The 125,094-nt window shown below is 42.2% G+C and overlaps 15 protein-coding genes across 15 annotated transcripts; 11 read left to right on the top strand and 4 right to left on the bottom strand.

Moving 5' to 3' along the window:
• The first annotated feature begins 26,616 nt into the window (after window positions 1-26,616).
• Window positions 26,617-28,040, top strand: LOC102706632 (zinc finger protein 8-like). The gene has a single exon (XM_006647927.3). The coding sequence runs from the start codon at window positions 27,043-27,045 to the stop codon at window positions 27,868-27,870; it is 828 nt and encodes a 275-aa protein (XP_006647990.2). The 5' UTR covers window positions 26,617-27,042; the 3' UTR covers window positions 27,871-28,040.
• A 15,743-nt stretch (window positions 28,041-43,783) lies between these two features.
• On the top strand, window positions 43,784-55,893 carry LOC102719086 (kinesin-like protein KIN-7D, chloroplastic). The gene is made up of 23 exons (XM_006649028.3): window positions 43,784-44,326; window positions 44,432-44,529; window positions 45,977-46,066; window positions 46,373-46,425; window positions 46,999-47,064; window positions 47,158-47,211; window positions 47,296-47,355; window positions 47,769-47,847; window positions 48,060-48,127; window positions 48,314-48,376; window positions 48,474-48,578; window positions 49,125-49,229; window positions 49,558-49,665; window positions 49,768-49,914; window positions 50,638-50,820; window positions 51,025-51,177; window positions 51,362-51,583; window positions 52,214-52,354; window positions 52,436-52,561; window positions 52,649-52,699; window positions 53,794-53,841; window positions 53,959-54,156; window positions 54,950-55,893. Exons 1-23 carry the CDS (start codon window positions 44,058-44,060, stop codon window positions 55,466-55,468), a joined length of 3,006 nt encoding a protein of 1,001 aa, XP_006649091.2. The 5' UTR covers window positions 43,784-44,057; the 3' UTR covers window positions 55,469-55,893.
• Window positions 55,894-57,357: 1,464 nt separating this feature from the next.
• On the top strand, window positions 57,358-58,663 carry LOC121053576. The gene is made up of 2 exons (XM_040521124.1): window positions 57,358-57,569; window positions 57,670-58,663. Exon 2 carries the CDS (start codon window positions 57,787-57,789, stop codon window positions 58,240-58,242), a length of 456 nt encoding a protein of 151 aa, XP_040377058.1. The 5' UTR covers window positions 57,358-57,569; window positions 57,670-57,786; the 3' UTR covers window positions 58,243-58,663.
• A 2,816-nt stretch (window positions 58,664-61,479) lies between these two features.
• On the top strand, window positions 61,480-65,542 carry LOC102706357 (replication factor C subunit 3). Its single transcript, XM_006647926.3, has 9 exons — window positions 61,480-61,804; window positions 62,498-62,714; window positions 63,094-63,173; window positions 63,255-63,414; window positions 63,602-63,683; window positions 64,059-64,188; window positions 64,304-64,367; window positions 64,463-64,531; window positions 65,141-65,542. Exons 1-9 carry the CDS (start codon window positions 61,618-61,620, stop codon window positions 65,238-65,240), a joined length of 1,089 nt encoding a protein of 362 aa, XP_006647989.2. The 5' UTR covers window positions 61,480-61,617; the 3' UTR covers window positions 65,241-65,542.
• An 80-nt stretch (window positions 65,543-65,622) lies between these two features.
• Window positions 65,623-68,103, bottom strand: LOC102718809 (metal tolerance protein 3). The gene is made up of 7 exons (XM_040520716.1): window positions 67,694-68,103; window positions 67,379-67,566; window positions 67,056-67,254; window positions 66,772-66,950; window positions 66,458-66,608; window positions 66,092-66,225; window positions 65,623-65,945 (listed from the first exon to the last, which is right to left on the bottom strand). Exons 1-7 carry the CDS (start codon window positions 67,884-67,886, stop codon window positions 65,766-65,768), a joined length of 1,224 nt encoding a protein of 407 aa, XP_040376650.1. The 5' UTR covers window positions 67,887-68,103; the 3' UTR covers window positions 65,623-65,765.
• A 1,523-nt stretch (window positions 68,104-69,626) lies between these two features.
• Window positions 69,627-72,246, top strand: LOC102718525 (DNA-3-methyladenine glycosylase). Its single transcript, XM_006649026.2, is given in 6 exon segments — window positions 69,627-70,025; window positions 70,107-70,178; window positions 70,283-70,406; window positions 71,150-71,220; window positions 71,306-71,363; window positions 71,788-72,246. Coding segments are annotated over 6 exon segments (888 nt in total). The 3' UTR covers window positions 71,952-72,246.
• Window positions 72,247-74,400: 2,154 nt separating this feature from the next.
• LOC102706075 (heat shock 70 kDa protein, mitochondrial) lies at window positions 74,401-78,675 on the top strand. Its single transcript, XM_006647925.3, has 6 exons — window positions 74,401-74,559; window positions 75,852-75,925; window positions 76,007-76,085; window positions 76,167-76,736; window positions 76,847-77,467; window positions 77,814-78,675. The coding sequence occupies exons 1-6, from the start codon at window positions 74,497-74,499 to the stop codon at window positions 78,444-78,446; spliced, it is 2,040 nt and encodes a 679-aa protein (XP_006647988.1). The 5' UTR covers window positions 74,401-74,496; the 3' UTR covers window positions 78,447-78,675.
• A 2,257-nt stretch (window positions 78,676-80,932) lies between these two features.
• On the top strand, window positions 80,933-81,553 carry LOC102705788. Its single transcript, XM_006647924.2, has one exon. The coding sequence runs from the start codon at window positions 81,056-81,058 to the stop codon at window positions 81,350-81,352; it is 297 nt and encodes a 98-aa protein (XP_006647987.1). The 5' UTR covers window positions 80,933-81,055; the 3' UTR covers window positions 81,353-81,553.
• A 44-nt stretch (window positions 81,554-81,597) lies between these two features.
• Window positions 81,598-83,771, bottom strand: LOC102718246 (thioredoxin-like 3-1, chloroplastic). The gene is made up of 5 exons (XM_040520306.1): window positions 83,350-83,771; window positions 82,389-82,460; window positions 82,164-82,230; window positions 82,017-82,034; window positions 81,598-81,928 (listed from the first exon to the last, which is right to left on the bottom strand). The coding sequence occupies exons 1-5, from the start codon at window positions 83,646-83,648 to the stop codon at window positions 81,830-81,832; spliced, it is 555 nt and encodes a 184-aa protein (XP_040376240.1). The 5' UTR covers window positions 83,649-83,771; the 3' UTR covers window positions 81,598-81,829.
• A 7,747-nt stretch (window positions 83,772-91,518) lies between these two features.
• On the top strand, window positions 91,519-94,432 carry LOC102717964 (protein trichome birefringence-like 1). The gene is made up of 5 exons (XM_006649024.3): window positions 91,519-92,723; window positions 92,828-93,020; window positions 93,111-93,304; window positions 93,406-93,564; window positions 93,673-94,432. The coding sequence occupies exons 1-5, from the start codon at window positions 91,519-91,521 to the stop codon at window positions 94,010-94,012; spliced, it is 2,091 nt and encodes a 696-aa protein (XP_006649087.1). The 3' UTR covers window positions 94,013-94,432.
• A 3,008-nt stretch (window positions 94,433-97,440) lies between these two features.
• Window positions 97,441-99,459, top strand: LOC121053614. The gene is made up of 3 exons (XM_040521252.1): window positions 97,441-97,869; window positions 98,124-98,209; window positions 98,860-99,459. Exons 1-3 carry the CDS (start codon window positions 97,441-97,443, stop codon window positions 99,272-99,274), a joined length of 930 nt encoding a protein of 309 aa, XP_040377186.1. The 3' UTR covers window positions 99,275-99,459.
• Window positions 99,460-101,675: 2,216 nt separating this feature from the next.
• On the top strand, window positions 101,676-102,566 carry LOC121053615. The gene has a single exon (XM_040521253.1). The coding sequence runs from the start codon at window positions 101,801-101,803 to the stop codon at window positions 102,419-102,421; it is 621 nt and encodes a 206-aa protein (XP_040377187.1). The 5' UTR covers window positions 101,676-101,800; the 3' UTR covers window positions 102,422-102,566.
• Window positions 102,567-107,216: 4,650 nt separating this feature from the next.
• Window positions 107,217-116,910, bottom strand: LOC102705504 (probable cyclic nucleotide-gated ion channel 20, chloroplastic). Its single transcript, XM_006647923.3, has 14 exons — window positions 116,760-116,910; window positions 115,661-115,708; window positions 114,796-115,245; window positions 113,894-114,079; window positions 113,473-113,571; window positions 112,775-112,912; window positions 111,433-111,690; window positions 110,283-110,546; window positions 109,985-110,130; window positions 109,689-109,766; window positions 108,615-108,744; window positions 108,212-108,458; window positions 107,969-108,131; window positions 107,217-107,612 (listed from the first exon to the last, which is right to left on the bottom strand). The coding sequence occupies exons 3-14, from the start codon at window positions 115,234-115,236 to the stop codon at window positions 107,471-107,473; spliced, it is 2,292 nt and encodes a 763-aa protein (XP_006647986.2). The 5' UTR covers window positions 115,237-115,245; window positions 115,661-115,708; window positions 116,760-116,910; the 3' UTR covers window positions 107,217-107,470.
• Window positions 116,911-117,053: 143 nt separating this feature from the next.
• LOC102705224 (putative D-cysteine desulfhydrase 1, mitochondrial) lies at window positions 117,054-120,631 on the top strand. Its single transcript, XM_006647922.3, has 10 exons — window positions 117,054-117,327; window positions 117,484-117,549; window positions 117,678-117,872; window positions 117,974-118,084; window positions 118,447-118,538; window positions 118,977-119,066; window positions 119,234-119,291; window positions 119,366-119,479; window positions 119,965-120,062; window positions 120,238-120,631. Exons 1-10 carry the CDS (start codon window positions 117,073-117,075, stop codon window positions 120,440-120,442), a joined length of 1,284 nt encoding a protein of 427 aa, XP_006647985.3. The 5' UTR covers window positions 117,054-117,072; the 3' UTR covers window positions 120,443-120,631.
• Window positions 120,594-121,986, bottom strand: LOC102704950 (universal stress protein PHOS32-like). The gene is made up of 4 exons (XM_006647921.3): window positions 121,674-121,986; window positions 121,476-121,585; window positions 121,229-121,347; window positions 120,594-121,119 (listed from the first exon to the last, which is right to left on the bottom strand). Exons 1-4 carry the CDS (start codon window positions 121,849-121,851, stop codon window positions 121,029-121,031), a joined length of 498 nt encoding a protein of 165 aa, XP_006647984.2. The 5' UTR covers window positions 121,852-121,986; the 3' UTR covers window positions 120,594-121,028.
• Between the last annotated feature and the right edge of the window lie 3,108 nt (window positions 121,987-125,094).

The raw sequence follows: 125,094 nt of genomic DNA, 5'->3' as shown, positions 1-125,094 counted from the left end.
ACTAAATTTTATTTTATGGTAAACCTTAGTTTATTTTGTTAAATTAGAGTTGACCCTCAACTACTTATGGGTCGACCCATACCCATCCTTACTGACATTTTTCTTGTTTAACTTTTTCACGGAAAAAGCTAAATAAAAAATACTTATATATATAACTTTTATATATGTGTTTATAGCGATACAAAATCATTGGCTAAAAAATAAATTAAGATAAAATAATATCAAAATCAGCTTTAAAATTTAGGATAATTAGATTCATGCCATTATAAATTTACCAGTTTTAAAATATGCCATTATTATTCGTCTAATTGTAAGTTCGTCTAATTGTAAGGATGTTATTATAATTTTAGAACTATTTTAGATATGGAACCAGAAAATTTAAATTTTAGCTTATAAGTTAAACAGAAATGGAAAGATTAGGCAAATCTTGTGCATTTACACGACCGGTATGCCCATGGGTGAACGTTGGTGTAATTCCACCTGATTTTCTGCATGAACGTAAAGAAATCTTACTGTATAATTGCAAGTGATTCGGTGTGAATCCTATAAATTAAGGTGATTCAATTCCATGAATGAAAAAAAAACCGGATTTAACCCATTCCAAACTCAACAAGCACAGTACCCACTATTGAAAAACAAGAGCGTGACTGCCCATAAAAGCATTTCACTTGTTCTCAATTCTTGATTGATCTTGTGAGAACAGAATCAGAGATGAAGAACAGGCAAATAGTAGCTCTCCTTCTTGCCTCTGTTTTTCTGGTGTCAACGTCATCCTCGGGTAACATATAAACACTTCTCTTAGCTATTGCTTAAATACACGCAGTTTTGTAGCGATCGCATTGCAACGACAGTGCTAGCAATTTCTTCTGTGCTCTGCAATCCAATGTTGTGTAGGTTTGGCGGCCAAGTGCACTACGGAGTATACCTGCACCATCTTCATCTACAAGGGCGCGTGCGAGCCGTCCAAGTGCTACGCCGATTGCGCCGCCGCGTACAAGGGCGTAGGGGAAGGCCAGTGCTTCCCTCAGCAAGGGTGCAGGTGCTCCTACTGCTGCAAGACAAGGCCGGCCGCCGCCGCCGCCGCCGCAAATATAGCCGCAGCCGCATGAATCCAGCCAGGAGTTCTCCTTGCCTGTTTTACTGATTCTAAACTCTGAATTTACTTTTTTTTTTCCTGAAAGAGGAATCTGAACTCTGAAGTTTATTTGAGAAGGAATGTTCTGAACTCTGAATTAACATGAAAGGTCTGAAGTTTGATCCTGCCTTGCGCATGAAACAATCAATTGTATGGGTTCGTGGCCAAAACCATGTCCTACAATAAAACGACGTTGAATGGAACGACCATACCAAGTGATTGAAGAGAAAAATGACTGACTAAACCACTTTAAACTTATTAAGTTAACTGTTACTCGGTGAATATTTGAGAAAATAAAGACTTTACATTCATATAGTTCTAAGATACCAAAGTATCGGTGATATGAAAACTAGGATACCCTTAACAATGGCTCAGAGCGTCTTAGGACCCGAGGTATGCCCTTGTAGGAGGGGTCTTGTTGCCCCAGCCTCCTCAACGAGCAAGCGGGCGCTGAGCAGGCCCGGTGCCCACCAACATGGCACACTCATTGTGTTCCAATGGCCCCCCCCCAAGAGAGGTATGCAAGAATCAGAGCACCTCACTAATAGCACGTAGCATCAATTGACCAATGAATTGTTTGCCCCATGTTGTAGCATTAAATACGATGGGAGGTGGATTTTCATTCTTTGGGTAGGCGTGGAAAATAGGGATACCCCCGCTGAGTCCCTTTAATCCCATCATCGTCATCGTCAAAACTCTTGATGACTAACAGACGACGTAAACTTGACTTAATGACTACATGCTATCTATTTTCATTAGCGAATGGGGACCACTCGTCCGAAGTCCAATGACACAAGCGGGTAACAACTTACAACCAACTCTGTTTCCGTCATAGAAATGTTGCTCATGAGGGCTGACACTTCCCCATGGGACTCTCACCGACCTCCGACATCGCCAGCCCATCGCACATCTTGTCAACGGGAAAGGAGCATGCACATCGCTTCGGGAGGCGCAAGACAAAGAAAGATAGATCATGTAATAATATTGTTCCTCAGCAAAAACTAAACTTAAAAGGAAATCTACATAGCTAAGGAAGACAACTATCTAGAGTTACAGAAGGAAGCTCCCGACTATTGAGAGGGGGTTCCAACTCACTTGCCCTGTATTCGCAACATAAGAACATCCATAAAAGTAGCGTATTACACCTATATACGGTGTAAACCTGTACTCTCTTTGCCTTGTGTTTTCTCCACGCCTTCATAGCAACAAACACCAAATTCACAATCGTGATTTCTCTCGCACTTTGCGCCGAATACAAAAAAGGATATATTGATCCCTTGCTCAAGGAGTCGCACTCTAACACGAAAAAAATTAAAAACAACACATAGTGTTTAAAGTAAAATGTAAATGCAAAGAATATAGTTGATGTATGAACCTTAGTTTTATAAGACTGTTAAGGGCAATAAGTTTTGGAGTGTAAAATATCTAAGAGGCTTTTTAAATTTGTCATTGATTTTGTCTAAATTGCAAGGATGCCACTGGAATGGTATTTCTAGTGGCATTTTGTAATTTTCTAGTGGCATTTTTCAATAACATTTTAAACTAGTGGCAAATTTGCAATTGCCCAGATATCTAACCACGATGGATTTAAAGATGCATATCACATCCCCATTTACCAATCTTTTCTTGATTGCATATATACATGATCATCTTTTGACATTTTTAAAATAAAATGACAAAAAATATATTCTCAAAAAACTAATTTATGAATAAAAATTTTATATACGTGTTTTTAAAGATCAAAGAGCAAATGCTAAAAAAATAAACTATGATAAAAAACTCCAAAATTAGAATTTGTATTTATACTTATATTCTAAACTGTACTAGTACATACACTCTTTTCTATGTAATATTTATTTTTCTATTCAAAATTTAGATATTTCTAAATTATATTTATACATTGACTATTTCTCTGAATTTTACTTGTATTTAAATGAAATTTTATATGTTTACAAATTGCACTTATTGGTGGATTTTTCACGCTATTTTTAATTTAAATCCGAATTTTGGATTTTTTTCCTATACTATATTTATACCTGGACATTTAATCTTTCTTTATTTTTAATTCCTAAATTGTATTACTAATCAGATTCTACTTTTTGCTCTTGTAGATTGATTCTTCAGACAATATTAATTGTTTTTTTATCTTTTAATCCAGAATTTAGATTTTTCTAAACTAGCACACGCCTATTAATAATTATCTAAAAATACGCAAGGAGGACAATTTTATGCCTTAGTTTGGCAAAAAAAAACACATTTTAGATCTTCAAAAGCAAAATATTAAGTATGTATTGATCGCGTATCTTATCCCACGAAGAATGTTAATTGACATCCCGATATGATAAACACAACATCAATATATAATTCAAACCCCTCCAATACAAACATGTATATAGCTAGAACACCATAACACCATAACACAAGTAAAAGTCCAGGATCGAGTACTCATCCAACGATCAGCCAACGTTGGCTGGAGATGAAGACTAGCCAACTAATAGCACTGTTCTTTGCTGCCCTCGCTTTTGTCGTCATTGTGGCGGAGGCAACATCATCAGATTCAGGTAACCTTACATTTAGATTTAGAGCTGATTTACTATATAATTTCTTTTTCAAAAATGTTCCTCGCAAGAAAAATAAGTTCTTCAAAATTGTTGGAGAGAGAGAGCATGAGAGGGAGTTTCTTGATCCATTCTGCTTCTGCAGATGGCATGAAGAGCGGTTGCACGTCGCAGGTGATACTGAACGTCGAGTGCCAGAGGTGTTTCTCGGAATGCGTTCGCGAGTACTCGTATGGGATAGGCACTTGCATCAGCGAACAAACGTGCAATTGTGTCTATGACTGCAGCTTTTCTCCGCCAAAGGCGTCGCCACCGCCTCAGCTCCCATGAAAGTGATGATCAAATTAAAACGATGTTTATATATGCATGCCCATGTACTGCATGCACATCGAGCTTTGCTTGTTAGATGTTGTTCGTGTCTTCTTCTCCTGATCGTCACATAGACATGTGTTGTGATCAGGTTTTGAAGAACTATATGCGCTAATGGTAGCTTTGCTGTGGTTTGCCTATAACGATAGATGAATAAAAAACGAGCAATTCTTTCCGTCAAAGAGGAGTACTTTGCCATTCCTAAGGAGATACCATTTTTTTTATGTAAAATTTAATACCTTTTAGTACTAAAGTATCTAAGGTATCAAATTTTACATAGAAAACAGTGGTATCTCCTAATACCTTATCAAAGACGGTAAAATTGCTCGCCAAAGAGTCTTAATTTCGCTCCATTCAGATGGGCCGCCTTCTAATTAACTATGCTTGTTTAATCAGGGGTGGATCTAGCCTAAAACTCGAGTGGAGACATCTTATTAGAATTGTTAATGTGCTAAAATTTTTTTTAGTTAGTTACATATTAATAATACACTAAGTAACATCCGCCCATGTGTTTAATCCCAATCACTAATGTGAATGAGGCATTACTGGTTGGGCTGCCATTCCACTCTTATTACGCCCTATTTTTATGCTTATCCATACAAATTATTAATTAGTTGTGCTATCCATACAAATTATTAATTAGTTGTGCTGGTTTAATTCTATTCGCCAATGTGAATGAGGTGTTCCTAGCTGGCCTGCCATTTTTATGCTTATCCATACGAAATATTAAGTAACCAAAGTAAAATTTATATATAGTACATGTTATTCTTAATTTAAAGTTAATATTATAGAATAAACTAAAATGAAAAAAAATAAAAAATCAACTCTAACATAGAGTTATAAATACATTAATGCCTTCCCATTCGCTTGATAAATTTACCCTGCAGCCATCGTGGCCGGGCTCGAGAGGCGTTGCTGTGATGACGAGTATATCTGGAAGGATACGACGTATCGAGATATTCATTCGTATCCAGAATATTAATGCTAATTATTCTACCACGGATCTTTCGAAAAAATCCATTAATGCCTTTCCATTCGTTTGATAAATGCTTTCATCAGTATAAAACGTAGCACCATCACATCACACGAGCGAAAATCGACCGCAGCACGAAGCCCAAGGCCGGACATGAAAACTTGCTGCTCACTAGCTCTGTTCTTTGCGTTCGCCGTCGTCCTCGTGGCGGCGGAGGCAGCACGGTTGCCGCCGTCGTCAGGTAACCATACGCTCAGAGATGCACTGATTTCTCCAAAATTGTTGGCCGTAGCAGGGTGATTCCTGAGATAGATAGCCCGATCCAATCGATCTCTGCGCGCAGGTGACCTGATCGGGATCGATTTGACGCCGAACAGGTGCACGAGGGTCAGGATGCCGGACGTGCCGTGCTCGCGATGCGAAACGGTGTGCGACAGCCAGCACCCCGGCGGGATAGGGTACTGCCCCCCCGACGTGTCGTGCGAGTGCGCCTACGACTGCTACCAGCCGCCCGCGAGCAACTGATGTTTGGTGCATCATCGATCAAAGCTGCCTGCAGGATTTTTCATGTCGTCGTCGTCTTCTTCTTCTTCTTCGAGTAGGGTGTGTGCGCTTGTGCTTGTGAAGAGCTGCGATGGTTTTCTTGTGCCTTGAAAAGAATAGCGAATAAAATGAACTCTTACCTGTAACAGTTCGATTTTGCTTTTAAAGAGTGATGGAACTTTCCCTATTGTTAGTCAGTATATATGCATGTGTGCTTTTGGGGGGCGTAATATAAGCAAAATGAACGTGCACGCTAAAGACGATAACATTAGCCAAAAAATAAAGGGCTAATTTGATTTTGGATCCATAGCATTACAAATTGGCACGATTAAAAAAATATTATTAATTGTTCAAGAGATCTTGTGTGTATCACTCAGTTCTTTTAAAATTAAAATCATGCCACCGCCGTCACTTTTTTCATCATCTCTTTTGTTTTCATCCATTTTTTTTTCTTTTTTCATCTTGTTATGTTGACCGCGCTGGCCGGAGACCTCCAATGTCCTTAGAGCAAGTTTAATAGTATAGCTAACTACTAGCTCCAATTCATCTATAGTCAATTTAATAGCCAACTCATACAATAGTTACCTACAAAACATCAATACATGTCCTATATGTCATACACACATTTTGTCTTGAAGCTCATGTGAACTGGCTATAAATTAGTAGCACACATCTTTTCTCTCTCCTCTCTTATCTCTTTAAAATATGCTTATAGCTGTCTTATAGATATAACAGCAGGCTATAAGGCAGCTCAATGTGAAATGACAATCTTGGTCGTTGGCGCGAGAAGGGAGAAAATTTGTGGGAGGATAGTGACGGAGTAGCCGGAAGCCCGGTACTAGCTCCACCCCCATCCATGGTGGTTGCGACCTCTGTCCCCATCTACGCAACATCCTCCCAGCGAGGAGACCTTAACGCGCACGACCCATCATCGCTAGCGAGTTCACGAGGGTGAGGAAGGAGATGAGCGTGGAGCCGAACAGAGACGGAAATGGATGGAAAACGTGATATCAATGGCATCATTCCAATTTTTGACACCATAGTGGGACTCTTGTTTTGGACCTTGTACAGGTGGCCTCTAAATTTGTACTCACGCACGCCGGTTACTCCTCTCGCTCTTCGCTTATTAATGCGCTTCCATTCCTTGTAAAAGATGCCGATAAAGACCGGATATGAGTTAATGGCTACTGTATTGATTTGGTATCTATTTGGTACAGTTAACCCTCTTCAAGTCAACACAAACGAAATTACTCCTGGAATTGCACTGTTACCGCGATTCCTCTTATCCATATCCATACAGCTTCCTAGAAGACAAGTGACTCCAGAAGATAAGTGACTCCAAAAGATAAGCAACAACAACACTATAAACACCCCTCCCCCCACCCCATTTGATGCACTCCCGAAAACCGAAGTTGCAGCCAGCAGCAACCGTAGAAGCGATCGAGCAGGATAAGAAGTGAAATACATCCGACGGTGGCAGACATGAAGGCCGTCCACGCCGCACTGCTCGTCGCCGTCGTCCTGGTCGCATCATCCTCATCAGGTACGTACACTGTACTGTGCGCAATATTTTGGAGCTTCAGCTAGCTCGCACTAGCATAGCATTTGTCTCTTCGTTTTGGTCAGGCTTGTGATCCGCTTGGTTGAACGAAAGCGCAGGCGTGATGGCGGACACCTGCACGGCGATGATCAACCCGGGCCCGACGTGCGACAGCGGCTTGTGCGTCGCGAACTGCCAGCGGCAGTACGGAGGCGGCCTGGGCCACTGCGTCGGCACGCGGTGCAAGTGCGTCTACACCTGCGCCTTCCCGCCGCCGGCGACCAACTAGCCGATCGGTCGACGACGTGCGCAGGCGGAGTGTTATAACATTCATGCATGCGTGCTCCTGTATCTCTTGTTTGGGGTTTGGTTATGTACAATGTGACGCGCTCGTGTTACCTTTGGTTTTAATTAGTTGCTACTCCGTGTCATGCAACGGGAGGCTTTGGTGAATAAAGAAATGGATATAGAATTTTGGTACCTACTTATACTTGCAGAGTACTAGCGGGGAAAGCGCGCTTCGTGCGCACCCGTGGCATAATAAAATACTAGTCTGCGATTAGTTTGAGCATATATATATTTAGGAGAATTTGCCATCGTAATTATTTTTTTAATGTGGTTAATAGTTGTGCAAGATATGAGGACTAATTTACATCATGAAATTAAGCAGTATGAAGAATAAAAGTGGTGTAAAATGGGATAAAAATTTCAAGTTCCTGAGCCTAACTATCCTATAATTAAGGCACTAATTTGAACATAGTAGTTTGTTGTATGAAAGATTTATTAGATGGATGCATCGTCATAATTGTTTCGGACTTGGCAAAGAAAAATAAAGAACATTTAACACCAGAAGATCAATTTTATTAGATTTTAAAATGTTGACTGAGATGCATTATGAGTTCTTTTACCGAAATATTTGTATATGAAACTATTGACATTTATGATGTATCTATGATATACAAATTAATCAAAATTGAATTTCTAGCAGAATATTAACGTTACATTAAATTGATTAACATGAGCAAATATGAACAGTAAAAGACTGAAATCATGAGAGAGTGAATCTGGGAACATATCACTAAAACATAAACGCAAAAAGGCACAGAGCATGCCACGCTAGTGGTGAAGCACAGGGCAGGCAAGAAGGCACAGAGCGGCAAATTAAGCAGGAGTCTCTATTTTTTAAAAGGATCCTAGCTTTCCATCATGTAGAGCATGGTTCTATTTTACGAATTTTCTCTTCTTCACATAGGATATTATAGGAAGTCGGGGGCCTAAACACAAGAACACAAAACCAGAAAAAGTTCCATGAGGAACCTATAACAAAATGCTAATAAACATGAGTGCTTTTATGTAAAATTGTGAAATTGGCTCTAGCTCCCACGTGGGTGACGCGTCGGCATCTCGTGGTGGCCACGCCAACCCAAAATCCTGAGGAGGGCCAAATCCCAGCTCCTTTTAATATAGTAGATAGATACTATTCCGTACCTCTCTTCCACAAAAGCGTTGCTTATAGACAAATCCGAACGATTTGAGAGCGATGCATTTGTGGGACATAGAAGATAACAACAAAACTCTAACATGTGCGATTGAAAGCAATAAAAGCTATACCATAAGACGATTCATATAGCAGCTCGATGTCGGTAGGTAATTTACGCCACTAAACCGTAGAAAAACATACATGAAGTACCGAAATGACCCTAGCACTACCGACATATTGTACAGCACAACATGCATAGTAATTTCGATGATTTCTACAAATCACATGTTTTGCGCACATGAATATCCATGTTCAAAAATACTTCAATTTCATAGCAAAACAAGAATTTCGATGATTTCTAAAAACAAAATATAAAAGGAAATCATAACCCTCCCTCTCTTCTCTCCCGACCACCAGTCCATCTACTCCCGCTACAGCCCAATCTCTGTGTGGCCCATTCTTCCCGACCATGTCACATGTGGCGCATATACGCGCGCATTTGGTCTGGCTGGCCCAAGGTTAGGCCTCGCCCTTGCGTTCCTCTCGCACGGGCATGCAGATGCCCAGCCGGCCCACGCCCATGAGGAATTTTTTGAATTTTGAATTTTATTTATAAAATAATTTACAAATTTAATTTTGAATTTCAAAAAATTACAAAACTAATCTCATGCCGTCCTCTAGGAGGACGGAAAAATGACGCGGCAAACGACCACTCGGACGCTAGGGACGGCCAAAAACAACGGCATGTCAAAGTTTATATTTAGCCTCTTTCCACCCTTACAAAGGGCGGTAAGTAGCTAAATGTAAAATTCTTCGTGCCGCCCAGAAATTTTTCGATTTAACCGTGGTTTAATACATATATATATATAATGTATGAAATTGTTTAATCACAAGCACTAACGTGACTTAGTGGCCACTGCTCCCTCTCTTATCTAGAAGGCCAGATGTCGAATCCTTGAAGGAGCATATTTCTTCCTATTTTTGCTAGCCCAAGGAAATATTCGACCTCTAAACAATTACATACGTTATATGTATATGTATCAAATCGTGGTTCAGTTACAAAATTCTAGGAACATATACTTTTTATATAATTTTAAAACAACAACAAGGTAAATACTCAATATTAGAACTTTTGTATGCATATATTGATAACTATCATATTGCCATGAGTTATGGTATTTTAATTAAAAAATTATCATTATTTTCTGCATATATCATCTCTTTATTACTTCTTTGTTTTCTTTCACAAAGTACAAAATTAGTATGGATTGCTGACATGTGGATCGATTTTTTCTTTCCAAACAATAGTAGGGAGTTAGTGCAGGGATGGATGGTAGATTTAACGCACACCAGCACCGCTTTTTATTAAAAACGTTCGAGAATTATAGATAATAGCCCGTATGATAGACATGCTGACGACTAGTGTAATCCTAATTAAATATTAGTGCAAACGGAAATAGCAACATCAATGCTAATTACTCCCGAAATTACACTTCTATTCCTGCTATCCTTATCCATACAACTTAATGGAGCAATTAAGTAATTCCACTAATAATATGAAACAAAAGCAGTATAAACACATACCCATTGGAGGGTAAAAAAGCCCAACAAAAAAAACAAAGTTTCAGCCAACCGATAGAAGCAGCATAACAGAAAGATAGCCACCAGCCGGCATCAGAGATGAAGGCCATCCATGCAGTGCTGCTCCTGTCCATCGTCCTCGCCGCATCATCGTCACTAGGTACACAGTATTTGGAAATAACCTTATTTTTTATATTTTTATGTCCAACGTTTAACTATTTATTTTATTTGAAAATTTTGTAAAAAAACTAAAAAAATTAGTCACGTGTAAAGTATTATTCATATTTTATCATCTAATAATAATAATATTAATCGTACAAAAATTTTAAATAAAATAAATGGTCAAACGTTGAACACAGGAAAACGAAAAATAAAATTATTATGGAACGGAAGTTGCAGGCAGCTAGTAGTATTCGTCTCTTAGTTTTTTTTGGTCAGGCTGATGGTGACCTTGGTTGCACGAAATGGCGGCAGGCGTGACGGGCGGCCAGGATCGCGGGGCCCAAGTACTTTCAGGACACCTGCTCGGCGGTGATCCACCCGGGCGCCCCGTCGTGCGACAGCGGCGAGTGCGCGGCGAGCTGCCCTCGGCAGTACAGGGGCGGCGTGGGCCAGTGCATCGGCACGCAGTGCAAGTGCGTCTACACCTGCGCCTTCCCGCCGCCGGCGAGCAACTAACCGACCGACCGGTTGTCGACGCCTCGACGGTGTGCGCAACGCCAGCAGCGTGTCACGTTTTGTACGCGTTGATGAGGCTTATAATTTACTAATGTTTGGTACAGCGGGACGCGCGCGTTGTTAGCTTTGTTATGCCGAGAGAGTTGTTGGTTAATAATTAATGAATTTACGGAGGACTTGACGTGTCAAATAAATATTTTTCTTCTACTTATATATTTATAAGCTAAAATTTAAATTTTTAACCTTAAATTTAAAGTTAAATTTGAGAATTTTTCATGGTACTCTATGGTTTAGCCTTACCTTTTAAAACATATATAAAAGTTTCATTCGTATATTATTTTTTGTTGGTAAATATGTCATTTAGTTTTTTCGCTTAATTAGAAAGCCAAAAAGTCACCCCAAATAGTTTCCCATAATTTTGCAGTGTAACCAACATCCAGTACCGCTAGGTATCGGTTGATACTGCCGATAGGTATTAGTGGTAGCACTTGTGAACCAGGGAGATAGATGCACGTACAAAAGTTTGGAAAAACAAAGGCTGGTATTTCCTAGCCTAATCAAACTGACCTTTGATCCGCTGCCTAGCCTAGCTAGCCAAGTTGACTTGCTGCTTCACATGCATGCGGCATAGAGAGCTTCTCCTATATATAGCTTAGGTCACGTCTAGGGATAGGTAGAAAAAAACCGAACCGAAAATATCAAGATTGAGATTGAGAAATTTAATTGGTCCATTAGCAAGGAAACATCAAATTTTGTTCGGTTAATTGGTTAGTTTACTCGGTTAAACAACAAAACCAAATAAAAAAACAAATTCAACCTTCAATCCACTAGGTTCAATAGGATTAAATTCTAATTTTTCACATCCCTACTCTTGCTAGTATGCAACCCAATAAGATTGTTCACTCGGGCGTGCTCACGATTTTTTTTAATGTGATTTTTGTGCTATAAAATCATTGAAGATTTGTATCATCTCTTTCTATAAATGAAAATGTTGTTGATATTCGGTTAGGACAAAGACTGAATTGCTCAGTCCTTATTTTCTCTCAAGACCAATCAATCCTGAGCTTCTGATAATTGATATTTAGCTCAAGACCAAAACTGAAATGACCGCATACCCAACCCTAGAACGTGGAGAGAGCAAAGTGAGGTGGAGGTGAGCCCTAAAAAATGTGCGACAAGAGTCCACGTGGAGCTACGCATTGCAGTGGTGAGCATGGGAATACACAATTCACAGCAAAGAGCATAATGCAGAGGGCAATTTGGTCCAAAAAAATTGACAAGGCCAAAAATCAATTTCTATAAAACAAAAAAAATGTGGAAATGACACTCTGGCATATCAATCTCGCTAAGTGATGGCATTCAATTGAAGTTCATCTGAGGGATGACATCCCAGCGAATCCAGTGTTAATTTTCTCTAAAGGGATATTGATAGCAAGTAACCGACGTGTGTGCAGGGGCATTTTTGTCCAAAAAATTGACAAGGCAAATAAACCATTTCTTTTAGCAAAAAGAATATATGTAAATGGCTTTCCGGCGTATCAATCTCACCTAGCGGTGGTATTTTATTAAAGCTCATTTGAGAATGGTATTTTTGGTGAATCTAAGTGTTAACTATGGTTGATATAATTTTCTTGCGACGACTAGAATAGAAGCCTCGTCTTTTTGTTTCAGCTTATGCTTATTAGTCAAATTTTAAGTTTTTAACTTTAAATTTGGAGCATATGTTAGAATTTTTTTATCGTAGTTTATTTTCGGCTTTGACTGTTATATCACTAAGAACATATATATATATATATATAAATTTGATTAATAAATTATTTTTATTTATAAATATAATGTTAAGTCAAGCGATCACCACAATTGTATCTCATTAAAAATTCCAAGAACAACAGCAGCACAACAGAACTCATCTCATGGTTTGAGCGCATGGCGGGCGCACGTAGGGGAGGCTGTAGCTGAATGTTTCCAGTGATTTAAGTTAAAAGTGGTATAATTTGAGTCCAAAGTTTTGTGTAAAGGTGCTACTAAAAGGAGGGGAAAGAGTTTGATGGGAACGCACGTGCACTAATTACAAATCCCCTCGGTTCTTGCTGCTACTATTTTCTTTTTGTTGTTGCTACTAGAATCAACCCACCACTAGAGTGGGGAGTGAGAGCAAAAATGAAAAAAGATACAGGCCTACGTGGTACTCGTCCACAGTCCAGATAAAAATTGATTCAACCAAATTATCCTCTTCTCACTATATTAGGAATGAAAGCCGATATTCTAAATTATTGTTCTCTAACGTTGTGTGACTAGCATATGAACATCATAACTGACGATGCCCACTATGTCAGTGACATATGTGAGGAGAGTCTTATCTACTGAAAATCATATCACCATCACAGTCACGAAAGTTACTAAAAATAGACTATCGCAGTATATTTAGAAGCATTATAACATGCATAAGCTTATTGGTTATAATTTAATCCATATTGATCTGATGCTTATCTTGGAAGTGATTCCAAAAAAGCTTCTCGGTGGATCCACTATAAGATCGTGGCCTTTGCCATATGATCAAAATAGCAAATCTCATCAGTCTTCAGACTTTCGACACCTACATCAAACAAGGATATGAGGACTGCTCACTTCTTGCTGCTCGCCATTGTCCTCATGTCGCTGTCTTCAGGTAAGCACATTTTTTCTGCCGTTAACCTCGCGAACATTCTGCAACTCCTAAATCCTGCTGATAAATCCAATCGCGCGTAACGTGATCTGCAGCGATGATGGCAAGATCTGCAGGGACGACGACGATGGAGAGGGTATCTGCGCTAACCCCAAACTGCAATTCGGTGATCCTGTATCCCGGGAAGCCATGTGACCCCGTGGCATGCAGGGCGAACTGCTCCAAGATGTACAAGGGCACCGGCACATGCTTCGCTCGTGATGGCTGTGACTGCGTATACTGTTCGTCTCCGTCGACCACCGCGTCCACTGGATCAAATAATTAGCTGGCTGTATTTCAGTTGTAGAAATGATATGTAAGCATATTTGCTTCCATGGGCATGGCAGCGATGTGACGATGATGGTGTATCTGCAAATTCTTTTCAAAGCATGAATCCATTTTATTGCAAAAGTTCCGCGCAAAAGATGGTGCAAAAGTTCAGTTATGTTTCTTGAGTTATTGCTTCGAAATATTGTCAAATCACATTAGTCTCGTATTACGGATAGGTTTGGGCCTTCTGTAGGCATCTGGAATCTAGATCACGAATAGGTTTGGGCCTCTGGATGTGGCTAAATACTTTTCTCTAAGCTGGGCTTGCGTCAAATGGGCCTTCTTCTCTACGCTCGGGCCTTCTATTCCTTTTCTCAGTTGCAGTGTCACGAGTCACGACACGTGTACAGACACGGATTATTTACCACCCATGGCAAGGTTAAAAACAGCATAAACACAGGGAACGTACGGTACAACCGGCCACGGCAGGACAAGAACCGACGTCTAATTCGGCATTAACGATCGATCCATTGGCCAGTCTCGCAGGGGTAGTTGCAGCAGCAGCTTCGCTGTCTGTGGCGCCCGGGAAACTGGGTGCATGCCCCAGTCGCCAACCCCGGCCGTCCCTACTCCCTCGTGATGTTTCCTCGAGTACTTTGCTGCTCCGTTCAGGAAGCAGTGGTGTGCCAGCGTTGGGACTAATTAAGTTTGATCACTGACATGACAGGCATCACCAACCATATCCTCCTCGCTCTGAATTCCAGCGAGGTGCTCTAATGGCATGTTTGGGGCCAGTGACATATAGAGAGAGAGGTTTGTGTTATTGTGTACTACACGTTGCAGTTTTATCCACGTGATAGATCACTGACAGGTGGGCCATCATGCCTGGCTAGTTAGGCCCGAATCAATCGGAGCAGAAAGATCAGTTTTGGTGATCGAGACGATAAAGTAACAAGCGGTTCACCCTTTTTTTTCTTCCCTCCTGAAGATGAGGTAATGTGAACAGCACAGGCACAGGCTAAATTTGCCACAAACAGGGCACACACGCATGGATATCTGAAACGAAGCCCTGAAAGGCTCCATTCTGGTTGCCCTCAGCTGCTGCAATCCTGATGTGATTTGCCTTCCCAGCTGACAGCGATCTCTCATTATTCCTCACCTTTTGCTCCCTCCACTTGTGTGGACTCCGGCGCACAGCGACGTTGCCGCAAACGCAAACGCGACTCTTCGGAATCGTACGCCCCCCGGTCCGGTCCCCTGCAAGCGCTGTACCTTTCGAGCCGGGGAGGAAAAAAAAATTCAACGTATGCCTCACGACGAGCCAACGAGCACGGTGAAACCGATGAGAGCAGCGGCTTCGTTTTCCGTATCTCTCGCGCCCCTGACGTTTACTCGCCATCGACGACGACGACGCCGCGCGGATCCGATCGATCAGGAGACAGAGGCCCGCGAAGCGCCACGCCCACGCTTGCGCGAACCACAGGCCACGGGGTAGCAGCGGCATCGATCATGCAACGCGACGACGGCGACGGCTCCGAGCTGCAGATCCAAGAAAGACAACACTGAAATATACGTGGTTTGCGTCCTAAATTTGCTCTCTTAAGAAAAAGCTGATAGATCCATCTGATTGATGGATGGATGGATCGAGCTGTTCTTTTCTTGTTCTTCTTTGTTTTTTTAATTTCAACTTTCCCATCTTTAGGAAAAGCTGGGAACACGACTAGAGAGTACACAAGGCTACTGCTCATGAAAGGATCAGGGTTTGTATGTTCCTAGACTGTCATATCAACGTCGGCTACAGGGGAATATATGTGTGGGTGTGACCAATGACGAAGTGCTAATGATCTTGATTAGATCGATGATGGCCCATAGGTGTTGTGGTTGGGCTAGAACCATCTCAACAGCAGTGATCTCCGCCGACTGTCCGTGCATCATGCAGGGGGGGTGGCATCCAATCAAAGAGATCGAGTATATATGCATATTTGGTGTTGATGAAGGCAACTATCTAGCTCAGGATTACGCCAAGACACAAGCCACATCAAGCACCTAACCATGCATCAACAGATGCAGTACTTTCACATTATTGTTGGACCAGGCCATGTTCTCTCGGAAGAGGAAGTTTGCATATGCATTAGATAAGCTGTCGCTCTCATGACGGCACTGGCAGATATTGTGCGCTGTGCGATACTAGTCGATCGATCGGGACTCGGGCTGCGAAAGGTCTTATATTGAATTGGTTCTCCAGATAAGCTAGGGACAAGGGACCGTGCTTGTTTGCATGCATGGCAGTGCTGTGTAGCACAGCATATGTACGTTGTTTGCGTTTTTACTGTAAACCTTCCCCATGTTACGACGTGAGATTCATGTAGTTTTACTTTCCGATCCTACGGATATGGATCTGGAACGTGTACAATGTAGACAATAGAGGATCGATGCAGTCCTACTTCGCATACCATATATTTCAGAATCCATGATATACCCATAAAATCCGCATGTATTATACTTGTATTTATTAATTTCCAATATATAATTATATTTGTATTCTAAATTGTACTTGTACATAAAATATTTTATGTGTAATATTTGTGTCTTAATTCAAAATTTGATACTTCAAATTTGTTTTATACGTCAAATATCTCTCTTAATAATACTTACTTTTAACCTGAATTTTTAAGGGGTTTTAAATTGTATTTAAATTTAATTTTTAATGCAATTTTTTATTTATTTTCTACACTGTATTATACACATGGATACTTTTTTAGTTTTGTTTATTTCTAATTCCAAAATTGTATTTCTAATCGAATTTTATTTTTTATCTTTCGATTAATATGCTATTTTCTAGCTCGTGAGGGTGAATGTGATGGCTTCTTTATATTACTTATTTTTAACCTCAATTGTAAATGTTTCCAAATTGTAGTCATAGATAGAATATTCACTCAATATTATTTTTTAAAAAAAGTCTTAGACTTTTTTTTCTAAACTGTATTTACACATGAAGTCTTTTCTTAGTTTTCTTTATTTCTAATAGGAAATTTAATTTATGTAGATACCACTAGGTAGAAGTACATTTGGATTTGAGATACAACTCTTGGTTTATATTTCTATAAGATTTGGATTTCATGTACAACTTTTAGATTATATTTATTATATAAGTTTAGATTCCACACACAACTCTTAGCTTCTATTTTTAAGCTTTGGGTTTCATATACAACTATTATATTATATTTTTATATGTTTGGATTGGATTGGACTTCATATACAACTCATAGATTCCATTTCTATAAATATAAATCGTATTTTGTATACAACTATAACGATCAATGCAAACCATTATAACCTATACTCACAATGGTCTAGTGTTAATATCTTTCTAACAATTGTCTTTGTCTTTATAGTATAATAACAGATAGATTTCAGAAGTTGAACTTCGAAAATAGCTAGAAGTATCTGTCCGCCTGTTAGGTGGATTGCATTACCTATCATGACTGTAGATTGTATTAAGAATTCATTTTAAATAAAACATGTAATTGAAAATACCATAAACCAAATTACTTTAGTTATCCTCCAAACTAAACAAAAACATGCCATTAGAATATACACGTTTGGAATCATAAATAGGAAGTTGTACCCATCTTGGACTCTAAATTTAATATTTTATTAATTTAGGTCCAAAATTCAAAGTTAATAATTATAATACCAACAAATTTAGGATATAATTTAAATTTAATATTTATAATGTAAATTAGAACAAGCCATATAATTAATGGGTTGACGACTATTACCTATACCTCGATTGCTTGAACCAGTTAATGAGAGAGAAATACATTATATTAGAAGAATAGAAAATTCAATACTACAAATATAAAAAATTATGAGCTAGAAGCTACATTATGTGTGCCCCATCTAATTTAAGATTATAAAGCTGATTATTGTGTTGGATTATCGATTTAATTATCTTTGCAAAAATAAATACTTTAAAAAACATAACAAATAGCTTAAAATAAGTGGTCTAAGTAATGAAAAAAAAGTTTGTTAAGAAAACATATTTTTAAAGCATGGAGCAAATATGTAGTACATTTTAACAATAATGTGAAACATGGAAAAACACTACATTTGGCACTACAATTAATTATATATATATGGTCTTCTTTTGCGTCTTTTCGGTGCTTGTTTATCCATGTGTGGTTGCCCTTTGTGTGTAATACAACCAAACAAATCGATGAAGCAAATGACGAAGGACATGCATGCAAGCCAAATTGCATGCAGAGGGTAGCGCTTACACTGGGACCACGTTTAAATGATGCTCAGTGCTATGTCTGTCGTTTGATAGGAAAAAAGAGGGAAAAAAAAAACGCTACTCCTCTTCTAGCGCCAGTGTATCAAAAGCACGGGCGTCATGGGCATGTTCAGCAAAACGGCCTGATCAACTACCTACAAGCCGGGGGGTCCCGGCCGGCGGGGACGCCGCATATGCACGGCTTTTCCTACCACCTACGGATTCCTGCAAAGGAATTGAATTCCGGGCCTTTGTGTACTGAAATCAAGGACGGGTGTACAAACTTTGATCCCTGCGCGCTGTGTCGTTCTCATAAATTGCGTATAGCTTTCGAGACTGGTGAATGGAGAGGATGCAGCTGTATTGTACATCTGTACTACTCCCGCATGACCCGTCCCCTCAGAGTACCGATCAATTCGTATTCGTTGTGTAGATGGAATGTGAAACATCTTTACATTACTAACATTCAGATCGTTGCATTACATGGTTTTACGTTTTCTTAACCGTTCTGGCCCATATGGCATTCTCACATATTTTTTTTGTTCGGAATGAAAACACCTCACTTCCTGGGGAAAGAACTCACTTCATCTCTGCAGGATCGAAGCAGTAACAAACAATGACATCTAGCATGCACCGTACCTAAAGCGCTTGGTAGTATAACTGCAAGCAGCCGTGCAAATAGCAACAAGTACAAAGAGACTAGAGAAGAAAAAAAAAAAAAGCTTCGCTCATCAGTAGCTGGAGCTGGTTCCACGTACAGAAACCTAGCTGACCGAAAACACATACAGTTACACACACTAGTCACTAGACACTATACAGTACGCAGGGTACTACATTTGAATAACGGACTCGCGATTGCGTCATATTCCAACACATTAATTTGCGGTAGTTCGCGGTCACATGCGAGCACGAGCCAAGCAACCGATTAATTAGCAAGCGCGCCCACTGCACAGCAGCACAGATGTTCGTAAGCATCCATCCACCCGATCGAACGTGCTGGTGGGTCGGATGAATTTACAGCGACTCACACGCAAATCCCCACGGCGCGAGTGTACGTACTCTTCAAACATATCCATCCGTACTTAAGAAGACCATCATAACTTATCTATATAAAAACTTCACAATTTACAGCATATAAATTTCGTCTTAAAATATTATAACTTCACCTACATTCTCCTTTTATGTACCACAATTTTCAACTTTTCAATTTTCAAGCACTTTCTCCTATAAACCAATCACGATCTTATCATTTGTTAATTTCATCATTCGTCTTGCAACCTCCATCTTTTCGATTCTGCTCATGCTTATAAAATAAAATTTGAACTTCCAACCTTAAATTTGGAGTAAATTTTATATTTTTTATTGCAGTTTACTTTCTATTCTGGACTTTTAGATCACTAATAACACCTATATATAAGTTTTATTTAAAAAATTATTTTTAATTTGTAAATATATCGTTTGATTTTTTCTCAATAACACAAACAATCACTCCATTAATATTTGTATCTAATAATAAAACTCCGTATACACGGAAAGAGGACAGGGACAGTACGTTACCACGCGTGCTGTTGTTCGTAGCGGCAGCTCGCCCGACCCACGACATCACGGGACAGCGCGGGGGGCCATCGCGATGACTCGATTCGATCGATCTAAGGGCCTATTTGGAGAGTTTTTTCTAGCTGCAGTTTCTCCCAAAAACTGCTTAGCTGTCTCAAACGATTCACAGCTTCTGAGAATCTGTAGCTACAGATTCTGAAAAATGAACTAAGAATATAGAAGCTGGGTTTAGGAGCTTTTTCAGACTCTTAGAAACCGGCTACCAAACAGCTGCTTCTCAGAATCTAAAGCTCTCTAAACAGACCCTTAGTATCTAAACAGACCCTAAGTATCGTGGTGGCGCAATCGGTGCGCGCATCTGTAGCGAGACGCACACCGGCGAACCTAACGTGGGTGCATGGATGGGCGGGGATGAGTGGTTGCGTTTGGCCGTAGTACCCGTACGTACGCGCGTGGTGCGTGTGCGCGGCCGGCCGGGTTGATGTGAGCGGTGTCCCCTACCAGCCGGAGCCGGGGTAGAGGGGGCGGGGGCAACGCCAACACATCCACGGATCGATCGAGCGCGCGCGGGGCGGTACGTGCAGCTAGCCGTGCAGGTACGACGTCGTCGTCGACCACGCACCGCCACGCGGTGCAGTGTGCAAAAGCTAAGCTACAGCGCGCGCGCGTGCGTGCGTACGTGCGTACGTGCCGCCGGCTCCACTGCCGGCCGCGCATCGTTTGTCGTTCGAACGACGTGCTGAACGGGCGGACGCCATGTTTTCCCGGCCGCCAGATTCAAGTGGGAGCTATATTAGCGACGATGTTGAGTTGTGACGAAGCAGATGCGAGTTTTAATTGGATATGAACTGTGGTTGGGGGTACTGTCTTTGTCTCGAGCCGGGAGAGAATTTACGTGAGCTAGCTACTACTAGCTAGTGGCAACTAACTAATGTGCTTTCCGTAGTACATGCTGGAGATAGGGGATAAGGCATGATTGGTTGCGGCGATGACAACTCGATCGAGTCTTCTCCACAGCAGAAACATATATACATGCTTGGCAGTTGGCTGCCGAAAACAACTCCTAGATCTTAATTCATTGGACATATATTCTGCGTGCATGTTTTCTGATACAGTAGTAATTTTCAGATAAACAGAGCTGTCAGAACATCCCGTCCAATTTCTAGCCCTGTTGAAAAAAAAAGTCTCATGTTCTGTAACCAAACAGACATTTCGTTTTTGGGATGGCTCCGATCCCCTGTAGACATAATTAGGCGTGCAATTTCAACAACGACAAGGTACGCATCCTACCAGTTGTGGACAGTTATTGAAAGCAACTTTCTACCCCCACCCTTGTGGCTTCTATGGCTCTTCCCAACCAATCAAAGCCGACTAATTAAATATCTCCAGCTCTATAGCTTGCTCACACCCCATGGATCATGTGATCGAACAGAATTAACGTACGAGTGCTCCACACCCACCAGCTCTTTCTAGTTGAATCTTGCCTGCTTGTGCATGCAGATTGATCTGAACCCTTTGGAGTGAGGAGGAGGTGAGGCGAGATGTGGTCCTAGGTTTGGAGGATTGGAGAGATCTTCTTCCCGACAGCAAGATCAGACCCATATTTATGCTTTGAGATGAACACCACCAAAAAGCCTTTGGCAAAGCCTACCTCCTTCCCTATCTGCATTAACAGCTTGACACTGCCCCCGCAGTTGTCAGCATATGTGCATCCTCAGATCTTCTGTGGCAACAAAATTTTGCAGTCTACAGCTCCTCCATATATGGTGATCACCTAGTTGCCACGTGTATCTGATAGAGAAATGTTAGAAAAATTGATTAGATCTAAGAATTTAATGTTAAAGCCCTTGCGGAAAAAAATCATAAACACCAACTAGCAATAACCAATATGACTAGATGATTACAACACATGCATGGTAATATAACACGTCGTCACACCCTTCTCATGTAGCTTACATGAGGAAATTAAATAGTCCTAATAGAAAAGGATAGTCCTTGTACTATTCCTATGTAAAACCTATAAATGTAGGTCATCTTTGTGCATGCTACTCTGTACCATTATTAGTATATTTATCCCTGGGTTTATTTTTCTCTCTATCTTGGAGGATTTTTTCACATTAAATCCGATCTACTATCCCTAACAAGAACCAGGAATGAGAGATAGTATCTATTAGAGAAACAGTGTTAATTTCTCAGGAATAAATTAACTGGAGGATCCACAAAGATTATCTTGTAGTGACAACGTGTTAGTAGAGCTTAGTACTATCTGCATGGTGTGCATGTCGGTTTCATCAGGGATTCTGATCTTTCTTTAGGTTTGCCTTTTCACTAAGAAAATGTATTATATATGTTGATGCCTGATGATGGCCCCATGGCGATCTACGAGCCAATGGGATTGATGGCACACGAAAAGAAGGAAAAGGACACATTCTGAATACTGCGTTCAAGGTTTAATTAGGCTGGCTAGCTGCATGTTTGGTCCCAAGCAGCAGCATCCAAAGTCTCATCCAAAAGCTAAAGGGGACAAGGAGCTCCATCAATAGGGCTGGAATTTGATGATTGTTTTGGAGTACCGTCTCTAGCTTACTTTAAGTGGAGAGACTTTGGCATATGATGTGATGCAGACAAGTGCTCAAAAAAGGCAGCACCTCATTAATCAACAAGCAACACACATGCACATGACCCAAGCAAACAAGAGTTCAGCCTGAAAATCATGTGACAGTCCGGTTATTAGATAATCAGGAATATATACTCTTAAGATTGAACCTCCCTCGGTTGCAGCTCCAGGATCTACTTTTGTTGTGTGCAAGTAGCCCAACACGCGGGAATTGAAGCAGAGAGTGATAGTATAGAAAGCTTTTAATTAGGTCAGTATGCTGCTCCTTCTTTTGCTTTCTTAAGGTATCTAGTCTGTTGGAGCCAGTTTCGACTTTCTCAGTTGGGCCAAATGACTTACAGCTGACATGTCCGTTGTCCAATACTAGTACTGGTCTTGTACGGCAACTCCCGAAATTCCATCAAACGGCAAATCTTTCACACGACCAACTCAGAGACACCGGCCGACACGTAAACCAGCTACTGATAAGACAACAGTAAGTAACCATAACTAAGTAAGATTTGATTCGTTCCAACAAAAAGTAACAAAAGATATCTTGAGGTACCGGTATCTCGAGATACCAAATCCTTTTTTATCATTAGATCTAGCTAAGTAGGATGTGCATTGTTAGATCCAACGATTAGAAACCACTAGATACCGGTATCTCAAGGTAATTTTTATTGAACTAAAGCAAATCTCTAACTAAGCACCCAACCAAACGGAAGGTGAATTAACCCCAAGAAAATCAATTATGACAAAGTTCAGTCATATCTTTCTGTGTTAGTTATGCTTAAGTGAGTGGAATCGGTGTTTTTAATCTTAGATTATTTTTAATCATGACGAACAGTATATAAAAATTTAATTAATAAATTGTTTTTAATTTGTAAATATACCATTACGCTCAACCGTTATTTGCCCAGGTTCGGAGCAACTAACCACATGAGCTAGCTAATCCTCCAACCAACAACCTCCCACCAGAAAAAAATGTGAAGTAAATTAACCGGTGGAGCGGTACGTACCGGTAAGGCTGTCATGTCCTGCCGCTAAGATAGCTCGCGCGGTGAAAAGCACGTATACCGGCATGCATACTACACATGCGTGCTTTGCCCCTCGTTGGAAGCAGCGCAAGCGAAAAGGAGAGCGAGCGATGCGATCGGTGATCGATGATGCATCCCATTGCATGGTATGGTTGGGTTGGGCAGAACCGCAGAATCGCAGCGCTCATCGATCCTCTCGTCTCGCCTATCTATCTCGATCCCGCTCCGTCGGTCGGGAGCGCGCTGTGATCTCGATCGGTTCCTACTGAAAACAACATGCTAGCCGCGTCCTTTTCCGGCAGTTACGACCATTACGCTGCTGATGCTACCGCCGCCGCTGCTGCTCCTGCTGCACGCGACTTTTCACACGGCTCACGCGTGCAAAAGTGACGGACCGACCGACCGATCGGTGAGAAACTTGCCCACGGTAATAGTAACAGGCCAACAGCCTAGCCGGCACGGAATTATTTGTGCCATCGGGGAGAAGTACCCGTACCTTTTTTCTTCTGCCAAATCCTTTCCAGCCTGACAGGCGCTTCTGTCTTATCGACGGCTCGAGTCTACTACGAGCACTACTACCATCAATATCTTCGTACGGGCACACGGCATTTACGAGGCAAACTGTGTGGTGGATCGGGGAGTTGGATCTGTCAATAAATTACTGTAACCCCTGAGAAGCTGAGTTTACTCAGGTGGTGTTTAGATTGAGAAAAATTTTGAGATAAGTGTCATATCAAATGCATGACTATATGTCGGAAGGCGTTTTCGGACACGAATGAAAAAACGAATTTCACGGCTAGCCTATAAACTGCGAGATGAATCTTTTGAGCCTAATTAATCCGCCATTAGCATATGTTGGTTACTGTAGCACTTATGGCTAATCATGTACTAATTAGGCTCAAAAGATTCGTCTCAAGATTTCTTCCGTAACTGTGCAATTAGTTTTTTGGTTTATCTATGTTTAATGTTTTATTTAGGTATATAAAAATTTGATGTGATATTTTTAGACAAAAATTTTGGAAACTAAACAGGGCCTCAATTTGGAAGAGGGAGGGGGAGAAAAGGTGAAGAAACGCGTGAGATGATCTCGATGAGATGAGATACAAATGGAAGTCCATGTCGAGAATATTTGGCGACGCCTGCGAGATCTGGCGCGACCGGCAAGCCGAGTGGCAGCGCTGCCGCGACGTCGCCGTGAAAGCGGCGCGCACCCACCTGCAGGGGTGGAGTCGCCGTCGGCGAGCTGTGGCTACAACTGTTTGCCTACTAGCTAACTCGTACGAAGACTTGTACCAGTACAGGGGCAAGGGGCATGATGAGTGATGCACCAGATGCACGTCGATGTACATAAATGTTGCTACTTTTGCGTGTCGCATCAGCGCTTTGTTTCTACTACTATCGACTACTGTTTTTTTTTTCTTCGTGCGTTTCCTAATTTCGAGCTTTCAGATAGCTCATACAGCTGACAGCTACATGGTGGTCCTTCATTGATTCTTCGTTTTTATGCGCCTCTGGTTAACCCAGTGAAAAATTGTCCAAGTCGTTATGGAGTTTTGATCATTTGGAACAGTTTTCAACTTGAAATAAACGTGGGTCTGAATGAATGACCATTCATCTGGATGAGCTCGTTCTGGTCATTATTGATGCTCTTTCATGAAAGCGTCAGAATGTTCTTGAGAGATGAGACCGTCAACTGTATTTGAGTTCCTGTTTTTACTCTGTTTTGTCTATTCATGTGCTTAATTCTTCAGCTGGCTCATTGGATCAAGATGAAATCATGGGAGCCGCCGTCAATTTAGGCCAGAAATATTACAACACAATAAACTTCATGGAGATGAAACAAAGACATGCATATGCGATGTCTGTATCAGAGATGAATTTAAAGATGTAGATTTCATTGGTGTCATCATTATGTACTTGTCGAGAGACACATGCATGTACTGGTTTTTTATGTTGGCCATGTACTTATCCAGACGAGAACCTCCTAAAGCGATAACACAAGTTCAAATAGTATCGCGGTTGGCACACGGTCACTCACGGCTTTACGCGCCCATGAGGCTTTGAAAATGTTTTCACTGTCCTATGTCAAGCATTAATGCTCGTCACAAGTTGGGGAACTGGATCGACTGATCTGGCCTGTTTAAGATGTTTGGTTTCTACTCGAACAGCTAGCTAGCTAATTGGACAAACAACGATAGATCTCTACGGCCAATTCCATTTGTGGCAGATAGGGGTCATTAATTCAGAAGCCATCAGGCAGCAGGATGAAATTAAACAAACGTACGCCCTGGAGTGGATCAGTGGAGTGAGTTAATTACTGACATTGACAACTTTTTACGTATATCTGAAAGAACTAACTCCAATGTAATTACCCCTTTTCCAGACCATCACCACTACTGATAGACGAAAAATCGGCGAATGCATGGAATTCCGTAAAAGAAAGGTGTACGAAAGCCTGCAGAAAAGGAGAGGAGGAAAAGAGAAGGTAGGTAGTAGCAGCCATGGAGTACTCCAGTATGTAGACATGCTCAATACTGCAGCATTACAGCTAGCTCAATTAGCTAGCTTTCGATCCAGCAATCAAACATGTGGATCCCAGCTAGCGATGGAGCGCGCGCCATCGATCGAACACGTACGTACGAGCCCACAAATTATTATAACTGCGCTGTCAAAAGAGACAGAGACATCGAGAGGATCGAGCTATCTACTAGGAATCAAGAGAAGGAAGCAGCTGCTCGATCGCTGCCAGGCCATCCACCGATCGATCGATCGATCTACGATGGTAGCTTATTAGCTAGCAGTAGTACCACAGTCGCAAAGCTATAAAGAGATAAAAACTTGCATGCACCATCCATGCAGCATGACTGCCTGCTGCACCGGCCGGCCGGCATGCAGTAATCATGCAGCTGCAGCAGCAGCAGCATGAACAGGGAGCGAGCGAGCGAGCAGGCAAGCAAGCAGCAAGGCAAGCAAGCAGAATGCGATCGAGCACGTCGCCGTCCCCAGGAGGACCACCTGCGGTCTCTCATGTTGTAAAGAAGGCAGCCTCCCATAAAGAAACCCCGGCTACAGCCAATCCCAGAGGCAGCAGAGGAGAGGGAGAGAGCGACGGATAGACGGAGTCATACTACCCATCTCACCCCCACTTGATGCCCACTGATAGCTACAGATGCATGAAAGCTGGACAGGGAAAAATTTTCCCCAGATTTTAATTAATTTTCTCTGTAGCCTCCCTCATCTCTCTCGCTGCCTAGCTATCTCTATACCTAGGTAGCTACTCCAGCTAGCTATAGCTGCACTTGTGTGAGTACTACATATATGTACTAGTCCCATATTTGCCGAGAAAGAAATGGACCGGGGTTAATGTGTGCCGAGACTGATGAGACGCTAGCTAGTAGGCAGGGAGGGCACAAGCAGCAACTGCAACTGCCACTGCAGCTGCATTTGTACTTGGTGATGAGAGAGGGGGAGCTTTAAGCTTGGTAGTCCCCCTCTGCTCTTACTTGCATGGTCCCCCTCTCCCTCCTCTCCGCTTGCTCCGGCCCTTGCAACGCCCATCCCCTTAAAACCGCACCAACTCGTAGCCAATTTCTTCAGCGCACAGACCAAACACAGCTGCGAGATTGTAGCAGCAGCTACCTGGTTAGCCGTCGCCACCGCTCGTCCACGCGCAGTCCAGAATTGCGCTGAGTTGGGAGCGACTTCTTCGTTAGTTCGAGAGTTATTAGTTTGGTTTTGTTAGAGCATGGCGAAGCCGCAGGACGTGCGCAGCGTCGACTCGTTCTCGCAGCTGCCGTTCATCCGGCCGGCGCCGCCGCCTCCGCCGCCGCAGCAGCAGCAGCCGCGGGACACAATCCGGCTGTTCGGCTGCGAGTTCTCCAACGACCTGCAGCTGCGACCCTCGGAGGGCGCCGGGGCAGGCTCCTCCGACGCGGCCAACGGAAGCACGGTCACGTCCGAGGGCAGCAACGGCGGCAGCACCAAGAACGGCGCCGGCGCCGCCACGGCGGCGGAGCGCAAGTTCGAGTGCCACTACTGCTGCCGCAACTTCCCGACGTCGCAGGCGCTGGGCGGGCACCAGAACGCGCACAAGCGGGAGCGCCAGCACGCCAAGCGGGCCCACCTCCAGGCCTCCCTCGCCATGCACCGCTACATGCCGGGACACATGTACGGCCTCTTCAACTACCACCACATCGGCGGCCGCTTCGACCACCCGCCGCCGCCGCCACCGCCGGCGCACTACCCGATGTGGACGAGCGCCGCCCCGGGAGCCTTCGCCGGGCCAGGCTCCATGGCGCAGCCCATCAACGGTAGCCCGGTGCAGGGGCTATGGGGCGTTCCGCCGCAGACGGAGAATTTCGGCGCGGCCGCCGGCAGGCAGCTGGTCGCTGACGACAAGGCTACGGTGGCGGGGCCGGCGGCAGGGGATGTGGCATGCAAGGACGAGAAGGTGCCGATGAGCTTGCTGTCCTCGTCGCCTTCGTTATCGTCGTGCTCGTCGACGTCCCCGGAGATGCTAGGTAGGTGTGAATTGGGGCAGAAGGAGGGCGTCAGCTTGGACCTCCATTTGTAATTCACGTTTTAATTAGGTTTTGTTCTTGTGGATTAGCAGTTGCCAAGGGTATGTTAATTCTCATAGCTTAAATAATCTACTTTTTTGCCATCTCCGGATCCAACTTTAGCTAGTTCTGTTTCTACTCTATTTTCACCAGGCGAACAAAAGAAACTCCTCAAATTGCAAAAAAGAAAAAAAAAAGTAAAAATTATTCAATTCCAAAACAGCAAAAGATGCACTTGCTATGGATATCCTTGGCATGGAAGTCAAATAAAACACAGAAAAAGAACTACTCCCCTACTTGATTTTATATTATAAGACTTTGTTTTACACATAGTCATATCCGTTAAGCAATACATATATTTTAAATACATATTATATATATATATATGTTTAAATTTATTAGTATTTGTATGCTCCTAGGTAAAGTTAAAACATTTTATAATGGGAAGGAAGATAATAGCACGGTAATTAACATGCTTAATATTAAACACGAAATCTAAGGAATAATTAATTTACCCACAAAAAATATATATGCATGTGTGTGGAAGAAAGGTTCTAACACAGTAGATTTAAAATGTGTGGATCCAACACTGTCGTCGTACATGGGCCCGTATGTATATAGTGTACATGACCTTTCTTTTCCTCACCCCATGGCCCAATTATACGGCCATCTGAATTGCTTTGTACAGAGATGACTCTTTTCAGCATGTGCTCCATCTGCCAAAGCCAGGTGTATTTCATGTACTTTCTGGACTTCCTCTTATAGATGAGTAACATAATAATTTACTTGTGGCAGATTGGCACGTGAAGAAAAAGGCTGCTCATATATACAAAGAACTTAAAAAATGCAAAATACAATTGTACCTCGTGTAATTAATTAATATTGTCGGACAATAAGGTATATATTGTTTAAAATTAAACCACATATAGAAAATTATTTCAGGACACACATATGTTTTTGTAACTAGCTAGCAACTGATTGTGCACGTAAATTATAATAAATTATTTATGGCTTTGTGTGTGTGTGTGTATATGGGTGTAGCGAGTGACCGGGTATTATTATTCCATTAGTAAGAAAACTAAGACATGCTAATGTCGCTTCCATATACTGCCTCCATGTTTTTATATGACATCTTTAACTTTTATATTTACATTTTACCTTTTATCTTACTCAAAAGAATTATATAATTTTTAATTATTTTGTTATAATTAATTTAGTATTATATGAACTTTAATTATGACTTATAATTTTGTGTATTTGAGTAAGACGAAAAAACCAAACGTATATCCAGAAGTCAACGGAGTCAATAAAAAAACATGGAGGGAGTATATAGGTACATCAGCCCACGTCTTTAGAATTTTAGTTTGACGATCCGATTTTCTTACCTGTGACATAACATACTCCGTATATACGATCGACTTGTCCGAACAAGCTAAGCCATGAACCCATGACTCGAATGCGACAATCGTAGTTATCGTGCACATTAATTTTGAGAAGAACTTTACAAAAGTAGGATACCATGTGACTATATAGTGGATGGTTTAAGGAATTGGTAGTGCGTGCTTCATTTTTCTAGGGTCAGTGCGTGCTTCATTATTCTAGTGTCTAAAACAAAATAAATATATGTTCGGGATCTCAAATATGTCATGCAAATAAACTCTGTCGTACTAGATCAATCATTCAGGGCCATTTAAATTGAGACTTGACATGTATAGCTAGTACGCATCTGATCAGCTGCTAATTCCATGGTAGCTAGTAGTACTTCTACTCTTCTACTCCTGCATAGACCTTCTAGGTTAACAGCCTTGGAACACACAGTAACACACAGTACAAGCATTTACTGAATCTACTGAACATATACGTAATCGAGATCACTGTCACAAAACCACGAATTTCCTCATGGTGTACAGAGTTTAATTAATAGGCTGAATGAACCTCATCAAGTACATATGTAACCACCGGCCATGTACACGTCATGAATTTTCAGAACAGCTATTGGATCATCACGCATCGACGATCGATCGTCGTACGACCCCAGAGTCCTTTCCAAAATTCAATTTCGGTCGACGTTCTTGTCGTCATTTGGTGTCACGCAGTACGAACATGCGCACAGCATCCTGACATAGTCTGCAGTGCTAAGATCGATCGTTAGTATTGATTTTACTCCTATATGCACAGCTGCATGCTGAGCCAGAAGCCGGTATTAATTTCTACTACTTCGAGCAAACCAGCAATCAGATGCTGCACAAAGAGCCCAACGCCGGCCATATTCCATCAATTTCATGCTCTCTCGACTATATGCAAATTAATTCCATATGCAACCATTTTATTCTTTCGGATATGTGTACTCCAGAAATACAGTAGCTGGCTGGCTAGCTAGGACTGCAATGAATTAGAACCCATCAGGACAAACACACAGCCGATACAAAGTCGCTGGTTAATTTGGCAATAAAGTTTGGTCTTGTGCGGCTCCATCTTTTCATTTTTGCTATGTTTATAAGCCAAAATTTGAATTTACAACCTTACATTTAGAGTATTTTTTGGGGAGTTTTGATCGCAGTTTACCTTGACTTTTAGATCACGAAAATATGTATATAAATTATTTTTTTATTTGCAAGTATGTGGTTTGGTTTTTCCCCTAAATAAGCCAAATAATCATCCCCATTGACAAAAACTGGAATAGACGCAATTGATTTCTCTGATAAAAAACACCACAATTATCAGTCTACTACCGCGATTCCAAAATATAAGGATTTTTAGATTATTTAACATAAATTAGAAAGATGTTAAAAGATTCTTTGTCACTTCAGTGGTCAATTTTTGAATTTTGAATTGATTATCAACCATATATTTCCACTTATGTTATGTTTATGCTTATAAGCCAAATTTTAAATTTTCAACCTTAAATATGGAGTATATATTGAGAGGTTTTTTATCGTGGTTTATTTTATATATTTGATTTTAGATTTCTAAGAATATGTATGTAAAAGTTTTATCTATAAAATGTTTTTATTTGTAAATATATTGTTTGGTTTTTTCCTTGAATAAGCTAAGCGATCACCCCCTAGGTTTCCTTTCTAAACATCTGATTGACTCTAGAATCATTACAATAATTGAAATTATAGGAATCAATAAAAAATACTTATACTATGTATAGAATTTAAATTCTATAAGTATTTATATTTTGGGACATAGGGAGTATCAAACACGAAGAGAAATAGAAGTGATCATTTGCACCCTAATACCCTATGAATGTCCTATATCACAATATGCAATTTTGAGGGGAGGCAAAGCAAGCAGGGCCAAGGACAAACAATGAGATCGATAGGCCTGCGGCGCACCTCATAGCTATCAGACTGGTGCTGCAGATGCTGCTAACTATAGCTATATACTAGTACTGTATGTCATGACGCAGGGATATATATAAAAGTGTGTATACATATACATGTACACACCGAGCTATAGAAAGCTACAGGTCACTGCTGGCCAGCAAGGTGCATGCAGCGATCAGTACAGCAGCAAGACTCTCCACAGATCTAAATAGGGGGCACTGAATCATGCCAATTGGTTTGCTTCTGCAGCGCTAGTACTGCATGCACATATGACATATGCGTCCAGCTCCAGCAGGAGGCAGCAGCAGCAGCAGCCAGCAGTCAGTAGTACCCCCACCACCACCACCGCGTCGCATGCAGTGGTTGCCGGGCAGGCGGGACCAGCGCCCAGAGAGAAGACGCGCGCATGCAGCAGCTGTACTTGTGCCCAGCAGAGCGAAGCCCATGTACATGCACAGATCGGTCAGTATGTTCAGCTACTGCCATCCACTCATCGTCCGATCGCGTCTTCGACCGCCTCTCAGACTCGGCAGCTTCGCTCTAGCTAGCACGCACCATGTGCTTCCGACGAGACGACGACGACGACGACTCGTTCATATTATGCATCAATGCATGCGTGCCTCTCTGGGTGTGTTGATCTTTCTCAGATCTCGCTTCGTTCTTGCCGCTGTTTGTACGCACGTACTACTTAAGGTTACATGGTTTCATAGCATAGTTACCAAGACTGTATACTAGGTAACCGAACCAGATGAGTTTTATGGAAATAAAACTTTTCTCTCATGAAACTCACTCAATTAATGACACTATCAAGTCAGTAATTTTACTGATGTGACATCCTATTTAATGTTGATCAGTTAGAGTTGGTATAGCTGACGATCACGACGCGCATGCGCAAGCTTGGCTCCCGATCGACACCAAGGCAGGCATGGGCCGGGCTGAGGCGGCCGGCGCCAATCTAGAGAGAGCACTAGCCATCAGAGACAGATCGGCTGGCTGGCTGGCTGCTGCTGCTGCCGCCTGGAGTACTGCTGCGACTGGATAATGCGATGCACGGCTATTTGCTGTGGGGGTGGCAGGTTAAGGTTCACAGAGCTATACTGGTTGCGGCAGATCGATGCATGGATCGATCGACCAACCGATCTGACACGAGATGCATGCATTGCATCCGCCTCTAATGAATGATCCGGTCTCCTTTTGCATGCATGCTGTGCGTGGCACGGTTTTTAAGGTGAAATCATGGGTACCCACTTCAGTACTGCCCATCAAGATCTAAACAACTGTAGCAGAAAATGATTGGGATTAATCTGATGCACTTTTTTTTACTTCATATCATCGTATGGTTGGTTGAATGTATACTACTCCTATACTAGCATGGTCGTAATATTATCTCCAGGCACATCCATTCACATCAATTTTGGCCGAATCTGTGGCACAGTACGGTGACTGAAAGATTCTACCCACACTCTCAATCTTTCGACGTCAACATGCATGCATGAACTTTCTATAGTTTCTAGCGAGATATTTCAACGCGATCTCTGTGCACTATTACCTGCTCATGCAACAGCGACATACTCCTACTTGAGGCGCACAGATATATATATACTCCTATAAAGGGCTCGATCATCATTATTGCAGTTATGTGCATTTGGATATGCATCGATCATATGATAGAACCATATACAGTCAGAGGCTAGCTTAGCTATAGGTCCAGGGGGCTTTGGTTGTTTATCATCGATCGAGTGAGTTTCTGTGAGTGAGTGAGTGAGTGAATGAACGACGACAAGAAGAGAATCTATTGACCAGCAGTCTTGGCTGTACTTGATGTTGTCAGGAAAGGGACGAGATTGTAACTGTGCAAGTACAATCAATCTGACACGAGAAACAATTCTGAGTTAGGGCAGAGCACTGATGATTCACTGCGCCATACACAGTACTCAGAGCGGCGCAAGGGCAAACAAGAGCGAACAACGAACCTAGCTCCAGTGTTAGGTCGTTCTGGGTGCATCACTGCATGGTAACATCTCCACTAGTAGAAAGAAAAGCTGTGTTTACTGGTTCCCCATCACGTAACGCTGGAAAAGGTTTGCTGCATCTGAGAAGTTCGTGACTTCGTGGTCCACAGCTGCCTGATTGCGTCAGCTCACAACTAGCTAGTACTACAAAATATCCCTGTGATTAGTGGCAAAAATCCCATAAAACAGTTACTCGGATACCTAAGTTAGAAATATATACTGTATTATTTTATTTCACTTTTATTATTTATTATTATTAGAAGGGATTAAGGGAACACTTATTTTGGAACGGGGAGTGGACAACTATAACTTTACTAAATTTCAGTTGACTTGAAGATATTCCTCGCTTTTGGAAAAAAATGAGTAAGTTGTTAAGGGGCATGTGCACCAGAGATGGGGGACTGGTGACAACGATGACAACTCTATCGGCATTGGCAATGCGCCGACACCCGAGCTTCCGCAAACCATCAAGCTTCGTTGGATTAGGGTTTGGAGCTTAGAGACGGTAGGGGGCAGTAAGGGCAGCTCTAAATTAAGAAATGACCAAGATAGTACTATCTCTGTCCCATAATAACTTTATTTTTCGATTTCTGTGTCCAAAGTTTGACTATTCGTCTTATTTAAAAATTATGTACAAAAACTTAATAGATTAGTTATGCATAAAGTGCTATTCGTGTTTTATCATTTAGTAACAATAAAAATATTAATCACAAAAATTTTTAAATAAGATAAAGAGTCGAAATATTGTATCCAAAACTAAAGAAATGAACTTATTTCAGGACGAAGTTAGTAGACGACAAGTGGGCTAGACCATGAATACAAATCTTCGAGCAGTGACAACAGGCGAGCGGGGCAGTAGTAGAAAGAAAGAGAAAGAGGTTATGTACATAAAAGATATGTAGCACAAATGTTTGAGCAATTCAAATGATCAAAAGTGATTGATTTTTTTTGGGGGGGGGGGGAATCAGTAGGACTTGTTCAAGTAGCTAACTAGGGAACGGTATCGCATTCAGTCGGGATACTTTATGTCGATGGTGCCATAGCGATGTCAGATTCGATACCGAAGTGTCAAAATCCAATACACGAGGGGTATTGACTATTGAATGATATTGAGTTTTTTATTTTGGTAATTGAGGTCAGATGTTTAACTTTTTTTACTAGCAATGTTTGATCATTTATCTTATTTAAAAAATTATGAAAATATCATTTATTTTGCTTGTGACTTACTTTATTATCAAAAGAACTTTAAGCACGACTTAGACATTTTTTATATTTATACGAAATTTTTGAATAAGATAAATGGTCAAACGTTGCATCCAAAAAAATCAAACATCTTACGTTATGAAACGGAGGTGGTAGCACCTACGTGGTACTAGATCTTGCACATAAATATCAAATAAGACACATTAAGATATCAGGTTTGATACCATTGTACTAGAAGTTATACCGTACAGATTGGTATAAGGTGGGGGGGGGGGTAATGGATGAGTAATATGAGAGATGGTAAGTGGATTGTCGCACAAAGAAAAATCAAGTTGGTTGGTCAATTTTAGTTATCTGTGCTCGGACGACATGCCTTCATATAGTATTTCTATTTTATAGATAAACTTGATTTTAACACATAACATTTACCGCTAATTTCCACTCTGATCAATATATTTAAAAACCCCAACAAATTTTGTATACCCACTGTTCTTAACAATACTCATAGCTTTAAATGCTTTAACTGAAATTATATTAATCAGAGCAGATTATCTAGGTAATTATTGATTTGTGAAGTGTACGTAACTTAACCGGTTAAGTTACTTGTGGCTGAACAAATTCATAGGCTAGAATCTTATATTTGACATAGATGATTGTATTTATGGTCAAATATTTTTTATGATAATCAACGTACCTATCCATAGCGAAACATATCTAATGACTTTACCGATAGATATAGCCAGTTTATGGCTTCTTCGGATCATATGATTTTTACAGGATTTTCAAAGAAAATAGTCCAATTTTTTTATTTTCTTTTTAAAAATCTTTCAAATCGAAGAGACCCTTGGTTTTAATGGTGGTCATATGGGTAAAGTGTGCGTGGCGTCTATACATTTGTTGACAATGAGTATGTACACGTCGAGCGTCTGCATTTCCATTTGTACCGTACTTCGAAAAAAAAAAGGTAATCGTCCATATATTTATCACCGGGACACGGACTTTTACGATTCAAAGTTCCAAACGCAACTTACGGCGTGGCTATATTAGCCTAAAGAAATAAGTCCACATTACATCCCTTAACATGATGCCGAGTCTAAGTTTCATCCCTCAGGTCTAATACCAGATATATATACTCCTTATGTTATAAAAACCGACCGGTATAGGTCACAAGCCTGTATAAACTCAAGTTGATCCCTGTTTTGCTTACGTGGCACATGGTGGGACCTACTTGTCAGGTGCCGTTGGAGGCGGTATTAGACGGCGTTGCCTCTCCCGTTTGGCTAGCCGTCGGCCTCAGTTGTCACACTCGGTGGCGACGTACACGGGTTCCCGCCAGCGTGCGGAACTTGGCGTAGCCGCGGGCGCCGCTGAAGAGGCACACCAACGGCTCGTTGTTGTACTCAGTGGCGACGTAGGAGTACTCCGCGCCATCTGCCGGAACCACTCCTCCATCCTCTCCACCAGCTTCATCCCGATCCCTCTCCGTTTATGGCACGGCGACACCCGCACGCCGAGGAGGTGTCACGCCCAGAAATTCCTCACACGAATTCATGAACTTAATTGTGTATTAAAATCCCTGTCCAGGACCAGCCAGGGTACACAAAAAGACAATGTTGATTACATAACCATCGTTCTTAGAAACAACTGAAAATAACACTTATTCTAACGAAAATGCAGCGGAAAGAAAAACAGACTAGCTCCAGCGGGTACGGCTCCAGTCCACATGCAAAGCTTCGACGGCAGACCAGCTCACTCCTGAGAGTCACCTCCATCGAACTCAACTTCTAGCTCTGGAGGGGGAAAAAGTTCGGCAAGGCTGAGTACAAACCACCGTACTCAACAAGTAACACGGAAAAGGGGCAATAAATGATGCATAGGGATCATCAAGGGCAGGCTAGGGTTAGTTGCAATAAAGCAGCAGTTAAACAAATAACAAAGATTAAAAAGAATAAAGGTGATTGAATACATTAAAGGATAAGTAAATAACAGTTGTAAAATACCACAACACTGCCTAACGTTGCACCACGTTGCAACAGGCCCAACCACTACTCAACGTTACACCACGTTGCAGTAGTCCCGAGTAAAAGCCAGTTTACTCAAGTTATTAAAGGTTCACTAATCACAGTGAAGCCGGGAGTTCGCCCGTAACCATGGGCACGGCTATTCGAATAGATTATACTCTGATCAGAGGTGTACTACTGTACCCACAAGACACGACTCCACTACACTTGAACATACGCCGACATACCACCATGGTATACCGAAAAGGAGACCATGATAGGACCCGTCACACAACCCTCCCTATTTAATCGCACCGCACTTCAGGTTTTACCCCCTCCTTTACACCAAGTCGGGCAGTCCCCTCTTGTGTCTTGGTAGATCCGGAAGCAGCAGAGGCTTTCGTTACACCACGATTGCCCATCCATACTCCATCACGCCTACCATTGCCTTGGTACGTCAAATAGTTCGAAGCCATGCTTCAAATCCCACCTTACCCATTTCGGCATGTGGTTAGTACTTAATTACTTCCAGGGTTTCCCGTGAACCGGTCCTTAATTGCCATGGGTGCGACTCTCAAAACCATGCACCCACAGCCCACCATTATCAATATTTTAGTTGACATTAAACCAAACCGGGTAATGAATCATTATTACAGCTATTCAGAACTAAGCATGATTAAATGTGATCCCATGAGCTACTTGTTCTAAGCACGGCTAAGCATTAACCTAGGCCTAACTCTAATCAAGTTACCCTTGGTCTAGCAATGAATAAAGTTGGATAATCAACAGCATAATAATAAGGTTTACCCGAAGAAAATAAATACAGTAAATACTTACAATGCATATTTGAATAAAGAAAGCGGGGAATTTGCAATAATGGGTTTGATATGATCAAAGATGAGTGCCACTTGCCTTGCTCTGGCCCCTGGGGTACTTCGGCGACGATCTCGAAGTAAACCGGCTCTTCGGCGGGGTCCGAATCTAAGCGACAAAGCACAAAAATAAATAAAACAGGCACAAACTCTACTGAAACAGCAAAAGAAAGTATTTTTAATGGATTCTTGACAATTTTATGAATTTAATGAAATTTGAATGGACCTAAACGGAGACTAGATGAATTACTTATGAATTTTAGAAGTTTTCTGGGTTTTTTAACTAAACAGAAAAGTTCTAAATCAATTATTACGCAATTAATGGGGCTGCTGACGTCAGCGAGGAGAGAGGAGGCGTTGACGGGTGGGAGCCACCTGTCGGTGGGAGAGAGGGGAGAGAAGAGGCTGACGGCTGGGCCCCACGGGAGGAGAGAGGGAGGATGGCCGACGGGCGGCTGACAACCCGGGCCCGCCCGACAGTGAGTGGGGGAGAGGGGAAAGGAGGAGGAGGGGTGGCCGACGGGTGGGGCCCATCGGTCAGAGAGAGAGAATAGGGGAGCGGGAAGATCGGCTCGGCCGGGAGAGGAGGGAGGCGACGGCCGGCGGAGCGGGCGACGGAGGGCGACGACGGCGGGGCGGGCGGCGCCGGCAGAGGGTCGACGACGACGACGGCGACGACCGGCGGTGTGAGGACGACGACGGCGGCGGCGAGGGCAATGCCGGGCGCAAGACGACGTGCGGCGGCGCACGGCGTCGAGGACGACGGCGACGGCGCGCGGGAAGGCGGGCCAATCGCGTGGGAAGATGGGCGCGTCACCACGACGGCGTGGCGGCGGCGACGTCGGGCGGTACTCCGGCGGTGACGTCCGACGGTCCACGGCGCCCGACGACGGCAGCGAGGGGAGAGTTTGGCGGCGCCGGTAGCGAGAAAGGGAGAGGGATGAGAGGGGAAGCTTACCGACGGCGGCAAAGGTGGAGGAAACACGGCGAGGACGAGGCGGAGGTGATGACACGGTCCCGCGGGAAGGACTGGTAGCGAGGCGCGTGATCGGCGGCGACGCAGCGGCGGCCGGGTGGTGGGAGGAAGCACGGGTGCTGGGGATGCCCGCCGTTGACGACGAAGGCGGCAGCAAGACGGTGACGGCGAGGCGGAGGTGGTGACGCGGCTGGACGGCGACGAAGGGCGTCCGGCAGCGAGATCGAACGGCGGGCGGCAGCGCGGCGGCGGCGAGAGCTTCGGGCAGAGAGGGAAAAGTGGGCGACGGCGAGACGGAGGTGGAGATTTATAGCGCGGGGAGGCCGGCTAGGACGGGGCGGCAGGTGGAGACCGAGTCGGGCACGGCGAGGACTCGGCGGCGGCCGTTGCGGTGGCGGCGGGTGCGTGCACGGGGCGGCGACGCGGTGGACTCGGACTCGGCCGGCGCGACGCGGGCGCAGTCGCAGGCGCGGTCGCTGACAGGTGGGCCCCGCCTGTCAGCGGCGCAAAGGCGGAGGGAGGCGGCGGCGGACTTCGCGGGTGAAGGGCGCGGCGCGCTGGGCCGAGTGGCGGCCCAGGGGGGGAGGAGGCGCGCGCGGGCGAGGGCGGCTCGGCTGGGCCGGCCTGGAGGGAGAGGTGGGCCGGCTCGGTTGGGCCGGCCGGGAAGGAGGAGAGGAAAAAGAAAAAAGGAAAAAGAAAAGGAAGGGGAGGAAAATTGGACTTTGGCCCAATTTGAGAAGGAAGGCAAAACGAGAGGAAAAAGGAGGGAAAAAGGAAAACTCCACTTTTGCCGAGTTTTAAATTAATTTGTTTGGCCAAATTTTATACTTCTGCAATTTGAGTTTAAATCCTGTTAATTGATTTGCGAACCTCGATTTAATAAAATTAAGTTTTTTTGGAGGGATTTTTCCTGAGTTAATTAAGCTAATTGTTATTTATGGATTTCTTTTATGAACTTAGGCTTAGGACAAAACTCCGGGTGTGACAGGAGGTAGGTGACGTTGGAGAATAGCTGGCTACGGCCGCACGCAATAGTCTTGACGCGGTCGCGGACGACGCCGACGATCTCCGTGCCGAGCGGCCCGCCCACAACCTCCACGACATGGATGGAGCAAATCCCAATTCAGCACCCGAGGAGGCCTTGCGACGGCGTCGCCGTGCGGATAGCCCTCGGCAAGCAGCCGAAGGTGTAGGTCTTGACGTCGTTGACGATGGCGAGGGTGTCCTGGAGCGAGGTGTTGGCGTAGGAGAGGCTGAAGCCGCAGGACTTGCTGTTGAGCGAGCACGACGGGTTGGGCGCCAGCACGCACTGCGGCGAGCCGTAGAGCACCGGGCGGTAGGAGGTGGACGCCGCCGGGTTGAACGGCGACGAGGTGGGGCAACCCGCGCAGCAGGAGTAGGGAATCCAGGCGGCGTCATTGCTGGTGTCGATGGCGAGGAGCAGCTGCTGCGTGGGCGTGCCGAGGCGAGCGCGCACCACGTACGTCGGCATCTGCAATAAGCTCCATGATCAACAATGGCGACACGACATACATCTCTCGCGAGAGAGATCAGTAGATCAATGCCTGGCAAGAGTAGCCGCAGAACATACAAGCATGAGGTAGGAGCACCACGCTGCAATTTTAAAAATCCTCCAACCAATCAATCAATCCTCCGACCAATAAATTAATCACAGTGAGTTGCTCTGCTCTCTTCCGTTCTTGCCTTCTCGGGCGTGGCGATCGAGCTCGAGAAGGAGCACCGCGCTGCAATTTATAGCGAGGGGCTCGTGGCTGTTAGGATCCGGAGGTAGCCACCGAGTGCGACAACTGAGGCCGACGGCTAGCCAAACGGTAGAGACAACACCGTCTAATACCTCCTAATGGTATCTGATAAGTGGGTCCCACCATGCACTACGTAAGCAAAACAGGGGTCAACTTGAGTCCATACAGTCTTGGAACCTATACCGGCCGGTTTTTATAACATAAGGGGTACAAATATCTGGTATTCGGTATCATGTTAAGTGATGTAATGTGGACTTATTCATAGCCTAAAGGTATAAATTGGATTGGTCTAGGCCCAGAGAGTTGAATCCACTTCATGGGTTGCCAAGCCCACAATGGTGCACTCCTCCAATTCGTCGCTGGGCTCTCCAGCCTCTCCTGGACGTTCAGCACCAGTCCAATCTCGAGAGTCGCCAACGCAAACTGGGCCAGAAACCCCAAATCCGTAACCGGTGTCGCGCGTTTGGACCCCCTCGTGAGGCCGTAGGCCCGTGACATCATGTGATGGCATGGTCTTTTCTTTTCTTCCACCGCAGTTCCGTTACCTGCCGTGCATTCGCACGTACGCGCGTATAGCGATTAGCGGCGGCTGGAGAGAAATAGATCGAGTGCCGTTCGCGTCGTGGCAGCGCAACGCTGCCCGCGTCGCGCTGCAGGTCACGCTCGACAACAACCAGCCTAGCTTTTAATTAATCTGCAGATAGTTTGTTGTTGTTGCTGCGGTCACGTTCCGATGGGTCTCGCGTGCCCATCAACTCGTAACACCGCCGTGGCTGCAAGCAAAGTAGGCATTGCAGGGCTCCTGTCGGCGGCACGCACAAGTCACGCTTCCTGCAGTAGCAGTAGCATATACACCTGACAAGGCAACAACAATCAATTCACTTGGACGTCTCCTGGGTTTTCTTTTTTCTTTTTCCCTTTGTTTTTTGTTTGTGTGAAGACTGAAGAGTGCAGTGGATGATGAATTGGTCACTGGAATATGATACTAGAGTCCTACGGTATGGATTGGGTCGTTTTGGCTTGTCTGAGAGCTTTCCAGGGCTAATGATTCGTACTATTAGTGGTATTGTTCTGTGAGAGCAAGCATGCAACCAGGCAATTATTATTCAGTGAGGTGCAAGGAATCGATTATCTTAATCTCGATGGTTGAAAATAATAGACGGGTAGGACCCTGTATATCTTGGAGTGGAATGGCATTATGGCAGTAAACAAAGGCAGATGACTCAGCGGCCCAGCTACTTCGTATTTTTATAGTCGGTTTCTTTCTCGGTGTTGCACGCGGTTTAGTGTCCCAATCACGCAGATTTTTTTGTTTGGTGCATGGGCTTCTTCTGCAGGCGTATGGCCCATTTGGATCTCTGCATCTTCTGGATATGAGAATATGAGATACAAAGGACTAGTGAAGCTATGATCCTTCAGGCAGTTAAAGGACTTGTGAAGCTCTGGACTTGATGATGGCAGGTTCCGCTAGCTCGTGCTTCTGAATTCTGAATTTCCTTTCTCCTGAAACAGGCTTATAAATTGGATGAAGTGTCAAGTGGCACCTCCGATCGCCGACAGGAAAGCTTTAGTGGCTGTTTGGATCCAGGGACTTTTTTTTTTGTCCCTTCTCACATCGGATGTTTGGACGTTAATTAGGAGTATTAAAAATAGATTGATAACAAAACTAATTTCATAAATATAGGCTATTTCATTAGACAAATTTTTTAAGTCTAATTAAGCTACGATTAGCAAATGTTTACTGTAGCATCACATTCACTGATCATGGACTAATTACACTCAATAGATTCGTCTCGCGAAATAGTCTAAAATACCGGTTGGGTTTTATTAATAGTTTATATTTAATACTTCTAATTAATGTCTAAACATTTGATGTGACGGAGACTAAAAAAATCAAGGGGATCCAAACACCCCGAGGTCGTATTTTCAAATGCCTGCAGTGCAGGACACCAGTCAGTCCAAGGTTGCAGAGCATCTCCCAGCTGTAAAAAGAAATGAGCAGAGCATGAGCCCTAATGACGATGACATAAGAATCGAGAAAATCATATCATAGTGATGCTAATTGCTGCACCTGCGAATCGAATCTATGCTAAGTGCAGGACATAATCATACCATAGTACTCTATCATCCAAGCTGCTAAGGTAGTACGTCCAAGGCCACCATGTCCACTCGTTTCCATCATTGGATAGACCATAGACGTATACACCTCTTAGCATATTTGAGTGTACTAGCATATTTGAGTGTACTATATCGACGTTAATTTTCTTAGCCCACGGTACTGATCCAGTACTGTAATTGCAAGTAGCTACCATTCGTTGCCTTGTCACGTTGAGCCATGTGCGGTTCGCCGGTTCGTCACTGTCTCGTCGAATCGCTACTGACTGTCTCGCGTCGAATCGCCATGTCCACTGTCCAGTAGTCAAAACACAGTGCGAGCGCATGTGGTGCAAAGCGTGCACCTCTTGCCCACTCGCCGGCGGCTGACCAAGTGACGGAACAACCTCCATTTCCACGGCCTTCTTTTCTCGAACCAAACCTGGCGCAGGACCCCGCACAGTGGCACGCACCTGCAGTCTGCAGAGATGTAGTGTAGCCGCAGGATTGTGATTGTCTCCTGGGAAGGTCAGAGTATGGTGCAGTGCGCGTCCATGATCCGTGGAGGTGGCCAGAGTTCGCCGGGCGCGGCTCACGGGCAGACGCCTTGGAGCACGCGCGTTTGGCGCTTGGCGCGCGGTCCCGTGCCCGGCGCGGCGTGTGCGCGCGGGAACGTGAGGACCGACCGGGGAGCCGGGGATGCGGCCGAGGCGCCGCGCTGTTGGAAAACGACCGGCCGCGCGAGGACGCGGGCACGGAGATGGGGGGCGCGCCTGGCAGTGGTGTCGCTCGATCGGCGGGACCGCGCGCCGAGCCGCCGAAACGTTCGTCTTCGTCCTGTCCGCCCGCGAGTGCGCTGTGCGTGGCGGCCGTAGCGACCACGCGCGCGACAACGCTGATGTGTACAGGAGATCTCGGCGGGTGGCTGGCTACTGAACAACCGAACAGGGAGGTGTTATATTCGTCAGAGATTGTGCGACGCATTAAGAGAGGAATATATGCGCGAGGTTCCTATATGTTGATATTATTGCACCAACTAGAAATGGATGCAAAATAAGTAACGATTTGTTTGCTAGGAAGAATGATGTTGCTGGTCCATGAGTTCATCCCTCCAGCACAGCCACAACAACCATCATAACAATGTGCTCTACATCTACTGCCAACACGTTACAACAACAACCTTCGTCACTGTGTATTTAAAGTGAAGAATTAACATTTGCATCGAACATTTCCGGTGAGACAGGCAATTGATCAGCTATAAAATTTTATATAACAAGACTTATCCCAACGCACGTAGATATAGTACATTGACAAACTTGCCAATCGCACAGTCGTGCTGCCTTTCCATTTTCTCAATTGCAACCAGTGACTGAAAACACCAATAATCCTACCAGATCATCGTCATCAAAGCGTGCAAACTGTCGCCGCACCTACGTAACAGTTGGGAGAGAGGCCTTCCGTTCCGTACCATCCCAACGCAGCAACCAATCAAAATTCACCAAAACCCCCGGTAGTGACCCCGACGAGTCAACATCCACTCACCAACATGTGGAGCCATCAGCGTCCGTCCCCACAAGTCAGTGTCCTCTTCTCCCCCCACCCACCCCGTCCTGTTCCCCCGTGGCGTAATAAACCCACAGCCAGTTCACAGTTGGAAAGGAGAGAGAAGGGGAGAGGGGTGGTGGCTTTTCTTCTGTTCAACATTTTGCAGCGGCGTCCGCGTCCCCCTCCTCCCGCATCGCTTCCGGCGGAAGCAAAAAGGCGTGAGTGCGAAAGCCATCCGAAAGCCGCCACCCACGAGTGAGGGGGAGTGACCCAGGCGGAAAGGGAAAAGAGTGCCCTAGGGGAAAACTCCGCATAAAGCGGGCGATTAGCTTGGTGGATGCTTGGATTGGATCCAATGGCGGGTGCTCAAGCCGCGTGCTGCTAGATCTCGGCCTGCGGAGGCAATGGCGACGCGGCCGGCTTCGCGGCAGCGGAAGGCGTCTTCGGCGGCGGCGGCGGTGGTGGCCAGGAGTTTGACGCCGCAGCAGCAACAGCCGCAGCCGCAGCCGCAGTCGGGGTCGCCGACGTCGACGACCACCACCACCACGTCCTCGTCGCGGCTCACGCCGGAGCTCTCGCTCGACGGGCCCGCGTCCCCGCTGTTCGCTGGGCTTGACGAGGACCCCGCGCCCAAGGAGAATGTCACTGTCACCGTCCGTTTCCGGCCGCTCAGGTTCGTCTCGCTCTGCTTCTGGTGGTGCCGCCGTGGTGTTTCCTTTCGCTGCGCTTGGATTTGGGGAATGCAGTTTAATTTGGGATTTGGTTTTCGCGCGTGAAGCCCCCGCGAGATTCGGCAGGGGGAGGAGGTGGCGTGGTACGCGGACGGCGACACGGTCGTAAGGAGCGAGCAGAACCCCAGCGTTGCTTATGCTTATGGTACGTGCCTGCTCTAGATGGAATTCAACATTGGCGCTCTGCTTGCTGAATGCTGATTATCATCTCGTTTAGTATATGTGAAATTAGTTGAGTTCCATGAGAGCGATCGCCTTTTCATAATAAGGCTGGAGTATTAGGTGAGGTTGGTGTGAGTTCTACCAGCCTCTATCTGGAACGTGATACTTCCTTTTTTTTTGCGTTGGATGGCTGAAATTATCTTGTACCAGTTTGTATCTATTGCTCAAATAAGTGTCCCATAAATGCTTCTCAAATCTGTATTGTGACTAGGACCTATAGCTGTTCTTAGCAGTGCAATAGAAACAAAGTCCTGAAAACTCATGCTCAATTTCTGCTAAGTATTCGGTTTGCTTGTGGGGACTGTTATCAATCAGATAATTGTTGAGGTTCTCAATTATAACAGTCTTACAACTGGTGCACTGGGAACCTGGGAGTAAATTATGTGCAATCCTGTTGTTCCTGTGCTAAGACAGAATCTGTATGCTGAGTTGTATTCTGTGGTTCCATACAGGCTATTGTAAAAACAAGCCTTGTCACGTCAATATAACATGCTCTATTCATTTCTAAAGAAATCTCTGTTTGTATTTCAATGGCTCATCCGCTGTTGGATTTCCTATATACTAATTGTAAGAGATCTTGCATTAGCGGCATGACACGTTAGTTGAATGAAACATCCTCATAAGTTTTATTATAAAAATGTGAATGGACATTGTTTTCACTTCTCACCAATTGGTGGCTTAAAGCTTTGCAGTGAGTGGCTAAACATGTAAGCAACATCACAGGGGGTTCTTTAGTTGTGTTAGTGGCTTGTTTGATTTGGAAGCATAGAAACAGATGTGCATTTGAGGGGGCTTCGCCTAATTTCAATTCTATAATGCAGGATGTTAGAGATGAGGCCAAGTTATGGTGTATACTGGGGGCCAAAGGCTTTAGCAATTGGTGGTCGTAGTTTTTATTGTTCCTTTGGAATATTCTTATTTTCCTTTTTCCCATTATTGGCATGTATGAGTCCTCTTAGACTCATTTTCTCTTCTTGATATAATGATGCATAGCTCTCCTACATGTTTGAGAAAAAAATAAGTGTGAATGCAGCCATGCACATGTGCATGAAAGATTCAGTAGTTTACTTTAGCATATTGTATAAACTTTATACTTTATGCAATACTTTGGGAATCAGTTGTAGACACTTTCTGGTTAAGGCACCACAATTGTTGCTTGACCAAAAGACTTTCTGCATATGCTATTCTATGCTAAAAAAAATCTATTTCTTCTATAAGATAAGTTGAGCTACTCAAGTGAAGTATGCTCTATGCTGTGCCATCACATGGAAAAAGAGTATTATTTACAGGGCTATTCTAAGACTATCAGTATATGTTTTTATTCCCCTTCAAGTATAGTTGATCAGAGACTAATATTGTATGCTGTTCAGATCGGGTTTTTGCACCAACTACTACAACCCGTCAGGTCTATGATGTTGCTGCTCAACATGTTGTCAGTGGAGCCATGGAAGGAGTGAATGGTAATTGATGTTCACTATCCTTCTTATATAGGGTCATATATCATGATAACAGTTTGTTTACCTTTTCAAGCTAACTTTCCAGGGGAAAAAAACCTGGTATCTATTTACAGAATTCCATGATAATATGAGTATGAGATATCTTCTAAACATTATAGTGATACAGAGTTACAGTCTGGTTCTAAACCATATGTTGTTGCACATAGCACATCAATACACCATTCATTGATATGATGTAGTGATGGGTTGTTATCTTTTCTATTTCAAGCAAAAACTGATGTATAAATGTATATTTTTTTATCACCACAGGTACAATATTTGCATATGGTGTTACAAGCAGCGGGAAGACTCATACGATGCATGTGAGAACACTTATAGTTTCATGTTTCTACTAATATTATAATCTTAGATGTTATTGTGATGTTAATGGGCTTGTAGTATACAACCATATCATGCATCCAGAAAAAATCCGCAAGCAGTCAAGTTATCATAAATACTTGTGGTTATGTAGCTCCTCTTTTCTTAACTACTTAAAAGCACAGTTGTCCTCCTTCCGTCCCTCCTCCCACCATAGGCGCAGATCGCTGGAGAATAAAACAATTGGCCCAAAAGAAACCCCCAGCACATTGCCATTGATATGGGCCTGTTGCAATGCACAGGGTCTGTGACTAGTCTAACAAAATGTCAGGCTTGTCTCCTAAGTCCAGCAACTGTCATCCGTTAAATGCTACTGATAATCCAATATCATCACCATGTAATTTTCTAAATGTAGTGTGGTTACCATTCACTGACATAGGCAACTTTCATCTCCCATCATATTATCTGTGACTTATGATAAACTTTACCTTTTCGTTTTTTATGTCTGGCTAGGCTTACGTTGTGTAATAAAAAATGTTTCTCTTATATTTGAAATGTTCCTCTATATCTTGATGTAGGGAGATCAAAGATCCCCAGGAATTATACCTTTGGCTGTCAAAGATGCATTTAGCATTATACAAGAGGTAACTTCTTAAACATGGACCTATCATGTATATACAAACAAACTTATGATGATGCATTGTGCACTTATGTCACTTCCTGACTTTTCATTGTAGACACCAAATCGTGAGTTTCTCTTGCGAGTGTCATACTTGGAAATTTACAATGAGGTTTGTCATTGCAATCATATTTGTATCATCGTGTTAACATATTCATTTGTTGTACTGTTCTAATTGAGGTTTAATTGAATTTAGGTTGTCAATGATCTTCTCAATCCTGCTGGACAGAACTTACGAATTAGAGAGGATCCTCAGGTGGTAGCATGTGCATTGTCAATTAAGATTTAAGAGCTCTTTCATGTACAAATAAGGCACTAGAGTTATTTGCATATCAACTACAAACAAACCAGAGATTTCTGGAGGATTGTTGCTGGCGTTTGTATCTGGATATTCCCTCCAAAGACAGCTTTGGCTTGTTCTTCAAATGAGTAGAGTAAAAAAACATTGTAAAGTTAAGTACAAACATTTCCAGGCATTTGCTTAGTCATTAGAGACAATGGCATCATGCATTGTTCCTCTTTGTGCGAAATAGATCTTTTGATACTTCATACCTCTTATGGTAGCGTGCATTGAAGTTCATTCCTAAACTTTATAGAATTTTGAATGAATGTAAAGTATCATTTCATGTAATTGACTGATTGTTTCTCCACCTAAATTTACTTTTCCAGGGAACATTTGTTGAGGGTATCAAAGAAGAAGTAGTATTATCTCCTGCACATGCTCTATCCCTCATTGCCGCCGGAGAAGGTATTTTTTTTCTTATGATGACCGTCTTTTAGAATTTCTCATTTTGTTTAGTATTCCAGCTTTCTCATTCTTTTTAGTATCACTAACATTTGATTGTTTGCAGTAGCAACCCATCAGGATTGCAATTTATAAAAATGACCATAACTACAAGTTCTCTTTCATTAATGTCGATCAGTGTGCTCTCGAATCATTGTGTTTATTCTTATTTGCAGAGCATAGACATGTTGGATCCACTAACTTCAATCTACTAAGTAGCAGAAGTCATACAATTTTCACACTGGTAAGGCTAATGTTGCTTCCCTTTAAGAGATTTTTATTTATATAACTTTGGAATACTGATATTTGCACTGCTGATTTGCAAATTATCAATTGAATGCAAAACATACTTCTCGCTAGTGGAAGAGCACTAGCAACTAGATATCAGGATATGATCATCATATTTTTCATTTCGTTTTGTTATCTGCAGACTGTAGAGAGCAGCCCTTGTGGTGAGTCTAATGAAGGGGAGGCGGTCACCTTCTCACAGCTGGTGGGTTTGGCTCCTGCTATTTTTCTTATTCTAAAATATCACCACACCTTTAGGTTTTCACTTTTCTCTTGACCATATTGCCAAAACATGTATGCAGAACCTCATCGATCTGGCAGGTTCAGAGAGCTCAAGAGCAGAAACTACTGGAGTACGCCGAAAAGAAGGATCTTATATCAATAAAAGCTTGCTAACACTTGGAACTGTAAGTTTCATGATGTCCAGTTTTTAGCTTTGCATCACAAGATCTTTACATCCTGGTATAATGGGTGGCAGGAGCTGTTTTGCTAATGGTTTATTTGTTCAACCTAGTATGTTCCAAGCTCTAACGTGTTCTGTTGACTGCTTGACTTTATGCTGATACATTCACATGTAGTTTACGGTTAAATGAATTCAGTTTACAAGTAGCACAATGCCGCAAACCATGAACCATGGAATTTGAATTGGGGACACATTGTACTTGTTTGTTTACTTGAAATGTTGTTCTAACAGCTTTGCTTGTATATGGTTTGTCCATGCCTCATTTGATTTAACTAAATATATATTTACCTAGTTATTTAGGGCTAAGAAATTATATTGTTTTATCAAGGAAACAACTAGTCGTTTAACTTTCACCATATGTGTTTCCAATAATCTAGCTAAACACTCATTTAATTCATTTTGAACTCTTTTCATATGTATTTGCTGCCCTGATTAATGTCATCATTGGTTGGAAGTTAAGAAGCTCCTTTTTTTCCCTTTTCTTTTTCAGGTGATATCGAAACTTACCGATGGAAAAGCTACACATATTCCATTTCGTGATTCAAAACTAACACGTCTTCTTCAGTCATCCTTGAGTGGTCAAGGACGTGTTTCAGTAAGTTGCTCTTTGTCTGCTCAGAACCTCAGATGATGGTTAAAGCATATATTACTCCCCCCATCTCATAATATAGATGTTTTTACCTTTTCTTAGAGATTAAGAGGGTGAAATTAAATGAGGGATGGTTGTGATTGGTTGGGATGAGAAAGTAAGTGAAGAAATTAAATGATAGATGGTTGTGATTGGTTGAGATGACGATGTAGGTGGAGTAGCTATACTATGAGACAAATTTGAATGCTAAAAGTAGTTATATTTTGAGACGGAGCGAGTATTTTATATTTGATGTGATTTAGATGTGATAACTTCATTCTGTTATCCTTTGCAGCTGATTTGTACAGTGACCCCAGCCTCTAGCAACTCAGAAGAGACCCATAATACACTGAAATTTGCCCACCGTGCAAAGCGCATTGAGGTCCAAGCATCACAAAACAAAGTAGGTTTTATGTTAGCAGGAATTCTTAACCAGTACTTTTGTTCCAATATCATATGAAGAGTTTTTGACATATTCTCCTGAATATTTCTTTATGTTCTGCAGATTATAGATGAAAAGTCTTTAATAAAGAAATACCAGAATGAGATTCGCAGATTAAAGGAAGAACTGGAACAGCTGAAAATGGGTATTATTACTGGTACTCCACTGAAGGATTCTGGAGAAGATAACATCATCCTTTGGAAACAAAAGGTGCAATACTGTTTTGTTGCAATTGGCCCCTTACTGCTCACATTATGCTTAAACTGCATGTACGCTATATCTGCTATGCTATTGGTGTATGCTTGAACTGTGCTGTAGATTATACAATTATATGAAAAGGTCCATTTTACTCCCACAAACTAATTGATTGGACCAGCTAACTCCTTAAACTATTTTTGGGCTCATTTTACCCCTTTAACTATTAAAAATAGTTCACTTTACTACTTAATAATATTTCTCTTTGTTGCTATTGTTAATACAAGTTGTATTTTAAGCTGGATTTTTTTAGAGCCATAGATGACACCATTGTCGAAGTTTAAGAGTATTTTTAATTTTTTTCTTGACTATTTGCTTGAACTTTGAAATATTGATGTGCTTCCAACCTATGTAAACAGTTTGAAGAATTGTAAAAGATTGGAGAGACACAAGTTGTATTGCATCTATCATCCTAACAAAATTTCAGTGCAAACTATGGCTAATTAGAGAAACAAAAAGTAGAAGTAACGTTAGAGAGTAATTTGAATTGTTTCCAATAGTTCGGGGGTGTAAAATGAGCCAAAAAATAGTTTAGGGGGTTAAGTGTTCCAATGAAATAGTTTGGGGAGTAAAATAGACTTTTTTCTAATTAATATTTATGTTAGAAAGTGTCACATGTTCGATTTGTTGGTGTATGAGTGTATCATCCTAACCATAGTTTGTTTATCATATGAAAAGCTAGAAGATGGTAACGTCAAGCTACAGTCTAGGCTGGAACAAGAGGAAGAAGCTAAAGCTGCTTTGCTTGCAAGGATACAGCGTCTCACAAAGCTTATCCTGGTTTCCACTAAGGCAACCCAGACTTCTAGATTTTCTCCACATCCTGGACCAAGAAGAAGACATTCTTTTGGGGAAGAGGAGGTATGTTCATAGATTGTTATGATGTTAGACACATTAGTTAGACTTTCGTATTAGTTTTCTTTTGTTATTTTCATACTTTTGGCAATAAATAGGCAGACCCTGTTTCAGTGCTTCTGCAGAGATTTGGGAGTTGCTACTTTGTTTTTCATCATATTTAGTATGGGTAACTTCCTCTATGATAATATTTGCTTGCACAAATTGCAGCTTGCATACCTACCTTACAGAAGACGAGATATCATCTTGGATAATGAAAACAACGAATTACTTTCTCCTGTCGAAGGACTTGGTATGACACTTGAAGATTCGAAGGAGGAGAAAAAGAATCGGAAAGGAATTCTTAACTGGTTTAAACTTCGGGTATAGTTAAATTCTGAATTTTGCCATAGTCCATACGTTCAGCTCTTTCAATTTATCTTTTACTTAGATGCAAGTTGAATTATCAAGAATAATTACAGCATAGATGAACTAACACACATCAATCCTGATTTTGAAATTGAATAGTTGATTTACACAAACACTTTCCCATGGTTCTATTGTCCAGAAACGTGATGGTGGAGCTTCTATTCTGACAAGTTCAGAAGGCGACAAGTCCAGTTTGACTAAATCAACTGCTCCTTCAACACCTATTGGAGAGAGTGTTAATTTTCCTTCTGAACCAAGAATATCAAATTCTTTGGTTGGTGAGAGTGCATCTGTTGATCTCTTTAGCATTGGCCATGGGGAGTTCCCTACTGACAGCCTTCCCGGAGAAGAAACACCTCTGGTAGGTCACATGCATTTTTGGTAGTTAAAGGCTAAATTTTATCATATGTGGAGTATCACTTAAACAAACAAAAGTTGATGTGTGCACACATACGTCTAAAGCAGAAAAGGACTTGTGATGACTTCTAGTTAAAATTTTAAACCAACCCATCACTTGTAAAATATCTTTGATCTGCTCATGGTATACTGGATTATGAAGCACTCCTTTTGGACACAGCCAACAGCTGAAGTTTGTTTATTGTAGTATGTTTTGCTGCCTAACATGTATTAACTATAAGAGCATAATTTTACGTTCAAGTTTTGAACCATATTATTTCAGAAATTTTGACGTGTTATACTTGGATGGTTCATGGTCTAGAGTACATGATATGATGATACATCGGTAGATTACTGAGACAATCACTGGCAGTTCAAACATGTACTAATATGGACTTCTCTATAGACAGGTCAATATAATTGCAGATCCTAGTTGATATAATATAAACATCATGGTGTTTTAGTATGTTATCTGATGCAAAATAAATAAATAATAAAACAAATGGATTGTTTGTTGAACTATGGTATTGTTGCCTACTTGCCTATGCTGGATTGCCCTACATGTTACTTTTTTGGATGCACCATTTGTTGACAGGCCAGCAGAAAAACAATAGATCATGTTGACTTATTGAGAGAGCAATTGAAGATTTTGTCAGGGGAGGTTGCACTTCATACAAGTGTCCTAAAGCGCCTTACGGAGGAAGCTGGAAGGAGCCCAAATAACGAGAAGATTCAGGTACTCTTTTACCTGATGTTCAATTTTGTGTGCTCTTAAAAGCTTTTCACTATGTAAACTCACCTTTTTTTACATATAAAGATGGAAATGAAGAAGGTTACTGATGAAATTAAGGGAAAGAAACATCAGATAGCGTCTTTAGAAAGACAGATACCTCATTCCATTTCAAATAATCAAGGGATGATCGACAAGTTAGAACTTACACCGGTAACATCCTGCATTCGCTGCTGTTCATGTTGTTTCGTTCTGAGTATTCTATTAACCAATTTGATGGTTTTACTATTGGTTTTCCAGTCTTATGCTGAACTACTTGAGCAACTCAATGAGAAATCCTTCGATCTTGAGGTACTGAAAAAGTCTGTGTCCTTCACAATCTTTCATGTGTATTTTAGGGTCTGTGCCCTTCATAGTCTTTCATGTGTATTATACAAGGGTTTATTAAAAATTCATGAACCAAAAGAAATATATAAAGTTTTAGATATGAATTTTATCAAATAACCACTCAACACTCCCTATGAGGTGTTGATGATGCATGCACACTCCCTATTATGAAGTTTCAAGCTCAATTTACATGACTGTCACATACGTCACAAGTAATTGCTCCAAACCTTCTTTCAGTGAGTACCCACTTTTGGAAACTAGTTTCTTTCAAAATTATTCTAACTGAGTATTGTCAGCGATTTTTGTTCTGTTCTAGAAAATACATAACTTTAATTAGTTTTATTGAGTGCACAGATTTCAAATTGTATGTGTTTGTTTTTTCATTCAATAGTATTTCCTCTGTTTCAAAATAGGTGTATCAGTTTTGTACACGATTTCCAGTCTTATACTTTGGCTATTAATTTCTTTTATAATATATTACTCCTTCCGTTTCATATTGTAAGAATTTTTTGACTGTCTAGATTCATCTATTGATCGATGTTTATTGTTTGTATATATGTCTAGATTTATTAGCGTCCATATGAAAAATACAAAGTCTTACTTTGTGAAATGGAGGTAGTATCGTAAACTATAAATTAACATCATATGAAAATATTTTCAAATACAAATCTAATGGCATTACATGCATGACAAAACACGCATTGTTCATTGTCAAAATTTTCGAATGTTGACTTTTGTGGAAAACAAGGGTGCCTTGTATTTTAGAACTGAGGGAATACTCCCTTTATTATGCAATATAACTCCATTGTCATGCAACGTATGGTGATCAAACAAAATGTTAACCCCCTTATGAACTTACTATCGTTTAAGTTCAGATTGGGATCCGCACCCCTTCACTTTCTTTTGGAGGGAAATCTATACTTGTGCATAATTAAGATACACCTTTGTGTAGGTTGTTATTATTTTATTATATGAACAGTACATTATTGCTATCATGTGAATGTGCAGATCAAGTCTTGTCTGTGAGGCCTCATTTGGCCTTTTTGTTTTAATTGCAGGTGAAGGCTGCAGATAACAGAGTAATACAAGACCAGCTAAATGAAAAGGTCAGATGTGCTAGAAAATCATTATTTTTCTGGATTTTTTCGGGACTTTTTGAAAGTTGACTGGTGGAATAATTGAAATCTGTTTATACCGTGCCTCTGAATATCTTTTATGTCCAGACAACTGAATGCATGGCATTACAAGAGGAAGTTGCTCACCTAAATGAGCAGCTTTACCGAGCTCTTCAAGCTAAGGATTCACTGTCAAATAGCATTATGATGAATAATGCAGGAATCCATGAAATTGATAATCATGCTGGTCAAGACCCATCAGTTCCAAGAGAGATCTCTGGTGAAATGGTGCCAAAAGAACCACAGGTTTAATTTTATCTTCTTTCTTTCTTTCATATACTGGGCCAACAGATCAGAACATAAACCGCTTAGAACCTCATTTAAAATTTAAGTTCCTCAGTTAGAATGGCTGTTTCCCGTATAATAGCTTATTAACACCATATTTTCACAGTACCCTTCACAGCTATGCACACTTCTATTTCCCCACAGGCCACAGCAACACAGCCATCAGAATAAAACCCTTTTTTTTCCCTCGGACATGAGAGAACATTGTTTGTGTGAATAAAAAGCCTATCTTGACCGGTTGACCCTGTGTAATGGGGCGAGGATGAGATTCAGTTTATATTGATCTTTTCCGATAGGCAGATATCCCAAATTGTGTGATCATGGCTGCGTTCTTTTGTGGTTGAAGATGAAAGATTATCTGATTTTTTAATAGCTATTTAATTGTATAAATGATAAAATTAATCACTGAAAAGTTGAAAATCTACTCTAGGAAGGCAAGATGATGAACTTTTATACAGAAATTTTTTGCAAAAACATATCATTTAGTAGTTGGAAAGCGTGTGCGCAAAATCCAAGGAAAAATCTGAGAAAAATCTAGCAAAATAATGCTGCCCAAGAACTTTCATGCAACCACTATGTCCTAATTTTTCCATACTTTAGAGTTGAAAAACATTCATTGTAGTTTTTCTTATTTAAGTATCACCAGTGAGTATATGACTCAATATGAGCTTTGGCTGTGCCATATGAGCTTCTCTGTATGGGGTAGTTGGCTTCCATATTTATCTTACACTTCATTCTTTGGGCTGTCCTTCAGTCAGCTGAGATTGATGAGCTGAAGCAGAAGGTGTGTGAGCTGACTGAAGTAAAAGCTCAACTAGAGGCTCGCAACCAGAAGCTACTAGAAGAAAGTACGTACGCGAAAGGCTTGGCTTCAGCTGCTGGAGTTGAATTGAAAGCCTTGTCAGAAGAAGTCACCAAGCTCATGAACCAAAACGAGAAGCTTGCTTCTGAGTTGGCATCGGTGAGAAGTCCAACCCCACGTAGAGGAAACAATGGACTGATGAGAGGTACTAGGAGGGATAGCATCAGTAGACGACATGAACCTGCTCCAAGAAGAGACAACAACGCAGGCTATGAGAGAGAGAAGGCATTAGAGGCTGTGCTTATGGAGAAGGAGCAAAAAGAAGCAGAACTCCAAAGGAAAATTGAGGAGTCAAAGCAAAAGGAAGCCTTCTTGGAAAGTGAGCTTGCAAACATGTGGGTTCTAGTGGCAAAACTGAAGAAGTCTCAAGGCCATGATCTTGAGGATTTTGACACCAAATATGGCTCGTGACATAGTAACTCTAGGCTAATTAATTATCAGTAGTGCGCCTGGCTTGGATACGTCTGTATGTATGTAAGATATAAGAGATTTGTACCAGGTTTCCTGTTGCAGTGTGAATTAGTGTCCCATCTTGTATATTCGCCGGTTGATCAAAGTTGTGAGAGGTCTTGTCGGGGCTCATGTGCTGAGAGCTTCCACATAATTGCTGCAATGGGTTTTTGGATTCTCCTGTCACGGGTGCCCCAGCTAAATGTCTAACATGTTTTAGCACTGCTCATCCTGCTCATGGAAGAACTTCGGTTTGTGAATAGATTCAGCGCGAGTGAACCACATTGATTGTTTTGTCAGTAAACACTTTGTAATTTTCCTGTGGGATGCTTCAATAATGTAATAGTCAGACCTCTTGTGGTCCGACGTTGGTTTTGGGAATGCAATGTTTGATTTGCCATACCTGCTCCGTTTTCTTCCATATAACGTTCCTGCATGATACTCCTTGTCTTAAAATCAATAAATTGCCTTCGAGTGTGCACTTCTTCTTGCATGATATTATATCAGCATGCAGCCATGCATCAGTGTTGCATTAAAAACACGGAGTACATCTAAGAAATGGAAAACACGCATCGTGCTGATTAGGGGCTGTCCACGAGCTAAGCTCGAGCGAGCTTGAATCGAGCCTTTGTCATCTTCGAGCTTTGAAACAGGCCTGGCTCGAGCTTGACTACTGACCTCGGTTTGTAAGTAGTATAATACATGTTTTGAGGATAATTTCTTGATAAAATTAATTAATTCCTACTTAATAATATCAATGGAAGAGGAGTAAAAGAGATAAGGGTTTAGGGTTAGGGTGAATTTCCTGTTGCAGTGTGAATTAGTGTCCCATCTTTTATACATGTTTTGAGGTCTCCAAGTTTGGGATAAACCCTAAACATAAATATATGATGCCCATATATGCTAATTCATCACGTGGATAAATAACAATGACATATTTGATCAACTAGTTTATTAAATAAATAGTTAAAAATATATTGTTAGGCTGGTTTGAATCTCGAACTTGGCTCAACAAAGCTCATGAGGTTATATAAAAGCTCGGGCATGACTTGTTTGGAGATCGAACCGAACTTGAATTGAGCCTATAATGAACCAAGCTCGAATATCTCACGAACCTTAAGCTTTTCTGACAACCCAGTGCTAACAGTAGAAAGCAAATCATGGGTCAAGGCGGGCTTGCAAGGAACAAGGCTGAGGCTTTCTTCCAAACTTGGAGAAAGTGCATTTTAGGTCCTCCACTATAGGTCAAGATGATTCTAATAAAGCGATTTTTTCCTCAAAACTTGGCCAGTCAAGTTCACGAACCATCTCCCTGATGCATTTCTTACTACAAAAGGGCTACCTGATGCTCACCTGTAGTAGATAGGCAGTGTAGTACTAATCACTAAGCAAGGCTCACTTTAGAGCAGCTACAGTAGCAGACTATAAGCTAGCTATAAATATATTTTAAGAAGATAAGAGAGAAAAAAGAAGGGTGTAGCCAGCTACAGCACAGACTCCAAGACGCATATTTGTATGATAGGTGGGACCAAATATTAGTTGTGTAATCTATGCTATGGTATAAATTGGTTATTAAGTTGGCTATAGATAAGTTAGAGCCAACAGTTAACTATACTATTGAACTCGCTCTTATTGCTTGGATTGGGTGTAGATAGGAGAAGGGAAAAGGTTGGAAATCTAACACTGACAGGATGATTGAAACAATTGGACCCTTTCGTAGTGCAAGTCTGAGTAACCGGTTGGCAAAATGTGCCTCCTCACCCAGTCACCCGCGGCAATCTCCAACGCACGCCAAAAGCTTCTGCAAATTGCCAGTGCCCCACCATCCATGCCACGGTGCCATGGTCATCGCCTCGTCGCAAAGCTCCTTTTCCGCCAACTCGCCGAGCGCCTCCGAAACAAAAGGCGCACCCTGCTGTCGCGACGCTTTCCAAGCCCAAGCTGACCGCTGACGGGGTCGGCGCCTCGGCGGCGGCGGCAGAGCGGCACGCGTCGCCGCGCGGTTCGTCCGCTCTCGCGTTCATCCCCCGAGCTAAGGAATCGCGGAATCCCCTCGCACCAAGTAAAGCGCGGCTCAACTCTCGCAAGTGTCCCGCCCGATTTATTCCTTTCTTTTCTCCCGCGCATATAAACCAGCTGCCATCTCGTCTTCTCCCTTGCAGGCTTGCAGCTGCAGAGTCGCAGTTTCAGGGAGACGTCGCCGGCAAGAACAGCACGGGGCGCACGGCACGTACGCGCGGGCGCAGCAGGAGGATCGAGGAGGAGGTGGTGGTGCAGGCATGGCGAGCGTTGGCTACTACGACGACCGGCGCTACGGCGGCTACGCGCAGCCGGCGGCGGACGGGGCGGGGACGACGTCGCTCCACCTCTTCCTCTTCCTGGCCACCGCCTCGCTCCTCGGCGCCGCCTCGCTCTACTCGCGCTGCGAGTCCGCGATGGAGAGCCTGTTCGACCAGGTCCGGATCGTCGTCGTCCTGTCCCCGCTGCTGCTCCTGCTCGCGATGCAGTACTGGGGGGCCGCGAGCGGCAGTGGTGCCGGCGGCGGGCGGCGGGCGGGTCTCTCGTCGCTGCTCATGGCGCCGCTGGTGGGGGAGCACGGCGGCTGGTACGATCAGCGGCGGGACGGCTCCTCTCCGTGGGGCGTCGCGCTGGCGCTGGCGCTCGTTCTGCTGCTCATCTCCTACCAGTCTTGCTTCCAAGATTGGTGGTTCCCGCTTGTTAACCGCCGCCGGTGAGCCAATCACCGCCGACGAGAGCAGTGCAATTGGCAACCCGCCACGCCTTGCTCTCATCCATGGAGACAGGGATCCGATCAACTGCGATCGATTAGCAAGTTGAAAACTTCCGATCACTGGTTCATTCCACGGATGGAACATGCTTAGCCGCGCGATTTATGCTCCATTTTAGTATTAGTTACTGTATTATTAGTAGTTCGTAGTACTCTGTTACTCATCAGTCATCACTGGTTTCGCTGCTGGAGGAGGGGAAAAGGATAGGTAGGGGATATTTTTGCTGCATGGACATTGGAATCTGGACTCTGGTGTCTTGAGCTATTAGGCATTAATTATCCATTAATATTGGATGTAAATGTAATGGCAGCATACTGTGACACTGACACACTGCTGTGTGCTATAAATAAGACAGTTCAAGCAAGTATATCTCCGGTTCATAATAAATTTATTTTTATTTACATGTCCAAGTATTATTAATTTGTCTTATTTAAAAAAATTATAAAAAATTTAAAAAATTAGTCACGTATAAAATACTATTTATGTTTTATCGTCTAGTAATAAATAATCCTAAAAATATTTTAAATAAGATAAAGAGTCAAAATATTATATCTAAAAACTAAAAAATAAACTTATTTTGGGACGAAGGCAGTAGAGATTTTATTTGGATGAGCAAGTTGGTCATCTTTTGTGAAGAACAAGTTCAATGTTTTATCAATAATTAAAAATAATTTATTGATAAATTTTTATATACGTATTCATATCTATCTAAAAGTAAAAACTGAAAAAATAATGTGAACAAATCTCAAAACCAATTAAAATTTAAATTTTGTACTTGCAAGATGGGGCAGCGGGTCTTAACTTTTCATCAGTCTGCTTGACTATACCAAGATCAATTTGCTCAACGTTTTAGACAACTTCTCCCTTAATAATCACCGAGTACCCACCTGACTTGTAGATTGTGTTCGTACGTGGTCATTGTGAAGTTGATTTTGAAAACTCTTAGATCGTTATCTATTTTCCTATCTTTGATTTTAATAGCTAAGAAAATATATATAAAAGTTTTATATATAAATTATTTTTTAATTATTAATAAATAGTTTTGTTTATGCTTATTTAAATAAAAGGTTGAGGCTACATGTTTAGAAGTAGGAGATACTTCGAAATCTTGTCGATAAGCACCGCCTAGTGTAATGCCCTGTAGCCCTAGCTGAAGCATGCTTAAATAATTATGGAAGATCCGAGCTAAACCAGAATATTTGTGCAACACCTTACGGTAGTCTCAAATGAGGTTTCATGAAGTTGTCATACACCTAGTTTCATGGTCACGAAACCTTTGGTATCGTTACTAAATCCTCGGTAACAAAGTGAAATTTACACTAAGGGGTCTGAGGTGTTTTAGCAATCAAACGCTCTCTGCATGAAATAAACTTTTAGTAATAATTAAATGTTTTATTTAGCTTTAGAAATGATGAGTAACTGTTTTATTATGTATCGTTTTATCAAGTTAAAACTGAGTATTGAGACTTTCCTTCTTAGTATTGCAGAATTGTGCCATTTGTCGCATGTTAAACAAAGCATGGCAAATAGTAGCATGGAAAAGATTAATAAATGACAGATCTTTCGAAAAAAGAAAGATTAATAAATGACAGGAAAGATGGAATCCTGTTCTTGACTTTCCGACTCTCTCGTCTTTCGGCTGTTGATCGACGGCCGGTTAAAGCTGCTTTCTGCGCTAATGACGGTGTGGGCTACTGCCTACTCCCGTACACATGTTGCCGAAAAGCGGAGATCAAAAGTACTCCGTATTACATAATTCTCGTTGACGCCTACACACCTGGAGCTTCTTTTCTATTGTGGCTGTTTACATCATCTACCGTGGTTCAGATAAGGCTAAGAATCCAGTAAAGGTTGGAACTATATCACTTTTACAAAAACGGTTCCCAGTTACTCCAAATTTCACCGTTTTAAATTTATATTGACTTTGTGACGATGAGAAATTAGAAAAATCAAAGTTTTTTATATGGCTAGAAATGGAAATATAGCCACTTCTACAGAAACGGTACTCGATCAGCAGAAATTTCCGGCACTGTTTTCATCCCCATGAGACTTCTCCTGTTGTGGTTGTTCAGCTTAGCCAGTAGAGTAATAAGATACTTTTTAAGTCAATTCTCTACTTGCTTCTAAAATTATGATGACTCATCATACCTCTGATATTTACTTTTTATCTTTTCTGTACCTTTGAATTCTTTTGGATCTCCTACGTATTCATTCTGTTAGTTCTTATAAGAAATGACCATAATGCTCATATTGGAAGTTAGAAATCTCCAACATAGAAATTATTTTGGGTTGTGAAAAAAAACTAAAGGCTAAAAAACTGAATATGCAGTTCTGGATTTCAAAACTTTGATAGGTAATTCCATTGAAATATCAAAAAAGACAAATTTTGCATCAAATTTGCAAAATACCTTTTAACGAATATGCACTGGAAAAATATCCATTTGTAAAAAAACAAAGGGGTATAATTATTTGATCAAAAAATGGAAATCATATTTAACATTTTAAATAAATATCAAAAAAAATATGATGAAATCCATAAAATTACACCAAAGTTTAGTATTAAAAATGTTTCTCAAAAACTGATGTATGGATTTAAACCACATTCCTAAAATCTGTTCGAAAAATTAGATTTTATTTTCTTTTAAATTTTTCACTAAGTGATTCTTTACAAGTTTGTGTTATTTAAATAAAAAAATTATCGCATTGCAATTTATAAAGTAAACAATATGTAACTATGAGAGATGGGTAATATTGTTATTTTAGAAAAAATTAATAGTAAAATAACGGGATGGGCATAGAGAGAATCAAAATAAAAGCCCAAGGATATTAAGGGGATAGAGAAAAATTAAAGGCACAAAAATGATCGATCAAATTCTCAAGGGTAGCTAGGGAATCTCCTCATAATTGTGTTGTGCAATATTGAGTTATAACAGCCAGTTATACGTAATTTTAAAAAAATTTAAACTAAATTAAAGTATACTCACTTCAAATTTGAAGTCACATGTTCTTGGTGAGGCGGTTTGAATTCACATGTGGTGATTTATTAATTTCTCCCTCCAATTGTGCTCTCCATGGCCGAGCTGCACCGGCTCGTCAGAACAGATAATATTGGGCTAGGCTATGGAATCGGCCCACATAACAGCCCAACACTAACACTCCTCGAGCTTGTCCCGCACCGCGGAGGCGCTGACCAACTCTGACCATCTCTTCCCATCGCTCGCCAAGGCGAGACCCTGAGACTGTGAGGGGTTTCGAATTGGCGCTAACTATTCCCCCCGATTCCCTCCTCCAGCTCTAGGGTTTCCGCGTCTGCGCTCCGCCATGGCGGGAACCACCACCGCCGCCACTCCGATGGACATCGACGCCGCGGCGCCGCCGCCGGGGGCGTACGCGAAGGACAAGGCGCCCCTCTCCACCACCCCCGGCGGCAGGGCGGCGCCATGGGTCGAGAAGTACCGCCCCCAGTCCCTCGGCGACGTCGCCGCGCACCGTGATATCGTCGATACCAGTAAGCGTCCGCCTCCCCCTTTGGTTTCGCCTGCGCGATGATTGGTCCACTGCTTGCTCGGTGTCTGGGTGCGGCGTTTTAGGGTTTTTGGTTGCGTCATTGACTAGGAGTAGTTTTTTTTTTCATTAGCGAGGTGGTGCGATTCAACGGGATTTCTGTAGGTAGTAACGCTGTTTTGTTTTTGTGAGCATTAATCAGCATCCATTTTGCTAGTCACGATATGAGATTTTGTGGTTTTACAACCTCACATCTCCATAGCTTTTTTGACTCCCCTAGCTAAAGGATTTGGCGGTTGATTTAGACTTTTAGGGGTTAGCAATTTGTGCTAGTGGCCTTCAGCGTGATTTGTTGTTAACCTGGTGCCTTGAATTCTAATGATTATTTTTCACCATATTCGTCTTAATTGTTCCTCTATGTTTCTTCCTGTTCGTTAGGAGCACGGGGTAATCGGAGTCCTGTCATTTGGTTTATGTGTTTGTTTGTGTGACAATTATTTAGGTCGTGTAACTGTTTTAGCATGTTATATAACGATCCGCTGTTATTTGTCTCAGTTCCACTTCCACATTTATCTTATGTAACTGTCACATTTTGTGTTCTTGAGTTTCAACACATTATTAGAAATATATATTAAATTCTTTTTTATCTTTTCTGTTTAAACCTCTTTAATCACTCATTTATACCATTATGTTGTAGTTGATCGGCTTACAAATGAGAACAGACTTCCACATTTGTTGCTGTATGGGCCTCCTGGTACCGGGAAAACATCAACAATACTGGCTGTTGCAAGGAAGTTGTATGGGTCACAGTATGGCAACATGATACTCGAACTCAATGCATCAGATGAGCGTGGTATTGATGTTGTAAGGCAGCAAATCCAAGACTTTGCAAGTGCCCGCAGTCTCTCTTTTGGGTATGCTCTACATTTTGTGATGTTGATATTTGAGTAGTGTTTTCTTTCTATTAGGGATGAGGGGGACATGTTTCAGCACACTACCAGAATTGATCTTTGTTTTTTGGAGACCTACACACAATCTTTCGTGGGTTTGGAATTGCATGTTGAGAGATTGATCCCAATATTTACATATGAGTGGTTATACTTTGTTGTAATTGCATGTGTTATACCGTCGTCTTCTGAGACAAATAGTCCCATTGAGGTTGCATATTGCCTCATGGATCTTTTTATGCTTGTTTTATTAGCTTTATTGGAGTTACTGGTATAACTAAATGCATTACAAAATCTCTGGTATACAAAATCACTTTTTCATATATATGATATTTAACTTGTATAGAGCAAAGCAATCTGTTAAGATGGTTCTATTGGATGAAGCAGATGCAATGACCAAGGATGCACAGTTTGCATTGCGAAGAGGTTTGCCTGTTGTTCAGAGTTTCTCTTTGAGCTAATGCTATATTGCCTTGTTACATCCTTTTTATCTTCCCTGTCTTACAGTTATCGAGAAGCACACGAGGAGCACAAGGTTTGCACTGATATGCAACCATGTGAACAAAATAATTCCAGCACTGCAATCAAGGTGCACCAGGTTTAGATTTGCACCCCTTGATGGCACACATGTTAGGGATCGTCTTCAACATATAATACGATCCGAGGGGTAAGCACTACGTGTTCCTCTGCAGATTATACTAGAACTTTCAATAGGTTTTTCTTGTTGAGTTGCTGGCTTATGTTGACTGTTGAGACTTGAATTAAGTTGTCTTAATTTTGAAATAATAGCCTTATGTCACTATCTCCATGTGGTAGTCTAAGTTTTTGTTGCTATAAATGATGTGTTCTTGCAGGCTTGATGTAGATGATGGTGGTTTGACAGCCCTTGTGCGTCTAAGTAATGGTGACATGAGGAAGGCTTTGAACATATTGCAGGTTATGTGTGAATAAGCATTTGTGGCATTCTTAGCCTACTTCTTTAACATGAATTGTCATATTTAGATATTGAAAAACATAAAGGCTCATGTTCTGGAAAAGACAACAAAATGTTGCCTGTTAAGGTGTCAATGAACCATAGTTATCTCTGAATACATAACAAGAGTGTGTGGTGTTAAATTTAACTAATGGATGTCGTATTTCCAATGTTATATCACATAATATACTTGTGAGATGCCTGTAAGTAAAGTTTTTTTTAATATTCAGCCAAAGTGTCAAACCATTAAGACATCCATTTGTTTTACTATACCAATTGTTGTATAATCAACTGGTATATATCGTTTGACGTTGATTTGCTTTACCTTTCATGTGCAGTCAACACACATGGCATCAAAGCAAATAACAGAGGAAGCTGTGTACCTTTGCACAGGAAACCCCATGCAAAAAGACATTGAACAGATAGCATTCTGGTTGCTGAACGAACCATTTTCAACCAGCTTCAAATGTATTCTTAATTACCAATGCCATCCTCCTAACAATTAACAGTTCATGGTTTAAACATGAATTGTATGTTTTATTCTTTGCTTTCAGTATTGTGAATTTCTGCCCTTCTGCTTTAGGTATATCTGATATGAAGATGAGAAAAGGACTTGCCTTGGTTGATATCATACGGGAGGTCACTATGTACGCACTATTTCATGACCTATATACTATCTAAACCTTCTTGTTCCTCAAATCCTCAAACCTTCTCCTAACACATAAAAATAAATTTATTGCAGGTTTGTGTTCAAAATACAGATGCCATCTGATGTACGTATAAAGCTGATTAATGATCTGGCCGATATAGAGTATGTCCTGTCTTCAGCTTTAAAGTTGAATAGTTGTCAAATTTAGTACGCCTGGCTTCTTTCTAGTTCACCTGGAACTGTGCATACATATCATTTCTTTTATTCCATCATAAATCGTTTCTGGTTCTTGGCTGATTCTACTCAATTACAGTAGTGCCCAAAATTTTATTTTCAAAACTTCCATGGAACATTTTGCTGATTTACACATGCTATATTTTTCAACACAGTCATTTCTGCATCACATCAAGCAACTAGTATGCGGTACCTTATATAAGCAAAACAATAATAATTAATTTAAACCACACAATTTTGCTATACCTGTTAAATGGTTGCACACTGCAAAGCAATGATTTTGTCGAGCAAACTTCACATGTTGGAATTGTTAAGTACTTCTCGTGTGCTGTGTGGAATGTTTGCGTTAGGAGAACCTATGATTTCAGTTGCTTTCATTATGCAATTACCTAAACTTAACCTTTGGCTATCTGGAGTACTTAAAGAAGTACACTAACCGAATTATGAAATATAGTCCTCTTGGAAGTGTATTTAGGATAACCATTTTTGGCATTTCCTCTTAAGATGCAACGTTGTTCATGGCATCTCTGTGTGCAGGTACCGGCTATGCTTTGCTTGCAATGACAAGTTACAGCTAGGGGCGCTGATATCAACTTTCACGGGTGCTCGCTCTGCTATGGTTGCTGCTGCCAACTGATTTGAGCAACGTGATGATCTTTTTTTGTTGCCCTTCGCTGCCACTCCAATCTGGAAATGACGCGGTAACTCTCGTTATGTTATAAGCATGTGTTTAAGCATGGCGAGGAGAGTGTCTGTCTGCTCGACGTGCTAGCTTCGTGGGACTCGGGAGTGCCTTGTACTAATTGAACTGTAACCGAATGAGGCATGATGAATGTAGCGTTTTTTGCGCAAATTGAAAAATGTATTCACAGTTCAACTCTTGGTGACGCCAGAATTTTTCGGTCAGGTTGCAAATAAGAAAACAAGCCGGCCAAAAAAGAAACAAAATGGAAACGCACATAAGCAATCGGTATCAGATTCCCCAAAGAGGAATCCTGTATTTTATTTCGCTCGGACACATAGATTCCTGCACTCAAAAGCCAGCTACCGTGTAAGCGCACCTCTTTTTCTGCCTCTGCGACAAACCAAACCGGTGGAACACAACTACAATACCAGAATTTAAGTACACAGAACAAACACTACAAGTGTAGAACCAGATATGTCATGGCTCAGATGAAGGCAGTCTGCTCCGAACCCTATGCTCCGGCTTATGCCTGCTCTCAAAATCCACATGAACAAAAGCACGCTCAACCACCGGGAGCTTCTCGATCTTATTCTGCAGCGATTCACCGATAGAGTGCACCTCTCCCAAGTGCATATCCTCGGATAGCTCGATGTCCACCTGTGTAGTCAGATTAGCAGAAACAACATAAGATCTATGGCCACGCTAGTAGCTGAAGAAGGCAGGAAAGAGGAGTGGCACAAATCCAGCTTATTCTGATGTACAATCTGTAATTCTGCAGAGCTACAATGAGCCAATGAGTTTACCTCCACAAAGTAGAGAGCTCCAAAGCTGTACGCTCGGACCGTGTCGACCCGCTTCACGCGCGAATCATGCTTCATGGCAAGGTATGTCAGCATCTGCAGCATCTCTGGAGGGGCAGACTGACCCACAAGCGTAACTACATAAAAATTTACAACCACAAACTGATCAAAATTGATTGGGGCTAATCAGTGTAGTCAAAACTATTGACAACTGGCGCAATTGAGGCCGAACAATCTGCCATCAGGCTGAAAACACCATTTTCCTCGTTAAGTGGTTCACATTCTTTTAATTCGATCTCGTCTTTTGCTAAAGAAGAAAATCTCTTTGGAAGAGGGGAGAATGAAGGTGTTTGAGATTTGTGTGCAAACCGGCATTTTCGTATACAGTTCCAGACCAATTCACTATGGTATACACAGCAAGCAGCACAGCCCCTACAGGATCAATCCACCAGAAGAACTTATCTCCGAGGACGGCAGCCACTAAACCAACAACATTGGTTACGACATCAAAGTAATGGTCCTGAATGGCACAAAGGGAACTGAATTTTAGAGCAGCAAGGTTTTTCATCAGTTCAATAAGGCAATTAACCGTGCGTTAGAATAAATCAAGCGATGCATAACAGTTCCTGCTGCAATTGATAAGACATCGACTATGTATAGTCAAGGCAGGTGACCAGGTGTACCTTTGCATATGCCCGGACAATGCTATTCCCTGAGCTCCTGCAGTATATATAGAGAGCAAGTTTCACCACAGTTGCTGAAAGCATGATCGAGTACAACCATATCAGCTGCTCCTTTGTCATCTTCTCTCCCGGGTTGTTCGCCACCAGCTCCTCAACAGCTTGAATTAATACTTGGAAACCTAAAAATTGCAGCAAAAGGGGTGTAACACCAAACTTCCTAATGCTGACATTACAGTTGAGATAACCCAAAAATCGCAGTATCCTAAAAGAGCTTTAGCTCATACCTAGAGTAGCCATGATGGCTGCGAAGACAATGATCCCAACAGGCTGAACCCGCAATTTGCCGATCGGATACTTGTAGATGTTCACGCTCTTCATCGAAAGATGCGTGAAGTAAAGGATGCCCCCGGCCAAGAAATCCAGCAAGGAGTCAAGAGTGGATGCAGCAATCGCCATGGAACCCGTCTTGACCGTGGCATAAACCTGCATGTGCAAAACCAAATGGATCACCGTGCAGTCTTCTTCTCTTAGCCTCTTGCGGCCCGTGTCACCGTGTGCCACTGAACAATTGCTACTCCGCTGCCCTGATGCGAGAAATGAGAATCACCTTGAAAGCCAAGAGGATGATATTGGCGTAGTTTGAAATCTTCATGGCGGACTCGCTCTGCCTCTGCTCCTTGTCCTCGAGCTCGAGCAGCTCGGGATCCGATTCGAATTCCCCGGGCATGCACAGGGCCTCTACATCCTCGTAGATTTTCAGTGTAGCCAGCTGCTTCTCATAGTACTCCTTTTCACCTACGCATAAGGGAGGAAGTAAGCACTAAACAGTAAGCAGGAAAAAAAAAAGCTTGCGAGTTTCCTCCATGGATTAAGCAGTAGCGAGAGATGATTGGTTGCAGGCTTGCAGCTAGCCAGCTACTACCTTGGGAGAGGCCTTTGGCGCGGCTGAGGTCGACGCAGGCGGCGGCGGGGCGCTCGAGGTCGACGCCGCCGCGCACCTTGTCGGGCAGCCGCGACAGGAAGGTGCTCCGCAGCGACCGCGCCGAGTCGCGGCGCCGCAGCGACGGCGGGCGGGCGCCGCTCAGCAGTGGGGTCCTCCGATCGTCGCCGTCCATCAGCGCGGGCGCGTGGCCGTAGCACCGTCGGCAGCCGAGTCGAGGGTCTCACAGAGTCACAGCTCGCGGGTTGGGCGAGGCAGAGGACGAATTGGTCGTCTTCACTTTTTGATCAGCTTTTGGAATTTTTCAGTGCGATTTTATACACAGTGCGAATTCGGTAGTGAGATCTGGGCATCATCTGGGAATTTGGTGATTCTATTCATTTTTGGAGGAGCGGTACAATTTCTGATGTTTGTTTATGAATGTTTCTTTTGTATTTATTGTGTGTGTTTCCAGAAACTTCTGGAGGTATGTAACTTTTTCTTTATAATATTAGCGCCTCACTAAAACTCTCTAGAGTGCCTCATTACAGTCACTCACGACACAAAGAGGCAGTTTGATGGCACGATCTCTGGCTTCATGACAGCAACTTGCGCCCTAATATTTATGCCGTATGTGCCGGAGCTTCAGTTGAGATTCAGGGGATAAATAGGTGACGATTCTTCTATCCTCCGAACGTAGGTTGACGCAGTGAAAATGTGAATTTTGCAGTAAGTTGTTACGCCGTTACCTCCATTCTAAAATAAATAAATACGAGTGAGAATGTAGCCGGAACTACTCTAAGAAGGATTTTAAATGAGAATAATGGTGGAGATAAGAAATAATACCAAAATATATATTTTAATATAAGATTTAAGTTTTAAAAATAATTATATTTAATATTGGAGCTGCACAACACCGAGACCTGGCCGCCTCCAAGAAGCTTGTCAAGTGAACTCAAATACAATACAGTGGCTCTAGGAGCAGGAATTTGCTGATTTTCAAAGTGGTTGTTTTTTCTTATTTCTTTTAGACTTTCCCATTGTTTCTCATCTAGCTGAGTGAAATGCTGATGGTGTAATGGTTGTTTTCCTTGTGTTGTTAGATGTCCCCATATTTTATTAAAAGGTGTCTCACAAAAAGATGATAGCATTGTAATGTGTGTTCTGGATATTGGTTAGCTATCTTGTCTCGTAAAACCGATATCCCTGATACTCTTTATAGTTCAGTATCCTGCTTTAATGAAAATGCTACTGATTTTTTTTCTAAAAAGAAGAGGTAATGTTTCTTTCCAAACTCTCAACCATCTTAAAAACAAACATACGGGAACAAATATGATCCTCGGCAACACTATACCTACAGTATTACTCAGCGATATATAGATCAACAGTATTACAGGTACAGTACTGCAGGATCTAAACTCATATGAGAAACGGCTGATTAGTACCACCAAGTGAATTAAGCTGTGAGAAAAATAAATTTAGCAGTTGCCGTTGATAGGGCCGTTAACAAGAAAGTGTGAGGTGCGCGACCGAACAGAGCCCCAAAATTCATGGTCTCCCACCTTGCATCCCTCAATCTAGTACTACCGATAGTTGGAAGTGAAAATGATAGTATCATTGCAAGCGGCGAGCTCCAAGTCACAACATCGTGACCTCTTGTATTTATCTCACATCATGCGCCATCTCGTATCCGTCTTGCATCGTCGCCGACAACCGCAGCAGGCCAACAGCACGAACAAAGCATCCAGGTGACACTTCATCGCCATCAACCGTAGCTAATGTTTGTTATATTTTTACATATTGTATATTTGTACTGAAGAATATATATTTAAGTTATCTATTTGATAAATAAATTTAGTTTCACTAGTTATTCATTAAAGGATCCTAATAGCATTTTGAACGGAGCCCCTAACTTCTGAATACGGCCTGGCCGTTGATGAGATCCCTTCTTTGAGTTCTTTCCATCTGCACCGTCAATGCCCCCACGCCCTCTCCCCCACAGTCTCGGTCCCAGCCGCCGGCTGCCGTTCCCGGAGAGCCCTCTCCGATGACCCCCACCTCCTCCGGGGCGCCCACGCCCCCACACTTCAAGCGCTCCTCCCCCAGGAAGAAGCCGCAGCTACGTAGCCGCCGCGTTGCAGCTGACCTCCTCGCCGTAGAGGCCGCGGCGGGGAAGATACCACCGCACCCCTCGTGTACGACGGTGGTGCCGGCTCCGTCGCCTCTTGGCTGCGCATTGCCTCGCGATTTCTTCGAGGTGGACGCGCTTGACCTCGCCCCTCGCCTCCTCGGCAAGCTCCTGCGCCGCGACGATGTCGTCCTCCGCATCACCGAGGTGCTGGTTCTTCACTTTCTCTCTATATAATCGCCGCGACCAAGCGCGATTAGTGAGGATTTGTTTTGCATGTTCCTCCAGGTGGAGGCTTACAGGCCAAATGACTCCGCGTGCCACGGTCGGTTCGGCATCACGGCGAGGACCGCACCCGTGGTAAGGCCGATGCTTCGTTTGTCTTGTTCTTCGATGAGCTTGGCAATTTGGGGAGTCTCTTGAACTTCAATGTGGGCTGAAGTTTTCCTTCATCTTTGGCGCAGTTTGGACCAGGAGGGCATGCGTATGTGTACCTGTGCTATGGATTGCACATGATGCTCAATGTCGTCGCCGACAAGGAGGGAGTTGGAGCTGCTGTTTTGATTCGGTCGTGTGCTCCCGTTTCTGGTACGCATTTCTGATTTCTCAAAAGTATTTCAGCATGATGTAGTATCATGTATGATCTGATAAACTTTTACCTGTAGTAACAACTAGTGAAAATGGCCAAGCATTTGATATGACTTTAAACCACTGCAGTTCCATGTGATGCTTGTTTAGTTTAGATCAGAAGATGTATGGTACATTGGTAAACGCAGTAGTATGTTGGTTTTTCATTTCTGAAATGTATTTCTCACTTTATAAGCTATGGTGATATGGAGTATAGATTAGAGAATATGTTTTACTTTAATGAAACACAGGAGAAGTTTATGATGACGTAGCTGTGTGATCAAGAGGAAGATGACACTATGTTGGTAAACTTTCTTCATGTGTTTTGACAACATTTTTTTCCTTCTGTCCCCGTACTTCAGAAAGTAAAATCTGTTTCTTTATTTGGACCACTGGAGTTCCAATGTTGCAGATGCAACTACATGCTTACACAGTTACACTGCAGGACATAAATCATTTTTTACCATTACATAAAACATGCTCCTATACAAGTAAAGCACAGTTGGTTATCAAATACCTATTCCTCCTATATAAGTTTGTTAAAATCATGATCCTAAATCGGAATTGGAAGTTCTAAGTAGGATCACAATCATAAAATTGCATAAATAAAAATCACAAAAATGTAGATTAAATCATAAAGTCATAAAACCGTATGATAGAATCGAGATTTTAATAACCTTGCTCCTATAAACTCTCCTGTCTAGGGCTGGGAACTATTCAGCAGCGTCGAGGCCAACAAACTGAGAAACCAATCCTACTTACTGGACCAGGAAAGGTCTATGCCTACACCAAGTTTTGTTTTCTGAATCACCATTGTTCCTACACAACTGCATTATGACTATCCTGGCTTTATTATTCAGGTTGGTCAAGCTCTGGGGCTTTCCACTGACTGGTCCAACCATCCTCTGTACACACCTGGTATGATTTACTTAGGTGGTGTTTAGATTGAGAAATTTTTTGGGAGAAGTGTCACGTCAAATGTTTGACCGGAAGTCGGAAGGGGTTTTCGGACACGAATGAAAAAACGAATTTCACGGCTAGCTTAGAAACCGCGAGACAAATCTTTTAAGCCTAATTAATCCGCTATTAGCACATGTTGGTTACTGTAGCACTTATGGCTAATCATGGCCTAATTAGGCTCAAAAAATTCGTCTCAAAATTTCTTACATAATTGTGCAATTAGTTTCTTGGTTCATCTATGTTTAATGCTTTATTTAGATGTCCAAAAATTCGATATAATGTTTTTGGAAAAAAAATTTAGGAACTAAACAAGACCTTATGCCCAATGCTGTTCAAAGCGGCCACATTGTATCAATACATTCCCTGACATTACATATCTCAGGTGGTTTGGAGGTACTAGATGGGCCAGAACCGGAGAACATTTTGGTTGGCCCCCGTGTAGGCATCGAATACGCATCACCGGAGCATGTCGCGGCACCATGGAGATTCGCCGTTGCAGGGACGCCATGGATCAGTGCCCCAAAGAACACTCTCAGGCCGATGTGAGAGCCTGGAGGCTGCAGCTAGTACCAAAGTAAACGGGTGTCCTTTTCTGTCTTTTGGTAGAGGAACTGGAGCTGCCTCTTGTCCACGTTGTAACGTGCCATGTTTGATCGACATGGCAGCGCCAGATTCAGATATGGATGCAAGTGAGCAGATCCATTGACCAATCCCACTTGTTATTTCACTTAACTAGAAGGTCCTTGTGTGTACATGGCTCTTAAAATCTAGTATAGGCATTGCCAAGTTGTGATAAATGGCCGAATATCTGATTAATTTGTGATGATTATTCGAGGGTGCAAGCGAATGAATTAACTATTATAAACTTGAAATATAAATATGAATAGTATTATCGAAATTCATATATAGACAGCTTTTGTTAAAATCACCACGATTAGAAACTCGGGAAACATGACAGTTCATCCATTAATGAATAAAAAACAGTTAGTCGAAGCAAAGGAGAAAAAAAATCAGTAGTCCAAGAGAATTGGAGATGTTGTGTCCAGATTGTCCAGCTGAAAATAATACGGAGATAGAAAACATGAATAATTAGGGTGTCAGGTGTGTTCTTGGGTTGAATAACTGGTAGCTAGCTGACAACCGTTTTTTTTTTTTTTTACAAACGGATGGAACTATTACTATAAATCTTAAAAATGAATTTAGAGTAGTTTTATAAAAGTTCACATATACATATCCTCTTAGAGGCCCATGCTGTAAATATCCATTAGCGGGGGTGCTTTTAATCCTCAAGCTGGACCACCCATCGCTCCAGCGGCTACGTGCGTTGGCGCCTGCCAGGGCCGAGATTGTGAAATCCTATACCCCAGCAAAAAATGCAAGAGACCAAGGAATAAGTCACGATAAGTCCCTCTATTGTCATTGAGTTCCAAAAACATTCTTAAACCTTAAACCATAAAACTAGATATGCCACATTCTTAATATTACAAATTCTGTTTCAATATGGTTTCTCGGCAGTATTGATGTCAGGTTTCGTTGACATAGCATCCTAGTTAGCAAAACAAAATTAAAACAATAAGCATAACATGTAGTGCCCAAATGTGAGTGGCTTATACCTCCGTCTCACCCTCTCCTCTCTATCTCTTTCTCATCGCTGTCCACCCCACCGGATAGGAAGAGCCAGCACCAGTGCGAGCCCTATCACCATCCTCCCATCTCCGGCTTGATGGCCACCTCATTTCATCTTCATCATCTTTTCTATGCAGCATGAGCAGTGGCAGCGACACTGACACTGAGATCGAGTAGCGACGCCTGGTCTCCTCTCTCCTCCACCGCCATGCCATCTGGAGGCGCTGCTGATGTCGAGTTCGAGATCCTCGACACAAGCCTAGTCTCCCATCGCCGCCAATGGTCCCATTGAGTATGCCTAGCTGTTGAGATCACCTGGCGACCCATGACGCCTCATTAGGTATGACAATGAAAGGGATTTGATGTGGAGCCACTGCTTGAAGAGCCATTGTGCTCGGTCTCGCACCCTCCTATTCATTGTCATCATAGGGACCACCATGGTGCGGTCGTCCTGATCAATCTACTATTTATGTCGATCCTCCTGCCACCACCTCACCTCTAGACTTAGTTAGGAGGAAGATGGTGTGAATGTGGATGGATACAACCACGTTGCCAATCTAAATTGCTAACGAGGGTTTAGGTTTGAGGACTTAGAGGTTGTATATTTACTCGCATCACCAATATGGCGGGTGGAGGAGGAGGTTAGGTGGGCAGATGATGGAGATACACCTGGGCGCGTAGAGGAGATAGTGAGGAGAGAGGGCAAGGTGGAGGTGGAGGAAGTAGGTACCACTTACATGTGTGCACATATGTTTTTTTTGCCGACTAGGATGTCAGGCAGCGAAACCAAACATCAATACTAGGACTACATTTAAACAGTTTTTGCAAAATTAAAACGAGTTGTATTTGGCTTTGCGGTCTAAGAGCAGGTACAATAGCATGCTATAAGACAGCTATAAGCATATTTTAAAGAGATAATAGAGGAGAGAGATAAGATGTGGACTACTAATCTGTAGCCAGCTAGCTGCACATGGACTTCAAGACAAAGAGTATGTATGACATGTGGGACCATGTACTAATGTTTTATAGGTAACTATTGTATGAATTGACTATTAGATTGACTATAGATGAATTGAAGCTAGTAGTTGGTTATACTATTGAACTCGCTCTAAGGTTGTGTTTGGAACTCCATGACAACGAGGGACTTAAAAGTGGGCTTATTCCAAGCGACTAACCAGGCCGGCCCATTCATGCGCAGGCTACGCTATTGACAGTTCCGTTCCGTTCCGTTCCATTCCATTCCATTCGAGAAGGTTCCCCACACACTCGCGAAGCTGCAAGCGCCAAGCGACGTGGCGCCCCCATCGCCAGCCGCGCACGGCACAAGCCCAACCAATCCAACCCACCCTCCTCCGGAAGCCACGCCTCGCAGCTCCCAATCCCCAACAAATCCACACCCCACGGGGTCGCCACCAAAACCCTAAACCCCCTCTCGCTTCCCTCCCCTTCCCTCCCCGTACTGGCCATGGCGGCGGCGCTGCTTCTCCGAGCCGCGCGCCGGCGAGACCTCGCCTCGCCTCTCGGAACCGTACGCTCTCTCTCTCTCTCTCTCTACCTACCCTTCGCCTCTCGGAGCCGCTCGCTCGCTCGCCTCCTTCGTGTTTGATGATTGCTCCGATCTGTAGTAGCGTGGTTTGTTCTCTGTTCGTGGATCTGCCGGATCGAGCTGTGGGTAGCTAGTTGCCCTGTTCGACTGCGCAGATACTATACTACTGATGCCGTGGCTAGTTTTTTCACCGCAGATTCCTACTAGCGGTTATCAGTTGATGTCCTGTTGGCTTTTGCAGTTCCCCATATGCGATACTGGTTGACGTTTTGTATCTCTGTTGATGTAGAGGAGATGATGAATATGTTTTCTAGCTGCAGCTTGAAATTATGTTTTTTTTAATTACCCCTGGTGGTACGGCTTGGATCGGTGTGCCATTCTCCTGTAGAAATGTTAGCCTGTGTGATAAGTTAGCATTTCTTTTGTGCTATTTGTCTGGCATGGACGCACGGTCTATTGAGGTGTTAGCCTGCGTGGATAATTTAGCAGGTCTTTTGTGCTATTTGGCTGGCATGGTAAGTAGAGGAGGGTGAGCAAGGTAGTTGGTTTTGTTGGATCGGCACTCCTTAAGTTTTTTCAGATAGAAGCCACAGCAGTACAGCACTGTAATGTCCGGGGTGTGATTGCAGCATTTCTTGCATACTTGCGTAAGACTACACTCTTGCGTAATTAGCACGACTCAGTTGGAGCCCCATGCCAATGCATCAATGGTATAACTAGAGCTCTGTTTGCCTTCTTGGATCAACGTGTTCATGCTTTGCATACCCATATGCTTTGTATAGCCATAGCTGAAATCTCTCCCCTATTTATCCTGTTGATTTAGTTTGTTCAACATGCGTTTTCTTATCTCTGTCAACATACTGTGTTGGGTGGGCTCCCCACTACCACACAAAATGTTCTACGCTACCTTCCCATGTACATATAATGATGCCCTGAGCTACACTTTTTGGGTTAGTTAAACTGAAAACTGATGCCCTGAGTTGCCCACATATAGTCATACCTCTTTTAGTGTATTCATGCAATAGTTATTTTTAATCTGTTTGTTGTTTGAATAATACTGTTTTGTTTTTGCACTCACCCAGATTAATGATTTACCTATTTTATTCCAAGATCTATCCCTTTATGTGTTTTACTCTTCATAGATCTGCCTGCAGACTCCACAAAGGATTGCGGTTAAATTTTATATATATATATATATATTAATTAAATCTAAGAAATATTTTACTTTTTCCCATTTTACATCTCACTTTTTATGAACCTTGTATACCTTTCAGTTGACCGCCAATGTTCAATCAGCATATTCTGCTAATATTTGTTCAAAATGGGGTAGTTTTGCAAGAACTTTCAGGTAATGATCTAATCTTGGTTTACACACAATTACCAAATATGTTTGCAGCATGCATTAACTTCTTCATGTTCTTTTCCTCAGCGCAAAACCTACTGGAAATGAGGTTATTGGAATTGATTTGGGAACAACTAATTCTTGTGTTTCTGTTATGGAGGGAAAGGTGAGTGACCCTGTATATTTCTTCATTCATTGCTTCACTTTCATCTTTTCTTTAATTAATTTAACATGTTAATAATTACAGAACCCCAAAGTTATAGAGAATTCAGAAGGTACCAGGACAACACCGTCAGTTGTGGCCTTTAATCAGAAGGGAGAGCGACTTGTTGGAACTCCAGCCAAGCGTCAAGCAGTGACAAACCCACAAAACACTTTCTTTGGCACGAAACGTCTGATTGGGAGGCGCTTTGATGACCCACAAACACAGAAAGAGATGAAAATGGTACCATTCAAAATTGTGAAGGCTCCAAATGGTGATGCTTGGGTGGAAACAACAGATGGCAAGCAGTACTCACCAAGCCAGATTGGTGCATTTGTTTTGACCAAGATGAAGGAGACTGCTGAATCTTACCTTGGCAAAACTGTTTCAAAGGCTGTGATTACAGTCCCAGCTTATTTTAATGATGCTCAGCGTCAGGCAACCAAGGATGCTGGTCGCATTGCCGGACTTGATGTTCAAAGGATCATCAATGAACCAACTGCTGCTGCTCTGTCTTATGGAACAAACAACAAGGAGGGTTTGATAGCTGTATTTGATCTGGGAGGTGGGACGTTTGATGTCTCGATTCTGGAAATCTCCAATGGGGTGTTTGAGGTGAGTATTTATAAACTACACGCCGATGCTGTAATAATTCTATGTATGAAGAAAAGTTGTTGCATAATAATCCTTTTTCCTGCTGAGTTGCTTATTTACCTTGCTGCCAGGTCAAAGCAACAAATGGTGACACTTTCCTGGGAGGAGAAGACTTTGATAACACTCTTTTGGAGTTCTTAGTGAGTGAATTCAAGAGGACTGAAGCTATTGATCTGGCGAAGGACAGACTGGCTCTGCAGAGGTTACGCGAAGCTGCTGAGAAGGCAAAAATTGAACTCTCATCAACTGCCCAGACTGAGATTAACCTTCCATTCATCACAGCTGATGCCTCTGGAGCTAAACATTTGAATATCACACTTACAAGGTCAAAGTTCGAATCATTGGTGAACAGCCTCATTGAGAGGACCAGAGAACCGTGCAAGAATTGCTTGAAGGATGCTGGTATTACTACCAAGGAGGTTGATGAGGTTCTTCTTGTTGGTGGGATGACTAGGGTTCCAAAAGTGCAGGAAATTGTTTCAGAAATTTTTGGCAAGTCCCCAAGCAAAGGTGTCAACCCAGATGAAGCTGTGGCCATGGGTGCAGCTATACAGGGTGGTATTCTTCGTGGAGATGTTAAGGAGTTGCTTCTCCTTGATGTTACTCCCCTTTCACTTGGTATCGAGACTCTTGGTGGCATCTTCACCAGACTGATTAACAGGAACACTACAATCCCCACAAAGAAAAGTCAGGTTAGCAAGCATCTCAATGGTCAATGTCCTAGCAGCTATTTCATTATCTGACTAGATTTTGTTTATGTTTTCATTTCATGGGATGGTAGATTACATAGTGTCGCTCTGTACATTACCATATATTATTTTGTGCTTATTTCCTGAATACTCTTGTATCATGAATTGCATTATACTGGCTTGCTGCTTTCTAGTTATATACTTGTTCCACAGCAGAACCTTGCTGTTTGACTTTTTCCCCAAGGATCTGCCACGACCTTGTTCTTCTAAATGTAGTGATAGCTTGCATTCCATCTTTCAAGTGTTCCTGTTGTATATTTGGCCTCAATTTACTCCATGCATTCTGCAGGTGTTCTCAACTGCCGCTGACAACCAGACCCAAGTTGGTATTCGTGTATTGCAAGGTGAGCGTGAGATGGCAACAGATAACAAACTTCTCGGCGAATTTGATCTTGTCGGTATTCCACCAGCACCGAGAGGTATGCCACAGATCGAGGTCACATTTGACATCGACGCCAATGGAATTGTGACTGTCTCTGCAAAAGACAAGTCTACTGGGAAGGAGCAACAAATCACCATCCGATCCTCCGGTGGCCTTTCAGAGGCTGAGATTCAGAAGATGGTCCAGGAGGCTGAGCTTCACTCTCAGAAGGATCAGGAGCGAAAAGCCCTCATCGACATCAGAAACACAGCTGACACTACCATTTACAGCATTGAGAAAAGTCTGGGAGAGTACAGGGACAAGATTCCTGCAGAGGTTGCCACCGAGATTGAGACAGCCGTTGCTGATCTCCGCAGCGACATGGCCTCAGATGACATTGAGAAGATCAAGTCCAAGATTGAAGCAGCCAACAAGGCTGTCTCGAAGATTGGGCAGCACATGTCTGGTGGTGGTGGCGCCGGTGGTTCACAGACAGGAGGATCACAGGGCGGAGGCGAGCAGCAGGCTCCAGAGGCTGAGTACGAGGAGGTCAAGAAGTGAAAACTGGTTGTGCAAACAGGTTGCCCTGCTTTTAGAGATAGCAGCTAGTTTTTTTTGGAAGAGGCCTGGATGCTAGGACCTTGCGCATTGTAATAAGTTTTGTCATACGAAAACATATCCTAAGCTCGTAGGCCGTCTAGTTGTGTTGTAATGCATGACTTGGCTGCATTGGCTCCTTTTGCTTGCGGTACATCGCGCTAACAGGACGTGATCTTTGATTTTTTTAAAAGACCCTACCGTTTACTCCTAAATACAATTACATCTTGCGTGAAGTAGTGCTTCAATGGCTTCTGCGCTGTGCAGAACTATGTTTCCCTGTCCGGAAATGGTTATGCGCCAAAATTTAATATTTTAAAGTTGATTTTGTGGGTTTTTATAGTTTATTTTATGGTTTTTGTTTTCTACCATTAAATTATCATTTGATTGTTAATAATCTGTGCAAATAAACTATCCTTTTACTGTCAATAATCTGTACAAATAAACATAATTGTAAGCCAAATGCTAGTGCTTTTCTGGACACATCGATGCGACGGGTTGTACTGATTGTCGAGGATCTTCATTAGCCATTCCTCTTATTTAAATTTTTTAGAAAATTCGTTTTATTTAATTTTTTAAAAAATTAAGAAAAAATTAAGAAAAAATTAGTAGTAAAAAATTAGTTTATTTTAGAACGTAGGAATAGTTAGCAGTCAGCACTCGGTTTTCCACGGGGACGGTAAACGGTTTGCTTCTAGCATCTCGCACTTCCCCTGTGACTGTCATCTTATTTTGCTTATACATGTCAAAATTTAAATAAATTTAGAGTTAATTTTAGGATTTTTAATCAAAATTTACTTTCAGTATTAGATTTGAGTTCGCTAAGAATATATATATAATTTTATTTATAAATTATTTTTTATTTATAAATATATAGTTTATTTTTCATGAAAAAATACAATCCCCCACCCCCCCCCCCCCCCCCCCCCCCCCCCCCCCCCCACTCAACCTGCGCCGCGGATGGCTGGCCACGAAAAAAATACAATCACCCCCCCAAGCGCCCTTCACTCAACCCACTCCGGCCATCCGCACCGTTGCCTGGCGAAGCTGGCAACTGCAAACCGCGTCAGGGTTCAACGCTAGCTGGAACTCCTGAGCTAGCTGGCTATTATCACTAGTCGGTGCCGGACTGCATGCCGGTGGCGATAATTTGGCAGGAAAGAAATTAATTGAATTACATGCATGCACGTTTCTCGGTTCCTCCTCCTATTTCTCTCCTGAGAAATCGAAGCCAATCGACTTCGCACATGGAATGCTGAGTGCGAAGATGTTTCTGGCCAAAAAAGAGAGATAAAAACGACTAGAAGATTGTGACATCTGGCTGGGGATTCAGAAAGCTTAGATCTGGAGGGTCCAAGTATGAAGTATGCATCTAGAAGAGAAGATGCATTTTGATTTGATGATCAAGGTATGAGACGCCTCAAGCGCAGCACTCTTCTCTTCCCTGTGTTGTTTATCTGGACGAATTGGGTCAATTTCGATGGTTGATGTTTGATCCAAAATATTCAGAGTGGGATGTTCTGCAGCGAAAATTAGGTACAGTGACAGGGTCAACCTGCTGGCATGGAACAAAGTTAAGTAGTACACGTGCTTATCTATTTCTCGAAGACTTATTAATCAACCAAGGCTTGCAGTAAAAGAAACGTGCTCGATCTAACTGTTAATTACGTCTAGATATGAAAAACACTGCTTTGATCCCAAGAAACGGATTACTTTCAAAAGAGTAGACGGCTAGACGCGACAAGTGATTATCTAGCTAGCTTGAGAGTCAGAACGCCATGTCAGCGTGCATGTTCTCTTTCCTCAGATGACAACTACTCTTAGCCAAGCCGTCCACTCTTAGCAGCACTCTTAGCAGCCGCAGCTCTAGACACAACCGATGTCATCAAACCCAGTAATCAAACAGCATAAACGACGCCGCATCAGACAAACTAAACGCGACGAGTAAAAATCGACCAAAATCGCAGAGAGAGACCCACACGCACGCACGCACATCTTCCACAGTTGCAGGCACGCAGCTCGCCACCTCCTTCCTTGCAAAGCAAAGCCTATTACCTCCCTGACAAGGACATATCTAAAATTTTTTAATTCATCTTATATATAATGTATTTGTAAAGTATACTTCATCAATTACCTCGTATACAAATCTCTATCCACTTTATCCCATATAATATCCTTATTTAATAAAAAACATTCAAATTATTTTTTCCTTATAACTTTTTATCTATATAATGCTAGAAATATGTGTGTGTTGAAACTGATACCGACCAGAAGAACGAAACCTATCCAACAAAAAACCACCATACTTCACCGCTTGCGTACACGACCAAGAAAGAAAAAACCGTACGCGGTCCGCACGCACCGCCACATGCCACAGGTTCAAGCCATCGCGCGGATCCCTCTATATAAAGCGAGCAAGGCGGGAGACCGAGACCAACACACAAACTCCACAAAGCTTTTTGATCGATCTCTCATCTCTCTGGTCCGCGACCCGAACGCGCGCGCACTACGCGCCTTCTCCTTCGATTCTTTGCGAGCCTAGCCATTCAATCCCCCCTCCCTCTCTTCGCGCCATGGACGGCGACGCGACGGGCTTCATCTCGCCGGAGATCCGCGACGCGCTGGCCAAGGTGGCCGTGTTCGTGCTCGTGCAGGGGCTGGTCTACCTCATCCTCCGCAACTCGTCGAGCGTCTTCTCCAAGGACAGCAAGCTGAGGTCCATGAGCTTCCGGTCGATGCGCTCCATGAGCGTCAGGCGGGTGCTGGCGCCGCTCTCCGACGTCCCCGTCGGCACCGACGAGCCCTCGCCGTCGCCGTCGCCTTCGCCGTCGTCCTTGTCGCGCCTCTGGGCCAGCCGCCGTGAGGATTGATTCGCTTGAAAGCTTTAAGCGGTTAGTGCTAGCTTCTGGGCTCTAACCGCTAGGTAGTTTGGTTGTTCTGATTTCTGAGCATACCTGGATTGTCAGTTGGTTTGTGATTGGTGGAAATGGGAATTGAGCTCTGCAAAGGAAGCATACTAGAGTAAATCTTGTAGATATATATATATGTTGATTGGATGAGATTAAACTGAACGGTGGATTGTTTGATTCTTTACAATATGTCTGCTTTCTCAATTGTGGTTATGCTCCTTAAATTGTTGATTCTTCTGTAAATTTCAAGTCTACTGTTCTGTACAAACTAATACAGGAGTATTGGATTGAGAGTCTGCACTAGTACTTGTCAGCTCTCCTGTCATGAGGAGCTGAAATATTGCTTTAATTATTGATCTCGTTACAACTTAATATCTGAAGAGGCCATCTCAAATCTCTATTTACAGTATATATCAATTGCTCGATTTAGGTAATCAGTCACTTGTGCTTCTGGATCATTTCTCTAACCTCATCCATCACAAGCCATGCTTTATGGCCTCCTATTACTTCCGCTGCCCATTCTCCGTCCTTCCATAACTGGACAAGATTAAACGAATGAGAACTCTAAGAACAGATTTTGGTATCCATGAATGGACAATGAACCGCAAAAGAAGTGTGGAGTTACCTGAATAGTGGGCATTTTCTGAAGGTAGAAGTGCATCCAAACATGTGGAAAGACAGAAATTAATACAGGAGAATCAGATAATTATCAGTGTCACTCTGAACCAACAACTAATGCATAAAAAGACAACTTCAAAATTTGCTGACTCACAGTTATGTTCCCTCTTTTTACCACAGTCTGTGGAACTTTGTTGACATCCACAAAGTAGAACCTGACACTATAAAAGAAATGAGAAATATTATGTTTTAATTCCGAATGAAGTAATGGGTCGTTCACAATCCATAATCCGAAAGGCTGTCCTCTAGAACATGATTGAATTCATAATATCAATTGTGTCAATCCTACACAAAAATATTCCATGAAATTTAAACCGACCCTGGATATTCTCCCGCTATCTTCTCCAGTCTGGGTTTCAGATAGATGCATTTCCGACACCAGCTAGCCATCCTGGCAAGAATAATTTAAGGCCTTGTTTAGATTGCAAAATTATTTTGCAAAAACATCACATCAAGTTTTGGACACATATTTAAAGTATTAAACGTAGTCTAATTACAAAATAAATTTTAGATTCCGCCTGAAAACCGTGAGACGAGTCTTTTGAGTCTAATTAATCCATCATTAGCATATGTTGGTTACTGTAGCACTTATGGCTAATCACGTCCTAATTAGGCTCAAAAGATTCGTCTCACAATTTTTCCCATAACTGTGTAATTAGTTTTAATCTTTATATATATTTAATGTTTTATTTAAGTATCTAAAGATTCGATGTGATATTTTTGGGAAAAATTTTTGGGAACTAAACAGGGTCTAAATCTCAGCATTTTGCAAGCATTTCTGTACGGAATGGTTGAAGACTAGCATGCTGATAACGAAAAAAAACCATGCATCTCACTTGTCGTATCACGACAACATCTCAATTATTTGTCACACTCCTCACAATTGGCACAATTCCATAGAGCAATCACAAGTCGTCCAGGTGGGTCCAAATGAATTTTTTTAGTACATTACTTAAGACTACTAATCTTAGGAGATAAGCCATGTGGGCTGTGGGGCACAAGTACCACCAGCTACCCATTCCAAAATCAAACACTCGCCATGGAACTAGGGAAGGAATCAAACTTCTCATCTGTGAAAATATCACAATGGAAATCTCACTCTCATAGCAATCCCAACCAAACTTTTTCACCATTCATCCCAAGGCCGAGGCCTAGCAAGTCCAATAATTCTGTAGCAGTTCTAATTGCTAAATTTAGAGAGAACACATGTACTGACAGTGGCAGATCAAGAAGCTTTAGGATGATGATGTGCATTAGGTGAAGTGAGGCGAGGATCGTACCAGTCGATGATGATAGGCTGTTTGTTCTCGACTGACCACCTGAGCGCGTCGTCGAGCTTGTCCATGGAGTCGATCTCCTCCATCTCCACCGGCCGCGACACGTCCCAGAAGTAGGCCTCCGCCCTGACCCCATCCCCTCTCTCCCTCCTCCTCCTCCTGCTCCCCACCTTCCCACCTCCGCCGCTCCACATCCCGAGCGGCCGCCCGGCCGCGCCACCGGCGACGGTCGAGCATGCGGCGGCGGGCGCCGCCTCGCGCACGCGCAGCACCCGGGGGCCCGGCGCCATGAGCGCCGCCATTGTTCGAGGACTCGGCGCGCGCGCGCGCGCGTTGGTTGGTCAGAGCCTGAGATTGGGTCGCCGGGGCATCCGTCGATCCGACGAGAGCTTATCCGTATTTGCGCTTGCGAAGACGAGGTGGAGGTGGAGGTGGAGGTGCAAGTGCAACGGACGGCGAGGTGGGGGCAGGAGAGAACAAAAGTGTTGGCTTCTGGGCCCTACCACCGGATCGCAGAAAATATCTCGAGATTTTTGCGTGCGAGGGCATCATCCGGTCGCATAATTCCAGCGCCGTTACATGGGCCTCAAGTCTCTCCGATGGCCCAAGGCCCAAAAGTAGGCAATGGGCTCTGAGAATACACGTGTTGATGGCCTGGGTGCCTGATGACCATTTGGTTCGGTTTTTGTTTTTTTAAGAAAATTCAGTTATGAAGATCAAATTACGTTGAGAAAAACTTACGACAAATCAATTTGATTTGATTTGGTTGGTTTGGTCTTCGGTCATAATCGAAATATGCGACAGTTTTACGAGATAAAAAAATCAAGCAAAGTACACATTTTTTTTTTGGCATTTCCCTTCTTTTATAACATATTTTGTAAATTAAATGACATATAATAATAACAAAAAATATAGTATAATAATTTACCAATATAGTATCAATCATACTTGCTTTCACTCCTAACTTATGCTCTAAATTACTATAGCTATATTACATTTTTCCTCTTATTAATTAGTATGGTCATTTCGGTTAATCTAATATGATGACCAAATTAATTCCAGTCTCAGTTGTTTCAGTTTCGGGCTCGGTTTAGTAGGTTCCTTGTTCTTAGTTATTTTTACGCATCATCAACTGCCTGGCGTTCTTAACGTAAGTAGTTGTAGTTGGTTAGAATAAACTAAAACAATAATAAAATGTAGTATTTTTTTTACTTCAATGACCACTTTTTGGTTTTTGAATAATTAGATTCTCTTTTCAAGTATCTGATTGGCTCTAGAATAATTGAAATTATAAAAAACAGTGCACAAATGATTGCAATATACTACCTTTGTCGTAACTTTGTCGTAAGATGTTTGACTTTTTCGGTTGTAATGTTTGACCATTCGTCTTATTCAAAAATTTAGTACAAATATAAAAAATGACTAGTCATGTTTAAAGTTATTTTGATAATAAAGTAAGTCAAAAGCAAAATAAATGATATTTTCATAATTTTTTAAATAAGACAAATGATCAAACATTACAAACAAAAAGTCAAACATCTTACATTGTGAAACGGAGGAACAGTATACAATTTAAATTATAAAAGTAATTATATTTTGGGATGATGGGAGAAGTAAACATGCATTTAGCTCATCAATGGTACTAGTAGATGGACACTTGACAACTGGCATGATGCGAACTCAGTTCGTCGATCGGTCGACACATAGCCCAGCCAAACCTGCCTAAGAGCAGGTACAATAGCAGGCTATAAGCCAGCTATAAGCATATTTTAAATAGATAAGAGAGGAGAGAGAAAAGAGGTGAGTTCCTAATTTATAGTCAGCTGCACATGGACTCTAAGACAAAATGTGTGTATGACATGTAAAGCCATGTATTGATGTTTTGTAACTAACTATTATATACATTAGCTATTAGATTGGTTATAGATGAATTGGAGTCAGTAGTTGGCCGTACTATTGAACTTGCTCTAAGGCCCTCTTTAATTCCAAAAAGTTTTTTCTGGCACGATAAATTAATTAGACTAAAAAAAGTATCTCATAGTTTCTTAACAGAATCTATAATTTATTTTATAACGAGATCGATATAACGTTTTTACAACGAACTAGTAGGCCTAAACTGCTGTGCTGGGTACTCCGTACTAGGCAGTAGTCACGCTCGAACAGCCAAACAGCAGCCAGGGTGTACTTGAGAGGAGTAGCAGCACCGGAAAGGTCTCATCAAGATCCTCGTACACCACTTGCCACGCCGCTTCAGTAACAAGTACAGCCACGTACGTACGAATCCTCATCCGTTGCTGCTGCTTTTGTGTATGAAATGACGTCGTTTACGTGCTTGCATAGTTGCATACCACTCATAAATATAGCTATCTAAAATTAAAAAAAAATGATCTATATTAGTACCATTAGTCTAGGCATAAAAATATACTTCCTCTGTAAAAAACGAATTCTTTGGTTTCCGTGTCCAACGTTTGACCATCCGTTTTATTTGAAAAATTTTCAGAAAATTAGAAAAAAATTAGTCACACGTAAAGTACTATTCATAATTTATCATTTAATAAAAACAAAAATATCAATCACAAAAAAATTTAAATAAAACGAAGAGTCAAAAATTAAAGGTAAAAAGTGAAAAATTGGTTTATTTTGGGATGGAGTGAGTAATATTTATAGTCAAGGGGTGATTGTTTAGGTTTCCTAAGAAAAAAACCAAAACACGTAATTACAAACAAAAAATAGTTTATAAATAAAACTTTTATATATGTATTCTTGACGATTGAAAAACCAATGTTAGAAAATAAATTTACATGAAAAAAATCTTAAAATCAACTTTAAATTTAATATTGAAAATTAAAATTTTGACTTATAAGTATAAGCATAAGAAAAAAAATACTAAGTATAGCTCAAATCTCGTCTCAATTAGCTATAGGGACTACTCCTATATCCCAAAACAATTCCATTCTTTTAACTTTATTTATTCCAAAGAAATTTTATTTGTAGAGTAATCTAGTTTGAGATTGTGAGATAAGTTAATTAGATTTCGACAAAGTAGAGAACAGTTTTGTTGGAGTTTAGAAAAGTGGGGGAACAAATTTATTAGAGTTTAAGAAAATATTTGAAAATTTAGTCTATTAGTTATATATCGGTAAGTATGAGATAAGATAAAGATAATTAACAGAGACTTTCATAATGTATGTTTAACTTTTTTAATGTTTAACCATTTGTCTTATTTAAAAAATTATAGAAATATCATTTATTTTGCTTATGACTTATTTTATTATCAAAAGAACTTTAAACACGACTTGATATTTTTTTATATTTATACAAATTTTTAAATAAGATAAATGATCAACCGAAAAATTTAAATATTTTATATTATAAAATGGAGGCAGTAGTACTCATAGGTTCATGCTTGGCTTTCACCGGCATGCTTCGTCTTTGCGGTGCCACAGTAACCGGCAGCAGATAAAACACACACAGAAAAAAAGAAAAGTACGGACCCTTGCTTAAACGGTACTCCATGGATCTTCCCTTTCCAATGTTTCTTTCCAAGAAAAGTACGGACACTTGCAACTTGCAACCTGGGTTTTTTCTCCTAACGCTCCCTAGAGCAACTCCAACACTCTAGCTATCTGGGTTTGGATCGGTAAAAAAAAAACAAAACGAGTCAAAACCGGGTTCCAACACACTCGGTATCTCACTCCGCTTGCGATCCCGTTCGGTATCCGTCGCCCCTCGCCCTGCATATTTGCAGAGGCCATCCCACTCGCAATCACCGCTCTCTCACGCACACACTCGTTTCCCGCCCGTGCGCTCCCGCCCAATCGGTCCTGCCGTGCTACGCCATCGCACCAGTCCCGCTATCCCACCGCCTAGCGCCCTCACACTCCCATCACACTGCTCCGGCCCCAGCCTTTGTCTCGTCATGTGGAGGCCGCCCCGTCTTGCTTCAACGGCAGCTGGGGACTTGGATCGATGCAGCATCGGGTGGTTCCTCCAACAGGCATCGATGGTTGGAAGGCACAGGGTCTGTTCATCGGTGAGCAAGTCACCGTTGAGGAGGTCTGCACATGTGAGACTCACTATCTACATCTGTCAAACCCTTTGCTGTTAGTTGGATAACTGGATCACAGGAAGTTTAGCTCGTTCATTATCGATGTTAATTGAATTCACGCAAGATTCACTATCTACATCTGTCAAACCCTTTGCTGTTAGTTGGATAACTGGATCACAGGAAGTTTAGCTCGTTCATTACCGATGTTAATTGAATTCACGCAAGACTGCAGTACCAATTAATCTTTCTCCGCATGGCGATAACGTACACACCTGTTGGATGAGCGGCCACCGGCGGCGTGATGACGCAACAAGGAGGCGCACGGTGTCCACAAACGATTTGCCGATGGCGACACAGTGCAACTAGAGGCAGCGACGTGCAGAAGGAAGCAGCCGGCTGCGAACGACGTCCAAGCAATGGAAACCAGCGGTGGTATCGAAGAAGCGAGAAATCATGAAGTCACCAGTCCGGAAGAACAGGAGCTATGACGTGGACCCATTTGAATATGGAGAGTCAATATTAGCTAGGCTGTTGGTTTTACCGCTCTGTTTGGGACCTTTTTACCTTGTTGCTGATCTTTTTACTATCTAAACTTAGGTAATCATATACATAATTTTTTGAAGTTGCTCTTACCGCGGTAGGGAAACTTATTTTAGAATTTAGAGTGCGATAGTAGCTAGTAAAGGCTCGGTAGCCACACCAAATTAAATTGCAAAGAAAATTTGAATGCCTGATATTTTAATCATTTGGTTAAGCCACAAACCACACCAGGGTTTGTGTGTGGGCGCGTTAACCCTCCTCCCGGCGAGGGTAACCCCGGTTGCAATATATTTATACTGGAGCTTAATGCGCATAAAAAAGTCTAACCGGCCAAAAGACATATTTAGAATAAATAATAACGTCTGAATACAACATTTATATGTATTCCTAGTGATTAAAAGTAAAAGCTGAAAAATAACTATGATAAAAAAATACCAAAATAAACTTAAATTAAATATTCATATTTTAGATTATAAACAAAAATCAAAACATAAGGCTCTAAATTCGGAAAAACTTTCTTGGTTGGAAAGGAGCTCCCAAAAAAATGTTGTTCGTCGCGTCAATGGGCATAATAATGCATGATCTATTAGATCGTGGGTGTTTATAATAAAGCTAACGAGACGATAACAATGTGGTCACTCAAAGAAAGCGAAGGTCATGCTGAATGGGCCCCACGCAATTAACGTAGAAGGAATAAGTAGGTAGGACATGTTATGTTATGGACATCATTCTTAGCTCGTAGCATCCCAACTTTTCAGTTCCACTTAAGCTCATAAATTAAAATTAAAATTTTTAACTTGCTTTTGAGGTTTTTCAACGTATTTTATTTTTTAGTCTTAGCTTTAGATCAAATACATATATAAAAATTTTATTCACAAATTATTTTTTAGCAAATGTGTTGTTTGACTTTTTCCATAAAAAAGACAAACAATCACCCCTTACGTCTCTCAAATTTTTGAAATATGTATTTTAAAGGTCTGTATATGGAAGATTAACATCTTATTAGAGTGGATTTTTATCTTTATAGTAAAATCTATTGTTTATATTATTAAATGTTAACTAACAAAATTAAAATAATCTTTTATCTTTTATAACGAGAAGAACACAGCCTCTTCATGCAATTCCAACCCAAATCTTAATGCTAGCCATGCTCATTGCTTTCATACGGTTCTGAAGAGGAAAAACAGGCCTTCGTGAGTGTCGACCAGCCACTGAAATCCCTATTCTCTAGTGGAACCTTTTCGCGTGCATGCGACCTCCACGGCAGTTCAGAAGCAGTGCATGACAAGGAGTTGGTCAAAAGGGGAGGAGAAAAAAACTGCCTGGTTACAAACGCACAACAACGCGACCTGCAATGCCATACTGACACGATCGATCGAGTCCCTCTTAGAGCCTACACCCGCAAGTGAACCAATACCTAACCCCTCCTAATATCGATCTTGTCAGAGCTCATCTCACTTCCTTTTCAGGCGACTCATTCAGTTACACACTTACACTCCCTGTGGTGTTAGGCTCGCCTTCACTATTCGCCGGCCGTGTACTTTTTGCCGGAATCGTCTTCTTTCTTTCTTTGCAGCGCCGTTTACTGTGTAGTTTAGTAGTATAATTATCAATAAATATCTGGATTATGGAGTTGGCATCTGATCAGTCAAGGGGGCTTAGGCTGTTCGATCCCCAGTTCCCTTGGGTAAACACTCACCTGAAAATGGAACACCTTGCAGTCCAGTCTTGCAACGTGATGAGAATTTCCAAACCTCTTTTAAAAGAATCGAAAAGGATCCAACTTGATCTCATGCACTCGTTAGTTTTATTTTATGAAGTCTTATGTGGGAAATTAGGCAGGGAAGCAGAGTTGTCCCCTCTGTCGAAATCGGCAACCTGTTGATAGATTCAGGCGTGTGCGGATGGTCCAAATGCACATATGCATGTATCGACATGGCCAGCCTTTTGCATGGCTAACACTACGATAGCCCATTGGAATTAGGCATGCTAACTAAACAACGCAACTAAATCACTTAAGATTAGATCACCTGGAGTTTCATATTTATATCCGGCGCATTTAACGTGATCCAATCTGTAACTGATTCATTTCTGACACTGGAGATCAGTAGATCATGTAGACCCAGTCCCACCCGTCGGATCTGACATGTACGGTCCAGATCGAGTTGCACCCGATTGTGTGTTCGGTGGTTAGGCCGCCAAAGAAGATGACGTACCAGTGTGTACGGACAGGGGAAAGGCAGGGTCGCAACTAGTGCTACTGCAGATGACATGGCCGTGCCAAACATGTATACAGTCAAAGAGCACTTAGGTTTCTGCATGTCCAAGTGGAGGTAGATCATGCGATAATGCTGCATTCAAATATAGCTCTTATCATCTGCGGCTATGGTTCTGTTCTTCCCCTTTTGAGGAAGTCAATGATGTTAAACATGGTGGTGCTGTACTTCACCCTGCTTTAGGTTACGAAATCATGTTTATATAAACCTCTGAACAATTCGGTTGAGTTTTAGTTTGACTCGTGCTGCAAGCTTGCAACGACACTGACCACTATATTGAAAAGACATTAATATTATTTGCCGTACAATGAACAGTAACTATATAAAACTAACCAGTTACTACTCATCGAATAAGAAATTTAAGTATACTAGAGAATTTCACATGATTACTAGGTTAACATGTTGGTTGAAGTTTACTTTCATATTCAAACTAGGAATATTTAAGTTAGGAACCCAAATTTTTTTTGGGTTAAATATGATTTTTCAGAAAAAATGGAAAGTGCCCACAAATTAGTTAAATCAAGAACGTTCCAAGCAAACCCATTGTTGCGGCCTGAGGGGCCGGCATTTTGTACTTTCATTAATTTCCTCATTTAACCACCAGGGCTCAGTTTCCCTATTTGTCTTATTAAAAATTTATATAATTATTATTTAGTTTGTTGTGATTTAATTTATTATTAAATGTATTTTAATTTTAATTTTATATATTTACATAAATCTTTTGAGTAAGACTAGTGATCAAACGTGTGATAAAAGTTAATAGTCTTAGAGGTATGAACTAGCGTACAACATGATAAAATTAAGCTATAATTTTCACGTAGCCTAAATTAAAGCTAAAATTTGGTCGGGGTAAAAAATGCAACAATTTTATTTTCGCATCACTATGAATTAACACAGTGATAATTCACAAAACTGCCACAAGCCACCTGTAGATTTGCCGTCTGTTAGTGTTGACAGCCCAGCCAAATTTGAATTCCCGAGCGAATGAGCGATTCTCAAGCGCATGTCGCTACGGATCCAACTAAACCCAAAACGCGACGGATTTTAAAACCCCCGAAAAGATCACGAAGTTAGTTAGTTTCGCTCCCACCCCACCCCGCACCACACCACGCGCTCGCCGTCGCCATCGCCACCGCCGCAGCGCCGCCGCCGACTCCTCCTCCTCCCTACAAAAGCCTCCGCCGCAGATCACTCGCCTCCCGCGGAGCACGCCCTCCCTCTCCGGCTCTCCACCCGCCTCATCCCCACCGTCGCCGCTTCGTTCTAAACCCTGGGGAATTCTCGCCGCGCCCGTGCCAGCGGTATCAGATGAAGGGCGCGTGGAAGCAGAGCGGTGTGGCCGATCACGTCGGCCACCTCGGCGGCGGGGCCCTGGTCGGCCGCGCGCGACGGGCGAGGATCTGCCTCTACGTCCTTGCGATTGCATTCGGCGCGTTCGCCGCGTTCCTCGTGTTCGCGCCCTCGCTCCCCGCACCCTCGCCCTCGTCGCCGGCCGCCGCGTGGTTCGACGGCCTCCTCTCCTCCGCGTCGCCCTACCGCGCGCAGGTTTCGAGCTACTTCTCCTCCCTGTTCCCCACCAACTCGTCCTCCCCGGAGCCGGGAGGAGTGGCGATCGCGATGACGCCTGGAGGACAGAGCGGTGACGGGTTCGTCGAGAGGGGCGGGCAAGTGGGAAGAAAAGGCTCCAGCACAGCTGGAGCCGGTGAGCCATCGGGAAGAGGAGCCGGAGCATCAAGCAACAATTCGGAAGGAGTTCCGAGTGGCAACTCCTCATCCAGCAATGCTACCGCGGTGGTGCAGAGCAGTCCGCCACCGAATGATCAAGCGGGAGGCGGTGCCGCAGCCAATCATTCGACCACGGATTCCGCCGGCGGGGCTGCATCTCCAAGCGGAGGTTCAGCCACAAATGGCACGATGAGCAAAGATGGTGCGCCTGATCGGATCAACGGCACCGACGTGATCTCTAGTTCATCAGAATCTGGAAATGTCACCGCAGTGAAAGCTAATGCAAGGTACGCGGCCAGGTCTACTCACCAGTTAGGTGGTGCAAGTGCAATCGCATCTTCGAGCAATGGAACTTCTCTTCCATTCACCAATCAGACTGAGAATTCAGCAGTGGCCACGAACAGCAGTGGAGCTGCGTCTCAGAGAGGAGTCCCAGGCAAGAACCAGACTCTCCCAAATCCGCCGGCTGTAAACGATCAGATACAGAGTGGAAGCAGAGTTGCTTCAGTTGGAAGCAACAGTACAATGGACGCTATTCCTCAGAGGATCGCTAGTAACACTACAGAGGCGGCTGCTGATGCCGGTGGTAAGAAGAAATCCCATTGGATTGAAGCAATGGCAAGCTGCGATATGTTCTATGGAAATTGGATCCGAGATGACTCCTACCCTCTCTATCCTGAGGGATCATGTCCTCACATCGATGAGTCCTTCAACTGCCCTCTCAACGGCCGCCCTGATAATGCTTACCAGAGGCTCCGGTGGCAACCCAGTGGATGCAACATTCCAAGGTGAGCAATGACTGTCTACTTGAACAACTCTGTTTCTTCAGTTCTTAGTGTTTCATGTGTCACAGCTCACAACTGAAAATTCAGTCACATCCTGTTCACACCAGATTGAACCCGACTGACATGTTGGAGAGGCTGAGGGGAAAGAGACTGGTGTTTGTCGGTGATTCGCTCAACAGGAACATGTGGGAATCCCTGGTGTGTATTTTGAGGAATTCTGTCAAAGACAAGAGCAAAGTCTTTGAGGTATCAGGCAGGCAAAGATTCAGGGCAGAGGGCTCCTATTCTTTCTTGTTTCAGGTGTGTTGTTCAGTTTAATTATATTTTCAGGCTTTGCATTTGTGCTCATTTCAGCATACGGAGTGAATAATGATTTGCAAATTTGTCTAGGACTATAATTGCAGTGTGGAGTTCTTCCGCTCCCCTTTCCTTGTTCAGGAATGGGAGTTTCCCGTTAGAAAGGGTTTAATCAAAGAAACTCTTAGGCTTGACATGATCAGTAACTCTTTCCCGAGGTACAAGGGTGCAGATATCATCATATTCAATACCGGGCACTGGTGGACTCATGAAAAAACTTCTCTAGGGTAAGTTACATTGGGTGCTTTCTGATTAACTGATTATCTGCATTGGTGTGTTATGCATTTCAAGCGTTGCTTACTATTGTCAATATGTTCAATGTACATAGGAAAGATTACTACCAAGAGGGTAACCGTGTATATAGTGAGCTGAATGTTGATGATGCCTTCCAGAAAGCTCTTCAAACCTGGGCCAAGTGGGTTGATTCCAGTGTAAATCCCAAGAAAACAACTGTGTTTTTCAGAGGCTACTCAGCATCCCACTTCAGGTTGGTAGAACCTGTCCTGAATCCTGTCAAGTTCAGTTTGATCATGTTTATCAGAGTAAATGCTGATGCTGATCCCTGACCTGGTGCTTGATACATGTGGTTGTGAAGTGGGGGCCAATGGAATTCAGGAGGCAGTTGCGACAAGGAAACAGAACCAATAACAAATGAGAAGTACCTCACACCATACCCACGGAAGATGAGCGTCCTGGAGGATGTGCTCCATGGGATGAAAACACCTGTGGTTTACTTGAATATCACAAGGATGACTGACTACAGGAAGGAGGCACACCCTTCTGTCTATCGCAAGCAGAAGTTGACTGAGGAGGAGATGAAGTCTCCTCAGATATATCAGGACTGCAGCCACTGGTGCCTTCCTGGAGTACCTGACTCTTGGAACGAGCTTCTCTACGCACAAATCCTGGTCAAACAGCATCAAATGCTGCACTAATAAAGGCAAGTGTGTTGACTTGCTTGTTCCTGTACATGAACTGTTGTTTGTATGAGAGAGGTTAAGGATTTTGCTATCTTTGCATAGAAAGTAGTCAGTTAGTCAGAGTCTGACTCTCAATACCAATACGTATTCTGTATAGGCTCATAGGATTTTATGTCTAGCCAGAAATAATCAGAAACACTGAATAACAATATAGCATACAGTAGATGATATAGGATCCTCTGGCAATAATCCCTGCCTTTTTTGTTTTCTAACAGCTGCTTTTTTATTTTTTGGAATGATGATGTAGTAGTATATTGAACTATAGGAGAAATGGTTTGTGCTGACACCTCTATCCTCTGAATCTCCTAAATGATTACTCTTTCGTGTTGTATATATATACGCGGCAAACTATTGGTAAGTTTTGACTGTAAGTTTTGGTTTAGTTTGTCAGACATACGTACGGCTGGTTATTGAGCCTGAATATCAACTTTTGCTGCTTTGTTCTACTAGTTTCAACTCAGATAGTAGCTTCTCTACTCTCTGTAGAATAGAGTTTTGAGAATTGCCCCGCTGGTGAAACAGCTGATGATTCATAATTCCAGTTTAGCACTGAGCAATACGAGCTTCTGCACATTGCTGCTACACCTACACGAGCTACCAGTTCAGGTAGAAACTTCGGAAGCTGTTATCGTAAACAACATCTGCTGTCTGAAAAATTTTGCCTTAATTTTGGGGAAATGCTTTGCAGTTGATGTGAACGTACTCTACTAGTGCAACAATGTAGTTTACGTTTTGGTTGGGGACATTAATCAGAAAGCAGGCTATTGTCCGCTAGTGGTGTTTTACCTCGATTTGCATGGATCATGCATATATCTGGCTGGTCCTTTCCCTTGTCGTATGGCATCGTTTAATTTATCGCCTCTTTAAATAGATGGTATGAAATTAAAGACGAATTTCCTACGTGTTTATACATGTATCAAGAGGACGAAACACACCTTTTTCTGGTATGGGGTTCCCGGATTGGAGATCGAATTAATGCTGATAATTTACTGAAGCTTTTGTTTGGTATGGACTATGGTTATATATACCTTGCAAGCATGTGATCGACGTGGTGTCTGATTAATTAGCAGTCTACTGTTGGTGAGTCCATTTAGCTAGCTGGGTTTTTGGAGCATTATGTGCTGCCTGTACTAGTCTGTACATGCATGCCGACAGAGGACGTGCGCCCAGGATCTAGATGTGCGCATTCTGTCCCAAACGCCCTATCAGATGGTTGCCCATCAGCTGTATATCGATTCACAGAACGGAACCATCTGATGGTCCATCTCCGGAGGCCATGCCGACCTGCCGTCTACGATGATGTGTGTTCACTTTGCTGGTGCACGATGGTTGTATATATTATTCTTGTCTTTTTTTCTCAACTTTTGCTCAATGTTTCCCGTATAACTAAACATTATATTTTTTAATAAAAAATTTCTATATAAGTTCATCACGTTACTTTTCTAAAGTAAATTTTTAACTTTGTTAGAGCTAATTACATCGTTTATATCATTATATAGCTATAAAAATCAGATAATCTATCAACTGTGTACGGACAATCTCTATATACTCCTCTGATTATGAATTGATCCATCTTAGACTTATTTTGACCTTTATTAAAAAAACAGAGATTCAATGTAATTTTGAGCAAAATAAATTTCACAAAGCTACCTATATTTTGATCAACTATCGCAAAACTACACATTCAAATGTGTGTATCAATTTTTTTTTAACAAAACTACAAGTTTAAAGCATTTTGTTATTAAACTAAAAATGTATCATCAGTTTTTTAACAAAAGTACAACTTTTGTAACTAAAAAGAAGGATGGTGCTATATACGAAATCTCTAAAAATATGTAGTTCATTGATAATTTTATCATTAAATATGTAGTTTTATGATACAAAACCATAAAATAATTTGGTGTGAGATTTGTAGCTTCCGGATACATATCTTTAAATAATATGTAGTTTGTGATGATTTGGTCAAAGCATATGTAGTTTGTGAAATTCATTTTTTGAATATTCAGTTTTGATAAATGAAAATCATATAGGCGTATATATATTGTTATTGAAATTATCATCATGGTATTATAAATTTGATATGTTTTGCAAATGCATTATAAAATAAGGTAGTGGAAATTGTTGTATTGAGAATGACATCTATTAATTTCTTACCAAAGTGAGTATTGTCTATCCCAAATCTTAGATCATTTCATCAATCTCTCTCTCGGACGTGAAACTGACTTATGCCTAGAACTATTTACTTGTCGGAAACAACAGCTAGTAACACCAGCCTCTTCATCAGAATCCGTTTGTCTTTCTTTGAAATGGACGAATTTTGAAGGTTATTTTTAACAAATTGTATTATATCATATGAAAATATTGTATAAGTCCTGGCCGAAGAAACCCTAATTATTATTGATCCAGTGGACTGCCCAATCTGAATGAGGGGAAAATGGATTTAACAACTCTTAGGTCCATAGAAAGCTTGTCGCATAGGAAACAATGATGATGGTACGTTAAAATAACAAGAAAAAAAAGAGTTTAAGTAATGTCGTTGATGTTTGATAAAATTCTAATTAGTTAGAAGTTGGAACCGGATTCTCTGCAGTGAAACTCGTTGCTGATATGTGGGCTCGGAGGGCGTTAGGCCCACGTGTCAGCGACGACTGCACGAGACAGTCGACTGCAGAGGATCCCAATCCATGTAGTTATACCATTGACTTTTTACTCAAACCTTGGCCTACAATATTTATCCAATTACTTAATTAAGTAATGCGAAAAAGTATCAATAGTTCACAACTTCACATAAAAAAGTAGGCGTGCCATGTGTTAATTGTTTTTACAAACATTTCAAAAATAAACGGCAATTAACTAAACGAACGAAAAAGCCAACAATATCACGTATCGAAAACCTGACCGGATCCACACGACCACACACAAGTGTTATTTAAGTCTGATTACCTCCCTCATTTGGAGCCTTCAACAAAGACATGCCTAAATAGACCCTATATACCGTAGATCCAGAAAAAAAAAGTACACCTTACAATTTTCCTCCCCACATGCATTGTTCATTTGTACGCATAGCAATACTGCCCACCAGACAAATCCCACCTGCCTCTCCATGCCATCACCTATACAACAGTTCTAATGCACATGGCGTATTGCATGCAAAAAAAAAAAAAAAGAAAAACAACCATCCCACCACTGACCACTCACGCCATCCATCATCCTCTTCACCCTCTCTTAGATATGTGCACCCATCTCCGAGGCCAAACCAACCCAACCCCAAAAGCCAAGCAAGGCAATGCAATTATGCAATGCAACGAAAGCCAAAGTGTAAAAAACTGCACCAATCTACTACTGCTACCTCCCTATTGTGCTTACTGGTTTCCCATAAATAAATGCCATCCATGAGGCATAAAAGGCCAACCAAAACCAAGGAGCCAACACCCCAAAGCCCCCCTCCTTTAATTTGCACCCTCCCCAAATCTCCCATCTCCATTGCTCCCTCCTCTCTCTCTCTCTCTCTCTCACACACACACTCTCTCTTCCCCATCTCTCTCTCTCTCTCCTCTCATCCGTCCATGAGGATCAGGAGGCGGCCTCAGTCCCAGGCTCTCCCCTCGCCGCTGCATCCATCCTCAGATCCATCCACTGCACCCCAGCCTCCGCCAAGAAACCATGGACGTTACTGGCTCGCGGGAGACAAGGAGGAGGCGGAGAAGAAGAACAGGCCGGAGCAGTTGCACTTGCACCCGAATGCGGATCTTGGCGACGACGAGTCGTCGGCGGTGATGCGCGCGGCGGCGGCATTGCCGTTGTTCCCGCAGGTATATACATATGTATATATATATATATATATATATATATATATATATATATATATATATATATATATATATATATATATATATATATGCATATACTCCCCCGATCCCAATCTGCTCCGACGGCGGCAACAAAAAACTGCCCATTATTGTGCTTGTGTTATCATCAGAGGGGGTTGGTTTCGTTGCACCACCCGTTGTGGTGGATGCCCAGATCTAGCTAACCCCATGTTCTTGGATTGCGGTTACTTTGCCAGGACAATGCAGTGGTGGAATGCAGCAAGATCAGGCCCGGTGGTGGTGGTGGTGGTGCACAACAGGGAGCAGCAGATGGTCACAGGAGGTATGTGAAGAACAACTGAAACTGGAACAGGAACAGAACAAGAAAGTGGCCTGCTAGCTTGTGTCATTTGTGTCATTGTGTGGGTGTGAGTGACAGTAGTAGTGGTGGTAGTGGTAGTGGGGGGTAATAATAAATAGAAAGGGAAAGCATCCAAGGGACTTTTCTATCTTCTGGGGCTTGGTTTTTACTGTTTTATACTGGGCAATGCCAGCTTGACACATGACACACATCAATCCAACCAATTTAATACAAGGCCTGCTCATGTAGGCATGTAGTACTACTAATGTTGTGTTCTTGCTTGCTTGCTGCTGATCCATGATGATCCACCCATTGCACTACTACTTACTATTGCTTGCACCCTCTCCAATCAAGTACTGCCATGGCTGATTGCTTGATCGCGCTTACAGCCTGTGTTTTGCTTGTCCTCTTCCATGGTCACATTGTTGCGATCTCATCCCATCTTTTATCGGTGCAACATGTTTCTGGAGACGTGGACCATGTGCGTGCGTCGTGAACTATTCCCTTTCTACTTGCATATGTGCACGGTGCACCTTGTGTTACACATGATTTGCATCGCTGATTGCATTTCCTTCCGTGTAGCCTGTTCGTCAAATGGTTGACACCAGCTGGATTGTTTCTGCATTTTGCAGCCTAGAGAATGGCCATTACAGCAAGCCTGGGCCGGCGATCAAGAGCACAGGAGAACGTCTTGTAAACGGCGTCGTCCGGGCAATGCCAGTGGCTGTGAACGTGAAGGAAGAGACCAGAATTGACAGTAGCGGCGGCGGCGGCGGCGGAGCGAAGAAGCGGCGCGGCCCGGCGGTGCTGATGGAGGGGTCACGTTGCAGCCGCGTGAACGGGCGCGGGTGGCGCTGCAGCCAGCCCACGCTGGTCGGCTACTCGCTGTGCGAGCACCACCTCGGCAAGGGCCGCATGCGGAGCGTGACCGGCGGGCGCGGCGGCGCCGGACAGCTCGGCCGCACCGAGCCCAGGAAGAACAACGCCGCCGCCGCCGTCGCCGCGGCGCCCAAGGCGGCTGAGCCGCCGGTCGTGCGTCCCTGCTAGGCCGGCCGGCGGAGCGAGATCGATCGATCGATCGGTCGGCTCAACTTGAAGATTCTTTTGTTCTATGGTGGGGTGGGTGGTGCATATCAGGTGGTGAATCACGCATGAATGTGAATTCCATGTTCTGTTTCTGTGAATGCAAATCCTATTGCGTCTTTCGTGGAGAACGGACGGATCACAGTGCAGATTTGTGACAGTAGTTGTAGATTGCATTGATCTTCTCGCATTCCCAGAAATCCCATGACCATGCAACCGCAGTTCCAACTTCCAAGAACGCCCAGTACTCTTGCCGGCCGGGTGCAACTGAACTGAACTGCATCTCACTGTTCCTCCATCAGTGCAGTGCAGATCGATCACACATCAGCACACCACAATAACCCCGTGAAGTCAGTGCGTTTACTCATTGATTTGCTACCAGTGGTGTTCATGATGCACGACAGGGTGCATCGCCTCCAGCATCCATGGACAAACCACGCATCGAGCAATTACTTGCGTCAAAATTATCACCTGAAAAGCTGAAGCAACATTCCGGATAAAGCCTGACGCGACGCAAGGCTGCCTGTCCGGGACAGACAGGGGAAGGACGTCGGTGTCATTGCAGTACTTAACCACTTAAGTACCCAGGGTAGTACATTGATAACCTCTTGTAACAACATTTCTACCAATGTTTCTAGGCTCATTAAAGCTCGTACGCCAGCATAGGATTCGTACAAACCGTCACATTAACGCTCACACACAATGTAGGTCACCTTGTCCATGAAGAAGAAGAAGAAGAAGAAGAAGAAGAAGAAGAAGAAGAAGAAGAAGAAGAAGAAGAAGAAGAAGAAGAAGAAGAAATGATTAGGGCAAAAAAATGATGTGTCTGTTAGATGCTTTTGGATGGTAGCACGTAGAGGAGATCCGGATGAGCTAGCAGATCTCAAAGCTGCATGTGCGGGGAGCTATCTACTGTAGTATACTTCGATCGCCCAGTCGCCTCTTCTTGGATGGCTTCTAGCTGGAGGCAGCAAAGGAACAACTAGCCAGAGAGTGCATGAGATCGCAGCTGCGGACAAAAAACTGTCAGAATGGAGTTGGAGTGCGGGCAACTTAGCCTTCATACATGTGATTAATCGGTGATTATGTCATCTTAATGAAATGGCATGCATGCACTTATAAAGAAAATAGAGCCACAACGTAACTAATCCTAAAATATACTTCTCAGATTCAAAATCAGCTCCAAATATAATTACTCCCTACATATTTAAACATATGTTTATTTTTTAAAAGTGTTCTTTGTTTTGTGGTAACTTGTTTTTATCCATAAAGTACTTAACTTAATCATGATATGTATTTAAATATTTGTACTATCTTTTTATAAGAGATGAATAGTGCATCTAAAAATTAAAACGCACAGTAGCGAAGCCGGTGATATCTTGAATTCTTGATTAGATGCATGTACTAACGATATATAATTATTATATATATATATATATATATATTGTGACATAAATACAGTGAAATATCGGACCAAGCCCGGGTGATCACCCGAGCTGCCCAAGTGGTGTCCGCCACTGAAAATGCCATATACATTATAAAATATGGAGTATAATATGACAATTAGTCAAATAGAGCATGTGTCTTACTGGTGACTTTGGCAGCTATCCTGTGTGCTATTTTGTTGAAACGCTGAGAAAATATTTTTATCACTTGAAGGGAGGTACACTAATTTTGCATATATCACCCAAAAAAGCATCTCACTAAAATTTTTGATGACTTTCTAAATGATGCATAAAACAAGTGTACGTTCTCTCGAGGAAAAAAAACTACTTTCCTAAATGTCAGCCGATCTTTTCAGGTGTTAGATGCACATGTTGACTGTTGAGATGATGCATTTTAAGCGGATGAATGATAATTTTGACCGAGTTTTTCACCTTCTGTTTGTTGGATAATTGGCTGACCTAAAATTTAAAATTTGAAACCTACTTAAGAAAGGCTTTCTCATTTCAGTATTGAATTTTTTAGATCGCAGATAAAATAATTCACATTGAAAAATTAAGCATTTCCAGAAATTAAATTTTATCCTATAATTTAAATATTTCTAACCCTATTCATGATACTGTTTTTCTCATCAACCAATTTTTATACCTTCCTATTTTATATGGGAAAATATCCACCTAAGCACATGCTGACGTGCCCTCTTACATTCATCCATTCACCATTTATGGAAGGACAATAAAGTCTTGTTATTTTAACCTTAATTCATAGTAAATACTTATATTTTGAAAGAAAGTAGACTCGATAGTTTTCCTTATTTTTTGGAATCAATTAATCTTTCTTGTGATAGCGGTGTACAATTTAGCAGCATTAGCTCACTGACAAATTGACTCGCACACTGTGATAGTCTCTTCTCTTGATAAACACATAGGTCTCTGCAGAGCGAAGGCCAAGCAAAAATATCTCACATTGCTATCCCAGGAAGGCCTTTTTAGGATAACGCATTTCTCGTCTTCACAAACGTACGTACGGTCACTCGCACCACCGGCCATGGAGCTGCTGGTTCTCCCTTCTCGTGGCGCCGCCTCTCGTGGCGCCGCCACCCGCCCGCTTCATCACACGACCCCGCGTCGCGTCGCCGGCGCCACCACCGTCCGGCCAGCGGCGGCAAGCTCCAGCAACGTCGAGGTCATCGACACCACCGCCACCGCGGCGGCGGCAGCGACGACGGCAGGGGACGTCGTCGCCACGAACCGCCAAGAATGGCGCGCGGCGAGCTGCCGGCCGGCAGGCGGGCTCGGCCTCAACCTGTCGGAGGACATGAGGCGCGGGATGATGTGGCGGATGCTGGCGCCCCCGGTGGCGGCGGTCGCGGCGGAGGCCGCGTTCCTGAGGCTGCTCGACGGCGCGGCGACCGACGCGCCGGCCTGGGCCGGCGCCACGGGCTCCGCCGTGCTGTTCGCCGTGGGGCTGCTCGGGTTCCACTACGGGTTCTTGTCGTCGAGGTGGGACACCGCGGAGAGGGGCTCGCTGTTGGGGTGGGAGCTCGCCGCTCGCCACTGGAACGAACTGTCCATGGCCAAGCATCCTCGTTCGTCCATGGATGACGAAGAAAGTGACGTCGACGAAGAGGAGGAAGACGATGAAGAAGATGACGAAGACAGCGACTAATTAATCCGATGTATATATACTAATTTATTCGATTAAGCCAAGAAGTAATCAGTAAAGTGGTTTTAGACTCGTAATTATAAATCTAGAAATGGGTTATCATGTGGGTTTACGATAATAACAGCAAACACTTCTAATTTCTTACTAATACCTTGTGTTATGATGGTTGGATAGATTGATGCAATTGCCTACTGTTTTGACAAAACCACACTACTGCTGTGTTAAACTGGACCGAGATTTTTGACAAATATACGATTTTAATATTTTTTACTACGCCTAATTCATCTATCTATCGATATATATTATTTCTTTATATATCTAGATTTATAGCATCTATGTAAATTTAAATAATATTTAAAAAATCTTATATTATAAAATATAGATGGAACTACTTGTGCTTCCTCCATTTCATCGTTCATTTCAGGATACAAGAGGTTTTTATCTTTAGATTCATTCTTCTGTTTCGGGTTATAAAATATTTTGTCTCTCTCTAGATCTATCTGCGAACGTACACATATATATTCAAAGTAAATAGTATCATATGTAGAGAAAACCACAGCATCATATAATTTAAAACAGAGGTAATAATTAGATTACGTATGTTTGCTTTAGGTTGTGTTCATATTACCAGTTTATTGTTAGCTTTTTTTCCTCAGAACTGAACTATTAAATAATAGTGTGTTTTTCATATACAATTATACATATATATTCTCAAATTTTTAAAGTATTAATGTTATCACCTATACTATTAAATACTCTATCATAAACGTTTTGACTATATGATTAGATATCTTTATACATACATACTCATTAGCACATATAAATTTAAACAATACTGAAAATATCTGAAGTTATGAAACAAAATTATTTATTAGATAATCTTCGTCTTTCCTTAAAAAAACACATCTTTAATAATCATCGAGCAAATCGTGAGCAGGTTGATCCACAATTTCCCAGCGCAAAGAATCCCTCGTGGCCGTCGGATAAGCTAGCGCAGAGCGGCCAAACGCTCGTCTTCTCCGCTCCCGCAACAATGGAGTCTCTTCTGCTCTCTCGATTCAGCGTCACCCCCACCTCCACCTGCACCTCTTCCCCCCTCCGCCTTGGCCTCCGCTCCTCTCTCCGATTCCGGTCTCCTCCTCGCCACTGCCCCATCCGCTTCAGCGCAAGCTCCGGCGGCTCCGGCGCACCCGACAACCGCGAGGACGGCGAGTTTGGAGGGACCGATGACGATCTGAGCACGCTGCCTGGGAAGGTCATCGATGCCTACCGGAACAGCAACAACGACCTCCGGACTTTCCTCCAGAATCTCGTCGACGCCGGCGTCGCCGACGAGTCGGCCGTGTTCGGCGGCGAGGAGGGCGACTTCCTGCGCGCCCTCATCGATGCGGACCTCCCGGGAAGGAGCCCTGATCTCAGCGTCCTGTGGAAGCTCCCGGCCGTGGCGGTGGCCTCGTTCGCCGGCGTGCCCGCGCTGCTCGGGTACCTCGGCGAGGCCGCGGGCGCGCACGTACCCGCGTGGATGCCGCTGGTGTACTCGCTAGCGTCGTTCCTGGTCGGGACGCTGCTGGTCGCGGACGCGTCAGTCACCGACGAGGAGTGGGAGGAGTGGGTCGGGCGGCGAGAGCGCGAGGGGGACCTTGCGTTCCTCGACTCGGAGCAGGTGCTGTGGCGGACGGCGCGGCGGCTGCCCGCGGCCGTGCTCGCGGCGTCCGCGGCCGGCGAGGCGGTGCTGCGCGCGGCGGCCGCGGTGACCGGGCTCGACCTGGAGCCTCCGCTCTGGGTGGGGTTCCTGCTCTTCGGCCTCCTCCTGGGCGTCCCGTACGGCGTGTTCTCGGCGAGCTTCGATCCGGCGGTGGAGGGGTCGTGGCTCGGCTGGGAGGAGTTCGTCAACAACGTCCGCGACGTCGTGCTCCGCGCCGGCGATGGCCATGGTCACCGCGACAAGTAGTAGAAAGATTGTTACGTATTTCATTCGACCAAACAAAGATGATGGCTCCGCCTAACTGTTTTAGTGGTAGCGTCAGTTGATGAGCTGTTGTGAGGTGTGACATGCGAGAGAAGGAAACAGTTTTTTAGCATATCGGTTGCTATGTAAATAATCGTTAAAACATATGAAAAAATTTATAAAATTAATTAATATAAGTTATATCAGTTCATATATATGCAATTTAAATTTAACTTTTACAAGTTATAGCAATAAACAAATAAAACTAGAGTACGATTTTTGGTTGTTCATAAGCATCGTCGTAAACTGGGAAGTGTCATGCTAAGAAAATTACACTATTACTAGCGTGTAATAGAGGCATACTCTTACTGTTATCTCACGAGCTGAGTAACTCATGTCGCCATAGACAAGCGTCTCTAAGTCTAAGGCCATCGGGGTGCGTTCGTCCTGGTGAAGGATTCGCATTGCGTGCGCCTTGGTAATGGAGCCATAACACTTCACGTAGATGAAGGTCATCAAACCAATCTCAAGACGTTGGTTCAATAATGCAGAGTAACCTTGGATGTGCCCACGGAAGATTTTGGTTATCAGCCCTCAGTGTCTATTTCAGTCTATATAATTTTTTAATTTACATACAAGTCTAAACTTTTATACCAGACACTGTAGAATCCAGAAAATAATACAAAGTACCGTATCACCCTGATTTCTCTATTCCCCTCCATGTCAGCCTTGGTGGAGATGACAGCTGCATTACGTCCACTCATAGATGGCTCCTCTCTAGTTCACATCGCTACCATTGGGTGTTGTTGACTCCCCTATCTACTCACTTCGCTACCTAGCACGCTGTTTATGTAAAATTAACATCAACACGCCGAAGACATGGGAGATCTAGTTAACTCTAATGCAGGTTCTCAACTTTCGTATTCGAGGTATGCTAGTTAATTTGACCCTATAATTAACAAGGAGAAAACAAAGTTAACTTTAACCAGTCAATCAACCTCTAGGCTGATGGTTGATATGACGATCAACTGATTTGATCTAAAAGGACAGTAATAGATTAATTGATTTTATAACAACAACAATAATAATCAATGTAAATAAATTAGCTAGATACAACTAGTTAATAATTAATTTTGATTTACTAAATATCCAATCTATTTTATTATGAATAATCGGACTGAACCGAGATAATATAAGATTATGACTAATAAAGATAAATTAGAAATATAATGAATCTAGATTAATTAATAAAGTCACATTAGCAGTCATCTCGACTGTGGTCTATTATAAATAAATAAAGATTTACCTCAGCAGTTAATCAACTTAATTTAATACAACCTTGATAGATCAGACTGAACTGTATAAAGTTATACTTAACTAAGTTTGATGGAAAACCATAGCAATTCTATACTCAACTATCAATCTAGCGAACCGATGACTAGGATATACACGATAACAAGGTAACTTATCGGCTAAAACTCCGATGAAACATAGAATAAGATAAACGATTTGACAACTACTGTTTGATCAAAGTAATGCTACGGACCTAACCGGGACATTATAAGATTAAAAATAACAAATAACTATTGTTAAACAAAGTTAAAATACTCAGAGTGATTGATCAGTACAATTCGAGAAATAAATATAACTTCGATCAAACTATAAAGATCGATGGCACCAATACATGCTTTGATTAAAATATTGGACTGAACCGAGAAAGTCTTTATCTAACCTATAAAATCAGGTATCAATCAACTAGAGAGATAAAAGATATAAAGATAACTTGAATTAAAACTGATATAAAAACTAATAATTGTACAAGTTCGATTAAAATATTGGATTGAACCAAGAAAGTCTTGATCTCGCATATACGACTACTATATGTCAAGAACTTACCCAAGTATTGAAGATCGAACTTAACTGATGCAGCCCAGCCGAGGGCTCACTCCGACGAAAAATATAAACTAAGGTTTTGATGTGCCGAAATTATATTTAGATCGATCTATCTTTATAAGACTCTTGGCGGACATACTTATACCCTTTGGCTAAAATAGTCCAATTTGACTACAGGCAACTGATCGAAGTCCTATCTATAGGAAAAGAGAAATAAAAAATTTCAAGGAACTATATCCGCATCCGATTTGGAAACCATCAATCTTATTCACAGGAACATTTCTATGCATTGGCCGGCTTCCAAACCTCCGTCTATCACTTTAGGAAACTATTGGCTTCGTTTATAGAATTATCTCGCAAACGCATTGACTTTCGATTTTACTATATCTTCTCAATAGTCAAAACACTAAAGACTATCAAAATTTTAATGTTAACACATGTCCGCATTTGTTGTCAGGGCCGCTCGGCGCTGCATCTAGCTCATCGTCATTGCTGCAGCTAGATACCACCGGTGCACGCTACAACTCGAGAGATCAACATAGAGAGGAGATAGAGGAGGTGGTAGTGGGACCCATGGATGGAAGTAGAGAAGGCTTAATTTTGGCTAGTTGGGGAGGTGGATTTGGTAAGTTGGGGAGGTGGATTTGACTAGCCAAATGGCTTGACAAGTAGGTTGGAGTGCCTTGTTCTCCTTTTCTTTCACTGCTGTTGTTTGCCACCGTGGGCGGTGAAAAACTTGCTAGAAGATGAATGCAGTGGATGGTTAGAGATGATGTGAAGTGTAGGAAGGAATGAGAGACTGAGGTATGCGTCCCATTGTCATACATACTCATAATGAAGAACATATGTGGAGAGACTATTGGAGCACGTGTTAAGTATGAAGAGGAATCTTATTGACTAGATTGCCAAATAGGTAAATAGAGGGTGAAATTAGACTGTTCGAGATGCTCCTACTAAGCCAAGAACGAACCAATTATATGAATGAAAAACTAGCCTTCGTTATATACATGAGATATTGAGATACAATTCCTCCAGTTCGGTACTGTAGTTACGAGATCTAATTGTGGGGACAAAAAGATTATGTAGCTCACATATAATAAATACATCCCGCCAAGTAGATAGATAGCCACAGGATGTCAGGGCTCTAGGACATACAAATGTGACCAAGCGTTAGCACATTGTCAGGTGGAAATCATACCCTGAAGACACATTCACGAGCCACGTTCGCGTGCGGAGCTGTAACACTTATCGCCCAACTTCGACATCCCAGCTCGCTTCAATCGCCTGTTCCGATACCTCCATGCGACTTGAATACGGGTTGCAGCAATGGTTCTCCAGTAGGGTGACTCATACCTGTTGGACGAAGTTGCAACAGCCGGTCACCAGCATTAGTGAACATTGTCCATTGACTGGATATCCAAATATATATATGTTCGGCAACTGATACACTCAGTACAAACCTACATTGGCTAAAAAGAAAGAAAAGAATACCATAAATAGTTCTAATCATCCCAAATATCCCAGCTAACAACAATCAATGTGATGCATGATGAACAACTCTTAAAGTTTTCCCAATTAACTTGTTGTAAATTAGATTAAAATCAACAGATAAACCATCCACAATTCAACAAAATTCTAGCTGAATCAGGGAATTTATTTTGATGAGCAGGTATATGATCATATGACACGTTAAAGAAAAGGGTCGCCACCTGATTGCACCCTGCACTCGTGGATTGCGCAAGAATCGCGAAAATTGTGAAGTTACTTCTTCAAGATCACTTGCTCTTAGCACAAAAGCTTCAACATTTGTTAAACATCTTACAGTTCGAATAGCAACCAAACGCATACCTTGGAATCTGATTTTCCCACCATCTGAAACAACAGAAATATGGTGACTTACCAAACATAAATCACAGAAAGAAATAGAACAAAACAATGCAGAAATTGTGGACCTCTGTTTGCTGAAGAGTGTTCCAAATACCACGTGAGGAGCTCCTCTCCACATACATCACCCTCATGCAACGGAGCTTTGCTTCCATCTGCACTGATGCTTTCCAGCTTTCCTCTCACTATGAAGACCATTTTTTCAACCGGACCACCTGGATAAAGAATGTCACTTCCGCTAATATACAAGTTCTGTCTTAGTTTATCACATATAGCGTCCAAGATGGGCCAATCCATCAATGTGAATAATCGGACCTGCAAAATAAGTCAGCACTTGAAAATTATATGGGTAAATCATGAGCAAACCTCAACATTAAAATGGATCGTATGAGCATGGAAAATAAAAAGGTAATGGAGTAACTAGTTGCGGTGATTGCTCCCCCAGAAAAATTAGTCATCATAAATACAAACCTTGTTAAGAAATCTAAAGAAATGCCGCCGTATGTCCCTTTGAATATCTTCTGGTAAATTACTTAAAAGCTCCTCTTCATTCACCCCTTGGGTAGCTGCCCAGGTGAACCTTTCCGCACGTCTAACCCTCCTGGACATTCATAAAACTATTAAGTATTGCAATCTTTCAGTTCAAAAAGAAATAGGAAGTCAATTGCTTGCCAACTTCAACAAATGCAAGTTTAAAAGAAATAGGAAGTCAATTGCTTGCCAACTTCAACAAATGCAAGTTTGTGTGCTGCCACCCATTGCGGAAATATTCAAGATTTACCATTATCTTCCTATCCAGCCAAACTTTAACTTCTGGTGTGAATCATGTGAAGACTGAAGAGAATGCAAAGAGGACGGGCTCATTTCAAACATTTCATAAACTGACAGTCCCTTTTTCTTAAAAAGGACAGAATACACACACAGACTGCCATTTGCTTGTTAGTTGCATGTTTAGAGCAGAGAAAACTCAATATCAATCTCTGGGTGTCAAAATAGATGAAATTGCATCCTTTTTTTTGGGGGAGTGGGGGGTTATTGATTTCTGCATAAATAATTGCTTAAAAACAATTATCCTAAAAGAACATACCAACCCGAAATTCAGGTATCTCATTGGCATTGCCATGAGACAATGCATTTCTGCATATGGAAACTTGGTAAATAATTTGTGACAATTTTCAATATTAAACAAATGCTGGTTTTCCCGAGACTAGTTTGCTCATGATATAGCATACATTTGTTTTACACACAAAACATGAGACCTGTAACACAGATCATTGTCTTCATGAGACTCCCCTTATAAGATGGTTTATCAAGAAAAGCAAACTTGATAAGTGTTGAACATTAGCACATGTTCTTTTTCAGGATTGTAGTAGCCACATAAACAACAAATAAAAAGACAAAACAAACAAAAAACAAAATATTAACAGTTTGATTTAATAAATTGTTGCGATTTGTTACAAAATTAAGGAATGCATGATGTTATTTTGTAGAAAAGAGAAGAATAGTTTCTTCGTAACATTTTGTTAAGAAGTTCTGTAGATAAACCTTCTCAAATCTTCTGGCAGGCGTCTGTGGCTCATCCACTGTTCAACATCACGCCTCCTAAGTTGCATCTCTAGTCTCCTGCGGAGAAAGGAAAGAAGAGAAAAGACATATATATCAGGATTAAATATTTTTCAGTTAGCTGGTACAGGTTATCATTTTAGGTCCATTATGCATATACTGTATGGTACCAATTCATGATGTATATTAACACAAGAAATTGAGGTCCATCTCGTGATAATAAAGTAGACGATATTGCACAATAGAAAACTAAGTAAACCAGCAGTATAACCACGTACCGTCTCCCAAGAGCTTGGAGAAAATTTTGCATGTTCCCAATAAGTAATGCAAAAAGCAACAACCCCAAACCGATAATAGCCATAGTAAACAGGACTTCCCATGCGAAGTAACTTGGGACAAGATTGCCGGCTAGCGTACTTATTTGCTGATGTCAAACCAAAAAAAGTTCAGCAAATTACAGTAAAAGTGTACAGTGTTAGCATGGATACTGTAAGCACGTCTATAAACCTAATTTATCAAATGGAACAAAAGCGACAGAACTAATGTACACAAATATGAGGAACAAAAGTCAAATACCTGGAAACCCCAAAATAATGAATATATATAACGTTTAACAGCATTGTCCTCTGTAGTTAGCAAAACAGCCTGCACATAAATCCCATAGTGGAAAGCACCGTCCACAGTGTCAAAACAAGCCGTCGAGGCTGAATCGTCAAACCACTGCTGCCTGTTTGTTTCATTCTGCTTCCCAATATTAATGCCACGTCCACAGTCTATAAAACCATCACAAGACGGAATTTTTGATGCAGAACACGCATTTCGTAGGCATTGGTTGACCCTCTGTTAAATGAAAAACAAAAGGAACAATGATATCATGAACCTCTACTTAATATCTCCTGAGGTTTATAAGATAAAGTGTGAACATACTGATTTATTATCACACTTAAAACTCAGGAAAACCAGCATATAGACAATAAAATGCACTCTAAAACCAGAAAGAAAACAAAATGTATGTTTTCTCAGTATTAATAATAATCTCCAAATTTAGGGAATAATTAATAATATGACACTCAAATTGTTGAAATTAGCGAAATGCCGCTCAAATCAGTCTTGTATATGTAAAATGCCTTTCTTAATTTCATTTCCTGCCTTTGCCAATTTCGCATTTTGGAGCCATGTGCAAAGAAAAGCATGCCTTTCCGCTATCACCATTTCTCTCCCCATTCCAAAATTCCAACAGTTTCCGGGCAATTGCTCTCGATCTCTGGTAGACTAGGTTTTGACAAGCTCCATCAACCACACGCTGTCAAACCCTCTGGTTTGCATCTAATTCTGAGACCTCTGAGGGGCTGGCCACAGCAGTATCAAGCAGGTTCCTGTCCCCAATAGTTCATTGGTTGAGACAAGACACCACAACAAAACAACTGTTGCAATGAATATGGTGATGATGAAGCTTGAGAAGGTGGCAATAATGATGAGGGAGTGGGAACAGTGCTGCTGCTGCTCTTATGGAAGGGGCAAAGGAGAATGGGGGAGTAAGAAGACAAAGGGAAGGACATACTGGTCAGTTTAATATTTGAGTGAATGCAAGGTTGATTTGAGTGGTTCCCTATTTCAACATTCAAGTGTCACTATGACATTTTCCAGATGAAAAACAACTGGTTCAACATCAATACAAATAAATGTAATATTTTTGTGCAGAAACAGAAATAGAAGATGAACTAACCTGCAATCCAAATAGGTACCAGCATGAACCAACAACATGCCCCGCCAGAACAAACATTAGAAGGTTAATCACAAAGTTAGCCCATGCTGACTCAAATATGAATCCATTGGCAGATGAGGCAGACTGACCACCAAGCAATGGTACAAATCTGATGATCCGTGGAACATATTGAAGAAGAACAGTGATACGCAATAAATTCTTAGCATAATTTGCAGTTGACAACCCAACATATTTAGGGATGACTAGCAATATCATCACCTTGATCAAGGAACAAAAGAAAGAAAAATGAATTAGCCAATAAGAGAGAAAATGTGTATTTTTTTCGATGAATACCATTTATTAATAAAGTTAGAAAAAGAAACATACATCTAGTTTACATAAGCAACTGGAGCAATAAATATTAAATATATAAAAGACATCTGTGGAATCAAATCAAATGCTGCACACACTGACAATATTCATGGCAAACAGAACAGAAAGCTACAAAGAATTCCCAGCCTAGTCAAGATATTTCTCTATACGATCAGCTTTATGGGATTCATCCTGAATCTCATATAGGGAATAAACAATTAGTCATTGTCATGCCCAAGATCTATAGTGTTATTAATGCTAAACAGCAACTTGTTCTTGTCAACTTCTAGCTGGCCTAAATATATTAGGACCTACTCTGAGACCAACACGAACTACCAAAATAAATCCAAAAGGTTCAATAGCATATATTTTCAATGCAGGATTTGCCTCAATACTCTTCAGAAGAAGCTTATGTATTTTAAAGTACATAAAAGGTGGAGATCAAAAGGGTTATAACTTAAAAATATACTGTGGTTTATTGTTCATGTGAAGAGAGCTGTAAAAAAGCTCTTGATCTTCCCATGATAGGCCCACCCATAGAGCTAGCCAGATATGGCAATGAATATGTTATGTGCATGGAAAAGATGAATATGGATCACTAGCACTTGCCAATCGCCAGCAGCCCAGCATTCTACTGTGTCCACCAGCCCACCACTTAGCCATGGCAGTTGCAGAGTAATAAGCTGCTGGATGGATGCCTGGGACCTCCTAACTAGACTGCTTGTGCCAGGTCTCCAACATACTCCCAAAAGCAGCCCTTTTATTTGTTCAACCTAGCCTAAAAATAATTATCATAACCCTCTACAAACAGGTTACCTTCAACTACCGACTTCAAGAGGAGTACTGAAGCAATATTAAAACAGAAATAGAAATAAAAAAGAGAAGGGAAAACTTCAGCCAAATAACAAGTCATCCATCATGGATAGAGAAGAAAAATGAATCTCAATGTTAAAATTTAGCAACATTAATTCAGAAGGATAAAGCAAGTTACCTGAGGAAGTGGAAGCACAACAAAAAAGTCAAGTAAAAAATATCCACGAAGATAACGGACAGCAATTTTCTTTGGTTCGTCTACTAAATCTCCAGCTCCCACTACTCGTGATTCTGGAGCTACATAAGCCAGTCTGAACTGAAAGATATGCAACAAATAAGGTCAAAAGTTGGTAAGATGTTTTCTTGGGGCTAAAACCGGACAATAGCAGACAGATGCAAAACTACAAGATTGCCTTATATAGCAAAAGGAACATAGTCAAAGCATAACAAACCAATACCAGCCAACAAACAAAGTGCAATAAGATATCACAACAATTTGATCATGGGAATATTCATGATAATTCATCCACTGAAGATAAAAACATGCACTACTGTTAGTTACTAAAATATGATCACCATGACACAAGAACATTAAACCTCAGCGATTTCTCACATATTATCAACAGGCAAAAAGTGCAAGTTAGAATGTTAGATACTCCCAAAAACTCGGTATCTAAATTTGTCATTTTTAGAGAAAAAATGTCAACCCTTACAGGCAAGGAACTACTGATCACTCAACAAATATGCTTGTCGTAATATGCATACCAAAGTACAAAAATATCATCAAACTGCCTTCATGCCATAGTGACCATACCCTCTCATGGAACATGATTTATAAAACCTTATATAGAATAGCAAAAGCAGTGATGCACTAACCTGAAGAAGCATGTGCACAAAATAAATAGCATCAGTCAGACTTCTCACAACTGCAAGTGCTGTAGCAAAATGCCAGTTCAACACAATGCATTTGTTACCCTGAATCAAACGAAAATGTACATATATATGTGCGGTCAGCCTCGATCAAAGTTACAGCAAGAATGCTTAACTAAACGCAATGCATCCTGAAATTGTGGTTTCTAAAGGAAGTTCATATAACTGCTCCAAAATGTTTTGTGATTTTTATTTCTCCTACACATATCACTAAAACAGGAATGGTTAAATAATGGGAGGGATAGTATGACTAAGAAAAATAGCAAGATCAGGTCGCAAACAAGGTGCAAGAACAAAAGAACTGTAAAAGAAAGTTGTAAGCTGTCCACAAATTGACATGAGAAGAAATTTCAAGTGAGCTAGTTACCTTTTCTACTGATAATAGGAAGAAAAACAAGGGGTCGATGAATATGGCAACCAGGCATGATATCACAAAGAACTGATTCCATTGCTGAACAATTTTTGCATGTGGGTTCATAACTGGAATGCGTGAGAGGAAATGCTCGATTTCCTTCTTCCACCCACCACCATGCTTATAAAGAAAAATTTGGAACTTCAAGAGAGAAAAACAAAACAGATTAGATTATTCAATGCAATAATACCAGTAAGTAATGGTAAGCACTCTTAAGAAGTGTTTCGAGGAAATCTAACTAGATAAAACAAACTAAGAAGAACCAGGTACTAAATAAATAGTAAATAGAGTTCACAGCGGCCACGCGGCCACAATTGTGGCTTTCCTCTACGGTACCACCTCCCACAATATTGGCTGCTATTTTCCAATGGAGATCGAAATACAAATTTTGGTAGTTAAAATTGATTTATTTGTATCCAAATGTAGTTGGTTGCTTACTAGGAGATTCTATATATTTAAGATAGAAATATCAACTAATATTACCTCTCATCTATATAAGGGTGTATTTTATACCCTTTTTTTTCCATTTATCTTTCATTGGTTTTAGACTTGTATTCTCTATTTTATTATGCTAGGGAAGTCATCAACACAAAGGTTAAGTCAAATTTCTGTATATTTTTTATGCACTATAGCAAAGTCAATCGAAACTACACCGCTATCTGCTATTTAGTAGCTTGCTAATATTCAGAAGCATTGTGCTTCTTGAATCCAGATCACTTATGAGAATTGATTAGTATGTATCAATATCATGTTATTAGCTATTACTAGAAAATGTTGCACAATCCAGCCACAACTCAGGTTCAGATAACAATCATATAATTTTATACATCCCTACAAAGAGAGAAAAGTAAAATCACCTTACTGTCTAATGTATTTGGACCTTTGTGAAAATGCCTTTTGCTTTTACAGGCAGGAGGGCAGTTGACACAATCAGGATTGTCACATTGTCCCAAAGGTCCAGACATCATCAAGTGTTCATTCTTTGGAATGTCTCCACTATAAGACCACCTGTTTCCTTGAATTTCTTCTGGCATTACTGCATGTGGCTTGTTGACTTGTTTTCCTTGTGAAGGTCGAGGAGGCATATCTAGTGCATCTCTACTTGTAAACGGAATGCCCACTGCTGCAGGTTGTGTTGGTGGTTGAACAAACAGAGGACCAGTATGGGGTATAAATGTATCTTCTTCGTATACATCATCCCTAACTGGTATGCACATTGATGTACTTCTAAGAGGAAACTTTGGTAACTCAACATTTCTTTGTAGCATAGGAATATCATCTCTCTCCTGGTCAGGCATTTCTGAACCCTGAAATCGGCATGTCATCCATTGCAATAAAAAGTAAAGTTTAATGACATAAGCAAGAAATTTTGTATCCTTTTGTATAAAAGCACGCTATCCATCTTTAGAGAGCAACGACCCCGATCTATACTCATGTTAGACTTATTTGCTGCATAGTGTCAGCATAATAATAAATTAATAATAAAATTTCAGAACACTTTCAGGGGTGTAAAAACATATTACTAAGTGCCAGTGTCCAAAACAACCGGCTTTGATGGAAATATAAAGTTGTTAACTTTTAATGGCCCCCAAAATAGCACAAAAATAATCTAGGAACAGCAGATCCACATATAGGTTGGGCAAACAAATTCAACCCATGTTGCGTTAATACCCTGCTGCATATCTAACAAAGGTGACAAGCCAATCAAGATCAAGTGTTCACCTGATTAGATCCCCCAACTTACAAAACCTATTACATCTGTAGGAGTCGCTGCAAGAACAAACAAAACAGAGGACCTGAAATGAGATAAAGGCATTTTGCAATTTGATGGAGAGGGAAAATTACTGACTACTGAATAATGCTGAATTTTCAAACTAATAACTGCAAACCAATCAAGACAGCAAATAACTATTAGCTCTGTTTCAGGTAATAAGATGCTTTAGTTTTCCCTAGATACATATGGATACTAGTGAATCTGGACGTATATACATACATGTATACATTGGTTCATATATAAATCTAGGGAAAAACAAAACATCTTATAACCTAAAACGGAGGGAGTAATAATAATTTAATATAAAAAGGGTAATGTTACCTAAACTTGCTCAGTTTGAGATATACCAATAGAAAGTCTTGGTTCTCTCAGATACCAGCTAAATAGTGTGTTCTTACTTAGTCTACCGTTCTCCTTTAATAGAGGTTCGATTGACCCTTAAAGGTTTAAGCCAAGCAGCACAGGCAGCCGTGCTGTAGCCTCCAGGGCATCGTCAGTGCCCTCCTCAAGCAACTTGAGCAATGGTGGCATCTGGGTGCAGTGGGCAAGCTACGGTAGATTGGTGGTGGACCAATCGAGGCTAAAAGTATTGTTCTCCTCGCCGCCGCCACCCATTCGCTCCAGCACATTGCTTCGGTGGAATCATCTATCTTATCATCACAGTTTACTAAGCACTGCAAACATCCCACTTCACCAAATCTAACACCCAGATTTGCATACGGAAAACCAATCCAACTACTTCCAGGAAAACCAAGCACTCATCGACTCCCAAATCAAAGTAGGGCTTGGAGCACGGATGCGGCGACCCTCAGTGAAGACGAAGATGGTGCCGCGGCGAGAAGACGGCGGCGGGAGGCGGTGCTACGCTGGGAGCGGACGGCGCCGGCCCTGGCTGAACGCGAGAAAAAAAAAACCAGAAAAAACCTCGAAAAATCGCCTCTCCGACTCCTCTGGAAGCATCAACACCTGCTCCCCCACCCTTCTACCACATCACCACGCAAAACCGCAGAAAAATGAACAAAAAAAAGGAAGAGAAACAGGACTAACCCGACGAGTTCTTCTTCCTCGAGACGTCGGGAGACTGCAGCGATCAACAGCAGCAGCCACAATCGCTTTCAGAAGTTGTGCGCGATTTGGACAGTGAAGCGAGAGAGAGAGAGAGCGTATTGCTCCCGTCCTTATTTTGTTCCCTTTTCTTTTTGATAATTATTTTTATGCCATTATTCTGTGGCTTCGACGCTAAGGACCAGGAGAGAGAAAGCGAGAGGAGCGGCAATGAGTCAAAAAGACGTCTCCTTTTTTGTGCTAAGTGGAATAGAAAATATAAAAATTATTCTGACATGGCCCACGTGGAGGTGCGATGAGGTGGGGCCCAGTGCTCAGTAGCTGCTCTCGGGCCCACCAGGTGGATTCTGGATTGTACCTGCTGGCCAGAGGCGGCCACTCTCTCATTCCCCTCGCCTCCGCCGCCGCCGCCGCCGCTGGGATGGCCGGAGTAGCCGCCGCTTCTGCCGCCGGGAAGATCGGGAGCTTCCTCTCGAAGAAGCCGTACGCGCCGCCGTCCTGGGCCTCGCACCTGTCCCCCGCTCCCTCGCAGACCTTCTCCCTCGGCCATGTGAGTTTCCCTAGGTCCACCAGTTGATCCCCACGGCCGCGCTCGTTCAATTCGGTGAATTTTCAGAGTATTTTGAATTGATTAGGAGAATAGGAGGTGCGTGCGTTTGAATGATCGCTTCCGGGAAACTCATGGTTTAATTCCTGGTCGAAGCAGTTCCCGACGCCGATCCACAAGTGGAACCTGCCCAATTTGCCGAGTGGCACGGAAGTATGGATCAAGGTGAGAATAAGATACCAGTCTCTTGCGTTTCCTTTACTGTGTCAGTGAATAGATATACCTCAGCGATAGAGTGATTTGTTAGTGGAGTTTGGCTACTGACACGGGAGTTTTGTGGGGGGAAATTGCAGCGAGACGACCTATCGGGCATGCAGTTGAGTGGGAACAAGGTCCGGAAGCTCGAATTCCTGATGGCAGACGCCGTCGCACAGGGCGCTGACTGTGTTATAACTGTAGGTGGTATTCAGAGCAACCATTGCCGTGCCACAGCAGTGGCTGCAAAGTATCTAAATCTTGATTGTTATCTGATACTGCGCACCTCCAAGGTGATTTGTGTGCTTCTGAGATTACATCATTAAATTGCTAGAATACCGAGTCGGTTAAAATTTGAGTTGGCCTGGTTTTGACGAGAATCGTTCACATTCAGCTTCTTGTGGACAAGGATCCTGGTTTGGTTGGCAATCTCCTTGTTGAGAGATTGGTGGGAGCGCACATTGATCTTGTGTCAAAAGAGGAATATGGAAAAATTGGCAGCGTGGTATGCTCTTATCCATGATTTGCTATTATTGCTGTTGAGTTTTTCATAATTCTGTCAGGCTAGCCAAAACCTGTCTTATATAGGTGTTATGCTGTTACTTGTAACAGTGCTCAAGTAATTATTTTATAAAATTGTCCAATCATGTAGAGAGTCATACAGTATATGTCTGCATCGTACAATTATCACGGTCATTTTCCCCTATTCTGAAAATGATGTACTGCCTATTATCGGATATGTATGTAGATAAACCAGTCATTTGATTTGTGTCATTGCCTATTAATATTTTTAGCAGTCTTTTTCTGCATAGAACTTTTTCCATATTTCTTAAAATCCCTAATCCTATATGGACATATTTGGTTCAGGCTTTAGCTGACTTGCTGAAAAAGAAGCTTTTGGAAGAAGGCCGAAAACCATATGTTATTCCTGTTGGTGGATCAAACTCTCTAGGAACTTGGTATGGTTTTCTGTTCAGTGCTAATTGTTGAGCCATACTTGCATTTTTTTTCCTTCTGTATATAGCATACTTTGAAGTTTCCTCAGGGACTATTATTCATGGATTGGTGCCTATCATAAGTTCATCAGAAAAGAAGGAATTACTTCGTATTGAAATAAATGTTAGTGCATTTTTTTTGTCACAAAGATCTGTTGGTCACCATACTACCCTGGACCTGGAAAGTTGGAATTGTCTAGGGCCCTAGGCACTTAATGTAGCAGATCTTATGCAACGGTAGAAGGTCTAGTAATATCTTGTATGGTGGCTAACCAGTGGGGCGTAGCTGAAGGAAAAATTTAGTGTGCTCTGTCAACATCTTTTATCAAATGGGTCCCAGAATCTATATTTTTATATGAAAGCTGACCTATCTTCATAATTTGTATTTATGTGCCTTTGTAGGGGATATATAGAAGCTATACAAGAGATTGAGCATCAAATTCAGATATCAGGTGATGTTAGGTTTGATGACATTGTTGTTGCATGTGGCAGGTATTTTCTTCATACATTATTTACACCGTTCACTGCATTTTAAATCCTCAAAGTTGGGTAGTTGTATACCAGTTAGGTAATTGTGTACTCACTTGCACTCATGCCTAGATCCTGATAGTAGTAACATCGCCACTTTATATGACTCCATTGATTTTAAATTTATGCAGTGGTGGAACCATTGCTGGTCTTGCTTTAGGATCAAAATTGAGTAGCTTAAAGGCAAACGTATGCACTTTCTTTGGCTGTTCTTTTTTTTATTCTGCTAAAGTTTTTGGACTAATTATCCACTTTTAGGATAGGTCCATGCGTTCTCTGTTTGTGATGATCCTGAGTACTTCTATGCCTATGCTCAAGGACTGATTGATGGACTTCATTCTGGTTTGGTTTCACGTGATTTAGTCAACATTGAAAATGTGAGTAAAGTGTTTAACTTTCTATATTTTATAGTAAAATGGTTCTGATGAGTGGCTACATCCTCCAACTGAGTCTATGACATTGTTATGCACATACTGGTACATACATAATTGTTCTGAAACTAGCTCATTAATTTGACTGCTCAAATTTCACAATGGAACTTTAAGGCCTGTTTGGCAGGGCTCCAACTCCTAAATATAACTGCTGGAGTGGAGTCTGGAGTGGAACTGTGGAGCAGCTCAAAACCAGCTCCATCCCTCTAGCTCATCTTTTTCATATCAGTCCAGCCCACTCCACTCCCTTTTTGGCTGGAGCTGAACCATTTGGCTGGGCTCCAGCCTCCAACTCCAGGAAAGGTGGATTTAGGAGCTGGAGCTCTGCCAAACAGGCACTTAATCAATGGTTGTTTTCCTTTAATGTGTGTTGGTGGATTTTCTGAACATTTTACTGATTGACTTGCTGAACTGCAACTCCCGCTTGACAGGCTAAGGGCTTAGGTTATGCCATGAACACAGCTGAGGAACTTAAGTTTGTTAAGGACATAGCTGCAGCAACAGGCATTGTCCTTGATCCAGTCTACAGGTACAATACATTCCTATTCCTGCAAAATTGAACTAGCATGTAACATCTAATTTACAACCAAGACGCTTGCTATTTGTCGAAAAGTATAAATGCTTTGCTGTCTCAGACTAATTTACAAGTTCATGATAGATTATCCATATTATTGCGTAAAGATATATGCTTCATCTTTCTGCAGTGGGAAGGCAGTATATGGAATGCTGAAAGACATGGCTGCCAATCCAGCTAAGTGGGAAGGGCGAAAAATTCTTTTTGTCCATACAGGCGGTCTACTTGGTTTGTATGACAAGGTTGATGAGTTATCATCTTTGAGTGGGAGCTGGCGCAGAATGGATCTTGAAGAGTCTGTTCCACGCAAAGACGGAACTGGTAAGATGTTCTAATTGCTATGCTCCAAAATCTCTTTCCGTTGTTTGAGGGGTTTCAGACATCTCGTTGTCTTAAAACGAGTATTCACCTCAATTTGTACAACAAAATTCAGAGAAGATGGTTAATGTGAAGTACTGACTGTTATAATTAAAGAACAAAGCATATTTTGGTGCCATTTGGAAATGAAGCGTTATATATCTGATCTACTGGCACCATTTATGTTCTCTTTGCTTATGTAAGATTGTTCTCTTTTACAAAAATATATAAATTCAAATATGCCATTCTGTTACAAAGACCTGCCATAGTGCACCATTGTTCTTAGGCCCATTCTTGTCATACACATAAAGCAAGTAAACCATGACAATCTTTAACATGCACCATTAACAGTAGTAAGGAACAACATAGGAAGTAACAGAAGGAAATACACCGGAGATTCAGATTCAACTCAATGGTAGTTTCCATTAATATGGAAAAGCTAAGTGCAGGGTTCAAAAATCACCATCCTTGTTACGACACCAACTCACATAAAGATTCTCTGCTAACCGATGAATGAGCATGAAAACGAGATCAGCACTCCTAGAGCCCCATCTTTTAGCAGAATCAGGCATTTGACCCGGTTGGTCCGCGCACCACAGTAACCGGGCAGCTTGCATTGTTGACAACATAGTTGCTCACACTTCCAAGTAGGGTCCTGTATTGAGGTACAAAGGGGTAGGAATATAAGGAAGCCAAGATATAACCATACGATTTTAACATGGAAAAGGTTAGATCAAAGAAGAAAAGGTGGTTTAGATTCTAACCTCTTCAAGGGCCCTAAACCCCTGCAACCAAGCACAAAGGTATTCAACTTGAGATCATCTACTGCTTCACAGAGTTTCTCCCTTGCATCGCCCCAGTAAACTTTTGCGAGCACTTCCACCTGATTCAGACAATATGGGATCAATGTTTGCTTGGAATTACATTTGGATCAACCTCTGTTTTTAGTCTTTACAGAGTCTCATCACGGGCAATTCGTGAATAATGAAGACAAGGCTTCCGAGTCATTACCTCCTTGGACTTTGATTCATCTTGCAGGATCTCTAGTACCTCCCTATCAGGGTTGATCCCATACCTCGCCTGCACGTTCATCTCCATGAACTCCAGCAGAGGAATCAAAGCTTCAGAATTCAGAGAAACAGAAAGTCAGAAACGAATGGTAGAACAATAGTTTGCTGAAAAGAAAAGAACTGCTATGTCTCTACATACGTGAGCCGGTGCTCTTCCAGAGCTCCTTGTGGCTGGCATCTGCTCTTTTGGGAAGGACATGGATGAGGATGATCCGGTCGCCGGCCTTCACCAGGTTATCCACTGCCCACTTCGCCGCAGCCTTGCTCGACGGCGAGTAGTCCATGCCGAGGCCGATGGTTCGCTTGTCGGCGGCCATGGCAGGGTAAACGAAGGTGGTGAAGCTGTTTGAAGGAAACTCCAAAACAAGAGAGGTATTTGTGGTGCTGTTTAGGCTTGCGCCACAAGTACTCCTTTTTAAGGCCGTTGAACACCAACAGAAATCGGGTAAGTATCGCCTGTTGATAGCGAACTTGTAGACTAGGTTGGCTTTATTCCTTGTGCAAACTGCCTGTCTCCTTTACATGGCCGATTGGCCGTTCGCCAGATAGGCAACCATGATGGTGCATCTCTCTCCAGAAGGCTCTTTACTCATCTGGAAAGTCTAAGAAGAATTTCGTCCAAGCTCAGTTAAAGTCCGGGTTCGATCTGCGGCCCAAGGTCACTTGCGTTGATTAAGAGCCAATAATGTTTTCAGTTCTCAATTCTGACGCTGTTTCTTTGTGTGGCCAATAACATGGAAACAAGTAAGGTTCCAGAACAAAGAAATTTGACCATGTGTTTGTTCCTCTGCATCGAGAACTGGTCCGTTCAAGTTTATTTGCAGATGAAGAATTTGTTTTTGCAAGGTTGGCACTACAAGGTCCAAAACCATGGGCATGCTGGCGGATTTACAGAACAGGGGAGGAATCGTATGCTCAAATTTTATTCTCCCTCAGCTACGGTGAACCAGGTTCTAGATGGAAACGCTCAATGCCTCTCAATACATTACCGTAATCATGAATTCATGATGCACATATGCTTCGGTCAAGCCAGTTGCAGAGCCCCTAACTCTCTTTTTTAGAACTCAAAACTTTTTTTATGACAGATCGGGAATAGTCCCCGAGACATCGTCAATTAGATTATCTTAAAGCAAACCATACTTATCAGAAGAAAGGCTGGGGCTGCGTTCGATTCTGCCGATTGCAAAAGCTGATTAGCCGCACGGAAAACGATAAACGTAATTAGCACATGATTAATTAAGTATTATTAAAAATTTGAAAAATGGAGTTATTTGATTTTTTAGAACAATTTCTATATAGAAAATTTTTACACGAAATAAATCGTTTTACTAGTTTAAAAAGCATGCTAACGGAAAATGAGATGAAGTTTAGCCTAACCGGACGAATCGAACGCTGCCTGGGTGTAGCATCTTCAACATGGAGCTAAAAATTGATTCCTAATTATCCTGAATTGCTAACGTCCTAAAAAATATTAGAGCCAAGAATCACTCTCGTCTCTAACAGTGATCCAAAAGTTAAGAACCCCAAGAGAAGGCCAAAATTTGGGTCAAAAAATGCTGATACTTGGGGGGCTAAAAAGTTTGGAAGTAGTTTTGAGCAGTTGTTGGAGTGTGTTTTTACCCTTTAATACCAAAATTTAATTTTTAGGAATCATATTAGTCTTTTATTAGAGATGTTCTTAGGAACCAAAGTTACTAATGAAAACCGAACGAGGGGTTTAAGTGGGTCAGTCCACTTGCACCCCTAAACTAAACAGCAGTAGAGGAGCACAACGAGAGGGAGTTGTGACATTGCCGCGTCGATTATATCTCAGGCCTCTATTGTCATGCACTTCGTTTAATAGACTAGTAATCTCTTCAGTTGCCTCCATAAAAACCACATAATTAACATGTTTGTTGTTGTGTCGTAGATTTTGGCGTGAGCTTCACTGACCTTAGCAAAGGATATCTATAGAGTTTGCCATTGAATTTGAGGAGCTCGGGCTTAAAACCTACGAACCACGGTTGCGCCAGTGGTATGTGCTTAACCCGAACGACTATCCCTACATGCTACTACTAAGACAAACAAAAAGATAGTTCTAAAGTCCAACCAACCCTAATCACAAGAAATTTTAGACAATGACGAACGAACTCTTGTATTATTGGAGCTAGGCATGAGTTTGAGGCAGAGGTGACCTACAAATTATGGTTGAAAGATCGATATAGTCCAGAAATCATCTTAGCAGAACCAACTGAAGAAGGCCGAATCTCAATCCGCCATGGATGCCTCCCAATAGCACCATCAGCGGAGCCAGCTCGAGATGAGCCGCCACTATCTCTACGGCCAATTTTTGCTAAACCAGCTGCGATGGTGGTGACCTGGTAAGGTGAGGATGAGAGCAGCAGCGATTGTCGAACTGGGCTACGCAAGCCAATGATACCGCTAAGCCTAATGGGTGAGCTGCGGTGAGGATTGGGCCCGATCGGCTGCTCGGCCCATCAAATCGTCGTTGTCTATCCGGACCATTTGGCACTGAATGTCTGAATTCTTCCGAGCTGAAAGATTCAATCAACGGGACGACGAACACACTTCATGTTACAGCGGAAGCAACCCCGGCGATACGCAATGCTTTTCCTTTACCGTGTAATGTTCTTGACAAAGGTTAGAGCAAGCACCCATGTCATACACTTAATCCGATTAATTACTCGCATTCAGCTTGCTTGCATCTATGGTGCCTAAGCAGTTTGGGACCGTCTAGGACTCGTTCTAACAAGCAGCGGTGCAAACAAAGGTTGAATAAGCTAACCCCGGGCAAATACCACTGAATTAAGTACCTGCAACTGGACAAAATTCAAGTTCTGGACTCATTCAGTCCTTCTTCATTGAATATTCTTGTGGATTCTCAAGAACTTTTACTCGCAAAGTCCGACAATATTCCAAAGCCCAGGTATGCAGTGTACATGATGGGATGGGCATTATAGTGTAAGAACACCTATAAATAGGAGTACCTTCTCATTCACCAAAGGCACCAAGCTTGACTACCCTGGCCTGAAGTAGGATACTCTCTGCTGGTTCGTTTCTGCTATTTATTAGCTGTATATATAGTTCTTTCATCTTTGCTAATTTGGTTCTAGGAGATTTTCAAATGGCTACTTTATTTTCAGGGGCATTTTGAAGCATTAGAGTGTGTGCATCTCAGAGATTTCTGGAGCAGGAATGGGGAAGTCCAAGCGTAACAACGTCAAGAGGAGCATCTGGCAGTTCATCTGCGGCTGCGGATCGCCTCCTAGAGATTAGCTGAAACTCCCATACATACACGAAAATAAAGCAGAAGTTGCTCACGCTGCATGTAGGGCTCAGGGGTGTGGTGTTATTAAAAAAAGATGTCTTGAAGTTCTTGGTTGTTTGATTGGTTGTTCTGTAGTTTTATTCGTGTTGAGTTTATTTCATTTTAGTAAAAGGAAATTGAAGTGCATGTAACCATATTCTGAAAAAAAAAAACGTTTCACTTTGTGTATCATGACTATGACCTAAAATATTCTGGCTTCCTCCGGATGTGTACTGTATTGCTCATCAAGAAA

The sequence above is a fragment of the Oryza brachyantha genome, chromosome 2, assembly GCF_000231095.2.
Source record: "Oryza brachyantha chromosome 2, ObraRS2, whole genome shotgun sequence".
Taxonomy (NCBI): Eukaryota; Viridiplantae; Streptophyta; class Magnoliopsida; order Poales; family Poaceae; genus Oryza; species Oryza brachyantha.
This window is presented reverse-complemented; position numbering and strand designations above follow the sequence as displayed.

Excerpts from the sequence above, each read along its gene's own strand:
- LOC102706632 (XM_006647927.3), top strand. The coding sequence starts at position 27,043 with ATGGCGAAGCCGCAGGACGTGCGCAGCGTCGACTCGTTCTCGCAGCTG.
- LOC102719086 (XM_006649028.3), top strand. The coding sequence starts at position 44,058 with ATGGCGACGCGGCCGGCTTCGCGGCAGCGGAAGGCGTCTTCGGCGGCG. Across the intron at positions 48,579-49,124 it reads GCTTGCTAACACTTGGAACT|GTGATATCGAAACTTACCGA; the intron begins GTAAGTTTCATG and ends TTTCTTTTTCAG. Across the intron at positions 49,666-49,767 it reads TCCAAGCATCACAAAACAAA|ATTATAGATGAAAAGTCTTT; the intron begins GTAGGTTTTATG and ends TATGTTCTGCAG.
- LOC121053576 (XM_040521124.1), top strand. The coding sequence starts at position 57,787 with ATGGCGAGCGTTGGCTACTACGACGACCGGCGCTACGGCGGCTACGCG.
- LOC102706357 (XM_006647926.3), top strand. The coding sequence starts at position 61,618 with ATGGCGGGAACCACCACCGCCGCCACTCCGATGGACATCGACGCCGCG. Across the intron at positions 61,805-62,497 it reads CCGTGATATCGTCGATACCA|TTGATCGGCTTACAAATGAG; the intron begins GTAAGCGTCCGC and ends ATTATGTTGTAG. Across the intron at positions 64,189-64,303 it reads ATTTTCAACCAGCTTCAAAT|GTATATCTGATATGAAGATG; the intron begins GTATTCTTAATT and ends CTTCTGCTTTAG.
- LOC102718809 (XM_040520716.1), bottom strand. The coding sequence starts at position 67,886 with ATGGACGGCGACGATCGGAGGACCCCACTGCTGAGCGGCGCCCGCCCG. Across the intron at positions 66,951-67,055 it reads AGCCATCATGGCTACTCTAG|GTTTCCAAGTATTAATTCAA; the intron begins GTATGAGCTAAA and ends TGCAATTTTTAG. Across the intron at positions 66,226-66,457 it reads AACTGTATACGAAAATGCCG|TTACGCTTGTGGGTCAGTCT; the intron begins GTTTGCACACAA and ends ATTTTTATGTAG.
- LOC102706075 (XM_006647925.3), top strand. The coding sequence starts at position 74,497 with ATGGCGGCGGCGCTGCTTCTCCGAGCCGCGCGCCGGCGAGACCTCGCC. Across the intron at positions 74,560-75,851 it reads TCGCCTCGCCTCTCGGAACC|TTGACCGCCAATGTTCAATC; the intron begins GTACGCTCTCTC and ends TATACCTTTCAG. Across the intron at positions 77,468-77,813 it reads TCCCCACAAAGAAAAGTCAG|GTGTTCTCAACTGCCGCTGA; the intron begins GTTAGCAAGCAT and ends TGCATTCTGCAG.
- LOC102705788 (XM_006647924.2), top strand. The coding sequence starts at position 81,056 with ATGGACGGCGACGCGACGGGCTTCATCTCGCCGGAGATCCGCGACGCG.
- LOC102718246 (XM_040520306.1), bottom strand. The coding sequence starts at position 83,648 with ATGGCGGCGCTCATGGCGCCGGGCCCCCGGGTGCTGCGCGTGCGCGAG. Across the intron at positions 82,461-83,349 it reads CAGCCTATCATCATCGACTG|GATGGCTAGCTGGTGTCGGA; the intron begins GTACGATCCTCG and ends TATTCTTGCCAG. Across the intron at positions 82,231-82,388 it reads ATAGCGGGAGAATATCCAGG|TGTCAGGTTCTACTTTGTGG; the intron begins GTCGGTTTAAAT and ends TTTCTTTTATAG.
- LOC102717964 (XM_006649024.3), top strand. The coding sequence starts at position 91,519 with ATGAAGGGCGCGTGGAAGCAGAGCGGTGTGGCCGATCACGTCGGCCAC. Across the intron at positions 92,724-92,827 it reads AGTGGATGCAACATTCCAAG|ATTGAACCCGACTGACATGT; the intron begins GTGAGCAATGAC and ends TGTTCACACCAG. Across the intron at positions 93,305-93,405 it reads CATGAAAAAACTTCTCTAGG|GAAAGATTACTACCAAGAGG; the intron begins GTAAGTTACATT and ends CAATGTACATAG.
- LOC121053614 (XM_040521252.1), top strand. The coding sequence starts at position 97,441 with ATGCCATCCATGAGGCATAAAAGGCCAACCAAAACCAAGGAGCCAACA. Across the intron at positions 97,870-98,123 it reads CATTGCCGTTGTTCCCGCAG|GACAATGCAGTGGTGGAATG; the intron begins GTATATACATAT and ends TTACTTTGCCAG. Across the intron at positions 98,210-98,859 it reads GCAGCAGATGGTCACAGGAG|CCTAGAGAATGGCCATTACA; the intron begins GTATGTGAAGAA and ends TGCATTTTGCAG.
- LOC121053615 (XM_040521253.1), top strand. The coding sequence starts at position 101,801 with ATGGAGCTGCTGGTTCTCCCTTCTCGTGGCGCCGCCTCTCGTGGCGCC.
- LOC102705504 (XM_006647923.3), bottom strand. The coding sequence starts at position 115,236 with ATGCCTGACCAGGAGAGAGATGATATTCCTATGCTACAAAGAAATGTT. Across the intron at positions 113,572-113,893 it reads TCCTATTATCAGTAGAAAAG|GGTAACAAATGCATTGTGTT; the intron begins GTAACTAGCTCA and ends CGTTTGATTCAG. Across the intron at positions 108,132-108,211 it reads ACACTCTTCAGCAAACAGAG|ATGGTGGGAAAATCAGATTC; the intron begins GTCCACAATTTC and ends CTGTTGTTTCAG.
- LOC102705224 (XM_006647922.3), top strand. The coding sequence starts at position 117,073 with ATGAGGTGGGGCCCAGTGCTCAGTAGCTGCTCTCGGGCCCACCAGGTG. Across the intron at positions 117,550-117,677 it reads GCACGGAAGTATGGATCAAG|CGAGACGACCTATCGGGCAT; the intron begins GTGAGAATAAGA and ends GGGAAATTGCAG. Across the intron at positions 118,085-118,446 it reads ATGGAAAAATTGGCAGCGTG|GCTTTAGCTGACTTGCTGAA; the intron begins GTATGCTCTTAT and ends TATTTGGTTCAG.
- LOC102704950 (XM_006647921.3), bottom strand. The coding sequence starts at position 121,851 with ATGGCCGCCGACAAGCGAACCATCGGCCTCGGCATGGACTACTCGCCG. Across the intron at positions 121,586-121,673 it reads CTGGAAGAGCACCGGCTCAC|CTTTGATTCCTCTGCTGGAG; the intron begins GTATGTAGAGAC and ends TGAATTCTGAAG. Across the intron at positions 121,120-121,228 it reads GGTTTAGGGCCCTTGAAGAG|GACCCTACTTGGAAGTGTGA; the intron begins GTTAGAATCTAA and ends ACCTCAATACAG.